This window comes from Hyperolius riggenbachi, chromosome 8 (assembly GCF_040937935.1).
Source record: "Hyperolius riggenbachi isolate aHypRig1 chromosome 8, aHypRig1.pri, whole genome shotgun sequence".
NCBI classification, from domain to species: Eukaryota; Metazoa; Chordata; class Amphibia; order Anura; family Hyperoliidae; genus Hyperolius; species Hyperolius riggenbachi.
In genome coordinates, this window is record NC_090653.1 from 157,338,234 (window position 1) to 157,482,412 (window position 144,179).

At 43.2% G+C, this 144,179-nt stretch overlaps 1 protein-coding gene across 1 annotated transcript; it reads left to right on the top strand.

The window, feature by feature from the left end:
- Positions 1-35,239: 35,239 nt before the first annotated feature.
- FGF16 (fibroblast growth factor 16) lies at positions 35,240-111,805 on the top strand. Its single transcript, XM_068249648.1, has 3 exons — positions 35,240-35,890; positions 87,183-87,286; positions 110,125-111,805. Exons 1-3 carry the CDS (start codon positions 35,617-35,619, stop codon positions 110,368-110,370), a joined length of 624 nt encoding a protein of 207 aa, XP_068105749.1. The 5' UTR covers positions 35,240-35,616; the 3' UTR covers positions 110,371-111,805.
- The last annotated feature ends 32,374 nt before the right edge of the window (positions 111,806-144,179 follow it).

A 144,179-nucleotide genomic window follows, 5' to 3' on the forward strand; every position in this document is an offset into this window, starting at 1 on the left:
AAACCTCCAAAGGCTGTTCTCCCTGTCTGTTTTTTTCCACGACTAGGCATACTGTAAATATGGGGTCTGGTGGCAGAGCGAGATCATCAGCAAAGCAGCCTTGGGGGGGAGCCTATGGCCTAGTGGGCTGGTGGGTGTCCAGGGGCTTAGCAGGCACATTCTTTGATTCCATCACCAACGTCATCTTACAAAAAAAAAAAAAACAAGGTGGAAAAGCCAAAGTTGTTTTCTTGCCTGTTAATCTTTGCCATCAACTAGTAGACTCCATTCGTTATGTGGAATAAGCATACAGCTACATCACCAGTGGCATTGTTCAGTCAAAAAGTTTGGGGCCCATGCCCTGAACCTCTGCCCCACTGAGCCCTGATTATCTTCATTCCTCCATAAGCACTCAGGCAGAACCCAGAGACAGACAGCAAAGTACAGTGCAGCTTGCCGGGAGGTGGACATACCTGATCCGCAGACCTGCACAGATTGGCTCTACTAGTACAGTACAATTTCTGAAATTTAATTTGTGACCTGGATACCTCAAAAAGTAGCCTAACCCTTATCTAATACTGTACACCCTAGTAACAGCAATTCCCATGATAGCATTAAACTTAACCCTGCTCTACTACATGATTGTTTCAAAAAGCCTAACACTCACTCTTTCCGTTCACCCAATACTAACTCCAGCCTAATCGATTGAACAACCCCTAGCACAAACTTATCTCCTAACTTTCATTATCCTTAATCCAGCTCAATACTAAAAACTAATGCTATCCAATAAACCCTAGCCTGGCCCTAACACTAACTTAGTGCCCAAAGCTAACTCCCTTTAAAGTGTACCCAAGGCAGAATGTCTGCAAGGATTTGGACACAGAGGCATGTTAGTGATATCATCACATGGCTCTGTGTCCTTTCCTTATTTTTGGTTGTTCCCCCTGGCTACTGCATCACCCTCCGAATTTGCTGACATGGAGATTGTCGGCATTTGAGTAGCAGAAGGGGTGTCCTTTTCCCAAGAGTGACTCCTGCAGAACGCCCTCTCAGGAGTCAGGTACACCCCTTCACCTCCTCTTCCCCCGCCCTCTATTCATGCATAGAAAAAAAAGTGCACGAGAGGAGCTACTGAGTATGCCCAAAGCTCAGGCCCACTCATGCACTGTATTTGGGAATGTGCCGTGACCCTACGGCGTTCTTGAAATGTTTTCTTCTTCTTCACCAGGCGGACAAACGGAGTGATGGGGAGCAGCGTGAAGAGGCACTTCAGGATCCGGAAGATGAGCTGCCTCAGGTAGTACTAGTATGTTTATTTTTCATTTTTTACACACTGCCTCGCATTCTCTTTAACCTTTTCAGTTACTAAAACTACCTATTAGGATGGACACTGCCTTTAACTACCTGTACTGATTCTTGCACCTAGATCACTATCCAGGATACCAAAAACTCTCTTCCGCCTATCCACAGCATGGTTAGCTATGCTGTCATACAGTTCTAATAATCTGAAGCAGTTCACCAGCTCTACCTATATGCAGTATGCTGAGTCTTGCAATTAATACATTAAATTCCAGCCCACTACCACTATTGTGCAGGGATGTAACAAAGAAGCACTTAGCTCAGCTCAAGCACTTAACAGCTCAGTATAACTTTAATACATCCGTAAAGGTAATGAGGAAAACATTCAAAAATCTTGTACCATTAACTAACATTGAGCTGCACTACACAACACAAAAAGGTGTCTGCGGGCCTCAGCTTTAGTCAATGTGTCACAGGGAGTCACAGATAAAGGTAGGAGGTTCATGAAGCCTTCCATCAAATACTGTCCATACACATGCAATCCACATCTGGACTCGACCCTTCTTGGTGAAGTTTTCAACACTTTTTATTTTTCATTTAGAAGCGGTGATACAGCAGCGCAAAAAGCACAACATTTCGGGCCAGTGCGCTTCAAGTGCTCAATCATCTGGACACATTGATACACTCATATAGAATAGACCATAAAATCTAAACACACCCACTCCATCAATTGGGGGTGGGCACAACCTTCTTACATATTACCGTAACCCTTTCTGCATAAAGGACATGCCAAAATCATAGGAAGCAGTTTAAACTGAAATCCACATTAAGGCCGTTGTGGGATTGCGTACCAAGCCTGTCCATCCACCAAGTCTCTCGTCTAAACAAGGCATTTCGAAAATCTCTACCTTCATGGTGTTGGACCACTTCCAGCACCTGCCAACGAAGCTGACTCACACTGTACTCATCAAAATGTCTTGCTAGAGGATATTCCCTCTTTTTCTCCTCCATCTCCCCTTTCTTTCTTAGGGACTTGAGATGGCGTATATTACCTTTATGTTCATTAAGCCTGGTTTTGGTGTCCCTTGAGGTCTGGCCCACATAAGACAAACCACAGGGGCATCTAATCAAGTAAACAACGCCCCTGGAGTCACAAGTCACAAAATGTCTGATCGGTATCGGTTTAACCGATCGAGAGCTTTGCGCATTAGACTCTTTAATAAACCCGTTGCAATGCTGGCAACTAAGGCAAGGGAAAGTCCCCTTCCTCGGAGTGCCTAAAAATGATTGGCAGGAGGGCTTAGATCTCCCAATGTCGGCTCTGACTAATTGGTCCTTAACCACTTGAGGACCCACCCTTTACCCCCCCTTAAGGACCAGCGCTGTTTGAAGGGATCTGTGCTGGGTGGGCTCTGCAGCCCCCAGCACAGATCAGAGGGCACGCAGAGCGATCAGATCGCCCCCCTTTTTTCCCCCCTATGGGGATGATGTGCAGGGGGGGTCTGATCGCTCCTGCGTGCAGGCTAGTTGCGGGGGGGGCACCTCAAAGCCCCCCTCCGCGGCGACATTCTCCCCCTCCCTCTCCTACCTCTCCCTCCCGGTGATCGGGGCTGCACAGGACGCTATCCGTCCTGTGCAGCCAGTGACAGGACGTCCCCTGTCACATGGAGGCGATCCCCGGCCGCTGATTGGCCGGGGATCGCCGATCTGCCTTACGGCGCTGCTGCGCAGCAGCGCCGTACAATGTAAACAAAGCGGATTATTTCCGCTTGTGTTTACATTTAGCCTGCGAGCCGCCATCGGCGGCCCGCAGGCTATTCACGGAGCCCCCCGCCGTGATTTGACAGGAAGCAGCCGCTCGCGCGAGCGGCTGCTTCCTAATTAATCAGCCTGCAGCTGGCGACGCAGTACTGCGTCGCTGGTCCTGCAGCTGCCACTTTGCCGACGCGCGGTATGAGTGCGCGGTCGGCAAGTGGTTAATTGACTTGCGATCAACAAATCTCAGGGGCGTGTGGCAGATCTGGGTAAGATCCAACTCCACCAACGGCTAAAACTGCAGGACAGTATCCCACAAAATTGTGGAATCCCTGCAAAATGTAGAGATTAAATTCACATTATTGTCACTATCATCATGTACACTATACGTTCTCAGTGCCTCTCTATCCATCTCACTCACCTACACTGCCAATTCCTCACATCTTTTCTGACTATACCGTTTTTTTTGATAAAATAGTGAGTGAGGCGTCTCGCCTGCTTCCAATAAAGCTCATTGTTAGATGTAATCCTTTTTATACGTACAGTATATACTGACTCTTAGGGAGCCCATTTATCAGCAGTTTTGGATGGCAACTGCTTGGCAATAAGAAACCATTCTTATCGGTATCTTTACAATACAGATCGGTTTCAAAACCGTTGTCCTTAATTTGAATCTCGAAGTCGAGAAAATGCAATGTTTCACCACTGTATTCCATCTTATATTTTAACGTGGGATGTTTCGCATTTAATTCATCAAAAAACAGGCGAAGCTCCTCCTCTGACCCTATCCAACCAAAGAACAGGTCATCGATAAATCTGCAGAACCCTCAGATACTCCCGGAGGCCTCGCTACCGAAAAAATGTAGTTCTTCAAATTCAGGCATGACAATATTAGCCACAGTGAGCGCATAAGGTGCCCCCATTGGTACTGCAAGGGTTTGCAGATAATGGTCATCCCCAAACCTAAAATAGGAATGGGAGAGGCTAAACTCAACAGCCTTAACGTAGATTTCAGTTTAAAGTGCTTACTATGATTTTGGCATGTCCTATATGCAGAAAGAGTTAATATGGTGTAAGAAGGTTGTGCCCGCCCCCCAATTGATTGAGTGGGTGTGTTTCGATTTTATGGTCTATATGAGTGTATCAATGTGTCCAGATGATTGAGCGCTTGACAAAGGGTATTGGCCCGAAACGTTAATAGCAGGTGTAGCGCCTCAGTCAACTGAGGCGCTACACCTGCTATTGACGAAATTCTGTTTTGTCCCCACTTTTATTGCCTAATGAAGCGGGCTGGGCCTGCGAAACGCGTTGCACTGTTTTTGGGGTACCGTATAATAAATGTATTGATTTATATGAAGACAGGATCTCATGTCTGCTTTTGGGAGGCAAGCCCACCACTTCCTCCAAGCAATTTTAAAAATGTTATTGACTTTTATCCTGCTGGCGTCTCTGTTCTACATATAAATACATTATTAATCTGTAACATTGAAAAACTTAAGAAAGGAATGCAGAAGAATCAAGACCTATCAACAACAAAATTAAGCACAAATATGCACAAATTATGCACAAATACTTCCTTACTACTTCCCTATTATGTGGGGTGTATGCAACTTTTAAATTACTGGATCTCAACTCTTCTCTCTCTTTTTATGCATCCACACTTCATGGATGCATTGCTCATTATCTACCAATTCTTGTACACACTCTTGATTATGAACGATTGCCAGCCAAAACGATTTGGCCAAAGTGAAAACCGTAGCTCACCTGTGAAGAATAGCGGAGCCACCGCCGCACAGTGCAGCATGGCGGCGGCCTCCGCTTCCCAGCCGGCGGTTTCCGAATCTCATACAGAGCCGCCGGCGCAGAGCAGGGCAGGCACCGCCGTGGCTGATAGTATGGCGGCGGGTCCCGCTACTCAGCCAGCGGACTTCGGTGTGCGGGCGTGCGCGAGGCGGCAGGATAGAGGGTCATGCGCACGCGCGCGAGGCGGCAGGATATTTATTCCTTGAGAAGACGGGTCAACTGAACTGGCGATCAGCTGACCTCAGCCAGCCAATCACATGCTGACTTCAGGTCCAGCCCCCTGGGCGGGCTGGTGGAACTAGGCTCGTGCATTTAAGCCCACATAATAATCATAATCAGATTCTCTCTTCTTACTGACACCGATCATTACATCACCATTGTTCTTTTCAATAGTTTTCAATAGTTCACTTCTATTTTTGATAATCGGTTGATCAGTAGTTCGTTGTTTGTTTTGAATGACTTAAAAACTGAACTGTGAACGGGACTAAAGCTACATAAACACGTGCCATAAATGTTGTCCGAAATGGCCAATAACGACCGTTTCAGCCGACAATCGTTATGTGTGTACAACGGCCGCAGATCAATGTAGCTCGGGCATTGTTGAGGATCCGTCTTGTCATATCACAATACTCTTTTCAACCCCTGCTGACCAATTGAAGTCGCTCCGTCGTCTGCTGAACGTCGTCCCTCCGCCACCCTCCATAGCAAGAGAACACATTGCTAGCCTCAAGGCTAAGGATGTGGCTGTACAGTATAGTTTCACAAACTGTCGCCCGAAGGATCGTTTTCGGGTCCCCAATGGGTGACAACTCTTGCATGTGTGTACTTGGCTTAAAGTGGACCCAAATTAAAAATACCAGATTTCAGAAATAAAATCTATTTTCTAAATTATAATAATAAATAGCAGCCTTTTTTCAGCTGCATGATGACAAATATAAAATATTTTACATTTATTGGAGGAACCCCTCCCTTCCTTTCAAATTGCCGGCCCAAAATCCGGCAAACTGGTGGAGTAGATGGTGTCCGGCAATGGAAGAATTGCTAATGGCTGCCCCCAGTATAACCCTAGTTATGAAAAGAGAAGGGTGAAAAGCATGCACTGAAATTATCATAGGTTTGAAGAAGTGTTTATCTGTGTATGTGTCAGAGTGGTGCAACTAAATCTTTTTTATGTAAAAAATGTTTGGTTTGGGTCCGCTTTAACGGAACTAAATCCCAACGTCATTATGAATTGTTTTTAGCCTTTTACAGATCATGAGAAGCGTTGTTCTTATGCGGCCACTATCACAAGAACAGGATATTATTTATTTGATAATTCGAAAGTCAAAAGTCAGAAATTCAGATTTCCATGGAATTCCACGGAAATCAGAAAGGCACTTATCGAAATATAGAATTCCTGCGGGATTGGAGAGTCCATAAGATAGTCTGTAACCACTGTTACAGTGGTCCTGTGTGGGAATCGTGTGGGTGGAGTCTCTGACAGCATTATACACAGCCAGAATACACATGGGAAGGAGGCATCTTGGATGGTCTGACCGGGGGGTCTGACTGTGCGGAGGAGAACCCGTGAGTTTTTATCGTGGAACCTTGTAAGTGCAATAACAGAATACATTTTTCGTTTGATCATACTTGTGCTACGGACTGTTTTATTACTTTTAAGAAAATGATTAATTCATGTTGCATGTGAAGAGATGTATCATCTGGAGAACTGTCTTTGGATTGGTTGTGTGGCGAGGGGAGCCTGTTTAATGCCCCATAAGCGCATAAGACCATTGTAGTAGTGGCCCAATGGACTCAGTGAGCGAATGACCACAGGGAGCGGGTGGTGGAATTGCTACTAACCAGGGAGCTTCGATCAAATGTTTTGGATTTCTTTATTGTGCTTACACTTATTATGGCCTTCCTGCTGGAAGTGCATCAGTATAAATCAGTGATTGTGAGTGTTCCATTTGGCATTGCTCATTTGTTTGTGTGACACTACAAGCTAAATCATTTATTAGCATAAAGAATTATATACATGCCATTTATCTTAGCACCACTCATCTCTCTGTCTAGCACCACATTTTTCTCTCTGAGGTTAACTGAATTATATGGAGCTTTCATTCTTGTTAGCTTGTTAGTCATTGTCAGTGGGAGGTCCTACACTCTTAACTGAGGCTTTAGATAGGGATTTGCTTTGGTGAGCCAAAGGAAATAAGATTTCGCTATCTTGAAGGTTCTGACTAGGATTTAACATAATTTGCCATAAGTAATTTGCACTGCAGTCAACTGGAAACCATGTTTCAGATCACTAGACTGACTTGTTGTAAGTAAACAGCTTAGCTCCCATCAGTTCTGACACCTTGGAGTAACTTTTGTGCTAGGTCTGTCACCTAATTTAATTGTTCTAGTCACACATCAATGAACAGCAATGAATTGTTTGATTTGTTTGTTTGTTAAGTATATCACATGTTTACAAGCTAGCAGTAGTTATTTTCAGGTTGTTTATTACGAAAAGACATTTAGCAGATAAAGCTGCCTCTAGGCTTTACAGCCTTCATGTACTAATATATACTTTGTCCCATGATTTAAGCACCCATGAGAAAAGTTTTGTGTTAATTTATCACCTATTCATGTGCATAAATGACCACATTTGCACAAAATAGCACATATATGATCTCATTTAGTATTACAGAATGATTCATGGCGGCACTTAGGTGTCTTTCACAGCTCACTTAAAGGAAATTTGTAGCAAAAAAATTAGTTTGATTCTTACCTAAGAAGAGGAAAGGCTTTGGATCCCATAGAGCTTTCCCATTGCTCTCTCCGCCTCTGGAGCCCCGGTGAAGTTCTCCAACCAGCTTGGTCAAATACATCACGGCCCTCCTTGGACAGTTTTTAGAAGTACTCCTGGCCCTGAGTATTTCCAAAGACAAGCCTATCCAGTCTGCACATGCGCGAGTCCAGGCTTGCACATTCACAGTACAGATACACCTGTACGTCAGAAGATTGCCGAGGAATCCCAATGATGTAACTTCACTGAAGGGACAGCTGTGGAATGAGGGGACTGAGTGAGGACTCTGGGATCTAGAGCCTTCCCTCTACATTGGTGTGTATCAAACTTTTTTTTTTTGCACTGCCTCATACACTTCCATAGCACTCATGTCCCTGAGTGCTTCAAAAGACAGGCACATCCATACCACTGGAATGGAACCCAGAGCCTCCCCTCTCCATAGGTGATTGTGTCTAACTTTTTTCAGGTACACTTTAGTATTACTTTAAAATGACTTTCTGGTAGGGCAATACTATTCCAGTAGTTAAGGGTGCCTTACAAGGGGGGAAGACAAGTCTTCCCAGGGCAGCTCCTAGGCTAAATTGCAACCAAGGCGAGGGTGTAAAAATTGCACCCCCTTTCCCCCCACCACCACGGACTCGCGAACCCTTACTCTTTAGGGACAGTCACACAGCCACAGGTCACAAGTAGATCTGCCTACTTACTAGTGTGACCAGCCGCTCATCCAGGAGGAAGCAGGGACCAGGAAAACACACAGGCGAAGAGAGCCGGAAAAGCTGACTCCTCCATAGGCGCTGCGCACTGACAGCCTGCAGTACCGCTACAGGCCATCAGTGGTCATCACGCGGTGGTGATGTGATGATAACTTCACGTCGGATGCAGGCAGTCCAGGAGGAGTCAAGGAAGGTGATTGCGCTTGTAATCTTCTTTCTTCCTCCATTTGGCTGCACCGCACGTCACCATCTCCCTAGCGGTTATGTCCTTCTGCTTGTGTCCCTCCTCTTCTACTGGCCATTCTGCACCCAGGGCGGCAGCCCTGCACACTCTGTGCAAGAAATGACCCTGAGGCTTCCCTCCCAGTCCCACCATCACTAAGCACTGTGTGTACTGCTGGTGGTTAGAAGAGCTTTTCAGACAACCCCTGGCTCAGTGTTCAGTAATTTATTACAGCCTGTCTGATGGTAGGTATAAGCCTGCGAGGATCACCAATGTCAAAACAGACCATACTAAGGATAGCTGATAGGTTAGTGAATACATGTTTGTGGTACTGAAGTACAAGCCTATGGTGAAATCAATAGAGTGTTGTACTGTGTTAGCCATCAGTAAATACAAGAAGTTTTGATTCAGGATGGTATCATCCTGATACAAAACTTCTTGCTTTTATGGTGAAATCAAGGACAATCTGGATTTATTGTAACAATATTGCACTACCAGTGCATCCAGAAGACTGATTTTTCATGACTATTACTAATCTTTTAGTGACACTTTCTATGGTTTTATACAACATGCAATGGATCATTTTTTGTCCTAGGATGGATGTGAAACAGTGGCAGAAGATCCTGGACATACAAATTTCAATGCATATCAAGGTGAGGGACATCCTACAAGCCAGTTCTTGAGTGGATAAGATATGGTAGCAGAAGGCACTGTAATTGTTCCTACTTACAACTGTGCACAAACTCTTATTCCACAGTTTGGGAAATAAGTAACAGGCCATAGTCATGGCATCATGGATACAGGATGGTGGCAGAAAGGCCTTGGATGAGTTGTTATCTTTGATGAATCTTTGAAGAGAATCGACGCCATGATATGGCCGCCCGATCCATTTTTAGATTGATTCCCAGGTGAAATGGGTTGAAACAATTGATCGGACACACGGAAAATCTCGGTCACAAGTGCTTGATCAGGTGCATAACAGTAACGGTGTTCGTTATCGCAACAACCAACGTACCCTAGGGACTCTTAGCGTATAAGTGTCCCCCCACTGCCCATGTACAATGTAAAGGTCTTGCCTCTCTGCCGGTGCAACTCCTGGTATCCTCCATTGTCTGACATCACCATGCGCGCCTGTACTACGTGGCACTGGTGCATGTATAATGTCCCTACACGTGCCTGATGGATGCCATGTGGTACAGGCACTCGTGGGTATGCAGAATACCAGAATAGGCCAAGGGTTATGCCGGCAGACAGGTGAGATTTTACCACAGGGGCACTTTTACACTGGGATGGGGGCAGGGAGGCAAGGGAGGCGGTGGGTGATGTTCTTTAAAATTTCTGATAGATTTCATGATAAAATCTATTGGAAATCAGTGTGCAGTGTATGGGCATGCAACAGATGCCTCTCAGATCAGATTTGATAAGAGAGGAATCCATCTCATGGTTGATCTGCCCATAAATCAACCAATGTATGGCTACCTTTACTGCTGTCTGTATCAATGTTTAGGTGATTTTCCTTTGTTCCCAGCTGTCCATGTGAGTGATTTACATCAACAAATGGGAATGAATGTCTTACCTCTGGAAATGCAGTTATTAAAAAAGTGAACTGTGAAAGGTTATAAACTTTTCCGACTTATCAACAACAACAAAAAGAAAGTTAAGAAAAAACTGCAACTGTTATAAACTGTTTAATGTTGCATGTCTGCAACATGAAAGAAGTAAAGAAGAAGTACGGGCAGCATGGTGGCGTAGCGGTCAGCACTCTTGCCTTGCAACACTGGGTCCCCAGTCCCAGCCAGGGCACTATCTGCACAGAGTTTGTAAGTTCTCCCCATGTCTGTGTGGGCTTCCTTCAAGCACTCAGGTTTCCTCGCACACCCCAAAAACATACAGTTAATTGGCTTAGTTACCTCTAAAATTGACTATGATATATACACTACACGATACATACATAGACATATGAGTAGGGTAGGGATTCGATTGTGAGCTCCTCTGAGGGACAGTTAAGTGACAAGACAATATAGTCTGTACAGCGCTGCGGAATATGTCGACGTTATATGAATACTAAATATTAGTCATATCTCACCTTGCTTACCAATTGAGGGAACACTCTTGTAGAGATGTGACAGCGCGCCTGCTAAGTGAATACTTTCTAATTAAGAAGGAAGTGGTCTTAATAATAAACAAATAATTAGTAAAGCAAACAAAAGCTGTTTCAGTCTATGGCATTTCCCCCTGCTCTCAGCTGATTTGCCCCTGCAAGACTGGAAGGTGCAGTAATAAGTTTTATATAATGACTCTCTCCCCTTTTGATAATCTAGTCTCACTGCTTTCATGGAATTTCCTCATCACAATGTGAAAAGCGACACATCAGCCAAGGCTATCATTTACTGCACACCTTCTGTAATTAGGTAACACCTCTCAGTCCTCCTGGGGTCATTTTCCCAGAGAAACAAACAAGACGCATTTACATGAATCCACACAAGAAATCCATGTCCAAGGCAGAGGAGATCCCCTATAGAGCAAAGGAAATCATCAGTGCACATTTCTAGACAGCCCAACACAACAGGCTTCCAACAGAAAAGAGAAAATCAGGACAAAGCTGTGCAGATGTGTATAGAAATGTACTATACATAACATAGAGTATATCATAAAGACTGAATTTTAGCTGTAGATTTTTTCACTGTCATGGTCCTGTCACACTAAGCTTATCTCACGAGTTAACGTAACCTATATCTCGGTGGGCAGCACGGTAGCGTAGAGATTAGTGCTCTCATCTTATAACACTGGGTTCCCGGCATGAATCCAAGCCAGGGCACTATCTGCATGGAGTTAGTATGTTCTCCCTGTGTCTGCGTGGGTTTCCTCCAGACACTCTGGTTTCCTCCCACATCCAGAAAACATACAGATAAGTTACTTGGCTTTCCCCTGAATTGGCCCTGGACTATGATAAAATACAATACACCATACTTACATAGACATATGACTATTGTAAAGTTAGATTATGAGCCCCTTTGAGGGACAATTAAGTGACTTGACAATATACTCTGTACAGCGCTAAGGAAGATGTTGGAGCTATATAAATACTAAATAATAATAATCTCTCTCATCTTATGTTTTAATCAGTACTTTTTATGCACAAGGCAAGCTGAAGGTCACTCAGAATAGGCTGTCCCAAATTAGCTAATGGTTTATATTATTTTTTCACTGTATTTTTCACTTGCTGGGTATTTGAAAAAATATTATGCAAATAAGGGTCCTACTGCGATTACTGGTGCTAAAAAACTCACTGCAAGCAAGTAAACTGTCACTCTGTATCACACAGACATTATAATGTCTGATTCAATGGCTGATTCAATTGTCAAATAACGAGGGGTAGACCATAAGCCCCCACATTATGATAGGAGATATTTTTGCTAATCACTGTGTAACATCGATATGTTATATCAGTACTGATATATGTTATATAATTTCAACAAAGCCCAGTTTCCTTAAAACCCTTCACTGACTGTTTATGTTGGCAGCCCTTGATTGGACAAATACGCATACATTTCACAGCAAACTTGTTGTCTAAACGTAAGGCTGCAATGACTGGCTAATTTGCTATAATAACTAAGCAACAACAATAACAAAGCAATAAATTCTATATCTGCGTTTAAAGGGTGCTTAGACGCTTTCCTTACATTGAAAGACATCCATGGTTATAATTACTATGTAATTCCCAGTGGTGTTGATCCACAGATTTTATTTGATTGGCATCTGAAGTCAGGAAGGATTTTTTTTTCCCTTTTAGAGCAAATTGGTTCAAGCTTGTAAGGGTTTTTTGCCTTCCTCTGGATCAACTGATATATATATATATATATATATATATAGTGCAGGCTAATGTGTTATACCCTATTTTCCGGTTTAACTCGATGGACGTATGCCTTTTTTCAACCCAATTAAGGGCTGGGGCACAAAGTAGAGCAATTTTGGGTGCGTTTTTGAAGCTCTGACAATCACCGGTGCTTTCAAAAATGCTCTGCTGGTGTAAGTCAATGGTGCTGAGCCCACTAGAGTGCTTGCAATTTTGGAAATCACAAAGCAGGACATGAAGCATTCTGTGAGCATTTGGGCTGCAAAACATAGTATATGACTTACTTTAATCACTGGAAATCCCCAACAAAATGCTAACACAAAGCGCTAGCGCTTGCGATCTGTGATTTCTAGTGTGTCCTTGGCCTAACTGTGTAACTGTGATTGTGAATGCTTTACTATAGGCTTCCATTAGTGCTATATTGTTTGGACATGTGCTGGTCTGCTGGATATAATGACTTGCAAACACCTTTTCTTTATAACAGTAGTACTCTAATTTGCAGTGCATTCAGTGGAGGGCTTTTAGGTTATTTTGGCCTACCATACAAGTCCAGATGTGATTCTCCATAACCTAACCATCTAGATTGCTTCTCCATGTAGATATCACATTTGTTACCTTTTTCAATCTAAAATTAACAAATCCTGTTTTATAAAATTGTCCTTTCCATACTTCAGAAAATGCACATACCCAACAAACCTAGCATACAAGGAGAACGTTAATCAGAGCCCAGAATGCCATAACAAGTATGGAATATAGGTAGATAGAAATGGCCCGAACTGTTCGCCTGGCGAATAGTTCACGCGAACAACACGTGTTCATGTCTATTCGCGAACATATGGCGTGTTTGATTTGCCCTCTATACATTATAATGGAGCCAAAAATTGACCCCTCACCCCAGAGTCAGCAGACACATGGCAGCCAATCAGCTATCCCTCCCACTTGGTCGCCCCCCCCCCCCCCCTTTTCCACTCTATTAGAAAGCCAGCACAGCATCCATTTTAGATACATCCATTTTGGGTTTCGATCGATACAACCGTAGATTTTGCATACTTAACATGCAAAATCGATGGCTGTATCGATCGAAACCCAATCGAGCATGTCCGAAATAATCAAATTGATCCGATCGATCCCGTGGATCGAGCGGGAAATCGCAATGTGTGTACCCAGCATTAGACCAGGGACCAGACACTTCAGGCAAGAGAGCTATCCACTATAGCACCATGCCAGGATCTGACACTCTGATAACACTGTTTCTAGTGCCAACACGAAGTTCAACAGAAAGAAAATTGCTCCAAACTGTAGTGCTATGTATCATTATAATAAATATAAATACAGTAGTAGAAAAAAAAATCTCTTTACATTACCATTTTTAATATCTGTATTTATAGATTGAAGTTGAATTCCTGCAGCCATAATGATGGCTTTGTAGATAAGCAAGTATAATATGTGTGTTTTTAAGTGGGGGAGGGGGCCTAGACAGTTGCTTTCCCAAAATGTGCTGCATTTACAGCTGTCATAGTGCTGCTGATGGATCCATGCTGAAGGCTTGTGCCTTCTATGTCTTCTCTCACTCTGGAAACATCTCCTCAGAATCACTGCACTAGCAAATGCCACACAAAAGTACATTTCAAATTGAAACTTGAAATTCATTGCAGATCCAATAATATTCTACCTCCATCTTGAACAGTGTTTCAAAACATTTTAATAATAATAATCCGAACATTTGTGTAGCGCTTTTCTCCTGTTGGACTCAAAGAGCTCAAGAGCTGAAGCCACTGGGACGCGCTCAAGAAGCCACCTGCAGTGTTAGGGAGTCTTGCCTTGAACTCCTTACTGAATAGGTACTGACCCTAGCCAGGATTCGAACCCTCGTCTCCCATGTCAAAGGCTGCGCCCTTACCAAGTACTGTACACTATCCAGCCACTTAATTATCATAATACAGTGGAGTCTCGGCAGGGATTCGCTAATGCCGGATAAATGTGCTTTCTGGTTGCCTGAGACTCAATGCTAAAAATAGGCCTATCTAATACAATACTATACTCCACTTTATATTCATACCATGAGCTCCATATTAAATGTTAAAATACAAAAATTTTGAATCAGGCTGATACCATTTATTGGCTAACTTACAAGAAAAGAAATAAGCTTTTGGCTATGGAGCCTTCCTCAGACTTGATTCCTGTATAATCAGTGGCGTTCCTACTGTAGTGCGCAGGGGGGCGTGGCGCACCGGGTGACAGACAGCCAGGGGGTGTCGCCACGACCCCCCACAGCAGCAGAGCAGGAGGGGAAGCAGCGCTAGAAGGAGGAGCAGTGGGGGCAGCGGTGGGGAGGGGGGAACGCGGAAGTGGTGAGTAATTCTGCGCATGTCTCCCCGCCGCCGAGCCCGCACTTGCCACCGCTGAATGGAGGGGGAGAGAGGCAGAAGGAGGGGTCCCAGGTGAGGGAGGGGGGGGATATTTCCCCCCTCCCCACCGCTGCCCCCATTGCCCCTCCTTCTAGCGCTGCTTCCCCCCTTCTGGGACATCTATACTGGGGGCAACTGTACTAGCTATACTGGGGGCAACTAAACTAGCTATACTGGGGCGACTATACTGGGGGCAACTATACTAGCTATACTGGGGGCAACTAAACTACCTACACTGGGGGCAACTAAACTACCTACGCTGGGAGCAACTAAACTACCTACACTGGGGGCAACTAAACTACCTACGCTGGGGGCAACTAAACTACCTACGCTGGGGGCAACTAAACTACCTATGCTGGGGCAGCTATACTAGGTATACTGGGGGCAATTAAACTAACTATACTGGGGCAACTAAACTAGCTATACTGGGGGGCAGCTATACTGGGGGCAACTATACCAGCTATACTGGGGGCAACTATACTAGCTATACTGGGGGCAACTATACTGGGGGCAACTATACTAACTTCATTGGGGCAACTAGCTTCACTGGGGGCAGCTATACTGGGGGAAACTACTAGCTATACTGGGGCGACTATACTAGCTAATACTTTAAATTACAGTTACCTCCGCCCTCATCCGGCCATGACCACGCCCATTTTTGCCACAAAGCATGCCGCAGGTTGTGGCCACGCCCATTTTTTTAGGGGGGTGTCTTTTAATATCCAGCACCGGGTGCCAAATGCCCTAGGTACGCCACTGTGTATAATGACATCTTTTAGAACTGTGTTTCTCAAATCTGTCCTCATGACTCCCCAATGGTGCATGTTGCAGACAACCTCACCCATGCACAGGTGGGTAATTAGTGTCTCAGCTTCATCAAATCCACCTAGCTGAGACACCAATTACCCACCTGTGCATGGGTGAGTCCCTATCTGTTGGGGAGTCACGAGGACAGGTTTGAGAAACCCTGATTTAGAACACACAGCTTATATACACTGGACATTAAATAATGTCAGTATACAGGAATCGAGCCTGAGGAATGCTTCATAACCAAAAGCTTACTCCTGTTCTTATAAGTTAGATAATAAATAGTATCATCCTGATTCAAAACTTCTTTCTTTTACTGAAGGCTCACATGGTACAATACTCCATTGCTCCTACTATGTTAAAACACAGTAATTGAAGGTATATTAGCCTTGGGGAAGTCGTGAAACTCAGTCACAGCAAAGCCCACATACAGCCTAATGGCCCATACCAGTGCAGTTTCTAGGCTAAAATGCACCCAGGGCGAGGGTGTAAAAATTGCGCCCCCCCCCCCCTAGGTTAGATAGGTAGGTGCCTCTCAGTATAGGTTAGATTAGGTAGGTGCCCCCTAGTATAGGCTAGATTAGACAGGTGCCCCCCAGAATAGGTTAGATTAGGTAGCTGCCCCCCCAGTATAGGTTAGGTAGGTGCCCCCCAGTATAGGTTAGGTAGGTGCCCCCCAGTATAGGTTAGATAGGTAGCTGCCCCCCAGTATAGGTTAGATTAGGTAGCTGCCCCCCAGTGTAGGTTAGATAGGTAGCTGCCCCCCCAGTGTTGGTTATATTAGGTAGCTGCCCCCCAGTGTAGGTTAGATAGGTAGCTGCCCCCCAGCGTAGGTTAGATTAGGTAGGTGCCCCCCAGTGTAGGTTAGATAGGTAGCTGCCCCCCAGCGTAGGTTAGATTAGGTAGCTACCCCCAGTATAGGTTAGATAGGTAGCTGCCCCCCAGCGTAGGTTAGATTAGGTAGCTGCCCCCAGTATAGGTTAGATAGGTAGCTGCCCCCCAGTGTAGGTTAGATTAGGTAGGTGCCCCCCAGTGTAGGTTAGATAGGTAGGTGCCCCCCAGCGTAGGTTAGATTAGCAGCTGCCCCCCAGCGTAGGTTAGATTAGGTAGATGCCCCCAGAATAGGTTAGATAGGTAGATGCCCCCAATAATGGAGGGGGGAGCCGCAGGGAGGGCAGCCCGACCTCTCCCTCCCTCTCCTCTCCCGGGCGCCCTCCGTGCCCCCCCCTTAGATGCAGAGTCCGTGAGCAGCAGGGAAGCGCTGTTTACAACTCACCGGCTGCCTGGCTCCAAGCGCTGCTCTCTCGCCGCTGGTCTCCTCTCTCTGTATACATACTGATACACGCTGCTTCCGGCTACAGGAAGCAGCGTGTATCAGTACGTATACAGAGAGAGAGAGGAGACCAGCGGCGAGAGAGCAGCGCTTGGAGCCAGGCAGCCGGTGAGTTGTAAACAGCGCTTCCCTGCTGCTCACGAACTCTGCATCTGAGGGGGGAGCACGGAGGGCGCCCGGGAGAGGAGAGGGAGGGAGAGGTCGGGCTGCCCTCCCCGCGGCTCCGGCTCCCCCCTCCATTATAGCGCCCCCCTCCCAACAGCGCCCCGGCGGCACGCTCCGCACGGGGCAAGAAACGGGGCTGGCCCATACTCACGGGCTACAATTGTGGCCGCAACACGCGGGGCGCACGTGTTGCGGCGACAGGTCGCCTGTGAGTATGAGGCGCAACACGGGCGCACACCCCGAACCATCGCTCGTCGCTGCTGTCGCCAGGCGATTGGCACGTTCAATTGCCCAGCGACAGTTGCCGCCGCAACTTCGCCACAACTGTCGCTAGTCCGCATGAGTATGCGGACTAGCGACAGCAACATAATAGAAAATGCACGGCGCTTCCGGTGAGGGGGAGGAACGTCGGCGACAGCTTCCGTCGCACAGCTGATCCCTCTTCCGCGTGTGTACACGGAGGGACCTGGCAACGGGCTGTCGCCGGCCTGTCACGCACACACTCACGTGTGCTGGCGACAGGCCACAAACGTTGCCCGTGAGTATGGGCCATTAGAAGTTGGCCTTCACCACTGTGAGTACTGCTGGTAACATGTGCTGGTTGGTTGTCGGCTGAGACTGCTGGTTAAAGGGGCACTATGACAACAAAATTTAAAATTTAAAATATGTGCAAACAGACACATAAGAAGTACATTTTGTCCAGAGTAAAATGAGCCATAAATTACTTTTCTCCTATGTTGCTATCACTTACAGTAGGTTATAGAGATCTGACAGAAGCGACAGGTTTTGGACTAGTCCATCTCTTCATAGGGGATTCTCAGCAAGGCTTTTATTCTTTATAAAGATATTCCCTAAAAAGTATTTAAACAATGATGCAGCTTCACTGCTCGCTACACAGTTTTTTGGCAGTTGGACAGAGCTGCTGCAATTTGAAAATAAATAAATCCCTGAGAATCCTATATGAAGACATGGACTAGTCCAAAACCTGTCGCTTCTGTCAGATTTCTACCACCTACTGTAAGTGACAGCAACATAGGAGAAAAGTAATTTATGGCTCATTTTACTCTGGAAAAAATGTACTTCTTAATTGTATATGTTTGCACATATTTTACATTTTACAATTTTTCGCCATAGTGCCCCTTTAATTAAGTTGCACGTTACTGGGGTAACACACTTGTTGCTAATAGCGTAATAGCTCTCCTGGCATTAGTACGGGTAAAAATGCTGCGCGTTACTTGCAATTTTACAGCTGCTTCATGCATCAAGCCCACTGTCTCACTGGCGCATATCTCTTTGTTAGGAGTACTCCATCATTTTGTATGAAAGCTTTTAAAGAAAATCCTTGATGCTTTTATTTAAAAATGCTTTTAATTAAAATGCTCATTAAGTTTGATTACTATATGATTTATCTGTTTTAATCAAATAAAATACTATGATGAGTATGACAGGTTTAAGCACTCCTTGGGCCTTACTAAAGTACTTATATCTGTATATAGGTACACATATCACATGTTAAGAACCTAAGATCTAAAATGTAAGCATATTAGATAACTACGACCATTGTATCCGATTACTTGCAATACTGTCACAGACCCAAAGGGGCTTATTAAACCCAGCAAAGAGCAATACACAGCAGCAATGATGACTGTTATCTCCTGAACTGTCATCCTTGCACTATGTCTATGGGATAGTTAGGAGATATGGCAGTGCAACAAGCCCATCCATCACTCCAGGGTGACCTGCACAGAAAGAACTACAAACACTGCCATGACAGTGACTCCTGTTGATCTCCCAATCAGATGAGGATGTAGTTATTTTACATAAGTAGTTATCTGTCTTGCCTGTAAGCACTACAGTCCCAGATTGATATGTCAGCCAGGGAACTTACCTGCATGGAGTTTGTATTATGTTCACCCTGCCTTTCCATGCATTTCTCTGGGCAATCTGCTTTCCTCCTACTACAATCCAAAAACATACAATTTAACCACTTCCCGACCACCCCCAGCCGATGGGCGGCGGCAAAGTCCGGGCCCAAACGACCGCAATACGCCCATCGGCGGGGGCGGCTGCGGGAGTGGCTATGCGGCGATCGCGTCATTCGTGACGCGATCAGCCGCCGGGGACTGGCTCCGCCCACCGTTCGCTGTAACCCACCGGACGTTCGGAAGCGCCGGCGGGTTACTAGCACCCGGATCGCCGCTGAAACATTGTATAATAGGCTTTGTAATGTATACAAAGCCTATTATACTGGCTGCCTCCTGCCCTGGTGGTCCCAGTGTCCAAAAGGCCCACCAGGGCAGGCTGCAGCCACCCTAGTCTGCACCCAAGCACACTGATTCCCCCCCCCCCTGCCCCCTGATCGCCCACAGCACCCCTCAGACCCCCCCCTGCCCACCCCCCAGACCACTGTTTGCACCCAGTCACCCCCCTAATCACCCATCAATCACTCCCTGTCACTATCTGTCAACGCTATTTTTTTTTTATCCCCCCCCTGCCCACTGCCCCCTCCTGATCACCCCCCCACCCCTCAGATTCTCCCCAGACCCCCCACCCCCACCCCCTGTGTACTGTATGCATCTATCCCTCCTGATCACCTGTCAATCACCTGTCAATCACCCGTCAATCACCCATCAATCACCCCCTGTCACTGCCACCTATCAATCAGCCCCTAACCTGCCCCTTGCGGGCAATCTGATCACCCACCCACACCAATAGATCGCCCGCAGGTCCGACATCAGATCACCTCCCAAGTGCAGTGTTTACATCTCTTTTCTCCTCTAAACACCCACTAATTACCCATCAATCACCCATCAATCACCCCCTATCACCACCTGTCACTGTTACCCATCAGATTAGACCCTAATCTGCCCCTTGCGGGCACCCAATCACCCGCCCACACGCTCAGATTGCCCTCAGACCCCCCCTTATCAATTCGCCAGTGCAATATTTACATCTGTTATTCCCTGTAATAACCCACTGATCACCTGTTAATCACCCATCAATCACCCCCTGTCACTGCCACCCATCAATCACCCCCTGTCACTGCCACCCATCAATCAGCCCCTAACCTGCCCCTTGCGGGCAATCTGATCACCCACCCACACCAATAGATCGCCCGCAGGTCCGACATCAGATCACCTCCCAAGTGCAGTGTTTACATCTCTTCTCTCCTCTAAACACCCACTAATTACCCATCAATCACCCATCAATCACCCCCTATCACCACCTGTCACTGTTACCCATCAGATTAGACCCTAATCTGCCCCTTGCGGGCACCCAATCACCCGCCCACACGCTCAGATTGCCCTCAGACCCCCCTTATCAATTCGCCAGTGCAATATTTAGATCTGTTATTCCCTGTAATAACCCACTGATCACCTGTCAATCACCCATCAATCAACCCCTGTCACTGCCACCCATCAATCACCCCCTGTCACTGCCACCCATCAATCAGCCCCTAAACTGCCCCTTGCGGGCAATCTAATCACCCACCCACACCAATAGATCGCCCGCAGGTCCGACATCAGATCACCTCCCAAGTGCAGTGTTTACATCTCTTCTCTCCTCTAAACACCTACTAATTACCCATCAATCACCCCCTATCACCACCTGTTACTGTTACCCATCAGATTAGACCCTAATCTGCCCCTAGGGCACCCAATCACCCGACCCCACACCTCAGAACGCCCTCAGAGCCCAGACCTGATCACCTCACCAGTGCATTGCTTACATCTATTCCCCCCCTCTAATCACACCTTGAGACACCCATCAATCACCTCCTGTCACCCCCTAGCACACCTACCCATCAGATCAGGCCCTAATTTGCCCCGTGTGGGCTCCTGATCACTCGGCCAAACCCTCAGATCCCCCTCAGACCCCCTTCCGATCACCTCCCCAGTGCATTGATTGCATCTATTTTCCCCTCTAACCACCCCCTGAGACACCCATCAATCACCTCCTGTCACCCCCCTAGCACTCATATCCATCAGATCAGGCCCAATACATCCTGTCATCTAAGAGGCCACCCTGCTTATGACCGGTTCCACAAAATTTGCCCCCTCATAGACCACCTGTCATCAAAATTTGCAGATGCTTATACCCCTGAACAATCATTTTGAGAAATTTGGTTTCCAGACTACTCACAGTTTTGGGCCCGTAAAATGCCAGGGCAGTATAGGAACCCCACAAGTGACCCCATTTTAGAAAGAAGACACCCCAAGGTATTCTGTTAGGTGTATGATGAGTTCATAAAAGATTTTATTTTTTGTCAAAAGTTAGCGGAAATTGGATTTTTATTGTTTTTTTCACAAAGTGTCATTTTTCAGTAACTTGTGACAAAAAATAAAATCTTCTATGAACTCACCATACCCCTAACGAAATACCTTGGGGTGTCTTCTTTCTAAAATGGGGTCACTTGTGGGGTTCCTATACTGCCCTGGCATTTTAGGGGCCCTAAACCGTGAGGAGTAGTCTAGAAAACAAATGCCTCAAAATGACCTGTGAATAGGACGTTGGGCCCCTTAGCGCACCTAGGCTGCAAAAAAGTGTCACACATGTGGTATCGCCATACTCAGGAGAAGTAGTATAATGTGTTTTGTGGTGTATTTTTACACATACCCATGCTGGGTGGAAGAAATCTCTCTGTAAATGGACAATTGTGTGTAAAAAAAATCAAAAATGTGTCATTTACAGAGATATTTCTCCCACCCAGCATGGTTATATGTAAAAATACACCACAAAACACATTATACTACTTCTTCTGAGTACGGCGATACCACATGTGTGACACTTTTTTGCAGCCTAACTGTGCTAAGGGGCCCAAAGTCCAATGAGTACCTTTAGGATTTCACAGGTCATTTTGAGACATTTGGATTCTAGACTACTCCTCACGGTTTAGGGCCCCTAAAATGCCAGGGCAGTATAGGAACCCCACAAGTGACCCCATTTTAGAAAGAAGACACCCCAAGGTATTCTGTTAGGTGTATGATGAGTTCATAGAAGATTTTATTTTTTGTCACAAGTTAGCGGAAATTGATATGTATTGTTTTTTTTTCACAAAGTGTCATTTTCCGCCAACTTGTGACAAAAAAAAAATCTTCTTCTAGGCTGCAAAAAAGTGTCACACATGTGGTATCGCCGTACTCAGAAGAAGTAGTATAATGTGTTTTGGGGTGTATTTTTATACATACCCATGCTGGGTGGGAGAAATCTCTCTGTAAATGGACAATTGTGTGTAAAAAAAATCAAATAATGGTCATTTACAGAGATATTTCTCCCACCCAGAATCTGTATGTGTAAAAATACACCCCAAAACACATTATACTACTTCTCCTGAGTACGGCGATACCACATGTGTGGCACTTTTTTGCACCCTAACTGCGCTAAGGGGCCCAAAGTCCAATGAGTACCTTTAGGATTTCACAGGTCATTTTGCGACATTTGGTTTCAAGACTACTCCTCACGGTTTTGGGCCCGTAAAATGCCAGGGCAGTATAGGAACCCCACAAATGATCCCATTTTAGAAAGAAGACACCCCAAGGTATTCGGTTAGTAGTACGGTGAGTTCATAGAAGATTTTATTTTTTGTCACAAGTTAGCGGAAAATTACACTTTGTGAAAAAAAAACAATTAAAATCAATTTCCGCTAACTTGTGACAAAAAAAAAAATCTTCTATGAACTCACCATACTCCTAACGGAATACCTTAGGGTGTTTTCTTTCTAAAATGGGGTAATTTGTGGGGTTCCTATACTGTCCTGGCATTTTAGGGGCCCTAAACCGTGAGGAGTAGTCTTGAAACCAAATTTCTCAAAATGACCTGTGAAATCCTAAAGGTACTCATTGGACTTTGGGCCCCTTAGCGCAGTTAGGGTGCAAAAAAGTGCCGCACATGTGGTATCGCCGTACTCAGGAGAAGTAGTATAATGTGTTTTGGGGTGTATTTTTACACATACCCATGCTGAGTGGGAGAAATATCTCTATAAATAGACAATTGTGTGTAAAAAAAATTAAAAAATTGTCATTTACGGAGATATTTCTCCCACCCAGCATGGGTATGTGTAAAAATACACCCCAAAACACATTATACTACTTCTCCTGAGTACGGCAATACCACATGTGTGGCACTTTTTTGCAGCCTAACTGCGCTAAGGGGCCCAAAGTCCAATGAGCATCTTTAGGCTTTACAGGGGTGCTTACAATTAGGCACCCCCCAAAATGCCAGGACAGTGAACACACCCCACCAATTACCCCATTTTGGAAAGTAGACACTTCAAGGTATTCAGAGAGGAGCATAGTGAGTCTGTGGCAGATTTCATTTTTTTTTGTCGCAAGTTAGAAGAAATGGAAACTTTTTTTTTTTTGTCACAAAGTGTCATTTTCCGCTAACTTGTGACAAAAAATAAAATCTTCTATGAACTCACCATGCCTCTCACTGAATACTTTGGGATGTCTTCTTTCCAAAATGGGGTCATTTGGGGGGTATTTGTACTATCCTGGAATTTTAGCCCCTCATGAAACCTGACAGGTGCGCAGAAAAGTCAGAGATGCTTGAAAATGGGAAAATTCACTTTTGGCACCATAGTTTGTAAACGCTATAACTTTTACCAAACCAATAAATATACACTGAATGGGTTTTTTTTTTTATCAAAGACATGTAGCAGAATAACTTTCGCGCTCAAATGTATAGGAAATTTTACTTTATTTGAAAAATGTCAGCACAGAAAGTTAAAAAAGTCATTTTTTTTGACAAAATTCATGTCTTTTTTGATGAATATAATAAAAAGTAAAACTCGCAGCGGCAATCAAATAGCACCGAAAGAAAGCTGTATTAGTGACAAGAAAAGGAGGTAAAATTCATTTAGGTGGTAGGTTGTATGAGCGAGCAATAAACCGTGAAAGCTGCAGTGGTCTGAATGGAGAAAAAGGCTCTGGTCCTCAAGGGGCGAAAAGACTGTGGTCCTCAAGTGGTTAACTAATATCCTCCCTAAATATGTCCCAAAACGTATGGGTGTATGTGGTGGATGGGGATTGCTGTCCTGGGGGTTGCATTTTAGGATTTTTATATTTTTTTGGGGGGGGGGGATGTTGAATGTAAGGGATTTATTTGTCCTTTTTAGCTGGGTTTATTTGTTTCCATTTGGGGGTCACAATAATAGCTTATCCTTCCTGCTGGATTATGTACACAGAAACCGACAACTATAAGGTAATTATCCATCAAAACTGATGCAGGAAACTATGCAAGAAAAAAAGAGATGTGCTTGTAGTGCAGGACTGTTTTCACAAGTACAGTCCTCTCTCCCACATAGGTGTTGTGTCACGTTCACCTTCCGGGTTACTGTTGGCATCTGGCTACGTGCTCGCGCGGGGACTCTCACCGTTTTATTGCGCTAGCCAGATGTGGTTAGGTATTGCATGTGCGAACGCATAATTCCATACGCGTGCGCACCTGGAAAACGGCCCATGCATGTGTAAACGGAAGCTTCCGCAATTGTGCATGTGCAACGTGGGTTTGGTGCCCATTTTTAAATAGTGGAGCTATTTAAGGCCACCTCGTCCCACTGGCTGTGCTGTTTGTTCTGACAGCTTGGGCTAAGCCAGTGAGGCCAATCCTGTACCTGTTGTTCCTGCTATTGTTGTTTCCGGTATCGATCCAGCTTGTGACCCCGACCTCTCTATTTGCCACCTGTCCTGACCTTCGGTTATTGTTTCTCAACTACTCTTGTTTGCTGCTCGACCTGACTCCTGGCTTGTGACTCTGACTACGCTGTTTTCCGCCTGCCCCGACCTCGGCTTTGCTCCTCAACTAGGACTAACTCTTCAGCTCCTGAACGACTCTACATCGTGGTGTCACCTGTTCTCCTGACCTTGGTCACAGCTGGGGCAATCCCAGGGGTCGTGACCTGGTGGCTACCAGGCAGCAAAGCAGTCCCCTGCCCACCAGGGGTAGGGGCCCATCATCCCTTGTGGGGTGCTCTGGTGAAGACCCGTGGCCACTTTGACTGCATGCCCTGGGAGAGCCCACGCCTACCGCCTGTGACTGGGTCAACAGGGTCTGTCCGCATTAACTCATAACAGATGTAATGCTACTGGCAAAAGATTTTATCCCTGTTCATGTCCATTGCTGTATGAGCCAGCTCCTCCCCGTCCCACCTTGCAGAGTAAAGCAAGGAGCAGTGTAGTATTAACCTCTCCAGCATTGCACTGAGTCTCCTTTTCCAGCTGCCATCCTCCAGCTCCCAGTGCAGATAGGTAGGTACATTTGTATTGCTGGATGTCCTGTTTGTACAGTGTTTTGAACGTCTCATTTATCTATGCTGGCCACTATTTGTTTAGTACTAAGTACAGCGCTACCGAATATGTTAGTGCTATGTAAATAAAAAATAATAATAATTATAACTGCTCCCTGTCATGAGATAATGTTTGCTTATTCTATTTTGCTGCAGAAAAAAACAGGTCCAACATGAATGCAATGTACACCCCACAGCAGATAGTTTTTGGTGTTATAATTGAATCAAATTACTGATCTCCTTTCCAGTAGGCAGTTCCAGTAGTGTCTGCAAATACAGCTCCTGAAATGCAGATGCCTACAATCACAGGTTTTTGGCCTCTAAACCTAGCAGTAGGAATGGAACGGAATAATAATAAGAAGAAAAACAATCACTCCTACACACAAATTCATGCCAGGAGGATATTGCAGTGCATTATATGGTCAGCTCTAGAACAAAGCAGGTATGTCTCTGGATAATTCAGCTTGTTAAAGTACTTGAAATCTACATAACTGATGTGGTAAGGGGTGTGGTTTTCTTGTTACAGGATGTGAAGTTATACATTAAAGTGTAACTTAAGTTCCCAAACATACTAGCCCTCTAAAAAGACATTCCTGTGTTTAGTGTGAATATACAAATAAAGGTACTATTACTATAAGCTACAGCTTAAGGTACATAAACACACTAGTCTAGACTCGGCAGATACATGACCGACTGCATCTGACAAGAATCTAGCAAGTGTACAGCTGCCCAAAGCGTCACCAACAGATCCAGGGTGTAAAAATACCCCCAAAGCAAAATTCACCACCTGCATGTAGTGGCCAGTCATTCTGAATCCATCTGTAATCACCCCCACCCCGGCATGTAATGGGCAGCATTTACACCCTCGTCTACCTTGCAGAGTAGCATGGGGAGCGCTGTAATATTTCCCTTTTCCACACTTCACAGATTTCTCCTGGCAGACACTCGCTCTGTGCTGCTATCCTCCAACTCCCAGTCACGTGGCATGCATCGGGAGCCGTGGGATGGCAGCCGGGAGGAAGAGAAGACTCAAGACAGCATGGACCAGGTAAGTATTACCACATATAAGCAGGGCTGCTCAAATCCAGAACCGGGAGACATCCGGATAGTTGCTATCTGGATATATCCCAGTAAACCTGTGCGGGGTTGCCTGGGGGGGTCAACCTTACCTGTCTGACGTTTTCCTCGTCCATCCTTCGGCGCCTCCCAAGATGCGCTCCACACGCGTCACGTGATTACAAACACTTCCTCCTTCAACCCGGAAGGAGGAAGTGTTTGTAATCACGTGACCGCCGCTTGGACCGCATCGTGGGAGGCGCCGAGGGACGGACGAAGAAGACATCAGACAGGTAAGATTGGGCCCCCCGCACAGGTTTACTGGGATATATCCAGATAGAACTATCCGGATGTCTCCCGGTTCTGGATTTGAGCAGCCCTGCATATAAGTATATCTAATATAAGTAAGTATACCACATATAGGATTCCACAGGACTATGCCTGGAGGTATGCCGGTGCCAGGCCTCGAGCGGATTGCTCACTTGGTCTCACGAACAACTCAAATGTAAAGAAGAGGTGGCACACCACTGGCTGCAAAACATGCTTGCAGTGCGGCACAGAAACACTACATGTTACGGACTCACAGGTCGTCCTTCATTAGGTGCATAAAAGCAGATAAACAAACACATTACAAATATAAACTCTGAGGAGGGCTGCGCCACCAGAGCTGAACAATTTTGATCCACCTATCACATCATTAACCATTTGTGAGACAAACTCATATATAATCGATATCCCTTATAGATAATATACAAAATGATCAAACTACTGTCCATGGCACTCCCTTGGGCTATCATATAACAACATCAAATGACTGACCGTGATTCTGGGCACTCTTAGTCAGTCTACCCACAAAACGACTTGTAAGGATAAAAATGAGGTTATGATGACATGCAGTAACCCTTAATAAAAAGCATACATGTTTACCTTCAGCATAAAATTCCCATGTCACTATAGCATATTAGAGAAAACATCTGAGATTGTAAATATTACAGTGCTCCCTGCAGTACTCTGCAAGTAAAAAAACTGTTTAAAATAAAAACTCTTTTGGATGGGGGTATACGAATAAGAAAATACTGGTTCGTGGCACTCAGCATGGTTTAGCACTCGCTGCAACTTGTGATTAACTGATTGATTGATTTATTGATTGTTTTAGTTATTTATGTTTTACTTAGTTGCCCGCACAGGTGGGAAATATGAGATTTTGGCAACTAAATGTATAAGAATCTTTTTCTGTTTGCATTTTTGAACACTGGACTGTGAGCGTTTTATACCATTTGTTTTTACATTTCAGTTATTGACCTGAAGAGTCGGAGAAGACCCACAAAATGTGTTGTCTTTTAGTGTCCAATAAATGTATATTTTCTTATTTCATTTCTCATGAGGTAAGATTGTTTATTTTAAACTGTTTTTAAACATTTTATATTATTGGGGCACCTCCTCCACCAATCCCAACCATTGTTTTGCCCTTTGATAATACATCCAGTGGTTTTTGTTTTTACCTGGAGTGCGATCGACAATATTATAAAGAAAACCTTGACCTACCCACGTGGAGATGGAATTCTTCACATGCTCGTTACTGTGGTTGCCTTTAAAGGAAAACCGAGGTGACATGTGACATGATGAGATACACATGTGCATGTAGAGTGCCAAGCACACAAATAACTAAACTGTATTCCTTTTTTTCTTTCTCCGCCTGGAAAAGATAAACATCAGGTATGCAAGTGACAGTTTCTGTCCGGGTCGGGATCGGGTCAGACTATAGCCTACCCCTCACTGATAAGTAATTACAGCCATAAAACACTTTCCTGTCATTAAATGGCTTCTGAGAGCAGGAAAGAGATAACAAGGGTCAATAATTCATAGTTTTGAGCTCTGGCATACTTCAATGAAGGTGTCATTGAGCAGAGACAATGAAATAGTAAAAACTTAAAAACTAGATTTAAATATAAAATAAAACTTTGGGATATCTAAAAAAGTTATTTTTAGGAAAAGGAGGATAGATACAATTGTTTTTCTCATCAGGTTATTTTCACCTTGGATGTCCTTTAAGCAACCCTGTTGTGTAAGTAGCATTTATCTTACCAGTTATCCCATTGATTGAAGTACTACACTATATCGGCGCTCCTGGCGTTCTCTGTCTGTTTTTCCATTTTTTTTGAGTATCTACATGTCATTTTTATTTTATTCTATTTTTTTTTGCAAAGAGAAAATTAGAAAGGCTGCGCTCTTTAATCAAGCTAGACTTTACTCATCCTGGCTACAAACAGCAGCTAAGCTTCTTAAAGGGACACACTGTGCCCACTACAGCTGCAGCGGGTGCTAAAACTAAAGAAGTTCACAATACTAGAATTTTAAAGGATACCTCACCTTTCACTGTTAAGGAGAGACATCAATTCCACATATTGCAATACATGTTAGAAGGGATGCTGCGTGTTGACTACTCTCAGGCATACCTATGAAATAGCCACCAGGAGATTTGGGCGCAGGATAAAGCCGATATAGATCCCGGAGGCGTTAATTACTTTTCCCCCTCCAGGTGGCCGTGGATGGTGGGGAATGATGTAATTCGGCTTCCAGCTATTGCTGGCGGCCTAATTACAGTGTTTTAAAAGTAATTTGAGCTCCATCTTTTGATGGAGCCCAAGTTACTCACTGAGTGCCGCTATAACCTTAATTCCTATGGCCTATGGTGGAGTTGGCTGCGCCCAAATATCCTGCGCTGTTTTAACAGCGCTCGTGTCTCAGGACTCCACCCTAATCTAAGTTCAAAGTGACCCAAGGATTTAGGAACATGCAAGCAAATCGTCTTCTGGGAGCAGGCTGACCATAAATAGGGAAGGGTAGCAGTGTGGGCAGTGCCCCAGGTCCTCTTACTACCCGGCGACACTGCCCACAACTATCCCCCGACCCCCAGAAGGAAGTAAGCTTTCAAGCAATTTTTTGCTTGATAGCTACATGTCATTATAACGATATCTGTCTATCACTGGTAATATCATGCTTGCTTGTGGCTTACTATCGTAATTGTGGCACATGAATATAGTGCCTGCAGTATGCAATTTAGGTTCATGTACTTTTATATTATGCCCAGTATTTTTCCCTGCCACAATCTGCTGTGGCCACACCCTCTCTTCACGCTGCACATCTATCCTTTTTTGCCCAGGTGCTCCAGATGTTTGTAAGATCCTAGCAACAATCCTGGGGAGGTGAGTTAGGTTGCTTAGCCAGGGACACCAAACAGGCCAGAAATGACCCATTCTTCGCATTAAGCAATATTAAAATGCATTACCACGTGTGATGTAGTGCCCATACAATTGTCTATTCACACCTGTGTGTAAAAATGGATCCAGTTACCAAACCTGTCTGTCTATAGAGCCTTTCTGGTTAACGCATGTGAAAATGTGGACTATGCTATGACGTGCTGGTTAAGCAACACTAAGGGCGGGTTCGTACGGATAGCCCCATCTTCTGTCCCCAACGTTTACTGCCGGGATCTACCGCGTTGTGTATTAGATGAATGGGAGCGTTCATCTCACATTGTTTACCAACAATCGTCATAATTAAGTCAAGCACCGTGGTCAATCAAGATTTCCGAAACGCTACACACAGCTTTTGTGGTTACAGTGTCCTCCTAAGCAATGCCAATGACTTGCAGTATAGATGACTGCAAATTCACAAAAATGGAAATCACATGCAAATGATGTATGTGTGAAAGAGGCCTCGTGGGAACATGCCAAAATGAAATTCTCCGTTTTCCCATTTGAGGAGTCCCAAAAATAAAGATACTTGATGTGTGGAACAAAATAATTGCAAATACTTATTGTTTTAAGAAGGCTAATTTCTGTTTTGCATAGCGTTTTTAGTAAACGGGCTTTTTGGTCCTTTTTATACCCCTACACACTCCTAGGAGTTCTGGTTCACCATGAGCTTGCTGGGCAGTCTGTTACTTTTGATGTGTGAAACAACCAACATAGCACCTTAGGCAGAGGACACACTTGACTGGTTTCGTGTGCATTTTCTGCACAGAAAAACTAAGAACTGGTGTTAATCAATGGGCTAGTTCACACTAAATGTGTTTTTCACACAAAGAAAAAAACTGACATCCTGCAGGATAATTTTGCACATTTTGTTTGTTTTCTCTATCATTACATTTACCTGCGGTGAAAAGTGTGGGTTTTTCTACATACAAACATGGTGTGCTGAAAAAATGAAAGGACTGGTTCCCTCTATACGCGCTGCCTTGCGCATTTCGGCAGCCCGTATAGTGTGCGAAACACAAGAACGGTAGAAGTGCATAGACAGCACTTCTACCGTTCCCGTCATATGTGCTATCGCACTGCTGCATGCATTTTTTGAGAATCGCAGCGCTTACCCATTCACTGTAAAGAATGGGTTCAGCAGTACAGTGTATAGCAGCACAGATGGTGTGCGATCGTACGCGTTGCGTTCTGAACGTACGTCCCTCTGCGCTAATTGATATGCAGGAAGCCAATGACAAGAGTGTCCCCTGCCTTACACAACTAGACAAGCATGCTTAGATACAAATACAGGCTATATTCTTTCCATATATATCTAGCTGTGAAAGAGCTGTGTACTTCTACAAGTCTGTAGAAATCCCTAAGCGTGTGAATGGGTTCTTCTGGCCTGCAGACTCCTCCCTAGAGAGTGCAGTGCCAGCCCTGTAGTGTCAGCTCTGCATATGGGCTGACACCTGACAGCAAAGAGACCCCATGGAAGGATCATGATGAGGACGGAGCTCCAGTCAAAGTACAGCACATCCTGCTCCACTCCTGCAGGTGAAAACTACCAGCCTCGCTATATTCAACCAGTGAGCAACAGCGCCAGCTAGTGGAAACACCTGTTCTTTGCAATCGCACACCAATACTAATCTTTTTCAATTGCATTACAAAACCCACGCCGAAATCTAGCTGAGCAATTACTAACTGATGATAGCAGTTAAGATTCTCTCTAGAGGGTCTTGAAAAATCGTGAGTAGAACTGAATGTATGCCTGAAGAGAAGCACGTAGACCTTGCTGAACTTTACACAAGTTTCCAGTAATCCCTGAGATGTGGGAGAAAAAGTACAACTACAAATAGCTCCTGAACATGTAGTGGCCTCTTTTGAATCTCCCATGTATTTATTTTTGGGTGCACTTCTCGATGTGGCCAAAAGATAGATCCTTCTCAGATCATAATCATAATGAGTCCTATGGGAGAATAGCGCTATAGAAATGTTATTGTATTGTATTGTATATTGTATAATCTGATCAGAGAGCGATCAATCTGATTGAATCTTTCCATACATTGCACATGGATATTCAATAATAGCTTTCAGTGTGCAATCTATCAAAAATCTAATTGAGCAGTGCAACGCTACAGGCCGTTTATCTCCTGCCACACCTGACCTATTGATTGATCGATATCTTCTGTCTGGTACAATCAACAAATTTGATTATTTTAATTAATCTAATCATCAATCGGGCTGTCATCTTGGAGGATTGATTTCTAGCGGATTTAATCGAATTGGATGAACATCAATGGTAAAAATCTGTAAATGTATGGCCAACTTTAGGCTTAACCATACATGTATACATTTTTGTAGTTGTTTCACTAAGTTTTTTCGATCTAATAGGGATCTGTTGCCCCCCTCCCCAACATGCCTGATCGCTCATCCTTTGATTGATTGGAGACAGTGACTTCTCAGAACTGGTGGAAAATCTCTGGATTCGCCCAGGGTAGTGTAGGATAGGGCTTTGGAAGCAGTAGATTTGGGCGCATGAGACAAGTGGACAAAAAGGGCGCCCCATTCACTTCCATTATAAATATCGTTTAATGGGCGCTGAACAGGGAAAAAAAGGCGCCGGAGATTTTTAAGGATTTATAACGGCGCCCGGAGATTTTTAAGGATTTATAACTATGTTTGTGATGATTTAAGTTTACAAAATGAGCCCGTGACGAATAACGTTTATGAAGATACTAAATCACTATTTCTAAAACATTTCTAAAACATTATTATCCACCCAAAAAAATAATTTACATTTTTTTCTTGACATTTTTTATTTATTAATGTCTGTAAAACATTATTATCCATAGGGGGTTTTAGGTTTAGGCACCAACAGGGGGGTCTTAGGTTTAGGCACCAACTGGGGGGTCTTAGGTTTAGGCACCAACAGGGGGGTCTTAGGTTTAGGCACCAACTGGGGGGTCTTAGGCCACATACAGACATCAGACCATAGTCTTTGGAAAATGAAAGATCACAGACCAATCTTACCACCCTTCCTGTAGTATAAGAGCCATACTCTACACAGTCTATTCTATGGAGCTGAACTCCACATCAGAAAAAAATCATTGCAAGATGCTGCACACACAGATGCTGTACAGACACAAAAGATCACTATCTGCAAAAGATCTGTTCCTGCCAAAAATCCATTCCTGCAAATTGCAATGATAGTCTATGAGATCTGCAGATCATCATACACACATGATTTAACTGACATTCATCTGCAGATCAGATCCACCAGGGTGGATTTTCAGATCTGCAGATATGCAGATGAATGTCAGTTAAATCATGTGTGTATGATGATCTGCAGATCTCATAGACTATCATTGCAATTTGCAGGAATGGATTTTTGGCAGGAACAGATCTTTTGCAGATACTGATCTTTTGTGTCTGTACAGCATCTGTGTGTGCAGCATCTTGCAATGATTTTTTTCTGATGTGGAGTTCAGCTCCATAGAAAAGACTGTGTAGAGTATGGCTCTTATACTACAGGAAGGGTGGTAAGATTGGTCTGTGATCTTTCATTTTCCAAAGACTATGGTCTGATGTCTGTATGTGGCCTTAGGTTTAGGCACCAACTGGGGGGTCTTAGGTTTAGGCACCAACAGGGGGGTCTTAGGTTTAGGCACCAACAGGGGGGTCTTAGGTTTAGGCACCAACTGGGGGGTCTTAGGTTTAGGCACCAACTGGGGGGTCTTAGGTTTAGGCACCAACTGGGGGGGTCTTAGGTTTAGGCACCAACAGGGGGGTCTTAGGTTTAGGCACCAACAGGGGGTCTAGGGGTTAGGGATAGGTACAGGGAGGGTTTTTAATAAACGTAAATATAAGTTTCACTTTACAAACAGGGAAGATTAACGTTTTAAGAATTGCCGATCTCATACACATTATTTAGTGATTTATAAATTCTTAAAACACTATTTATAAACGAAATTCTACACAATATTTCTATAAACGATATTTTCCATTTATCGTTTATACCACGCGCCCTTTTTTCCCAACGCCCTTTTCGTACGTACGCAGTGTAGGATAGGGCTTTATAATACAAGTGGTACAAGGCTAGCAATTCAAGCCATGCTCAGACTTTTGCTTATCTATGGAGAAGACAAGGCAGCAGAAACGATTGATTTTTGAGAAGGGCGTCATTGATTGCTTGCAACACCAACCCATGCAGTATTTATACTTATTTATATGTTATATGTACTGTATACACTACTTGATGCAGCCAAAAGATAGACACTTAAGGTGGCCACTATCGATACAATTCAGCGAAAAATTGTTTACTAACGATGATTCGTATGAACAATCGAAAATGATCATTTGGGACCACTAACGGATGAAAATTTTCGAACCAATCCGATCAAATCAATGAAATCGATCCAACTTTCAGATCGATCCCATCAATCTGATTGGATTGGTTAGGAGATTTTCATCCATTAGTCATTCCAAACATCCATTTTCATTGTTTCATACAAATAATTGTTTGTAATCGACCATTCTGCAAATTGTATCGTTAGTGGTCACCTTTAAGATCATAATCTGATCAGAGAGGGATCTATCTGATCAAATCCTTCCATACACTTAATAGATTTTCAACAGATTTCAACATGAAATCTATTAAAAATCTATCAAACTGCAACTTTTCACTGTCCAATGCCATGTAAAGCTATTGGCCATCGATCTTCCACTGCTCTCGACCTGCCACCTGCTATCTTTCGTCCAGTACGATCAATCAATTTTGGCTGAAAATCGATCTCAAGATCAATCAGGCTGGCATGTGGCAATATCGATTTCTAACAGCATCACCTGGAAATCAATGGAAAAAAAATTGAAAAGTGTGTGGCCACCTTAAGTGACATGGTAGGACGCCAGCTGAGATTGATCAGCGTTACTTGGGATCCGTCACCCCTATTATCTGTCTGTCCCCAAGATCAGACCGTGTCTCTTTCTTCAATTCCTGGAAACAGCTGCAGCCCCAGCCACAGTATTACAAATGATCTGGGGGGGAAACACCTGTTCTCAACATGAAAAAGGTGGACAGACTTCAAACTGTCTCACATATATCCCCCTCTCCAGTGGCTTGTAAAATCAAGTCATAAACGCTGCAGTATCATTTTTCAAAAGATCACTTTCCCTATTGGCATACTGTGAAGTCGTGTCCTGCTCATGCGAGTGGCTTTTTTTTCCTTCCCTGTGGCTGCGTGCAGCGGTGCTCAGAGCACATCCCAGCAGTCACTTGTGTTTAGTTTGTCTGGACTTGGCTGCACTTTATCTCCTGCCCAGCAGTGAGTGACTGACACCTAGAGATGTGCTGGGATCATCCAGCATGCCGCTCCTACACACAGGATTTCCAATGTGCTTTCTTATAAGCTCTTTGCCAAAAACTGTTCTGCCTCACTGCCATGTGCAGATTTTTCCCTTTTTACAATAAGAGGAGGCAGTGCAACATTTTTTCTCTCTCTCTCTCTCCAAAAGAACTAAATGGATCAGAGAGAGGAAAAAAGCTTTAGCCAGGGGGAATAATAATGAGGTGTGGCTTGTATTTAAATATCCAGTAAGTCAATGTTAAGGGGAGTGTGTTATGTATATAAAGTGGAGTTTTTCATCTCTTAGCTAGACAGACCCAGCTATGAAAAGCAAGTGGAGATTAATGAAGAGGCGCAAGTTTGCAATTCCCCATGAGAACCAGGTCACCCGTGGACAGGACGGACGGCACAGAGGGGCTGCTGCTGGAACAGACAGGCATTGACAAGTTGATGGACATCAACAGCAAACTGATTATCTAATTGCTTTACACAAGTGACAAACTGCAGATCATCGCTTCTCCCCGCAGATCTGAGGCTTCCTGACGCACTGCGCGCATCCCTGCCAGTCTCCGGCCATGGCTGAAGTTGGTGGTTACTTGGCATCCTTGGATATAGATTTGCATGGATTTTCTTCATCTCTTGGGAATGTCCCTTTAGCTGACTCTCCCGGCTTTCTGAATGAGAGACTGGGTCAGATAGAGGGGAGGCTGCAGCGGGGCTCTCCCACTGACTTCGCCCACCTGAAGGGCATACTGAGGAGGAGGCAACTCTACTGCAGGACTGGCTTTCACCTGGAAATCTTCCCTAACGGCACAGTGCATGGCACAAGGCAGGACCACAGCAGATTTGGTAAGGATTTTTCTACCTTTCTGACACCTGGGATGGGGCTCTGCAGATGAGACACTCCACTTGACTGGAAGTTCTCAGTGGCTGATATGTTTGTACATCTTATGGTAACTCCATGGTAATATGTATCCCTTTCCTGCTGTGTTTTGCATGCTCAGTGACAGATGTTTGTTCCTGGAATTAGTGACTGGTTTTAATTGTCTGACAGGGTAGCCTCATAGTTTTGGGGTTTTTTGGACTCCCCACTGTGCTGTGATTATGATCCTGCTCCAGTAATCAGGTGTCCACTAATTATACCATCTTGATTGTACAATCTTACCACTTCTATGTAATATGAGGAACTACCTCGTATCCATTCAAAGTATAATCTCTCAGTTTACTCTTCTCCTACATAGATTGTACAATCAAGATTCTATCATTGGTGGACACCTTTACACTAGTGGTGTCCACCAATGCTTGAAACAGCATTGTAAAGTTGTGAAATGCTGCCACAATGAACACATCTTCTCCTCTCTAAATCATATTTATCACTATTATTTATTTTAGTGTAATTTCTGTTACATAACACACTTGGGGCTCGATTTACAAAACGGTGCTAACTTTAGCACTGGCCCTTAGCACGTCTAAACTCGGTTTAAATGTGAGAAGTAGTGATCGTGCGCAAAGTACCGCGCACAAAGTTTTGCGCGCGCACTGCACAGAGTGTAGGGCGCTCCGCGCGAAGTGCCCACTAAAGCCTATGGGACTTAGCGCACGCATAGGACTTTGCGCGCGCAAAATTTTGCGCGTGGTACTTAGCGCGCGATCTGATTGAGAAAACCGGTGTTAACCTACTTAGCACCCTGGTTAGCATGCCTAAAGACTTTAGGCGTGCTAAGTAGGTTAGCACCGCATAGTAAATCAAGCCCTTGGAGGAATTGTAGTTATAAGGTTCTTTCTGATTGTTACCATTTTACACTTGCTATCATTTATCTGCACAGATAGTTGTGGCCAGCTGCCTGAGCTCTGGGTTGGTAACACACTGTCCAGGTCCATTCATTTGCTAGCATCTCTTTTTATTGCTATAGAGTAACTGAAGGCATGTGCAAATTCATTTTCCCTACAGCAAGTTTGTTTCCAAGTTTTGCTTGTGAAATACTCCAGATTTGTATAGTGGTGTTTGTGTACAGTGATTTCAAAGTTCAGTAGAGTAGCAGCCAATTAGCATTTATCAGTCAGTACGTTTAAAAAAATAAAAATAAACATTGATTGGCACTGCTTATTTTAAGTCAAGTCATTTTTCCTTCATTTTTAAATGCCAATAAGTAAGAGAGAACTTGTGTATAATGCTGTAGGTTCAAAGTGTCTGATTGTCTGTGCTTTCTATGAAAAATGACTGTAAGCACAAACATTAACTGTGAAAGTCGTTAAAAAGTACTCTCTTGTGATGCTTGGGCTGGGAGGAATGATTTGAGCTTGCACATATTTATAGTGAAATGGTTGGGAACTCCTGGCGTTTTCCAGGAAAATGTTGATTCATGCCTGTTTTTTTTTTTCTTTTTCTTTTGTTTGTAATAAGCTGACATCAAATTGTTAGGGCCAGCAAGTCTCCCATGTTTCAGAAGAAAATTACCATCGTTTCATTGTAGTGTTAGTGCAGGGTTCACGCTCAGACATGCACCTGTAACTTCAGCATGCTTTTATATCAGTAAATCAATACCCTTTTTCATTTATTTAATAGCTTTTATGCTTTTCTGTGAGGAATTAACCTCATCTGTGCCAGCGTTTAGACAAATAACATAATGCGGCTCGATCAGGTTACCTTTCAAGAAGAGGTGTAATCCTTTCATCATGACCCTGACTAACAAGTATAAAATGTCTCGCTGCTGTACTGCCTGGGCGCTTTTCCCTTCATGTTGCCTGAACTGAGTTATTGATGGCTTCATGGGCTATCTGTCAGTCTAGCAGACTTCAGTCTCTAGTATTACGCTTCTATTAGCACCACTCCATACACTGATCATATCACATGTGAACCTTAAGGAGGGAATCACTAAACATAGAGCTGCAGGTGCTTGGCTACATCTCTGGAAAGCACTGTCTTAGGCTGGCACACACTTTCAATTATGATTGGCCAATCACTGACCACTTTTACCACCTCCATGTAGCATGGTGGTTAACAGATATTGAATTCTATGAGCAGATGGTGTAGGTAAACCCTCATACTACTTGGAGGTGGTAAAATTGGTCAAGTGATTGGCTATTCCTAATTGAAAGTGTGTACCAGGCTTAAAGCTGGGTACACACGTCAGATAAAAATCTTTGCAAACTGTGGAATCAATCTGCCACATAGGTTCGTCAGGAAGGTGTGAATGACGGTGTACACATACAAATGATTATTGTTTTAAGCCAAAGACCACAGACATTATCTTTAAATGTGTGTGTGTGCAGCCAGTTGAGAAAGTTCAAATTCCTCCACGAGTGCGCCAGTTGCTGAGAAGATCTGCAAGATCTGGTACACACCTCCTGTAACGAACGATGATCGGCAGAAAATATCACCCAGGAGGGATTTGAAAGATTGAAAGTCAAATAACTTTTGTCGCTATCTTTGGATGTTTTTTTATAACAATTATCGGCAGCTTGATAGTTGATTGTTCAGTCTCACTCAGAATTAATCTGCTGCATATGATTGGCAGGAAGGTTTGAACAACAGATCGTTCTAACAATGTTGTACACATGCAAGCAATCAGTTCACGCAAAAGACCCAAGAAATGCTTTTGTAGTCCATTTACTTCTTCTTCACGCTGGCGCTGTTCTCACACAGGTGAAACATCTAACAATCTCATGCACACCTTGTAACAAGGAGTATTGTCAGCAGAACAAATCCATCTGGATGGATTTGAGGAATTGAGAGACAAATATCTTTCATCACTCTCTTTGGAGGTCTTTTATTAACTTTTGTACAATTATCTGCATTCGGTCGTTGATCGTTAATTTTCCAAAGACTTTTATCTCACGCATGTGCACGGTTTGTAGAGGGAGCACAGCTATAGTCATTTCAGAGAATACAAAGAAGGGGACACCGAGAGCCCACTATAATGTAGTAAGTACTGGTAAAAAAATGAATAGTGTAGAGTAAGTAATACTACTCACAAACCAGGGTTACCGATAGGCAACCACTGTGGATGCAGGTGGGGAGATTAGACCTGTCCCTACTCAGGATTAAGAAGTCGCTTTCCGTAGGTCAGAAGGAAAAAGGGAGGTAACACCCCTCCACCAAGGATGGACTCTGGTATCGTATGAAGTAAAGAGATGCGCCAAGTTAATAAAAATCGCTAAAATTGTTAAAAATTGCTGAGGAGGCAGTGGTGGACTTACCTCCTTAAAGTAGACACAAAAACTGTCCAATTCAAAATGATTGAAATGTATTGATCTACTCCAAAGACAGTGCAATAAATGTCTGTGATTTTGAATTGAACAGTTTTTGTGTCTACGTTAAGGAGCTGAGTCCACCACTGCCTCCTCAGCAATTTTTAACAATTTTAGCGATTTTTATTCTCTTGGCGCCTCTGTTTACATCATACGATAGTCATTTCAGAAGTGTGGATTGGAACACAGCATTGGTTTTACGAGAAAAATAGATAGCTGAAGTGATGATTTGTTGATAAATACAAAAATACTGCTGAAAAAAAGGTAAACCACATAATATATGAGACACTGAAGTAAACCTGTCTCTTGTGTACAGCCGCAGACTGCAGTTGCTCCTATTATGCTTTGTGATTTATGACCAATGTGCTGTTTTCCTGGCCATGAAGGAGTGAACATGAATGGAAGGTGTGCCCCCATTGCCTTGGATTTGCAGTGACCCTCTCCCATGCTCCATGGTCTGCGTCCCACCCAAGAGGAAACAGGTGTCCTTCCTCTAGATGTCTGCTCTCTCCTCCATGCCTTGCAAGCCTTGTCTGGGAGCCCAGGGGTTAACCCCTTCTCTGCCAACCTGCATACCAACCCACAAACACAGCTGCCAGTGCCACATACAAAACTAATTACACCATTAATATAAATCATCTCCTCTTTCCAGTTTCCGCTTGGGTAGAACTGAAATGTTAAACAAATGTGCTCATTTTCAAGAAATGTCAGCCTTTTTTTCCAACTTCCCTTTTTTTGTGCAGGTGCACTAAAAGAACGAAAAACATTTGGAAGAATGTCTGGCATCAATGCCCTGGACTCATCCCAGGATCTGCCCTCCCGGATTCCTTCCCCAGTTTGGGAACTAGTGTTATCTATGATATAGATAGATAGATAGATAGGTAGGTAGGTAGGTAGGTAGGTAGATAGATACTGTAGATAGATAGATACACTACTCGGAACTATTGAGGGCGTGACATGAGGTATCAATCATTCATTGATCAATACTAATCAACCGCGAAGGACTAGTTCAGACTGTAAAGCTGGCCATACACTGGCCCGATTTGCCGCCGTTTCGACAGCAGATTCGATCACTGGGATCGAATCTGCTGCCAATCGTTCGCGCTACACGCCGAATTTCGATCCATTTCATCCGATCCCGTCGATCGCTCCGTGCGGAAAATTACCGTCGATCGCCCGCGGGTAGGGAGCGCGCCGCTAGCGGCGTTCGAGTACCCGACGACCGACGCAATAGAGCCTCATACATTACCTGCTCCGCCGGCACGACTACCCCCCGTCACCGCTGCTCCGTTTCCGCGCTGGTCTCCGGCATGCTTCAGTTCCTCCTGCCCGGCAGGAAGTTTAAACAGTAGAGGGCGCTCTACTGTTTAAACTTCCTGCCGGGCAGGAAGAAGTAAAGCATGCTGGACCTGGAGACCAGAGCGGAGAAGACAGCGGAGACCTGGGGACTGGAGTCGCGCCGGCGGAGCAGGTAATGTATGCGGGCATGTGGGCTGGGGGAGCGGCGGCAGCACCACCACAACAGATTGTGAACGGTTTCAGGCTGAAATCAGTTCACAATCTGTTTGCAGTAAAGGTGGCCATACGATCCCTCTCTGATCAGATTCGATCAGAGAGGGATCTATCTGTTGGTCCAATCTGATAGCAAATCGACCAGTGTATGGCTACCTTAAGTGATTCCTGCCTGGTATTCCTGAATTGTATTTATTGCTAGGACAAAGTAATCAAACCAAATCAGAAATAGCTTTATTGACATGAACAAGATGAAGATGCATACAGACATTGCCAAAGCAGATCTCTACTGTTCTCATTCAGGCCTATGCACAATGCTAGCCTAGCGCTGGCTAGCTTTTTTTTTAAATTCTTGCTACAGATAGTTTTGGTAGCCCTCACTAGTGATTTTACTTCAATGGGAAATGTCTGCCAGCACCAGTGAAATCACTATCCAGTCCTAGTCAATGCTTCTTAGAACCAGCCAGCACACGATAAACTCACCAATGAGTGCCTGCCAAGAGCAGCAGTCAGCACTTAGTACATGCCAGCTAGCGCCAGCTTAATGCACCAGTCGTTACCAAGCAACGCCTGGAAAAGCACCAGTCACTGCTATCTTTTATCACTACTTCCAGTGTGAATGGGCCCTAAGGCTCCTTTGCCACTAGCTGCTGTGCCGTCCGTTCTGACAAGCAAAGCAACATGCAAGGTAACATGAAAGTATATTGACTTTCATGTTACCGTTCACATTAGTTAAAGCGTTCCAGAGCGATACGTTGTAACGCCTCCGGGAACATTTAGTCTGCTTTCACAGTAGGACTTTGTGTTTGATGCGACGTTAAGGTCGTACAACGCGGCCCTAACGCAACGCATATACACTTTCACAGTGCGATGTTAAAGTCGCACGTTAGAAAATGTACTGTATTTACTATTGAACGAAAACGGCGCATGCTGAACATTTTAAAAAAGAAAAAAAAATTACTGAGCATGTGCAACACAAGTAACGCAGCATATTCATTGCTAAACGCACAGCATGCAGCACTTTCTAATAGCGCTACACGTTACACATTAAAGTGAACCTCCGGACTAAAAATCTACTCAGCAGAACTGAAAAGGCTTGGTGTTTCTTTAACAGTTTAACAGCATCAGAACTTTGTTTTTATTTTATTTTTAGATGAATTTTTAACTAAGCTCCGCCCATCAAAGAAAACTGCCCGGGCTTTTTTTCCCTGATGCTGTGCAACGCATGATGGGATTTCCTATGTTGTTATTCATGTTGCTTAGCAACTGGGAGGGGTGATCAGCACTCAGGACAGTTGGAACTGTGTTTAATGCTCCCTGTCACCTCCTTTCAACCAAAAAGATGGCTGCCCTCATGAAATCAAACATTTGCCTGTTCTTTTAAAACAGGGTGGGTAAGATATTATATTACCTATCTATTTTAATTAACATAACTAATGTAACTAAGTGACAGTATGTTTGTTTAGGCTGAAGTTCCTCTTTAACGCAACGTGTGCACTGTGAATGTCGCACAGACTTAGTATTGCTGTGCGTTACTCTGCGTTATAATATTTTATAATGTGCGACTTTAACGTCGCACTGTGAAAGAGGCCTTAATTGCACGACGCAAGCGGTTTTCAGGGCAGGTGAATTAGAACTAGTGCCGCTGATACACATCGAAGAGCAACTTCCCATCGTCAATCGTCATGCCGTGTGTCGTAACGCGTGAACGAAATCAGGTTTGTGCACGCTTTAGCTAGTGGGAAAGGGCCCTAAGGAAGATTTTATCTCCTCTTGTATACTATGTTAATAGTGTGTAGTCAGAAATTCTTCCCTCCCCCACCACTGTGATCTCATAATCTGCAGTTTAACCTCTTATAAATTAACTGAAAAATGAGAAGGAAGTTGAATATAATAGTATATTATAGTGAAAGCTGAACTTGAATTCACAGCTTTACAAATTGGGCTACAAGTGAAGAACAGCCTTACAACCTGGTACAAACATCTGATTTTAATTGATCAATCACAGGCCAATTTTACCACCTCCATGTGTAATGTGGGAAAAAAATGTTTTAAGTACTATGAACAGATTGTGTAGATAAGCTCTCATACATGGAAGAGCCTGCTTTTTTTTAGTATCTACTACACCCTGTGGGGGGGAAAAAATCTCTATTTACTGCATCCCATTCCCAATAGTGTATCCAGAAAGGCATGTTTAAATTACCTCTCCCACCGCCACCAGCAATGTACAGTAAGTGGCCTAGCCCAGAGCCAGGCTCAGCTCTCCACACATGCCTTTTACTGGAGCTTGCTAGAGCTGCATTTCTGCATACAGCCATTTATTCATATTTCTGGCAACAGGAGGCGTGGCCTAATGACATCGTGGCCATACTTCCTGTACAGTCAGAGAACCCAGAAGAAGCATGCACAGAGAATGATGTCTGGTGATGTCTGGGAGGAGTAACCTACATCATTGGTGGGCTGTGGGAATCATAATGTATACTGTCTTTTATGGGTACGCTGTAGTGAGGCTGACATCTAGTGATTATTTACCTAAAGGGTAAAAATCATTGTTTTACAGGAGAAATTAGAAAACATAATGATCCAGCAGTCCTGGCCTGGATCTATTAAAATGTATCTCTTATTGGTTGGTACAACTATAGTCATAGCAGACCACAGAATGGATTGCTGAAAGGTTGGTAAAATAAGTCAAGGCTGGATTCCCAGTGTCAGTTGCATAACGCATGCATTATAATGAGCATGAACTGCAATGGAGGCTGGACATAGAAAACTGAAACTGATAGATCAATTTATAATTCATATTATGAAATGCTCTATTCATTCTGACTCAAAAAGGTTTCCAGAAGCCACTAGATGAGCTCTATTGAATCAGTTCATCATTTTCACTGCTATGCAACCATGAACCTCGTTCATACCATACATGTTGCTGTGCACATTTCACCATTGTGCATACTGTGCAATACACAAGGACTTCAGAAGTTCAAAGACTTCACAGTCTGACTTTTCCACTTATGTGCTGTCCCATTCAGTGTCAGCGAGTGGGATCAGCACAGCAACAGATGCAGCACAGGTGCTAGCCATGCATTACTAGATGACCTGAGACTGGGTTCACAGTGGTCAGTTGCATAACGCATGTTAGAATGCCCGTGAACTGCAAGGAGGCCTGGACATAGACTTCAATACAAAGCTTGCATGCAGTACGCTAGGATAATGCGATCCGGTACAACACAGTACTGTGAATAGGCCGATAGAATTGTATGGGCGGTGAGTTGACATGCAAAATTATTCTACTATGCAACTGAGCACTGTCAACTAGCCCTCAAGTATAGAAAGCTCAAAAATTGGTTGCAATCCCATAGATACAAAAAAACACCATGTGAGGGGAAGTCATTCTACCAACCATTTCACCAATCAGTGGTGGCATCTACATACAACATACAACAGGAAGTAGGAAATACCCTTTGGCTACAGTAAGTGAAATCGAGACACAAGCACGGGTATCATGCTTTAGACAAAATCAATTTAATTTGCAGGATTTACTGTATGTTTTCCACCCCCATAATGTCATCTAGACTGTATTTGTTAGGGTATGCTGTGGCAATTCTGGTTTATTTTACTCTGGTTTGAAGTTGTTATGGGCACAGAGCTCTATGTGGTTGAATTGCAAACATAGCATTGATGTCTGCCAAACGATACTTACTTCTATGTTAGATGTTAGTTCTGTTTGTGCTATACACAGGATACTTAACATGATGTTCTGCTTTACGAGTCAATAAACATTCACTGTTTTTTACTGCATTGTTTGCTAAATTACGTAGCAATTGTGCAATAATTGGTCTTTATTTTGAAAATATAGGAGGGCACCTTCTGTAGTTGCTCCACATTCAGTACGTGTGTGCTCCTTAGCACGTTACATTTTTACATTATGAAGTACCCAGAGACACAAGGCAGCACTCTACAGAACCATGCAGTTGGATTAAGCATTCATCTTGCATCTGTTCAACCTTGTGTGCTGTGTTAAGTCTAGCCCTCACCAGCTGGTGGACACCTAAAAGCGTTAGCATAATCGCAAACGCCCAGCGCTTTTATAAGTGATTTTTCTGTGTGATTCTAGCCATGTGCCTAGCACTTTTCTACTTATACCTAGCGATATTTGGAGCGTTTTGGTGTAGCAATTCTTGTTTTAGGTACAGTAAAGCTGCAAGTGTATAGGTTTTGTTAAAAAAAAAAAACGCTTGAAAAATTGCTCTGTTCTAGAGCCTTTCAGAGTGATTTTCCACTTTCTTATACTTAAAGGGAACCTTAACTGGCGGGGAAAAAAAATTCACTTACCTGGGGGCTTTCCCAAGCCTCCTGCAGCCGTCCTGTGCCCGCGCCGGTCCTTCGGTGCCCTCTGGTCTCCCTCCGCGGCTAAGTTTCGTTTTCGGACGACTGCCAGTCGTCCTCGGGCAAAGCGTCCTCTTCTTCCGCATTCCTCGTCGTAAAGAGCCGTAAAGCGCGTCCGCATGACGCCAAACGCAGTAGTAGTGCAAGGGCTGGTTCACATTAGACAAAAAAAGTCCAACTCAAAGAACAGACCACAGCGAATAGGTCACAGATCCTATTAAACATAGGAGTTGTTGCAGAGCCGGAACATAAACTTAGACATGTGCAACTTTTAGCAATGCCATTATTATATGCTCTGTGGGTCTCCTGTTCTGTGGAGAGTGACAGCTACCATGTCTGAACCTAGCCTAAAATGGTGAACTGGTGGGAAAAACATGTAAAACCACAGTGTTATAATACAGAAAAGTTTGAAAATAACCATGGAGAATGATTGTTTCTTTTCTATGTGTTAGTTTTAAGATGCACTAGAATTTGTGAAATTGGCAAGCTCATGTCTGGTGACCAAGGGCCTGATTCACATGCTCCGGCGGCAATATTGCAGTGCATAGGCAGTGCTTTGCTTTGAAAAGTAATTTTGTTGTGTTGCACAATGACAACAAAGTGCTGGAAATGAATTGAATTTGCTGGCGTTAGTGCCAGTAAAAATGTTGTGCACTGCCTGTACATGGCACTATTGCCAGATCTAGGTGAATCAGGCCCAACAGAGCCTGTTTTTTAATGTTGAAATATCACTGTCATTGAGATTTATTATAAACGTATGGTAAAGCAATCCATTGCAAAATTACTTATATATTAAAAATACTGATTGTGTTTTACCATAACTTACATTCATCTCCCTAAAAATAGAATATGGTCCAGCCTATGCATGCTTCCATGCATGTACATGCAAAGTGCAGTATACTGTCCAGCCTATGCATGCTTCTGTGCATGTACATGCACAGTGCAGTATATTGTTGAGCCTATGCATGCTTCCATGCATGTACATGCACAGTGCAGTATATTGTTGAGCCTATGCATGCTTCCATGCATGTACATGCACAGTGCAGTATACTGTCCAGGCTAAGCATGCTTCTGTGCATGTACATGCACAGTACAGTATACTGTCCAGCCTATATGCATACTTCCGTGCATGTACATGCACAGTGCAGTATATTGTCCAGCCTATGCATGCTTCCATGCATTTACATGCACAGTGCAGTATATTGTCCAGCCTATGCATGCTTCTGTGCATATACATGCACAGTGCAGTATATTGTCCAGCCTATGCATGCTTCCATGCGTGTATATGCACAGTGCGGTATACTGTCCAGCCTATGCATGCTTCTGTGCATGTACATGCACAGTGCAGTATATTGTCCAGCCTATGCATGCTTCCATGCGTGTATATGCACAGTGCGGTATACTGTCCAGCCTATGCATGCTTCTGTGCATGTACATGCACAGTGCAGTATATTGTCCAGCCTATGCATGCTTCCATGCGTGTATATGCACAGTGCAGTATACTGTCCATCCTATGCATGCTTCTGTGCATGTACATGCACAGTGCAGTATATTGTCCAGCCTGCGTATATCAAAAAAGGGCGCCTGAAAAAAAAAAGGGCGCGGGGTGTAGCCGAAATTATAAGTTTGAATGCAAAACCGTATTTTTCGTTTAAGAGGTTATAAACGATAATTTAGTGCTAAATACGTTAAATAAACGGAAATGAAATGGCAAAATACCGTCTATAACAGTAAACGAATTCTGAAATGAAACGTCAAATAGCGTCTATAGCAAAAACGATATTTACACTTGTATTAAGCATAGTACTAGAATAGTAGGTTTTACAGGTATTTTACTACAATTATACCTAACTTTAGGGTCACAGATATCTCTCCTTATCCCTATCCCTCACACCTAGACTCCCCTTTGTGTAAATACACATAATGTAATAAATTGTATATATTACATATATTGTACTATAACTATACCTAACCTTACTCTCATACAGAGCCCTCCCTGTACCTATCCCTAACCCCTAGACCCCCCTGGTGGTGCCTAAACCTATGACTCCCCTGGTGGTGCCTAAACCTAAGACCCCCCTGGTGGTGCCTAAACCTAAGACATCCCTGGTGGTGCCTAAACCTAAGACCCCCTGTTGGTGCCTCAACCTAAGACCCCCCCTGGTGGTGCCTAAACCTAAGACCCCCCTGTTGGTGCCTAAACCTAAGACTCCCCTGGTGGTGCCTAAACCTAAGACCCCCCTGTTGGTGCCTAAACCTAAGACTCCCCTTCTGGTGCCTAAACCTAAAAACCCCCTGGTGGTGCTTAAACCTAAGACCCCCTGGTGGTGCCTAAACCTAAGACTCCCCTGGTGGTGCCTAAAACTAACCACCCCCCTGGTGGTGTATATTGCACTGTATGTATACATAACCCTCCCTGTACCTATCCCTAACCCCTAGACCCCCCTGGTGGTGCCTAAACCTAAGACCCCCCTGGTGGTGCCTAAACCTAAGACTCCCCTGGTGGTGCCTAAACCTAAGACCCCCCTTCTGGTGCCTAAACCTAAGACCCCCCTGGTGGTACCTAAAACTAACCACCACCCTGGTCCTAACCCTCCCTGTACCTACCCCTAACCCCTAGACCCCCTAGTAATGCCTAAACCTAACCATCCCCACTGCACAAAACACGCTAAACACAATAATATATTTAATCCTTAAAATACTTCACTCCAAATAACATGAATAAAATAATTTATATATTTGTAATAGAATAACTAGCCTTAAAGGATACCCCAACTGAAATGTGACATAATGAGATAGACATGTGTATGTACAGTGGACAGCACATAGATAACTATGCTGTGTTCCTTTTTTTCTTTCTCTGCCTGAAAGAGTTAAATATCAGGTATGTAAGTGGCTGACTCAGTCCTGACTCAGACAGGAAGTGACTACAGTGTGACCCTCACTGATAAGAAATTCCCCTTTTTTACCTCTTACTTGCTCTCAGAAGCCATTTTCTGCTAGGAAAGTGTTTTATAGTTGGAATTTCTTATCAGTGAGGGTCACACTGTAGTCACTTCCTGTCTGAGTCAGGACTGAGTCAGCCACTTACATACCTGATATTTAACTCTTTCAGGCAGAGAAAGAAAAAAAGGAACACAGCATAGTTATCTATGTGCTGTCCATCTTTAAAATCACGTAGAAATCTTAAAATAACAGTAATTTGTAATAGAATAACTAGCCTTAAAATCACGTAGAAATCTTAAAATAACAGTAATATTTAAAGCGATATTTTAGTAACTATAATCAACGCATTAGAAGTGTAAAAACAAAGTTAATACCATAAGCGATGTATTTCTAATACAATCAGCTTTAGAAACGTTATTTAAGCATTATACATATGAAAACGAATTTTAAATGATAAAAGAAGTGTAAACGAAATTTTAGTTGTTATAGTTTTATAAGCGCATTTTTAAAACGAAAAAACTAGTTAAAACCCATATAAGCGAAATTTACAAACGAAAAAATAAGTATAATACAAAGTCTAAACGAACTTGTAAACGATATTTGTTATAAACTTTATCCTGTAAACGAAAACCTTTGTTAACACGATCCCTGTAACCGCTATTTCTCGTGCGCCCTTTTTTCCTGTCGGGCGCCGAATAGCCGATATTTTGCATTGCAGTCTATGGCGGCGCCCTTTTTGTCCACTATCCCTGTGCGCCCTTTTTTACTAGTTCCGTCCAGCCTATGCATGCTTCCCTGCATGTACATGCACAGTGCAGTATACTGTCCAGTCTATGCATGCTAATGTACACAACTTAAGCCTGGTACGCACTTTAAATCTTGTTTGACGAATCACTGACCAATTTTACCACCTCTATGTAGTATGAGAGCTTTCCTACACAATGGTCTTGATTCATAAAGCATTACCACATTCGGTAATGCAGAAAACAGCTGACTTTACCGTGCACTTAGGAAAATCTCAATTCATAAAAGCTGTTACTGCATGAAAAGCTGAAATTACCGAGCAGCAAGGTAAATTACCGACTTGTGCAGTAAATACCTGTACAGATGTCAGCAAATGTCAGTAAATGTCAATTCATAAAGACTACAACATGTGGTAAAACCCCAAAAAATTACCGGCACCACTGGTGTGGCAAAATCAGTGCAGAGACTGTGCGAGTGGGAAACTAGCCATGACTCACATAAGCAGAGAGGGATAAGCTATTACTGACAGGAGCAGAGCCAATAGAAACAGTCCCTGTCTCCCGCAAGTCCAGCTGACTGACAGGGGCTTTGATACGGGGGGCATGTTGCTATTTTAATTTTGTGGTGATTGTGTATTATTATAGCACTATGTAACATATGTATAGCACCTTCTGAAGAAGCGTTTTTGGTGAAATGTGATGTCATTAGGTTCTTTATGTACAGCACTATGCACAAATTCTAGCACCTTCTGTAAATAGCCTCCCCCAGTGGGGTGTGCATATAGGACCATTATCTGTGAGGGGCTTGCCAGGACGATTTATAACATCACATTAGGCAACCACGCTCAGGTTCATACCACCCCAAGCAGTGATTTTCGTAGTCTACCTGTGGGATAGCTACACCCCACTTATATACAATTTTAAGTGGAGGGGGATCAGCCAGGACCCCCATAGTGTATGACTAGCATACCTATTTAAGGAGATCACTGCACGAAAGCATCAAGATGACAGGGTGTTTTTAATTATTTAATAAAATGTGTTATAAACAGGTTTATAAGACCTGATACAGTACCTATAGGGCATGTCAGATTGACAATTGTGTTTGTAAGAAAGACTAATACAAAGAGCAGAGGCAGTATAACTAACATGTACATCGAAATGGATGTGGGGATGCCTCTTCCTATTGTAATGCTGTCTCTGCACAGAGAACAGCGTGTAACAACAGACAAATACACACTCTTCTGCTGTTACCGAACAGGTTTTTGTCAACAGGCTTCGTTAAGTTACTGAACTTCTACCGCACCTGTGAACATTTTTATGAATTAGCATACAAAAGTCTAAAATACCGAATGCGGTATTTTAACATCCAGATTTTTTTATCGCACAGCTTTTTTTCAACCGAGGCCAATCTGTTCATAGTATTCAAAATCTGTTAGCCCTCATACTACATGGTGGTGGTAAAATTGGCCATTGATTGGCAAATTAAAATTGAAAGTGTGTACCAGGCTTTCCGGTAAAACTAGTAGGGCATAGTGCGGTGAGCGCAGCGGCACAGCTCCCTCCTGAACTCTTTATGGCTGTTTTTCTCCATCAGACTTCATACTCCTTCAGCGGTCGTCCTCCTATGGAGATTTCCTCTTACTGGGCACTTATTTATTGTTGATTGTTGCACTCTGGGTGTTTATCTTGATGTTTACTGGTCACTACTTTGGTTTATATATTTTTGGTTTGTTGCACTTTCTATGCACTGGTAGGTAGATTAATCCCTGTTTATGGGTTCTGTATTGCACCTTATTGTAGGCTTCATTGCACACATTTTTTTTAACAATTACGCAAATGTATGCATTAGCACTGCTATTACGGATCTAGACACTAGAATTTTTTAGTTCACTTCTGCACTTTCATTAAAACTGCTTTCTTGATATACATGATCTGATCTGAATATCTGATCAATGCACCAACACTTTTTTTACTGCACCACTGCACTTTTCATGGTATGCTGCTTCACATCCAAAACCTTTGGTATCAAGTAAACATATTATTGCTTTTGCTTGTCTTATACTGAACATAATCTACACTGCTCAAAAAAGTAAAGGAACACAAAAATAAGCCATCCTAGAACTGAATGAATGAAATATTCTTATTAAATACTTCGTGCTCTGGCAGCGCTCCTCCTGTTCCTCTTTGCACAAATCAGATCAAAGAGTGAAGGGTTGCCGGCACTACAGAGTCTCTAGCCGTGTTACTGGGAAAGAGGATGGATGGATGTTCTAAATGCCACCTTGATATTATAACAGATACTGCGTGCTCATGACTAACAGCGAAACATACACATAGGATCAGCATAAAAAAAGAAAAACAGTTTAATCAGGCACTGCAGTAATAACTGTTTTAATGGTGTTTCTGATTGTGAATAAAATCACCATTGTTATATCAAAAAATTGTGACATTCAAAAAGGTAGGTACAAAACATCATCATCTGTAGAAAAATCGTCATGTGCAAACATCTTGTGTATTCACAATGGTGATTTTATTCACAATCAGAAACACCATTAAAACAGTTATTACTGCAGTGCCTGATTCAACTGTTTTTCTTTTTTGATGCTGATCCTCTTTGCACAAAGGAGGAGGTAGCGGTCCTGCTGCTGGGTTGTTTCCCTCCTACGGCCTCCTCCACCTCTGGACACTACGCTGACAGACACAGCAAACCTCCTTGCCACGGCTTGCATTGATGTGCCATCCTGGATGAACTGCACTACCTGGGCCACTTGTGTGGGTTGTAGACTCCATCTCATGCTACTACTAGAGTGAGAGCATTCAAAAGTGACCAAAACGTCAGCCAGAACCTCTCCTTTACTGAGGATGTCTTGCTAATTGCCTTTAATTTACACCTGTTGTCTATTCACCACAGATGTACGAGGCTCTGACCACTCAAGCACCCAACACACCTCTGCCCACACATGCACACACACCTCAGACTACTCAGGCATAGAGATGTCGCGAACATAGAATATTCTATTTGGGACCGAAAACTGTTCGCTAACAGGCGAATCTGGCGAACCGCCATAGACCTCAATGGGCAGGCAAATTTTCAAACCTACAAAAACTGTTTCTGGCCACAAAAGTGATGAAAAAGCTGTTTCAAGGGGTCTAACATCTGGACAGGGGCATGCCAGAGGGGGATCCATGCCAAAAGTTTCAGCAAAAATTACGGAGTTGACGCAAAGTCTGGTTTTAATCCCTAAAGGGCAGGAATCACATTGTGCACAGCTCTGGGTGTCAGTGGGCTGTGGAGTGTCACAAACAGAGAAATGCAATAGTACTATCAGAATACAGTGAAATAATAATGCACTGAAGTGGTTCTGTGACTGTAACTTAATCAGGCAACAGCAGTAGTGTGCACACAGCACTGAGTGTCAGTGGGCTGTGGAGTGTCACACAGGAGACCGATGTGCTAGCCCCCCAATAGGGCTGTTTGAAGTGCTTTCACAGCAAGTGAGGAACAAGAACACAGGCGAAGCTTATGCTTTTCCTACCCAAAATATTGGAAAGTTTGTGAAAAATGGGTGCTCGTGGTATCCAATAGATAGTACTCCTCAGACTACTCAGGCACCCAACACACCTCTCACCACACATGCACTCCTCAGACTACTCAGGCACCCAACACACCTCTAGCCACACATGTACACCTCAGACTACTCAGGCACCCAACACACCTCTGGCCACACATGTACACCTCAGACTACTCAGGCACCCAACACACCTATGACCACACATTTACACCTCAGACTACTCAGGCACCCAGCACAGCTCTGGCCACACATGTACACCTCAGACTACTCAGGCACCCAACACACCTCTAGCCACACACGTACACCTCAGACTACTCAGGCACCCAGCACACCTCTTGCCACACATTTACACCTCAGACTACTCAGGCACCCAACACACCTCTTGCCACACATTTACACCTCAGACTACTCAGACACCCAACACAGCTCTGGCCACACATGTACACCTCAGACTATTCAGGCACCCAAAACACCTCTGGCCACACATGAACACGCAGACTACTCAGGCACCCAACACACCTCTGGCCACACATGTACACCTCAGACTACCCAGGCACCCAACACACCTCTAGTCACACATGTACACCTCAGACTACTCAGGCACCCAACACACCTATGACCACACATTTACACCTCAGACTATTCAGGCACCCAGCACAGCTCTGGCCACACATGTACACCTCAGACTACTCAGGCACCCAACACACCTCTGTCCACACATGTACACCTCAGACTACTCAGGCACCCAACACACCTATGACCACACATTTACACCTCAGACTATTCAGGCACCCAGCACAGCTCTGGCCACACATGTACACCTCAGACTACTCAGGCACCCAGCACACCTCTTGCCACACATTTACACCTCAGACTACTCAGGCACCCAACACACCTCTTGCCACACATTTACACCTCAGACTACTCAGACACCCAACACAGCTCTGGCCACACATGTACACCTCAGACTATTCAGGCACCCAAAACACCTCTGGCCACACATGAACACGCAGACTACTCAGGCACCCAACACACCTCTGGCCACACATGTACACCTCAGACTACCCAGGCACCCAACACACCTCTAGCCACACATGTACACCTCAGACTACTCAGGCACCCAACACACCTATGACCACACATTTACACCTCAGACTATTCAGGCACCCAGCACAGCTCTGGCCACACATGTACACCTCAGACTACTCAGGCACCCAACACACCTCTGTCCACACATGTACACCTCAGACTACTCAGGCACCCAACACACCTATGACCACACATTTACACCTCAGACTATTCAGGCACCCAGCACAGCTCTGGCCACACATGTACACCTCAGACTACTCAGGCACCCAACACACCTCTGTCCACACATGTACACCTCAGACTACTCAGGCACCCAACACACCTATGACCACACATTTACACCTCAGACTATTCAGGCACCCAGCACAGCTCTGGCCACACATGTACACCTCAGACTACTCAGGCACCCAACACACCTCTTGCCACACATTTACACCTCAGACTACTCAGGCACCCAACACACCTCTTGCCACACATTTACACCTCAGACTACTCAGACACCCAACACACCTCTGGCCACACATGTACACCTCAGACTATTCAGGCACCCAACACACCTCTGTCCACACATTTACACCTCAGACTACTCAGGCACCCAACACACCTCTTGCCACACATTTACACCTCAGACTACTCAGGCACCCAACACACCTCTTGCCACACATTTACACCTCAGACTACTCAGACACCCAACACAGCTCTGGCCACACATGTACACCTCAGACTATTCAGGCACCCAACACACCTCTGGCCACACATGAACACGCAGACTACTCAGGCACCCAACACACCTCTGGCCACACATGTACACCTCAGACTTCTCAGGCACCCAACACACCTCTGGCCACACATGAACACGCAGACTACTCAGGCACCCAGCACACCTCTGGCCACATATTTACACGTCAGACAGAAGCTGGAACCGTGGATGCCCGTTAGCGTTAGAGATTTGGGTGCTCCTTCGGTGCCCTTTTAAAACATTGGGAATTGTGTGAAAAATGGGTGCCCGTGGCATCCAATAAATAGTACTCCTCAGACTAATCAGGCACCCAACACACCTCTGGCCACACATGCACACCTCAGACTACTCAGGCACCCAACACACCTCTAGCCACACATGCACACCTCAGACTACTCAGGCACCCAACACACCTTTAGCCACACATGCACACCTGAGACTATTCAGTCACCTAATAAATCTCTGGCCACCCATGCATGCCCCAGACTACTCAGGAACCTAACACATCTCTTGCCACACATGCACACCTCTGACCGCTCAGAAACCCAACACACCTCTAGCCACACATGCACACCTCAGACTACTCAGGCACCCAACACACCTTTAGCCACACATGCACACCTGAGACTATTCAGTCACCTAATAAATCTCTAGCCACCCATGCATGCCCCAGACTACTCAGGAACCTAACACACCTCTAGCCACACATGCACACCTGAGACTATTCAGGCACATAATGAATCTCTGGCCACCCATGCACACCTCAGATTACTCAGGAACCTAAAACATCTCTTGCCACACATGCACACCTCTGACCACTCAGGAACCCAACACACCTCTGGCCACTCATGCACTACTCAGACACATAACACACACCACTTGCCACAGATGTACAGCTCTGACCACTCAGGCACCCGAAGCACCTGTAGTCATGCACACACACAACACTTCATGCACCCAATTCATCTTTGTTTACGCATCCAAACAACTTATTCATGCACTCAACATACCCTTAGCTGTTTAATAAATAAATCATGAGAAAAGCACATATTTTAATTTTACAAACCACACTAGCCATTTTTACCACTCCCTTTCCTTCATATCACATTTCAAAATAAACAATACAAGTAACAAAATCATAAAGATTAATATAAACATTTATCTTTAATGAAGAAGTACATGTATTTATACAGATATGTACATCAGAAGTGAAAGAAGAAAATCTCTCTCCATTGCAGGCTTTATGGAAGGTAAAGGCCAACTCCACACAAAACTTTTATCATCGTTTTTGTGTTTTTACTGCAGTTCATGCCCCCAATTCAAAGAAATGTTATAACTTCTTTTCTAGACAGGAAGGGATACATTTCTTCAAAAGATGAAGAAATAGCATTGAAGATGAGAGTGTTTTCAGGGTATGGAAAATGTAGACCTCTGTGGCTCATTTCCTTCTTTTGTGACACCATGGGTTCAAATGTAAACGTTTGGTCTCACAGAGACAGGAAGTGATCAGATTTCACAGCGTTTGGAACACAGGTATCAGAAACAAACTTGAAAAGTATGGAGGCACCAAGCTCACAAACACCTTATCACAGATATTGTTTATTTTGCTTGCTGAAGCAGGTATATCCTGTGAAAGGTATTGCAGTTGGAATCTATGGCCCTTATTCAATGAACTTTTTCTCCTAGGTAATATTTTCATACCGTATCAATAAAATGCCTTTTAAGCAACCAGCAAGCAAAAAAAAATAAACAGAATCCTTTTGACAGTACTTTTCCTCCTGCTTTTTGGTACTTTTTCAATTGCAGAGTGCTGAAGTTATTTCAAACAGAAGATAAAAAAATTATCTCCTAGGAGAAATTGTAGGACAAAATGTGAATTGAATAACTCCCTGTAAATTTTTTATCAACCTCAATTTTGAAAAAACACATACATTTTCTTTAATCTGAAGATAAGCCTACCCTTGCCTCTTTTTATACTGTTTTAATGTAATAAATCCTTGTCGGCGCATCTGTTATCCTATTATTTTATTGAAAACTGAATAGTTTTGTCTGGAGTTGATCTGTAATGATTCACTATGTGCCTAGCAGATTTTGGAGCAGGAGGACAGGTTAGAGGGCCAAACAAATTATAAAATACATGTAAAAACATACAAGTAAGAAGTATGTTTCTTACAGAGTAAAATGGGCCATAAATTACTTTTCTCCTATATTGCTGTTGCTTACAGTAAGTAGTAGAAATCTGACAAGTTTTGGACTAATCCATCTTTTCATTGGGGATTCTCAGCATGGCCTTTATTGTTTATTAAGACACTCCCTGAAAACGATTTATACAAAGATGCTGTCCAGCCTCCCTACTCACTGCACATTTTTGTTGGCAGTTGGACAGAGAAACTGCCATTCACTAAGTGCTCTTGAAAATTAAGAATACCGTGAGAATCCCCCATGAGGACATGGGCTAGTCCAGTGATCTGCAAACTTGGCTCTTTAACTGTTAAGGAACTACAAGTCCCACAATGCATTTGCCTTTATGAATCATGACTGTGACTGTCAAACTCCTGCAATGCATTGTGGGACTTGTAGTTCCTTAACAGCTGGAGAGTCAAGTTTGCAGATCACTGGGCTACTCCAAAACCTGTCAGATTTCTACTACCTACTGTAAGTGACAGCAACATAGGAGAAAGGTAATTTACAGCTCATTTTACTCTGGAAGAAACACACTTCTTATATGTATGTGTTTGCAAGTATTTTACATTTTATGATTTTTGCAATAGTAGTCCTTTAACCTCCTGAGCGGTATGGACGAGCTCAGCTCGTCCATCACCGCCGGAGGCTGCCACTCAGGCCCTGCTGGGCCGATTTTCTTCAAATAAAAAGCAGCACACGCAGCCGGCACTTTGCCAGCCGCGAGTGCTGCCTGATCGCCGCCGCTCTGCGGCGATCCGCCGCGAGCAGCGGCGAAAGAGGGTCCCCCCAGCCGCCTGAGCCCAGCGTAGCCGGAACAAAAAGTTCCGGCCAGCGCTAAGGGCTGGATCGGAGGCGACTGACGTCAGGACGTCGGCTGACGTCCATGACGTCACTCCGCTCGTCGCTATGGCGACGATCTAAGCAAAACAAGGAAGGCCGCTCATTGCGGCCTTCCTTGTTTATTCTTGGCGCCGGAGGCGATCGGAAGAACGCCTCCGGAGCGCCCTCTAGTGGGCTTTCATGCAGCCAACTTTCAGTTGGCTGCATGAAATAGTTTTTTTTTAATTAAAAAAAACCCCTCCCGCAGCCTCCCTGGCGATCTCAATAGAACGCCGGGGAGGTTAATCACTTGCTTTCCAGTTCTGAACCTAGACTGAAGTAGCGAGAGAGACTTCTTGTTTTCCTTGTACCAATCAATATAACGTAGAGGAATGCTTTTTTCAAGAAAGGTTTAAAATAAACATGAAAGAAGAATTCTTGTACAATTGACATTCTCAAAATATTGTAATATTTAAACATATCAGTTTTAAAATAAATAAAATCATATATGGTTGTAGGAAAGCTCTATTATACAGTATATGGTTAAAGCACAATAAAAGCATAAGTATTTGCAGTAAGTGTGGTGGAATATAAAGAGCTCAATAACATCAAGAAAAAATACTTAATTATTTGTAAACAACTGCAGGAAAGAAAAAAACGGAAAGAACATTAGTTATGAATCCACTAGCACCAGTACAAGACAAGACACCTCCTCATCCAAGCACTGGCTGACTCTCTGTAATATCAGAGCTCCAGCTGGTCCTCCTCCCGTCCCTTCTGCTGGAAGCCATTCGTTCACCTTTATCCATGTGAGGGAACGTGTCTAGACATCCAATATAAGACCTTTTTTGGGACTGTACATTACAGAGCTCCCTAAGGCAGTGTTAAATGAACATTCGTGCGCTGGATTTGAAAGAGAAGTCCAATAGTATTTATTGGAAATCTGTGTCTGTACATAAAGCACAAGTGATTCATGCACCACAAGCCTGTAATATTTACATGCAAAACTCATTTACTGTTAACTCTTACTGTGACAAAACAATGTGCGCTCGCTTCTAAAGCTGGTTTTTATCAGTGTATTTCCTTGAAACCTTGTAGTGAGCTAGGCCAAGATGAAGACAGGTGTTTTTCCTGCATGTGAGAGCAAAAGAATGTTCTTTTCAATTATGAACCTGCACCATCTCTTGAAAAAAAAAATAATGCTAGTGCTAGTAATTAACATGCTTGACTATCGCTAACAGATTGCTAGGCTAAACAGAACAAACAGAATAGTCAGTTAAAGAGAAACCGTAACCAAGGATTGAACTTTATCCCAATCAGTAGCTGATACCCCCTTTGCCATGAGAAATCTTTTGCTTTTCTCAAACGGATCATCAGGAGGCTCTGTATGGCTGATATTGTGGTGAAATCCCTCCCACAGTGTGATGTCAGCACCAAATAACAACCTTTTCCAACTGACAAAAAATGCATAATCTTTTTCCCCAGACATCACCTGCCAGCAGTAAAATTGTCGCCATGTGATAAATGTCAGAATGTAAATCAGGGAGAGGAAAGATTTTACAATGGGCAAACATTGACCAAATCCTTTATAAATAATTATTGTAAAAATTAAGAACTTTTTTTCATTACTTTATTTTCACTGCAGTTCCTCTTTAAAGTTGACTATTAAAGTGGGTTTGTCATACCTTGAATCAAATTTGTGTGGACAGTTAGGGCCGGTTTCCACTAAGTACAAAATAGCAATGCGATTTTTCGCAGTAAAATTAAGTCAATGGAGTCAATTCCATTGAATGCTAATTTTTGCATGTGGTGCAATGCAGAAAAAAATATGGATTCCCATGTAATGATTGCTAGATGCATACGGAAATTTGCATTAAAATTTGCATACAGGGAAAACATGTGAAATGCAACAACCTAGTGGAAATAGACCCTGAGGCCAGTTTCACACTGCAAACTGGCGGCATCGGTGCGGCGCGATCATCACAACGCATTGCACCGCCAGAAACAGGCTTCACTGGTCACAGGTCACTGCCTGCTTCAGGGTATGTGGAATTGCGCGGATGCGTATTATATAAATACGCTACTGCACAAGCACAACACGATGTTGACTTTTTTAAAAAAGGGGCCCAACAGACTAACATGACTTCCAGGCAAATTTTGCACTAAACACTTTGCAATTTTGGACCTAGCATTCCCCAGGTATAATTGCCCCGAATGTGCTGCACCACGATTGCGGCATATGGCAAATGCTCCTTTGGAAACACTGAAATGGGCTTACATGTGTGTTTTAAGTCCTACCCCATAGAGCCACATTAATCCATGCCATGCACTGATGAAGACCGACCAGTCCGTATGCATGTTCGATTATTGTGGCTCTGTAATATTAACAAACTGACACATCGTTGCATTCCAGCGGATCTGGAGGTGTGGCTAGCTTACAGGGACAACAATGAATAATTTGCATACTTCAGCAGTGATGCACTCGGAGCTCACTCCAACCTGAATTAATGCAAATGCTTTCTTTTTTTTAAAAAGCTAACTTTTGTTTTCCCTAATACAAATTTACAAAGACAAAAGGTTTAAAAGCTAGAACTGTCCCTGGAAGTCAAGACTGTTGGTAAATATAAAATATTTTTGGTGTTTACCTGTTTGGAAGCTGGTTGTATTGCATGGTCAGCTTCTTGTGAGAAGGCCTCCTAGTCAGGCTGCCATCTATTCCATTATTTTATCAGGTTTAGTTTAAATAATCTTCCTATACTAATTAAAGGGGAAAGAGGAGGGGGACATCATCAAATAAACTGTGCTTCTTTAAATTTTATTCTGTAAAAGGGCCACAATGATGATGACCGAAATATGGCAGAAATAGGACCGCTATGGGACAGAAATAGGACAGCTTTTAAGGAAACCAGTAGTGAGAGAAGAATGCAGAATGAATATCACTTTTTATCCTGCCTTTTCACTGAGTTGATATTTTCACACATTGCGATAAAGTGCATTTTAAACCTCCAGCAAGCAAGAAAATACTCAGAATAATTTTGACAATACTTTTTAACAACTTTTGGTACTTTTTCAATTGTAAAATGTTGAAAAGTTATTTTAAAGAGAAGATGAAAATGATCTCCTAAGCTAAAAAGCAGGAAAAAACAAAACGTTAATTGCATATTGGCCCTTGTCTCTTATTATTAAAAGCTAACTGGCCCAGAAGTGCTATGTACTGTATTGTTTGGACTATAAGACTCACTTTTTCTCCCCCCAAAAAAGTAATTGCATCTTATAGTCCAAATGCAGGGAGTTCCTGGCTTGTGAACTCCTGCCAAATATGAACCTCCAACCCGCCGCAATGTCAGGGACTCACTTTACTGTGCCCATGCAGAGGAGGACACAGGAGGAAACAAAGGGGCAAAGAGGAGGACAAAAGGGGGACACAAAGAGGCATAGAGGACAGAGGCAGACACAGGAGGACAAAAGGGAGACACAAGGGGGACAGAGGAGGAAACAGGGAGACAGAAGAGGTACAAGGAGGCATGATGTACAGAGGGGGCATGATCCACAAGATGCCCCTTCACCATGGATGCACCAGGCTTAGCATTTATTTTTTCCCCCTGGTCTTTGCCCTCTAAACCTAGGTGCATCTTAGCATCTTATAGTCCGAAAATACGGTAATGTGATGCTTGTTGCATGTGTGACCCAGACACCTCTGAAGGGAAAGAATCAGCATCACCGCCAGACAAATGGTATGTTGTAAAATCAAACAAAGATGGCAGTTTTTTTATCCATCCAAAAGATATATTCGGTTTGTTTTCACCCTACGCTGCCTTTCACTTTCCTAAATGACTGAAACGCTGATTGATTTGGAGAATTTAGTATAAAGGACAATTCTGCATATATCCATAGCGAACACAAAAAATGGGGAAAGCTGGTATCTGGATATATCTAGCCAGATGTGATATATCAACAATATCTTCAGGCATCTCTGTAATTGCATAAATGACAAGGAAGTAATTTAGTGTCATCTTTGTGAGCCAGCAGAACACACCATTATGTAACAGAACACGCATGATACTGTTCAATGCTACAGGCCTATTACACGTAATATACTTATGCTTTGGCACTATTCTTGCTTTAACAGTTGTGCTGCTTAGCTGAATCCATAACTACAGTAAATAGGCCTATCTTTTACATCCATAAGAGAAACCTAAACAGAGTGGAATACAGAAGATCAATGCTGAATCTGTTTTAAAAAAAAATGTTTTTTGCCATAAATCCTGCTTAATATTACCCCCCAATCATTCTATTCACTGGCTGAAGGTAGACCGAGGTAGACCAAAACCATGGTAATTTAAAGAATTTATGTATAAGAATATACATATTTTGGACACTGTGGATAGAGTTCAAGAGATCCCAAGAGTACTTCAACTTCATTATAAGATAGGGACCTACCTTAGATGTTTGTAGGCAGTGAAGTAATCTTACACCAATCCAATTTTGATTGGCAATGATTGGCCAATGTTACTACTTTCCTGTAGTAGGAGGGCTACCAACGTCTGAATACTGTGAACAGAATGTGTAGGTAAGCTCTCATATTACATGGAGGTGGTACAATTAGCCAGTGATTGGCACTACAGTACAGTACAGTATCTCAACCTCCACCCCTCTGGTTTCATCTGCCTTCTGTTTTTTACTTGGTGTTATTTTCTGTTTCTTTAAACTCTCTCAAATCACACTCTTTTCTTTTCCTTACAAAAGTAATATTTTGAGATGTTACAGACAAGGTATCCACATTTTAAGTATTTTGATGATCTGAACTTGCACATGGATTGTTTTGGAAACTAAAATAATTATTGGCTCAGAATCTTTTTGATATTATTGGATGGACATATTGCCCATTCTTGTGGCTTTTGTGTTCTTTTGGTATTGCTTCTAATAAACATTTAACAACAAATCTGTTGAAACAAAAAATGCAATTGTCCTGGTTGGTTTGCAGATCCCTTGCTTTAATGCTGTATTAATTACTTACTCCTGACTCAGCTATATATGGTTTGTGATTCAGATATAATAGAAGATCAATGAGCAACATGACAGTCAGGCCACTTCAATGTTAGGAAGATAAAACAGAGAAACCGAGAGCCCAATATAGTGTAGTATGTATTGGATCAGGGAGAATTAGTGTGGAGTAAGTATTATACAGTGGTGTGAAAAACTATTTGCCCCCTTCCTGATTTCTTATTCTTTTGCATGTTTGTCACACTTAAATGTTTCTGCTCATCAAAAACCGTTAACTATGAGTCAAAGATAACCTAATTGAACACAAAATGCAGTTTTAAATGATGGTTTTTATTATTTAGTGAGAAAAAAACCCTCCAAATCTACATGGCCCTGTGTGAAAAAGTGATTGCCCCCCCTTGTTAAAAAATAACTTAAAGGTGGTTTATTACACCTGAGTTCAATTTCTGTAGTTACCCCCAGGCCTGATTACTGCCACACCTGTTTCAATCAAGAAATCACTTAAATAGGAGCTATCTGACACAGAGAAGTAGACCAAAAGCACCTCAAAAGCTAGACATCATGCCAAGATCCAAAGAAATTCAGGAACAAATGAGAACAAAAGTACTGTAATTGAAATCTATCAGTATGGTAAAGGTAATAAAGCCATTTCTAAAGCTTTGGGACTCCAGCGAACCACAGTGAGAGCCATTATCCACAAATGGCAAACACATGGAACAGTGATGAACCTTCCCAGGAGTGGCCGGCCGACCAAAATTTCCCCAAGAGCGCAGAGAAAACTCATCCGAGAGGCCACAAAAGACCCCAGGACAACATCTAAAGAACTGCAGGCCTCACTTGCCTCAATTAAGGTCAGTGTTCACGACTCCACCATAAGAAAGAGACTGGGCAAAAACGGCCTGCATGGAAGATATCCAAGGCGCAAACCACTTTTAAGCAAAAAGAACATTAAGGCTCGTCTCAATTTTGCGAAAAAAACATCTCAATGATTGCCAAGACTTTTGGGAAAATACCTTGTGGACCGACGAGACAAAAGTTGAACTTTTTGGAAGGTGCGTGTCCCGTTACATCTGGTGTAGAAGTAACACAGCATTTCAGCAGAAGAACATCATACCAACAGTAAAATATGGTGGTGGTAGTGTGATGGTCTGGGGTTGTTTTGCTGCTTCAGGACCTGGAAGGCATGCTGTGATAGATGGAACCATGAATTCTACTGTCTGCCAAAAAATCCTGAAAGAGAATGTCCGGCCATCTGTTTGTCAACTCAAGCTGAAGCGATCTTGGGTGCTGCAGCAGGACAATAACCCAAAACACACCAGCAAATTCACCTCTGAATGGCTGAAGAAAAACAAAATTAAGACTTTGGAGTGGCCTAGTCAAAGTCCTGACCTGAATCCTATTGAGATGTTGTGGCATGACCTTAAAAAGGCGGTTCATGCTAGAAAACCCTCAAATAAAGCTGAATTACAACAATTCTGCAAAGATGAGTGAGCCAAAATTCCTCCTGAGCGCTGTAAAAGACTTGTTGCAAGTTATCACAAATGCTTGATTGCAGTTATTGCTGCTAAGGGTGGCCCAACCAGTTATTAGGTTCAGGGGCAATTTCTTTTTCACACAGGGCCATGTAGGTTTGGAGTTTTTTTTCTCACTAAATAATAAAAACCATCATTTTATACTGCATTTTGTGTTCAATGATGTTATCTTTGACTAATAGTTAACGGTTTTTGATGAGAAGAAACATTTAAGTGTGACAAACATGCAAAAGAATAAGAAATCAGGAAGGGGGCAAATAGTTTTTCACATCACTGTAGTTATATATGAAAAATGCTTTTGGGTGTAGTTTTACTATTTGGCCACGAGATGGCCACAGTAATTTTTTGTGAATGGTCCTGTGAGCGTCCTGTGAGCGTCGGAAGGACGTCAATGAGGCTGGGAAACTTTTTTTTTTCTCACAATGATTGCGATGCTTCTCATAGAAGCAGCTGATCATTACGGGAGGATTAAGATCAACAAACGGGAATGTATTTTCCCGTTCGTTGATCTGCAGGTGTGCGGGCGGCGGTGTGCGGGAGTGTGTGCACGAGCGAGTGGGAGCGCGGACAGTGGCGGTAGCTGCGGGGGGAGGGGGGGCGGATATCTCCGTCCCTGGTTGTGAAAGGATGGAAAAAGGAGCAGAGATATATATATGTACTTACAAACATGGGTTACCGTTTAGGCAACCACTATATAGGCAGGTGGGGAGATTAGACCTGTCCCCACTCAGGATTAAGATGTCGTTCTCTGAAGAAGGAAAGGAGGGTTTGTCACCCTTCCAACCACCAAGGGTGGATATCTTGACAAGTAGATGTACAGAGGGGCCAAAAGGATAAAATATGCTAAAATGTTTAAAATATTCGGGTGGCGGCGGTGGACCGGCCACTCAGAAATAGACTCGATGCTGTCGCTTAAGATAAAGACAATTCACGGGTATATTCCCGCTTCCTCAGGCTTCCTCAGGCGCTATTCGTGACCTTGAGACTGTACTGTGTACTCCTATCTGTTTATTGCCTGAGGAAGCGGGAATATACCCGTGAAATGCGTTGCGGTTCTGTTAATGGAGTATGTGAATAAATTGTCTTTATCTTAAGCGACAGCATCGAGTCTATTTCTGAGTGGCCGGTCCACCGCCGCCACCCGAATATTTTAAACATTTTAGCATATTTTATCCTTTTGGCGCCTCTGTACATCTACTTGTCAATGTTAGGAAGTCTGAAAGACCTTCTTGGCGTTCAGGAGAGACCTGTAAATGATGACAGGTTGTACTGCTAATGCTATAAGGTTGCATATTATACAGCCTTACCACCTGTTTTGCATTGCAATTAGCCCCTAGAAGCCAATAAAGAGGCGCCCACACCTGCTGCAGACTTAGGCACTTGCTATTGACCTGAGGAAGCAGATCAGTACCTGTGAAACGCATTGTCTTTTGTGCATTATTAAAATGTATCTACCTAATTGGTTTGTTTTTTTATGGAGGTAAGAGAAGATCTACTCCAATATTTTATGACTTCGAGAACAGAATATCTTTGGGATTCTCCTACAGTTCCTTTTAGCAATAGTTCAACCCCTTGGGGTAAAGTATTGGACACCAACGGGCAACGGGCTACCAAACAGAAATGATTAATTTCTTGTAGGCTCTTTCGGTGGTTGCAGGAGTGCAACCTACCTTTGTGAGTATATTTTATTACTCTGTTCTTATCCATTTACCTAACGATACTGCACCATCGGTGCATCCCAAATCTAGACCCTAGAAGGTCACATTAAATAAGGGGTGTCTATAACAAACTTTAAATAAAGTCTCTTTACGTAAAGGCTTCTCCAGCTCTGCAATTTAAAAAAAAAAACCTTTCTATACACTTTCCAGTTGCTATGGCACTTTTCACCTAAGCTTTTTGCTAACCTACTTGGCACAGCTGTCCCAATTTTCATGCTGTTGCTGACTTTGTTCAGTGGTTAACAAGTGCTTATCTCCTTCAGCAGCTGGAAAACATGCACCTTCTCATCCTCTTGCTCTGGTATTGCCAAACCATGAATATGTCAGGTGCTGAGATACATTTTGTGCAGAGGCTCCGAAACCCTATGCAGCTTTTGATTGAAAAACAGTCAAAGACAAAGACCCATGTCATTGCACTCACTGTGTTGAGGGCAGAAAAAATCAAATGTACATTCCATATAGTATTAATTAAAAAAAATTATGATATGTTTATTAGTGTAGTCTGTGAGCATTATGTGCATATTCATACCAAAGTCAGTCATCTTCCTTATTGCTCTATGTATTGTTGTATCATCAAAGGAGTAAATGAGTTGTATCATCAAAGGAGTAACTACAAACAGTAATATGAGGTCCTATTAAAAAAAAAAAAAAAAAACCCTCCCAGCCTCTTGGTCCTTGGCATATTCAGAAATGATGTCCTGCCCCACCACCTTTCTCCTTGGTTATGAATAGGCATGGTGATGTCCCGGCATTCATATGTTGAAGCATAGCTAGAATTGGACGCGTCCTTGCATGCAATAGAAAGATTTCCTTTTATTTTTTTAAGTAACAAAGTAAGAATTACACATTTTTTTTAATGATTTTTTTTCCTCTAAAATGTCTATTGCTTGTAAATTGTAGTACAGACGATTATTATATGAACACCTCCGTTTCCTTCCAAATGAAGTGATTAAGGGGTATTTTTAAACAGTTAGTCAAAGCTTGTGTGACAAGAAAGGTGGGGTTAGTTTAATAAAACTCTAATTTAGAAAAGAACCTTAAAATTCAACAATTCAATTTGGATAGTGTGTGATAAAGTATTACAACTTCTGTGGATTTTTATTTCTGTACCTCGTTTCAGTATGTCCAAATTCCCCTCCTTTCTGTCCAGACACCAGCCAGGTAAAGAAAATTCTCCACGTGTAAGAAAGACAGCCAAAAGTAATCAAGACAGGAAGTGAAAAAACAAAAACACCAAAAAGCAGTCCATACAGGAAGTAGAAAAATCTCTTCAGGTGTAACAAAGACAGCAAACAGTAATGCAGACAGGAAGTAGAGATAACTAACCAAGTGTAACAAAGACAGTAATAAAAGTAATCCAGGCAGGAAAAACTTAAATCACTCCAACAGTAACTAAAAAAATAGAACACTATTTGTAGAGTGCAGAAATGTGTCTCTGACAAGTTTTTGTTGATGTTCCACATGTGATTGGACGAACGAGCTAACAAGTTTAAATTTTAAAAATCAAATGGTCACATACACTTGTAACTGATATGAAATCAATGGGTCACCAATAATGAACCCCACAAAGTTGCATATATCCATATGATCAAAAGCAAGAACCAATTCTGTTCAATTGAGGATAACCTGAACTATTGTCTCTAAACACCCACAGGGGCCTTAGTCCTAGCTCATGTAGACCATACCAGTTCCACACAGTTAGTGTCCATGCTGGGGACTGCATGTCCCCAGGCCCTGGAAACACTAGTTTGTGTCTTTTTTCCCCTGTATTACCCACAAAGCTCCTTGGTAGTCTCAGGTACAGAAACTGTAGGACAGCCTTTCTCAACCTTTTTACCCTGGAGGAACCCTGCAAATAAGTTTTGGATCTCAAGGAGCCCTACAAATAATTTTTGGATCTCTGGTAACGCCTGAATTCATTTTGCTGGAGGCGTGGTCTTTAAAAGTAGGTGTAGCTGTTTATTTCATTACACCCATTATACTGCCCCTTATACTGTCTCCTTATTATAGTGCTTTTTATTAATGTGCTCATTATTATTCTGATATTCCTATTATAATGTTCTCTATTATACTTCCCCCATGATGGGGTAAAATGCCAAGGAACACCTGCAGAGTACTCAAGGAACCCTGAGATTCCAGGGAACCCTGGTTGAGAAAGCTTGCTGTAGGAAAATATATCCAATGTGGAAACTGAAGGTAGAAAAACTCTCAAAGGTTTGTAACTCATTTTTACGCTGTCCAACAATAAACTACAAAAAGGCAATGGGCTTTAAACATTTGTCTGGCAGCAAGAGGGTGGGGGACACAGAAGAGAAGAAATGCTTTGAACTGGATAGGGACAAACGGGGACTCTTGCATTGGGCCCCCTGGCAAGAGCTATGCTATGGTTACATATGGTTACACCCCTGTTTGTTACATAAACCCACCTGTCTGGAATAAGACTAATGCATTCAACAGTCCACTACCTTTATTTTGGCTTTTTTTTCTATAGGATAATTATATAGTTATTTATTGAAGGTGTACAAGTTTCAGATATCAAATACAAGTATCGTCTTGATTGATCACCCTATTTCCTTTATATTTGGTTGGGCATGTTTTGTCCTGGAGGCATGTGATGTCATTGTACTTGGCTTGTAGATCTCCCTCTCCACCTGTCAGCAGCAAATAGAAGTCCCTTCTGTATGGTAAGTATCAGACAGCTGGGAATCGTCCCCAGCTACAGTACTTGTGTTTGAGTTAAAGGCAGGGGGTGCATTCGTATCCAAACCACTGCTTAATTGCTGCATCTGGTGAATACAAGTACAAAGGGGCAAGGCCAGGACTTCACGTACTGTGTTTTGACTGAAATTGCTACCAATAAACGTCTTCCATATGGAGCCGGTGACTGCATGTGCTTTCCTGTACAGCTAACTACAGGCTGCCCCTGTGATCCATGCCTTTATTATCAGCATGGCTGAAGCTTTCAAAATCTGTGCTGCCATTTGAAAACCTAGTCATTGCGATTAAACAGATTTGCATTGATCCATGCAGTTAAATGTAAGATGTGGTTAGATCATTTGAAAGGTTTTATTACACCAGGCTAAAGCTCCGATCTTGCCAAGTCTTTAAAGCAAGCCGTGTACAAGGTGTCACGGTACAGAAAAGGTCCAGCAAGTTTTGGTGGCTATCATGCTTTCTTGACCTGGAAGAAGAGATGATAGAAATAAAGAGCAGATGGGCCTCACACTTATGACTGTATTGCAGAGGGTGCATTTGGAAATCTAAAGCCGGGATCAAATCTAACTCCACCTCTGGCTGGCCCATATACAATAAGCTTTCTGCCAGAGTACAGAACAATCATTAAAAAGTCTTTGATATTTAAAGGTGAGCAGTTAAAGAATTCAGAAGGTCGTGATTCCAGCATCTATTTTAGTGTGAAACATCGTAAGAGCACAAATTGTTCTCCATGTGTTATAAGGAAGAATGTAAATCCCTGCTGCTCCTATAGCCATGCTCTTAAAATGATTACGCTGTACCTGCTCAGCATATGTATACACACGGTATTTAATAATTATGTTGCATCCACTCAGGAACATGTGTGCATACTAACCCTGGTTACCTACTGTGCTGCAGAGTCATCACTTCTTACAGCTGATCTCTACTTTGTTGTTCTTGCTGCTTGGATCTTTGTCCAGAATACTTAACGTTTGTTAACTTTGTTTCTAACAACAGGTATTCTAAAAACAAGAAAACGTGTACTGCAGCAGAGAATCTTTATCTTTTAGTAAGCCACAACATAACTACAGAAAGGTTTAGTAAGGAGTCTGAAACTTGAAATGGATTAACTTTTACCAGCTAAATGAAATAAGAAATAGTACTGATGTCCATACACACACTCATTTTTCTGACCGATCACTTTGATCAAATCCACCAGTAAGCTATCACTCCAACATATCTAATCGATTTTATTGATTGAAAGTCTGACTGGACATGTTGGGAAATTTCTGGGAGATGGGGCAGGGGTGGTGGGAGATCCATGTCTTATAGCGTGACACTGCATTGAGCTATCAATGCTCGATAGATTTCAACAGATAGGGATCGTGCAGCTTGGCATATTGGGCCTTTAATTGACCCGTGCAGCAAAACAGTAATTTGTATACTGTTACCTACTTTGTGGTACAGTGCAGGCTGTAGATGTATAAAGGGGTTCTTAGGGCATTGTCAGCTGTTTTAGTCTTGGGACAAACCCTTTGGCTCTTATTCAGTTCACTCTTTCTCCTAGGTAATATTTTCAAACCTTATCAATAAAATACTTTTTAGGCCATCAGCAAGCTAGAAAATACTCAGAATTACTTTGACAATACTTTTCACCTACTTGTTGGTACTTTTTCAATAACAGAGTGCTGATAAGTTATTTTAAACAAAATATGAAAATTATCTACTAGGAGGAAACGTAGGAGAAAAGTAATTTAAATAAGAGCATTTTTGTTCCTTTTATGTCCTTAGCATCAGTAAAAATAAGTCTTAAGCATGTAATGCGTTCCTGGATGTGCCTGGAATATTAAATAGCCATAGATATGCTGTTATTTAGATTAGATATTTTGTTATAAACAAAAAGGCCACCATTTCTGCTTATGCCAAAGGTAGGGGGGAGAAAAATATCAATACACATGAGATTGTCATGCAGCCTGGCAGCATAAGGCAGCCATCATCTCCTGTCTACAGATATTGTGACAGGTGTGGGAGGACTGACTGCAGATACCTTGAGGTGTATCATATCAAGTTCAGCTATGTTAGTGGTCTCATCAGCTTTATCAGCAAATTAGTCTTGGATACTAATATTATGCAATGTAGTTGTGCATGGATCTGTTATAATTGACAAATCGAGGTACTCTATAAAAGCAGTTAGAGGATTGCTGACTTGCAGCTGGCAGAAAGGATAATCACCTTGCCTATACAAACAATGTGTATGCAACAAAAACAAGATTTTTAAAAAAACTGAACTAATCCGAAACAATTTATAGTGTGTTTGCTTTCAAAGTAATGAGTCATTCAGATGCGGCCCATATTGGTGAGCGCTTGCTTTGTTTTCTGCTGTCTGTATTGAATGTAAGTTACACATTTTAGCGTAGCTGCTGCCAGGGCAAAGACATTTGCTTTTAACTTAGGTCAGTTTAGTGTTAGGACATCTGCCTTGGAGATTTACCTCAACGTTGGTGCAGATGTCCAGTATATCTATATTTTTGCATGCAAAACTATGATGGAAGCTAAAATTTCTCCATAGACCAGTATTGCATTGTTTGGATGCGGGCGTGCATTTTAGTCCGGGGGGGGGCGGTGTGCGCCACAGCGATTAACCATTCAATTGTACAGTATTGGGTCAGGGATGCGCAGCCTTTTACCTATATTTTGTTTCCACAGTCCTGTAACTACCAGGCTAGCAGCACCCATTGTGCTATCCTGTTTTGCATGGTAAGTATTTAGTTTGCATATGTTTTGCATCTGTCTGATTGCTGAGTGTGTATTTGAGCTATTTAAGCGGTGCATATGAGGTGATGAGTCATTCAGATGCGGCCCATATTGGTGAGCGCTTGCTTTGTTTTCTGCAGTTAGAGGATTGCTGACTTGCAGCTGGCAGAAAGGATAATCACCTTGCCTATGTGACGGAGTCTCCGCCAAGCCCGGTCTGCACTCCTCCATCCTGGGAGTCTCCACTCTGCCTGGCCTGTACTCCTCCATCCTGGCTGGTGAAGATGCCTCCACGCTGCAGTCCCTTCAAGCTCGGCCTTACCCAGTGTGCCCACTGCTGCTGATAAACCTGCAACCTCTTCCAGAGGCTGCATATCCTGCCCTGCGGCTGCTTACCCTGCCCTTGGTGAGTCCTGCTCTCCCTACTGTGATCCTCTGTCTGATTGAAATAGGCTGTGGTGTGCCTGCCCCATACCACCTGTGCCCGCTCCATACCTGCGTTGTGCCTGCTCTATACCATCTGTGCCTTGCTAAATACCACCTGTGCCTGCTCCACATCATCTGTGCCTGCTCCATACCATCTGTGCCTGCTTCATCTCTTGTGCTTAGCCTGTGCTGTGCTGCCCGCTCTTCCCCATCTATTTGTACCATAGACGGTGCTGTCTGTCTGTTCAATACCATCTAACTGTGCCATAGTCTGTGCCTCGGCCCCATATCATCTATCCGTGCCACAGTCTACGCTGTGCTGCCTGACTTCTCCACTCCATCTAAGTGGGCCCTGGACTGTGTTTTGCTCCCTGCCCCACACCATCGATACTGTGCCAGTGCCTGTGCTACGCTGCCTAAAACACGTACTGCCCACTCCACACCTTCTAGACATCTTGGGCTGCTTACTTACCGGGCTACGCGCACCAGACCATCTACCGTGCCACGCACCGGGCTGTGCCGTCTGCTCCAGTCCACCTATTTGTGCCCCACACCGGGACGTGCTGCCCGCCCCATACCATCCAACTGTTGTGCTGCCTGCTCCGTACCACAGACTGTTGTGCTGCCTGCTCCGTACCACAGACTGTTGTGCTGCCTGCTCCATACCACAGACTGTTGCGCTGCCTGCTCCATACCACTTGCACCATATCTGTGCCACAGTCTGCGCCGTGCGGCCCACCCCACGCCCTCTGACTCGTGCCACGCACTGTGCCAGGCCGCTGCCTCTTTCCTACCTCCATCTTCTGGTAGCCTCTTCACTGTGCTGCCCGCTTATCCCACCTACCGGGGCCACACACTGTGCCACCTACTGAGGAAATTGGACCATGAGCGCGAAACGGACCGCCACCCTCTCCAGAGAAGCCCTTCTTGAATGGGAACCCCCGGACAGCCCCAACCCAACACCGGGCTCTCCCCTGTGGGATGCTGTCACTGCACACATCGAATACCTCTCCACCAAGCGAGCACCAAACAAGCGCCGCCACAGAGGAAGGAGGGCGGGGGCCCAGGTCCGACTGAAAAGGAAAGGCCTACGCTCGCCTGTCCCTGCCATCCTACTAGCAAACGTCTGCTCGCTCCCCAACAAACTGGACGAGCTGCTTCTCCTTCTCGACAGCAAACCCCAGATCAGCAAGAACACCCCTGTTCTCTGTTTTACCGAGACCTGGCTGTGCGAAAGCATCCCCGACGACTCCCTACAGGTACCAGACTACAACCTCCTAAGAGCAGACCGTGATGCAGCCCTCTCTGGGAAAACGAGAGGCGGCGGAATCTGCTTTTACATAAACACCTCCTGGTGCTCCAACACCACCACTCTCCACAAGGCCTGCACCCCAGACGTTGAGCTCCTTGCCATAAACTGCAGGCCCCGGTACTCTCCGAGGGAATTCTCTTCCCTTGTCCTCGTTGGGGTCTATATATTCCACCCGATGCATGCTCCAAGTCCGCCCTGCATGTACTCAGTGACTGTATCTCGCGGTGGGAAACAGCCCTCCCAGAGGCCCTGTTCATCATCTTGGGCGACTTCAATAAGGCGAACCTTCGGCACGTGAGGCCCCTCTACAAGCAGCACATCACCTGCCCTACCAGGAGCGGTAACACCCTGGATCACTGCTACACGGTTCACAAGAACGCCTACAAAGCCACCCAAGGAGCCCCCCTGGGAAACTCTGACCACAACACAGTACACCTGATCCCCTCCTACAGGAGGCTCCTAGAGACTTCAAAGCCCATCACCAAAACCGTCAAAAAATGGACTGCAGACGCCAAACTGCAGCTCCAAGCTTGCTTTGAAACCACCGACTGGACGGCTCTGGAGGCACCTACCCTTGATGAATGGGCCGAGAACATCTCCTCCTACATCACCTTCTGCGAAGAAGCGTGTATCCCGTCCAAGTCCTTCAGGGTCTACCCCAACAACAAGCCCTGGTTCAACGACAGGCTTCGCCGACTTCGGAAACGCAAAGAGGAGGCGCACAGGTCTGGCTCCTTAGAGGAATTCAGAGAAGCTAGGCTCGCCCTGAAAAGAGAACTGCGATCGGCAAAGAGGGCCTACGCTGAGAAGCTGGGGCTCTGCCTCCAGTCCACCAACACACGGGAAGTATGGAAGGGCCTGAGAGCAGCCACAAACTTCAAACCAACATCCCAAACGGCGACCCCGAGCCCTCGACTGGCGGAGGAGCTCAATGAGTTCTACTGCAGGTTCGAGCAACATTCCAACCAGCCCGTAGGCAAATCCACATCGACCTCTGACGTACTCGGCGCCCTGGCTCCTAGCGCTGTTCGGGAATCCGAGGTACTCCGGCACCTCCGGAAGCTGAATCCCAGGAAATCTTCCGGCCCGGACGGAGTGTCGTCTGTCTGCCTGCGAACCTGCGCCGATCAGCTAGCCCCTGTGCTCACCTCCTTGTTTAAGCAGTCATTATCTGATGGTACAGTCCCCTCCTGTTTCAAGAGGTCCATAATTGTACCAGTCCCAAAAAAAACAGGCAGTTCCGAGCACAATAACTTCCGCCCAGTGGCCCTAACCTCTAACATCATGAAGCTCCTCGAGCGGCTGGTCCTTGCCCACCTGAAGAGGTCCACAGACGCCCTTTTAGACCCGCTCCAATTTGCATATAGGGCAAACAGATCCGTGGAGGATGCCATCAATGTCAGCGTGGCACACATCACTGAGCACTTAGACAGGCCGGCCTCCTATGCCAGGATCCTGTTCCTAGACTTTAGCTCAGCGTTCAACACGATCTGCCCTGACATCCTGATCACCAATCTGACACAGCTCGGAGTTGATCCCACTCTCCGAGCATGGATCAAGGACTTCCTGACAAATAGAACACAACAGGTGAAGCTTGGCAACTATTACTCCAGCATTCGAACCACCAATACTGGGGCTCCACAAGGCTGTGTTCTGTCACCTCTACTGTTCTCCCTTTATACCAACGACTGTATCTCATCCGCTGACTCTGTGAAGGTCATCAAATTTGCGGATGACACCACCATTATTGGCCTAATTGGAAGCAACGGAGAGCATGAATACCGGAGCGAGGTCGAGAGAATATGCAATTGGTGCAGGGAGAACAACCTAGTTCTCAACACAGCAAAGACTGTTGAACTAGTTGTAGACTTCAGGAGGAACCCTCCCCCCCCCTCGCCTGTCCTCATTGGAGGAACAGAAGTTTCTATAGTGTCATCGGTTCGGTTCCTTGGCACGACTCTCACCAATAATCTGAAATGGGGGCAGAACACCACTAAAATTCAAAAGAAATCCCAACAGAGGCTGTTCTTCCTGCGCCAACTGAAGAGATTTGGCATGCCACGGGAGCTGCTGGCCAGCTTCTATACCGCCACCATAGAATCCATCCTCTGCTCCTCAGTCATTGTTTGGTACGCGGGTGCATCGGCCAGTGATAAACATAAACTGCAGAGGGTCATAGCTGATGCAGAGAGAATCATCGGGTCTCCTCTTCCACCTCTTGATCTCCTCCACTCCGCTAGATTGAGTAAGAGGGCCACCATGATCTCCCGTGACCCCTCTCACCCTGGCAGCCACTACTTCAGGCTCCTCCCGTTGGGCCGCCGCTTCAGGACTATACCATCCAAAACCACCAGGCGGAAGAACACCTTCTTTCCCCAGGCCGTTCGGTCACTGAACTCTGACTTTCCCCAGTCCGGCCTGCACTCATAATTGCCGGGCCGACAGCTGGTCCCCGTCGCTGCCTCCTCTGTATATCTGATTACTGCATTTCAAATTGTATGTGCTGTTGTATCTGTCTATGCCATGTGTACCACAAATAATTCCGATTATGGCTCTTGCTGTACTTGGCGAAATAAAACTGATTCTGATTCTGATTCTATACAAACAATGTGTATGCAACAAAAACAAGATTTTTAAAAAAACTGAACTAATCCGAAACAATTTATAGTGTGTTTGCTTTCAAAGTGATGAAAAACTGTTCTACAAAAACATGAGGCACAATATGGTTGCGTTCACAGTGAGGCGTTATGGTGCGACTTAACGGAGGCAATTAAATGCGTGGTAACGCGCTGCAATTATAAGTCTATGCCATGTTCACAGTGCACTCCGTTCAATGTTATTCAATGGACTCTGGTATCCGAACGCAGTGCATGTAGTACAATACTGTATAACACACGCGTTACCAGTGGCAGTGAATCATACTTTTTATTGACTGTATGCTCCACTGTATGCACACAACGCGCACATCATGTAGGATGCGACTTACAGGGAAAGCAATGCAACTTCCCACTGTGAACTTCGCCTTACTCAGGAGGAAAAGTTTTTTTGCATCGGGGTCATTGTTTTTATGGTAGGACACAGAAGCATTTGAATAGCTGGTAGCAGCTTTCTGGCAGTTAGCAATTATTTGTCTGCACTCTATCACAAGTGATTCCACCCCTGAATGATGATTTGTTCATCACAGGAATCTGTCTAACGTGGGCATTTCTTAAAAGCTGAATCCCATCCCTTAAACTTCCATAAGTGAAGTTTTACCTCAGACAGAGATCTGTGTGCTCTTATTTTGCCTTAACCTTTATCAGTGTAGAGAATATTAGTATATAGGTCCAGTCACATGGATGGCAACCACACATTACTGCACAACTCAGATTAGCCATCGATTGACAGTCAGTTAACAGCTCAGCCAAGGACCGTTGCATGTATTGATGTCAGGTTGTTGCCACCACCCTTTGCTTAAAGCAAACCTTAGCTGAAAATAAAAATAAACATACATGCATCATACTTACCTCCCTCGTAATCTGGTGGTCAATCTCTTTCTCCTCTTTCATGCCCTGTTTGTCCCCTGTGAACAATGGAATTCTCCTTCCTCCATTTTCACTCTGTTAATCAGTAATATTGCTTGAGGCAAAGGGAAACATGGACATTACCTTGCACATTAGTTGTCCTTCCAGTTACAACTGACAGCAACTGATATAGTGTAAAAGGACACTAAGGCTTTTAGCTTCCAGGGAGACAAGTCTGACTAGATCTAGTCGGAACTGGAAGGGAATTGTTGTTAGGAAGAAATGGTAAGCTTCTGAGAGGAATCAACAGCAAGGAAAGTATGTAATATTAATTTGCAGGTACGTCGTGTGTTTATTTTAAATAATTTTATTTGGTTCAGGTTCACTTTAAATCCTTTGGTGGGTATGCAGCTTTACAAATTGATGAAGGAAAACTAAAGGTTAAGTTTAATTTCAGACTTAGCATTGGGGAGATCATCTGTTATTATAGTATGCCTGAGCTTAGGTGAGATACACAGACAGCCAGTTTGAGGTTCTTACAAACTGAAAGTGAGGACAAAACATTATGGTATAAAGAACAAGAATGAAGGCAGTTACAGGCAGGTAAGATTTCACTGAGAGAACACAATCAAAGTAGGGATTTAGTTTCATATCAACTGCCTTTTGAGACTGGTTTCCCTTTAGTCTGTGGCTGAAATTATGTAAAGCGTTTATATAATATGTGTAGTGTTTATGCATGTGTAGCAAGTACTTCTTTTACTATCATTTTCAGATCTTCACCACAGGCAGAGAAGATATACATCTTTACTTTACCAGCTACTACAAAACAGATGTGCTAGTACAGATTTCTTAGTAAAGGACATAATTTACCGCAGGCTTTTGTTCTCTTTAAGGTTTCATATTTTAAATTAGACTGTTCTGTTCATACATTGCATGTAGTATAAATCGGCAAGGTACAGATGCTGGGGAATTAGGAAAGGCTAAAAATTGTATGGCTGGGTTCTAAATCTAGTCTCAACTACACAAGGTAGATTGCACGTTTGCCAAAATTACAAAGCTCAAATACCTATTTTACTTTGACTCTTGGTTCACACGGGCGATTGCGGGTCATTTCCTCCCAGGTGTGGCAATCGTCGTGAAAGCACTGCCCATTCAAATGAATGGGCAGCGCCTGTACCGTAGTTAGGCACCGTTTAGCATAGTTTGCGCAAACGCTGCATTCCGATACATACCGATTTTTCTTGTCATTTCAGCCGACCTCCCAGGTTCACTTACCAACGTGTCTTTGTGTCCCTCTGTGGGGAGGTAAACCACCAGAAGCCGTTGAAAGCCACCAGAAGATGTCAGATATTTTTCTGCACGCTTGCAAAAAAGCATTTAGCGGGCACGCCGGCTGACATACGTGTGAACCAGACCTGAAACAGAGGTTATATGACCTGTGTCCAAAATAACCGTTACTGTTAGCTAGTTCTGTGTTGTATCCTCACTTCAGTCATACACAGGAAGGCACTGCAGGGTGCCTCTCCTCTCCTCCTCCATATCGCTATAAACATCCTGTGCAGCATGTAAATTCTGTCCCCCAGCTTTGAGGGCTGCTGTGTCAGCCCACCTATGTAGGCAAGTCACTGAGGTGAAAGCATTTTGTTCACATCTCAACAGTGGTGTAGCTAGATATCATGGGGCCCCATAGCAAAACTTTCATGGAGCCCTCAGATGTAGGCGCTCTTAAGCAATGCCGCCTGCCCCTACCCTACGGATATGCATTAATTGGGCAATTTACATTCTCATGCTATCTTCCATGCAGGGGTGAGCCTGGGGTGCCTGGCACCTGGGTGCAAGATTTTCTCTGGCGCCTATGGGAGTGGTTAAATTAACCGCGCCCAACCACATAACCACACCCATGTCCTGCCTAATCACACCCATGTCCCCCATTTAGGTAGTGAGTGACAGGGACCCCCGTTTAAGTAGTGAGTGACAGGGACCCCCGTTTAGGCAGTGAGAGACAGGGACCCCAGTTTATGTAGTGAGTGACAGGGACCCCCTTTAGGTAGTGAGTGACAGGGACCCTTTAGGTAGTGAGTGACAGGGAGCCCCTTTAGGTAGCGAGGACCGGCGGGAAGGGGGGGGGAGATATGGTAGGTAGGGTAAAAGTAGCCCCTGGGGAGGAAGGGTTGGTTACGGCAGCAAGGACAGTCAAGGTTTAGTTATGTGGGGTACACACCTCCCATCTTGCAGCACTCACACTGATGCACACACACACACACACACACACACACACACACACACACACACTTGTTTCTCCCATCTTGTAGCACTCACTAATACACACACTTCTGCATCTTGCAGCACTCACTGATACATACATACACACACACACACACACACACACACACACACACACACACACACACACTTGTTTCTCCCATCTTGTAGCACTCACTAATACACACACTTCTGCATCTTGCAGCACTCACTGATACACACACACACCTCCCATCTTGCAGCACTCACTGATACACACACACACACACTTCTTCCATCTTGCAGCACTCACACCACACACACTTCTGCATCTTGCAGCACTCACTGATATATACACACACACACACACACACACACACACACACACACTTATCCCATCTTGCAGCACTCACTGACACACACACTTCTCCCATCTTGCAGCACACACACACACACACACACACTTCTCCCATCTTGCAGCACTCACTGATACACACACACACACTTCTCCCATCTTGCAGCACTCACACACACACACTCACACACACACACACACACACACACACACACACCTCCCATCTTGCAGCACTCACTGATACACACACATACACACTTGTCCCATCTTGCAGCACTTACTGATACACACACACACACTTCTGCATCTTGCAGCACTCACTGATATACACACACACACACACACACTTCTCCCATCTTGCAGCACTCACTGACACACACACACACACACACACACACTTCTCCCATCTTGCAGCACACACACACACACACACACACACACACACACACACTTCTCCCATCTTGCAGCACTCACACACACACTTCTGCATCCTGCAGCACTCACTGATACACACACACTTCTCCCATCTTGCAGCACTCTCACACACACACATACACTTCTGCATCTTGCAGCACTCACTGATACACACACTTCTCCCATCTTGCAGCACTCACCGACACACACACACCTATATATGCAGCACTCACCGACACACACACACCTATATACACACACACACACACACACCTATACACACACACACACACACCTATACACACACACACACACACACACTTATATACACACACACACCTATACACACACCTATACACACACACACACACCTATACACACACACACACACCTATACACACACCACACACATAAACATACATACACACACACACACACACACACACTTCTTCCATCTTGCAGCACTCACACCACACACTTCATCTTACAGCACCTACACTGATAAGCAAACATTCTGCAGCACAAGCTTAGCTGATACACATGATACACCATCTCACTTTCGCTCCTGCTTACTGATTCTCCCCCATGCAGTGCAGATACACATCTGCTCTCTCCTCCTCAACTTCAGAAATGCCGATTTCTGGAAGGTGGGGGAAGGGAATTCCTTCTCTGCTCCCTGCTTGCTACGATAAACTCTGAGGAGGAAAGGTCAGACCAGACACTAGCATGGATTAAGTATAGAGATTAGAGACTTGTCTTGCCTAATTTCACGTGCTTCTGGGACTGTCTGCCATCACAGGTGCTACACACCACCCCTGGTCAGTGAACTGCCACACTCAGCGATCCCTTCCAAGAAGACGTCGGGGGCGGAACAAATGAGTGATAGAGCGTAACCACGCTCTATCACTCCGTACATAGGGCAGAACAACCAGGCTTAATAATAATCAACAGAGTGAAAGGCAAGTAGCAAGAGGACGGATGGGAGGGGGCGGAGCCGCGAGCAGGGTAGTTTACAATATACACCGGCGGGCCAGAGTTTGACACCTGTGTGGGAGAGGGGAGCGGCGGCCGGGCGGCGGCGCCTGGGTGCACTGCACCCGCAGCACCCGCCCAGGCGCGGCCCTGCTTCCATGCATAGAGTCCATGGGCACTGAGACAAAGTGAGAGGGCGGGGAAAGACAATTCAAAAGCTATGGTAGCAGTAGTTTAAATCATACAGGAATTTTCTCAGTTGTAGGATCTAATAAAGATTGCATCTTGTAATAGGCTGTTGGATTTCAGCGGATTGCGTTGAAAGTTATACTTACCAGTCACATCAAATATGTCATAGTTCTGAGAAGTAATATACAGATCTGCAGGTTTTATGCCGGCATTGGAGAATTTTCTCAGTAGTGTTCCATGCAAGTGAAAGTGATTTTATAGTGGTTTATAATGAAGGGTGCCTATTGTCTATACTTATAAATTAACAAGAAAAGATGCTCTGGTGGGGAGGAAGGAGATGAGATGCAGATCTCCCAGTAATCTTCTGGATAATGACTGGCATGTACCACCCACCCTGTGTCGTTAGGCATCCACATGTGCTCATGTGTTGCAGCATTGGGGATCCATCCCATTGTCAGTAGATCCAGAGACCGGTTTCTCGGAAGCAGGAAATTTGTGCACCTGTGGCTAATGGACGTTTTGGGCACCCCATATAGGCGCCAATGTAAATATTAGCTATTGGTCACCCAAAGCCAAAAAATGTGCGTACGATAAATAGCAGGTCCTGTCCTGTCTAACCAAAATGTTTTTGAAGTTTTTTTGCATTTTTGAAATTCATTGTTTTGAATTTCATTATTTTGGAAAATTATAAGGCTAGGAATGGTGATTTTAAGGTTAGGCGCCAGGAAGGGAAGTTTTAGGATTAGGCGTCAGGAAGGGGGGATTTAGGGTTAGGTGTCAGGAGGGGGGTTTTCAGGGTTAGGCATCAGGAAGGGAAGTTTTAGGGTTAGGCGTCAGTAAAGGGGGTTTCAGGCTTAGGTGTCAGGAAGGGGGGTTTTAAGGTTAGGTGTCAGGAAGGGAAGTTTTAGGGTTAGGCATCAGGAAGGGAGGTTTTAGGGTTAGGCATCAGGAAGGGGGTTTTAAGCTCAGGCATCAGGAAGGGGGGTTTCAGGGTTAGGCTTCAGGAAGGGGGGTTTTAGGGTTAGGTGTCAGGAGGAGGTTTTAGGGTTAGGTGTCAGGAGGGGGGTTTTAGGGTTAGGCATCAAGAAGGGGGGTTTTAGGGTTAGGCGTCCGGAAGGGGGGTTTTAGGGTTAGGTGTCCGGAAGGGGGGTTTTAGGGTTAGGCATGAGGAAGGGGGGATTTAGGGTTAGGTGTGAGGAGGGGGGGGTTAGGGTTAGGCATCAGGAAGGGAAGTTTTAGGGTTAGGCGTCAGTAAAGGGGGTTTCAGGCTTAGGTGTCAGGAAGGGGGGTTTTAAGGTTAGGTGTCAGGAAGGGAAATTTTAGGGTTAGGCATCAGGAAGGGGGGGTTTAGGGTTAGGTGTCAGGAGGGGGGTTTTAGGGTTAGGCATCAGGAAGGGGGGTTTTAGGGTTAGGTGTCAGGAAGGGGGTTTTAGGCTTAAGCATCAGGAAGGGGGGTTTTAGGCTCAGGCATCAGGAAGGGGGGTTTCAGGGTTAGGCTTCAGGAAGGGGGGGTTTAGGGTTAGGTGTCAGGAGGGGGGTTTTAGGGTTAGGCATCAGGAAGGGGGGTTTTAGGGTAAGGCGTCCGGAAGGGGGGTTTTAGGGTTAGGTGTCCGGAAGGGGGTTTTAGGGTTAGGCATCAGGAAGGGGGGTTTTAGGGTTAGGTGTCAGGAGGGGGGTTTTAGGGTTAGGCATCAGGAAGGGGGGTTTTAGGGTTAGGCGTCCGGAAGGGGGTTTTAGGGTTAGGTGACAGGAAGGGGGGTTTAGAGTTAGGTGTCAGGAAGGGGGGTTTTAGGGTTAGGCGTCCGGAAGGGGGTTTTAGGGTTAGGTGACAGGAAGGGGGGTTTAGAGTTAGGTGTCAGGAAGGGGGGTTTTAGAGTTAGGTGTCAGGAAGGGGGATTTTAAGGCTAGGTATCAGGGGAAACGGTTCAGGGTGAGACTGGTTAGGTTTAGTTGTTGTGATGATCCGCTCAGCTGGCTGCACAGGCACACAGCTGTTTGTCCATTCCTCTAGTCTGTGGGCTGCAGGTCTCTGGAACAGAGACCTGTCTTTCCATTGCAAGTTTCTAGTCTGTTCTCTTGCTGGCTAGGGTCTAATTCGGTGCACTCCCCCCTTCCCCTGTATGTTTGTCAGCATGCAGACAGCTTGCTGGTGTATGCGCATGGTGCACATGGACACATAACATTAGCTCCCTTGTGCGATTGGTAAGATGCACTGTCTTTCCCAGGAGAGGAAGTTAGGATGTGTGCTCCTAATCCATTGATAGGTTTGATGCAATGAATGTGGTTGCATGTCTGCACTATGCATGTTACAGGGCCAGAGTTAGGACACCTATGTTTACCTGGGTACTTCTGCGCAGTATAGGTGATTAAGCATAAGAATGCATTCTTCTGTGAACTAAAACCCTGGCTTTTAATTTAGCTGTAGGGATAACAGTTGTGGCCTGGATGAGTGAATCTGTGAATGCAATTGTTTGAACATTTGCATGTGAGTGTGCGAAGGGTTAATAGATTTTTGCTGTTCTCTTGCTGGGGAATTTGCATACATTCGTTATGCAAATCCCCTACCTGCCTTCTTTGATGACTGGCACTATAAGAGCTTTATGTTTCCCAGAAGGCTTTGCTGGTCATTTCCTTTCCATGGTCTGTTCCTGATGGACACTGCTGGAGTGTCAGCCATTGCTATCTAGTATAGTTAATTCCTGGGAGCTGCTTTAGGCTCCCCTTCTAGCCCAGTCAGGTTGTATTGCCTGTTCTGTCTTGTCTTGCCTGTTGCCATTGTCCTGTCCCAAAGGTGATCGACAGGAAATGGTTCTGATCTCTGTTCTTGGAGTATAGCTGGTGCAGCGGTTGCTACCAGCTATCTCTTCTGTTCTGTCTCCTGGGATTGCGCTAGCTACTTTTCGCTAGCGCTGGGGATCCTTCTGTTCTGTCTTCGGGGATCGCGCTAGCTACTTTTCGCTAGCGCTGGGGATCCTTCTGTTCTGCTACTCTGTACCTGGATCGCGCTAGCCACTTTTCGCTAGTGCTGTGGATCCTATCTCTCGCTTGTCCCTGTTTTCGTGTGTCTGTCTTGTCTGCTGCGCTTGCTGGAGGCTCGGTGAGGTAACCGTTAAGAAAGCACTCGCGAGACAGATCCATTTTTGGATGGAAAAGATCTCAGGAGATAAAATTGTCTTTGCGCCAGAGATCTTTCTTCTCCATGCCACTTTTGAATCTCTGAAAAGTTATAAAAAATCTCTTACAATACATATGATAAATGCAGCAAGAGCTTTGATTCCCCTGTGTTGGAAGTCCACCACACCTCCCTCAATCAAAACCTGGATCAAGCGCATGGATTCAGTGGAATCCCTTGAGAGATTAATTCTCCTATCCCAAGATAGGAATGATCAATATTTGATCACCTGGTCGGTATGGGTGGAATTCCAGTACTCACAGGACTGCAAGGCACTTCTGGAAACTTAGGTTTAAAGACAGATACCAATCTTTCTCTACCTCTTCTCTCCATTCTATCTCATCTCTGCTCCTTCTATCTATCTACTCTTGGCACGGAAGGGTATGCAAGCATCTAGGGTATGTAAGCATCTTGGAAGATATCACATGAGCAGGGTTAGAATTTATGATATAAATATGCAAATATAAGTCACTACTGAAATTCAGATGTTATATTGACTTATGCTTGACTTTGTCTAACTGATAACTGTATGTTTAATACTCTGTATAACTACTACTGCAGTGTTATGCTGTTTATACATTCGTTTAACATGTGCATTTCATACTTGTTCAATAAAAATCTTTTATTGTGAAAAAAAAAAAGAAAGCACTCGCGTCCTCTGTTTCATGTTTGTCTGTCGATGGTTAGTTAGGCGTGCTTGTCTCTATTGTGCTTATCACGTGGAGACCGCGCATAACCGCGTGCACTGTTGCGAATGAGTGCGGTGTTCGCGGTTAGCTAGCGTTTGTTATTTTCCGTATCTCCTTATTGTATTATTTGCTGTGCCTTTGCTACCCTCGTATTCTATTCTGATCTGCCTTGTGTCACGTCTGGCGATCGCACCTCTCGCGATCGCGTTCCTATTTCATATCTGCTGTTGTGTGTGCGCAGTCGCGGGGTGGCGACTGGATTGGCGCACACACATACAACCTGTCCCTTTGCTCAATCTCCTTCGCAATCGCCTCTCTTGCGATTGCGTTCTGCGCTTCGTACAATTCCTGTCTGGCACTTGTGGAGGTACAGAGGATTGGTTCCTCTGCACTCCCCAGCGCCATCTGCCGACAGAAATTTCCCTCTACAGGTGCGTAGCACCTTTTGCTGGGTGCCTGCAAATATACGCTTGTGGAGGATTTCCGCCGTGTCAGCGCACGCGTTGTGCGCTGATCACAGAGAAAGTTCCACAATCGTTACAGTTGTAGTAAAATATCGCAAACATATCCCCTCATTGAAGAGAGTGAGGGGGCGGGGGGAAGGGATATGGGTTTGCAAAAGCCAATCATAGACTCCAGTAATTGTGTAGTTTTGATATTACAAATTGACCATCTCTAGATCACACACCAGTAGCTTCTTCTATGCTCAATTGCTCATTAGCTGAGGATTCCCAGATTGCTGTGATAGGATTCTTCCTTTTCCTGTGGAGAAGAAGAAGCACCCTTTCAGAATTACATTTCACTGGTTATAACGTGTTGTCATTGGATTGATGTTTTAATATCACAACTTCTTTTCTAATTTTCCTTTTTCACTTACATACAAGTGAGCCCATGGAAACCTGGGAACACAGGATAGCTGTTGCGTATACAAATTTGTTCTATGTCACATAATTGTTGTTTTGTGTTAGCGGCATGTTATTCCAGTTGCCTGAAGCCCTTAACTTTTATCTTTACAAGCACAGTGCTACTGGGATAATTTTCTCAAATGTATTTGATAATGACCTACTTTGGTGCAAAAAAGTATCCCCTCCCTCCTCCCCATTTTTAACACATTGGCCCTTATTCAATTAACTTTTTCTCCTATGTTTTCTCTTAGGTGATATTTTAACATTATAAATAAAATGCCCTTTAAGTCACCAGCAAGAAAGAAAATACTAAGAATAATTTTGACAGTACTTTTTCACCTACTTTTTTGTACTTTTTCAATTGCAGAGTGCTGTTTAAAATAGACTTTTATAAAGCATCTGCCCAACATCCATTCATACATTGGCCTCAATTCACTAAGATCATGCTGGAGATAATAAGGCAAGAGAAAACTTACCTCCACACAGTGAGAGTTATCTTATCTCTTCATTTCTTACGTTACCTCCTCTGTAGTTAATTTACCTCCTCTGTAGTTAATTTACCTCCTCTGTAGTTATTTTCACACGCAGTTAATTAACAGCCTGTCTTTAACTGTGGAGTTATTTTAAGGATTGGGGAGTTAACTTAAAGACAGAAGAGTTAACTTTAGGTTTGCCTGAGGTAAAATGTTGCCTGAATACTACATGCCTTATCACCATGGTAACAACTCTAGAAACGTTATTAAAGACAGGAGATAAGCTTAGTGAATTGAGACCATTCTCTGTAGAAAACTGCCCGTAACTAATGAACATTTGTTATAATGGTTCTCTGACAGTTACCAAAATGTACAGATCAGCTTTCATGTCCATCCCCTATCCACTCTTAGGGCTCACCCCAAACTCAACTCCCATCAGTGTTAAAGAGGGATTGTCAGCCACAAAATCAAATTCCATTTACCCACTGCTCTGTGTTTAAAATGCAGTCTGCAACCTTACTCTGCATTGCAAGCGCTCCAATCTATTCAGTCAACCTGGCTCTATTTTTGCCATTACTAAGGAGAAAGAAGCTTGTCATCACCCCTCCCACATTCCTGCTTCTCACTGATTGGCTGAGGGCAGTTCATTGAGCTAGCTTACAAAGCAAGCTAACTATGACTGTGCAGTTTCTAGGAGAGAAAAAAAGTAAGGGAGGAAATGACATCAGGATTGGCTTCTGTCAGAGGGAATCAAGACGGCAAATGCCAGGAACAGAATACTCTTTATTTACTATATAAAATTCACTGAAATCAAAATGTGGACAGTACAATACATCTGTGATGTAAGTAGAACAAGAAGTTATCTACTTATATATGTGTTTTTTTTCCTGGGATAGTATGGCTGTATCTGCTGCTTTAAATGGTTCTTTGCTACTGAAACGGTTTTAGAACTGAATATAGTAGATGGAGTTGATGTGATACCTGTTAGCTTCACAACTACCTTAGCTAGCAGTTAGGGAGGTTTCTAGTGGAGTGTGTAGGCGATGCAGGTAATTTGGGTGCCGCATGGCACCAGCAATTTGGGCCGTGGCTATAATGTGAATTACGACTATGTCCGTGCTCACTGAGTAATTTGTCTCCTCTAACCAATCAGGTTATTACTGAAATAGTATTGACAATAACCGTCAAAACAGCAATTGGAAAGAGCAAGGTGAGCTGTCTTTCGCTTTCACCCTGTGCCCAAATTTCCCTGCGCCTTTTTTACGTACATGTGGTTTTAGGGTGGTGTTCTGCAGTTTGCTGCTGAATCCTGATTCTGAGAAATACTACCTCATACAATCCATTGATAAGAAAGACTAGCAAATTGTTTGCTGGCGATAGTACTGTACTGTATAAAAGCTGTGAAATTCAAATGTCATACTATAGTTATTGAAACAGACCATGAAGGTAAGATAAAGATATGTTGAAAATCTGTTTTGTCTTAATGTTGTTGGATGTAGATTTATTTAACATTTTGGATTAACTTATTGATTGACTTTGTCTTTTAGGAATTTTGGAATTTATTAGCTTGGCTGTCGGTCTTGTCAGTATCCGAGGTGTGGACTCTGGACTCTATCTGGGCATGAATGAGAGAGGCGAACTGTATGGGTCGGTAAGTTTGACTTTTTACATGGCATTTTCCATTGTAAAAGTGTTTTAGAGATAAAGGAATGCCAGACTCTGGCAGTGTAGAAAAAGCAATAGATTTTTGCAGTGTCTGTGATGGGAATATCTTTTTTTTCTCGCAACTAGGCTGCCTAGTTACTGCTGCCAAGTTACTGCTTATTAACCATAGTTTTGTACCTAAACCTGACTCTCATCACTGTAAAAAGTTCACCGATATTTTCAGAAAAAAGCAAAGCAGCACTTCTTTACTTATTATAAAACATACTGTATCCATAAAGCATGTTTATTTCATTCATTCATTCTGGGTGTCACCCTGGACGCCACACTCTCCTTCACTCCCGACATCCACAACCTTACAAAGTCCTGCAACTTCGACCTTCGTAACATCTGTAAGATTCGCCCTTTCCTGACCTCTGCCACCATCACTCCTCATCCATGCCCTCATAATTTCCCGCCTTGACTACTGCAATGCCCTGCTGTCTGGTCTCCCTATGACCCGAACAGCTCCACTGCAGTCCATCATGAATGCGGCAGCCAGAATTATCCACTGCTCCCATCGCGGATCCCCTCCTTGAATCCCTCCACTGGCTCCCTATCCAGCCCAGAATCAGATTCAAGATACTGTGTCTGACCTACAAATCTGTCCACAAATCCTGTCCAACCTACATTTCCGATCTTACTCAGACGTACACACCTAGCCGCTCACTCCGCTCTTCCAATGAACTTCGCCTAACCACCCCCCGCATCACCCAGTCCCATGCACGCCTCCAGGACTTCTCAAGAGCTGCTCCAACACTATGGAACTCCCTACCTCCACCCATTAACCCGTTAATTTTGGCACCAGTGCAGCTAGAATGCCATACTAGGGTATATCGGTGGCAAGGTGCTTCCTTTTGCTGATGATGTTTAGCTGATTGTATAGCTGAAATGATGGGCCATGAAGGTGATGAATTATAAATATTGTTTCAAGTTACAAGTTAGCAATAGGGATAGAATTTCAGGGTCGGTGATAGAGTTGGCGCGTGAGAACCGACATTGCTAGTTGTTTAGGTAAATCTTCAATGTGTTTCAAGCCTAGTTTTTGCCACTTTCATGAAAATGCCTTCATGGTGGAAGGAACACAGTGAAACTAGTGCTTCTTATGGAAAAGTACTTTTGCCACTTATCTACTGCTATTAACTAAAGATGAGGTAATGACAACTCATAATGTGCGCAGCTGATTCCATGAGCGATTGACCTGTAGAGATGAGTTTGCATTTTGTTTCCTACTAAAATACTATTTCAAGTTATTAAGTTATTTTGCCAACTCTACTTCCCAGTGCTACAAATCTACTGACATTATCAGAGGGCAATAGCATTTTTTAATTTTGTCTACTGCTTCCATATTGGAATCTATTCAACCCCAGATTTGATTAATTCTAGAGATTCCTAATAAAGAAAGCTGCACTGAACTGGATTTCAGCCTCCTCCCTTGTAACACCACCCTCCAGGAAAAAAAGGGGAACACCGAGAGCCCAATATAGTGTAGTATGTAAATGAATGGATAAGTAAGAAGTAAGTAAACAGAATACTCACAAACCAGGGTCACCGTATAGGCAACCACTGTGTAGGCAGGTGAGGAGATTAGACCTGTCCCCACTCAGGATTAAGATGTTGCTCTCTGTAGATCAGAAGAAAAAAAGGGGGGTACGACCCCTCCACCAGGGGCGGATACTAGTATTGTAAAAGTGAACAGAGGCGCCAAAAGAATAAAATGTATTTAAAACTTTAAAATTTCACGGAAGCAATGGTGGACTTACCTCCCCAAGGCAGATTGGACATGCTGGAAAATATCAGGCCGTCATGCTGGACTGGGTGCGCGGCAGAAATGGCGTGCGATAATCCCGAATGATGAAAGCAAGAGAAACCCCCGGCCGCACCCCCAAAACAATTGGCAATCAGCCTACAGTTTATGGCATCCAACAGATCTCTCTCCAGATTCGATCAGAGGGAGATCTGTCTCTTGGTCAATCAGCTGCCAAAATCACTTGATGTATGGCCACCTTTAGAACACCTTCAAACTGTTTACACACAAATGATGTTGTACCAACAGGTCCATAGTTTGCAGATTCTGATCTTTTTAACTTCTTTAATAAGGTAAAAACATCAGCTTTACACCAGTCATAGGGAATTGACTAGCTTGAAAGAGAATTGTAGAAAATAAGGAAAAGTGACCTATCGATAACTGAACTCAGCTCCCTTACTACTGGGGGTGGAAGCCATCTGACATATATTAATTTAAATGATGGGAATAAAGTTTAGAGTCAGTTAAACACATTTATCAGTAGAGAAATGCATATATTTACATAGATCGGTACATCAGTCCTGAAAGAGGGACACAAGAGGAAGAAAGAAGGACAAAGGGATTTGGTTCCTAAAGAGGGACTATGGGAGCTATGATAAAACATACAGTTCACACTGATACTTTTTTGCCATCTAATAGGATTGTAGACACCTGTCTATACACTGCATGTTGATAAGCCAGCATCACATGAAGTGGTTTTGCGTTGGCTAAGGTGCAGAGGGGGAATTCGGGGTTACTAGCAGCTGATACAGTAACTGTGAATAAACAGATGATGTTCATCATCATGGGAAACTCCAAAAACAAAAAAGATGGATAAATACCCAAACAGCTCAGAATAACATTGTGTCCCTCTGCTGGAATTCCGGCCACACCCAATTTCCATTTCATCAAGCTGTGTTGACTTGTGATAATCACATTCATTTGAGTAAATCTGGATCACTTGAGCTGATAAAGAACCAGTAATTAGGTTACACACTGACACTCCACCTCTTGTGTGCCCAAGGGCCTAAAAATGTGCAGCTGTTGGCGTTTGAAAATTGGATGAGAGGTGCTTTGCTCTGAAGTTGGTTAAATACATATCAGCGAATTTAACCCCTGCAGAGTAAATATACAGCTAAAAATACATCTATACAGTATGTCTCTCTCTGCCTGTCTGTCTCGGATAAATGTGTTATGACTATTTGATTCTCTGGAACTGGTGTGCAGCTATGAACATAATATTTTAAACTCATTGTTCCAGTGACATAGATTCTATAATGATGTAAACTGTTTTGGCATGCTTACTTTTTTTACCACTTCACCTCTTAACTAATTTTCCCCTTATGGACTAGAGCAGTTTTGACACCTTTTCTATGTCCCTGTTTAATCAGCAATAACTTTATCACTATTTATGACACCTAAGTGATAAATGGTTCATTTTTTTTTTCACTTTTAAGCTTTATTAAGCGAGAATAATCACATAACATGCAAAGATAACAAAGCATATATGTAGATGTACATTGAGATTTTCATGACAAACTAGATTTTCTTTGGGTGCTTCGCCCTCTAATAATAATTTTATTTTCTATGTATTTTTATAGGAAAAAGAGGATAAAATAAGAAAAATACATTATTTCTCAGTTTTTACCTATTAGGTTTTTTTCAAATTAACACTGCTACTGTTGATAAAAACCACACATTTTATTTGGCTATTTATCTCAAAACTTAAATCACATTTCTGATACAATGTGAAGTGACCAAATATGATTTTTAAATAAAGGTGTATTTTTGCTTCAGTACACAGTTTCTTTTATCTTAAATTTAAAAATAATACAAACATTTTTGGCTTCAATGTTTTTATTAGAAAGTTTAACAATAACAACGTTCAGCGTGAAGCAGTATATACATTTTAAGTAAGCAAAAGATTAACATGAAAACACATGTTTAAAGGATATCCGAATGGGAGGGGGGGTTAGATTTATTTACCTGGGGCTTCTTCTAACGCCTAGCAGTCTATCAGGTCTCTCGATGTAGTTCCGATGCTCTCCAGGGTGCTGCTGTCCCCTCTAAAAGATCCCAGACCACTGCTCTCTTGATCGCACTACCATGGCCAGCAGCGTTCTGTACTTGCGCAGTTCATAAGGAATTGAATCAACATACTGTGAAATTAGTGGTGATTTTCTAGCTTAAAGGGAAGGTTCAGGGATGCTGTGAAAAAAATAAAAATCCAAATCCACTTACCTGGGGCTTCCTCCAGCCCGTGGCAGGCAGGAGGTGCCCTCGTCGCGGCTCCACAGGCTCCCGGTCTCCTCCGGTGGCGCGCCCGACCTGGCCAGGCCGGCTGCCAGGTCGGGCTCTTCTGCGCTCCAATGTGCGGCTCACTGGTGCGCGCTGACGTCATCGGACGTCCTCCGGGCTGTACTGCGCAGGCTCAGAACTACTGAGCCTGCGCAGAACAGCCCGGAGGACGTCCGATGACGTCAGCGCGCACCAGTGAGCCGCACATTGGAGCGCAGAAGAGCCCGACCTGGCAGCCGGCCTGGCCAGGTCGGGCGCGCCACCGGAGGAGACCAGGAGCCTGCGGAGCCGCGACGAGGGCACCTCCTGCCTGCCACGGGCTGGAGGAAGCCCCAGGTAAGTGGATTTGGATTTTTGTTTTTTTCACAGCGTCCCTGAACCTTCCATATAAAGAGAAACTCGAACCTAGAATTGAACTTTATCCCAATCAGTAGCTGATACCCCCTTTTACATGAGAAATATAATGATTTTCACAAACAGACCATCAGGGGGCGCTGTATGACTGAGTTTGTGCTGAAACCCCTCCCACAAGAAGCTCTGAGTACCGCGGTACTCTGGGCAAACTGCCACAATGTAACAATGTTCACAGACAGGAATTAGCTGTTTACAGCTGTCTCTAACAGCCAAAACAGCTAGAAGCAGCTACATAACCTGCCCACAGTAAAAATGTCACCATGTAATAAATGTCAGAATGTAAATCGGGGAGAGAAAATATTTTACAATGAGCAAACACTGAATAAATCATTTATACATAATTATGGTAAAAAATGAAGCACTTTTTTTACTACATTATTTTCACTGGAGTTCCTCTTTAAGGTGGCCATGCCTCAGGCTATGTATGGGCAGATCGACCATGAGACAGATCTCTCTCCGATTGAATCTGATCAGAGAGAGATCAGTTGCCTTCCACACCACAAACCTATTTCTGATAGATTTCAGCATCAAATCTATCATAAATCATCCCAGCGCTGCTGCCGCCTGCCTACCCGCCCCCAAGTATAAAAATGCCCCTTGTGCCCATGCTATGTAAAATCTCACCTCTCTGCTGGCCAATTCCTGGCCCCTTCTTCTGTCACCACTGTGTCTGCCGTCACTGCAAGGCATGCATCAAATAAGGGCACCAGGAAAATAGGGTGACAGGTATAGCCAAAATTTTAAGATAATGTCTATAATAATATTTTTTATCTTTATCTGGCATAATAAATATGTTAAAATAACGGTAATAAAATCGCAAAATATCGTCTATAACAATGAAAACGAAAATATATTTACAGTCAAAATAAGCATAGTTAAACATTGGTAAATATTACTGATATTTTACTACAACTAAACCTAGCCCTACTCTCACACAGAACCCTTCCTCTACCGATGCCTAACCCTAAGACCCCCCTGGTGGTGCTTAACCCAAAGACCCCCCTGGTGGTGCATAACCCTAAGACCCCCCTGGTGGTGCTTAACCCTAAAACCCCACTTCCTGGTGCCTTACCCTAAAACCCCCTTCCTGACTCCTAACCCTAAAACCCCCCTTCCTGATTCCTATCCCTAAAACCCCCCTTCCCGATGATGCTTAACCCTAAAACCCCCTTCCTGACGCCTTACCCTAAAACTCCCTTTCTCCACTGCAAGTCATGTCAATATAAAAAGCGATACTTTTGAAAGATAATAAAGTTCAAAACAATAATTTACGATATTATAATTCTCAAAACAAATTTCAAAACGATATTTATCGATCCAATAATTCTCAAAGTGAAAACTTTCGGTTGGATGGGCCCAAATTTCTTCTTTGGCGCCCAATATTTTTCATTAGCATCTATGGGGCGCCCAAATAGTCCATTAGCCCCAGGCACCCAAATTTCCTCATTCTCACTACAAATGCCTGTACCACGTGGTACCAGGAATGTGTTATAATGGCACAGGTGCCTCATGCCATGTGGTCCTGCACTGCACACGGGCATGGGGGGACACTTTACACTTTGGGACACAAGTGTGTTGATGAACCATCAGGTATGTCAGTTGTGGTGATATTGAATGTCATTACCGCCCTTAGTAAAAGTAGGGAAGAAGAGGTAAAAGGGGAATAATTCATTTTTGTAGGATACGTGATCCAAAAAGTGGGAGTGGTTAAACATTTTTATGTAATTGCCACTGCTTGACCACAATATTGGTGCCCTTTTCATATTTCCCAATTGCACGTTTCCATTTTAGCTGCTCCCATTAAAGTGTTCACTGAATCAAAGACCCCAATAGTGTCGCCTTGAATTGCTTTTATGTATAATCCACCTTATAGTGGCCTCTGTACTGTGTGTCCCTTATAGTGGTCCCAATGCTGTGCTCCTCTTGTGATGGCGATTGTGCTATGCCCCCATTATCATTTCCCCTATGTGAACACTGCTACTCCAGCGCAGGAGATTTGGGCCCAGCCGGCGCCACCATAAGCCGTACTAGGGATTATGGCCATAGCTGCACAGTGAGTAACTTTAGTGCCGTCAGAAGACGGTGCTGAAGTTACTTTTTAAACACTGTAATTCAGCCTCCAGCAATTGCTGGAAGCTGAACTACATCATTCCCCCACTATCCACGTGGAGCTAGAGAGGGAATAGTAATTAACGTCACCGGGAACTTGTGCAGCAGCAGGATAAGCCATACCGGCTGTATCCTGCGCTCAAGTCTCCCGGCGGTGATTCCTCTCGTACACCCCCTGTGATGTGTCCCCACATAGTGGTCTCTTAAAAATGTGGTCCCTGTGCTCCCCAAAGTGGCTACTGTGTCCCCTTATAGTGCTATTTACTGTATTCTCTGGTAGCTTGGTGGTCAGTGGACCATTATAGATTGTCCTGTTGGTCCCCCCATCTTCCTTATAGACTTTCTTGGTGGTTTAGTTGTACCCCTTCCCTTTTTTGATTTCCATTGCAATCAAGTGGTCTCCTCTCCTCCTTACCTATGTTTCTCTGATAGTCTAGAAGTCCTCTCAGCGCCTTATATGGACTTCCTTGGTAGGGACTCCCCTGGTAGCCTAGTGGTCCTTTTTCCCACTTAACACCCCCCCCCCCCCCATGCAGAGATTAGCAGCAGGCAGCATGCTGGATAGGTATGGTGTCAACTTTCCCCATTCCAGCAACTAGTTGCTCTTCCCTGCCTGCTCTCCAGCAAACTAGCCTTGTATAGTCATGTCATCAGGTAGGGACCTTGTACTTGTAGCTCTATAAAGCTGGCTACAGCAATCGTTGCTGGAAAAGGGACAAAATCATACTTGCTTCATCACAGCTTCCACCTTGTGATCTCTGATGCAAGGGGGGGATTGGGCAGACTCCCAGTGGGTTTCCCGGGTTAGTACTGTTATGATCCTGGAGGGAAATGAGCACAGGCACAGTCTAGTACAAGCAACCTGCTCAGCAAGTATTGTATACGTATATCTATGTTCTTGCACAACAGCTGATGGCACCAAAGATGTAGATATACTGCAGTGAAGGCACAAGTGTAAAAAAGATTTATAGTCTAGGTCCTTTTGAGATATTGATACATCTGACACGCAAGTCTGGTTTCTGGCCAAAACTCAGCAAAGATTGCACTGATTTAATCTTCCAGGACATTTTGAATACATCAGTCCCTTAATTATAGTTCTTTGTATCTGCACAGCATTAACATTGTATAAATAAATACATAGTAAATAACTATTTTCTCTGTGCTAGCAAAGAATTAAACATTAAACTTTCTCCTTTTGGTTGTAAGAAATATGCTTAATCATGTAATAAGACAAAAGTGGACTAATCACCACCTATGTGTGCTGTCTACAGAATCAAAAATGAGGTACTTCCATGACTAATTATGGACAGAGATCCACTAGATCAGTGATCTGCAAACTTGGCTCTCCAGCTTTTAAGGAACTACAAGTCCCACAATGCATTGCAGGAGTCTGACAGCCACAGTCATGATTCATAAAGGCAAATGCATTGTGGGACTTAACAGTTCCTTAACAGCTAAAGAGCCAAGTTTGCAGATCACTGCACTAGATGAATGCTTCCATGAACCAAAGTTTAAGGACCACCTTTTGGCCAGACAAGGTCATGAGTGTGCTGCAAGTGGCCACACTTTAAATCTTGTTTGGTCAGTTAGGCTGAAATTACCTTTGTGAGTTCAGAAATGCAAAGTACAAATTAGACCTTTCCAGACATATTTTGGTTTGCATTCCTAGTTGCATGTACGTGAAACCTTGAAAAGCCACTTGATTCCAGTGAGGTTAAGTCCTGAATAAAGTAGCGGTAATAATCTGCTCATTGCATGGCACAATAAATGCAACATTTTATGTGCTGTTACTGAAGAATAGTTTATGCTTGTGCCCAAATATACCACAACTATAGCCACTCCTCTAAATTGCTACTTAGTAAATAAAGCTGATTTGTTTGACAACAGCTGCCCCCATTCATCCATCTTGGCTATCTCTTATGGTCTTGTTGTGTAGCACATTTTCCTTCATGTGGTTCATTAACAATCCCTGAGATATCTTTCCTTTAATAGAATGTAAACTTCTGGCATGATAATATGCCAGTTATGTAGACTTTTAACCCTTTAAAAAATAAATAACATTTGTGATTCTGTACCCTTGTGTTAGCATGGTCAGTATTCTACAAAGACATAAAGCGACGATTTCATAAGTTGGCCTTCATTTGTCTCCAATCACTAACAGTTTTAAACTTTTCAATGGACCCAGCATGCTGTGTTGTACAATTTATTTTTAACATATACACACATTTTTTATTAAGGCCTGTTAACTGTTATTAGTGTTCTCTAATTTTTATTTTTTAGTCAAACTTCATGTCCCTTTGAAAGCAGTTATGACATTCTTTGTAACTCTACAATAAATGTTCTTTCAGATTTGTATTATGAAATCACCTTTCCCATCATTTGTTGCTTTTTTAAAAAAAAATACAACAAGCAGCACAGAATGATCAGACAGCTGTGGTGTGTTTGTAATGTGGAAAAATAACAACAGCAAATGAAGAAAAACAAAAAGAACAGGTTCTAATTTTTATATACCATATTCTTTTCTAGTCCAAAACAACAAAAATATTTTTCCAAATGTTATTGTTTTTTCTTTCCTCTTATTTTTAAGCCGGTTATATCTGATATTTAACCAATGAAATGTTGCTGAGGTGGTATTTCATTGGTCCATTCTCAAGCTGCATACATTAAATTGAAGTAGTCCTGAGGTGATGTAAAAAGAAAAAGCTACCTGCCATTGTAGAAGAAAGCCTGTGGATAATCCGGAGGATTCCTGTAGCCTCATAGACTGTACCGTTCCAGTGCTGTGGGTGCTACAAAATATATTCCACTCGGCGGGGTTGAATATATTTCATCAGTGTGCAAGCACGGCTGTGGAGGAGCATGTCCATACTGCCCATGTATGACTACGGTTCCCACAGACCTAGTAGAACAAAACGCTTAGTCTAACTAGGCCTGTGTGAACTTTACCTGCGCATGTGCAGTATGGCCATGGTGGTGCACATGGAAGTAACCAGGGGACCCAGCAATGGAACGATAGGAGGTAAAAAGATCCAGAGGCTTCCCACAACACCTTGTTGACCATCCTTACTAAATAAGCAGGCCATAAATGGGTCATTGTCCAACAATCTGCCATATCTCCAGTAGAAAAATGGGACAGTATGGCAAAAAGTGTATCAATTAAAATACATATGTATGCATTACTACACTTGTCCTAGAGTAAATACATCATAATGTTTTTTACTGCCAGTATAGCGTATGAGGCATGCCATCCAGCAGGGATCGGTACTCGATCGCCCAGGCAACACCGCAGAGCTGACACTGTACAGACATGTCACTAGCCTGCAGGTTACCAACGTATTCTGTTGCTATGCGGGGTGGAGAAGGGCCACGTGGTGGGCGGGGTGAGTGCAGACAAAAATTCCCATGGCCATCACCAAATCCAACTACCAGACAGAGGGGCAGTGGCGTAGCTAAGAAGCTGTGGGCCCTGATGCAAGTTTTACAGTGGGGCCCTCCAAGCACTCTATACATAAGGATTGATACAGTGCACCAAAACCTGCCAATGGCAACTACCATGTCAGAGGTTCAAGAAGGGAATGGGGAGCACTTTGTTAATGATTACCACTATTCAAAGTATCTATAGAAGTGATTATTATTTGCACAGGACCAATAGAGAGCTAGTACTGAACTTGAGGGAGTGCCCCTCTGGGCCCTTCTGGCCCAAGGGCCCTGATGCGGTCGCAACCTCTGCACCCCCTATTGCTACGCCCCTGCAGAGGGGGTTGAGAGCTGCTGTATACACACTGGATTCTGGACAGAGGCTGTTGTTATCAGCCACCTTAACTGAATTGAATTCTGCGTGTGTACAGGCTTTACAGTAGGTATTATAATCTGATAGCTTTGAGCTGCTTGCCGACAGGCTTTGGATTAGTCTGTTTGTGTTAGTGTGAAAGTACTGTGAGGCTTGGTTCACACATATATCTGTACATTTCTGGTCCAATCCAGTCCTGCCCTGTCTTGTCAGTTATGCATCAGATTTGCATAAGTTTTCTATCAGTTTTACCTGACTGGATTGGAAATGCACACCTTCTATGTATGAACACACCCATAGAAAACTGATACAAAACTGACAAGAGTGGACTGGAATTGTACACCTTTTATGTGTGAACCAAGCCTTAGAGATTGTAAAGCTGCTCTTCCTTACATAGTTAAAAAAAATCTTTGTGACACTGGTATAGCAATCCTCTGCCATTAAAGCTTACTGTTCCTGATTTACTAAGTATGTGATAAGCAGTGATCATAGCCAATATTTAAGAAAATACATTTTCCAGCCACCGCTTTGTCCTGGTCTCATCCAAACGACTGCTGTAATGATTGCCAGCAAGCAGCAGGTGATGTTTCTTTGGAGTAGCATAACCATAAATCCCCATAGGAAGATTTTGATTTGGACCTTGGCATGCTAGAGCAATGAAAACGTTTCGATGTCTTAGCCCCTTATACTTTCCTAGTGGTTCTGGGTCACCCTGAGCTAACTAGATATTTCCTATAGATCCATATCAATCCATGCCATGCACTGATGAGGGCCAGAAAGTCTGAGACAGGCTGTATGCATGTTGGATTAGTGTGGCACGGTAAAATGTACAAGCTATAGGCTTACTATTCACTACACACCAGTGGTTCTGGATGTGTGCATGGCTTTCAGGGGCATAAAGAGATGATTTGTATATTCGGGAGTGATGCATCATGGATAATCACAGTTTCTCACTTTAAAGAGAACCCATGGCATAAATAACTACAAAAATCACATACCTAAAGAGAGGGAAATCTTTGGATCGTAATGAGGCTTCCCTTGCTGTCTTCTGGTCTGTTGCTGTTCGGAGACCCTCCAGCTAATTGTGGCCGCGCTCTGCTTCTGGCACGAATGCTGCCATCCACTGTATTCATAGAAAGGACCAGATATATAAAGTACGAAGTCTCTCAGTTCTTGTGGTACAAAAGTATCAAAACATCTTTATTGACATAAGAGCTTAAGGTATTCAACAATATATCAATTAACGGTATATAAATTTATATACCGTTAATTGATATATTGTTGAATACCTTAAGCTCTTGCTACTATTGAATATTCCTGTGACTATCCTATGAGGAGCACCTTACAGAGATTTCCTCCTTTTTTTAAACCAAGAATTTTTGTACTTATGTCAATAAAGATGTTTTGATACTTTTGTACCACAAGAACTGAGAGACTTCGTACTTTATATATCTGGTCCTTTCTATGAATACAGTGAATTGTCTGGGGTGAAGTGGATCACACCAAAAGGGACGCTATGGTTTTTTAGTCTTTCTTCCATTTGCCAAAAAGACACACTCCCAATTATAATATTATCAACGAATGCTGCCATCCTACAGGGGTGCGAGCACGGCCACGCCTGCGCAGAAGCACAGAGCCGCTCATGCATGATCGCAGTACAGCAGCGCTCGTGTCTGGAGTTATTTACACCTCAGGTAGACGTTAAAGGACAACTGTAGTGAGATGCATATGAAGGTTACCATATTTATTTCCTGTTAAGCAATACCAGTTGCCTGGCAGCTCTGCCGGTCTGTTTAGCTGCAGTAGTGTCTGAATAACACCAGAAACAAGTATGCAGCTAATCTTGTCAGATCTGACAATAATGCCAGAAATACCTGATTTGCTGCTTGTTCAGGGTCTGTGTCTAAAAGTATACGAGGCAGAGGATCAGCAGGATAGCCAGGCAACTGGCATTGCTTAAAAGTATATAAATATGGCAGCCTCCATATACCTCTCACTTGAGTTGTCCTTTAAGCTGAATTATCACAAAAAACAGGATATAAATCAGGCTGTCTGAGTCATTGACCCAGAACAAGTATACAGATCAGTTACATAGTTATTTGGGTTGAAAAAAGACATACGTCCATCAAGTTCAACCAGAGAACAAGTACAACTCCAGCCTGCTCCCTCGCATATCCCTGTTGATCCAGAGGAAGGCGAAAAACCCTTACAAGGCATGGTCCAATTAGCCCCAAAAGGGAAAAAATTCCTTCCTGACTGCAGATGGCAATCAGATAAGATCCATGGATCAACATCACTGGGCATTATCTAGTAATTGTAGCCATGGATGTCTTTCAACACACGGAAAGCATCTAAGCCCCCTTTAAATGCCGGAATAGAATTTGCCATAACGACTTCCTGTGGCAATGCATTCCACATCTTAATCACTCTTACTGTAAAGAACCCTTTCCTAAATAAATGGCTAAAGCGGTTTTCCCCCATGCACAGATCATGTCCTTTAGTCCTTTGAGAAGGCCTAGGGACAAAAAGCTCATCCGCCAAGCTATTATATTGCCCTCTGATGTATTTATACATGCTAATTAGATCCCCTCCAAGGCGTCTTTTCTCTAGACTAAATAAACCCAGTTTATCTAAGCTTTCTTGGTAAGTGAGACCTTCCATCCCACATATCAATTTTGTTGCTCGTCTCTGCACCTGCTCTAAAACTGCAATATCTTTCCTGTAATGTGGTGCCCAGAACTGCATTCCATATTCCAGATGTGGCCTCACTAGAGAGTTAAACAGGGGCAATATTATGCTAGCATCTCGATTTTTTATTTCCCTTTTAATACATCCCAAAATTGTATTAGCTTTAGCTGCAGCAGCTTGTCATTGAATAATATTATTTAACTTGTTATCAATGAGTACTCCTAAGTCCTTCTCCAAGTTTTTTGTCCCCAACTGTATCCCATTTATTTTGTATGGTGCTAGACCATTGGTATGACCAAAATGCATGACTTTACATTTTTCAACATTGAATTTCATCTGCCATTTATGTGCCCATATAGCCATCCTATCCAGATCCTGTTGCAATATGTCACTATCATCCTGAGAGTTGATGATTCTGGACAATGTTGTATCATCTGCAAAAATAGCAACATTGCTTTCTACTGCATCTTCTAGGTCAGTAATAAATAAATTGAAGAGCACTGGACCCAGTACAGACGCCTGTGGGACCCCACTGCTTTCAGTCACCCATTTTTAGTATGATCCATTGACCACAACTCTTTGTTTTCTGTCCATCAGCCAGTTCCCTATCCATACACACAGACTTTAGTCCTTGCATCCTCAACTTTTGCACCAGACTTTTGTGGGGAACAGTGTCAAAGGCCTTTGCAAAGTCCAAGTATATCACATCTACAGCATTCCCAATATCCACATTAGCGTTCACTACCTCATAAAAGCTGAGCATGTTAGTCAAACAAGACCTGTCTTTAGTAAACCCATGCTGATGCTGCGAAATAAGATTTTCTACTATCAAGTCATGTATAATATCTCTTAGTAACCCCTCAAATAGTTTGCATACAACTGATGTTAAGCTTACAGGTCTATAATTTCCTGGATCTGATTTTTTGTCCTTCTGAAATAATGGGAAAACGTGGGCTGTACGCCAATCCACTGGGACTCTGCCAGTTGAAAGAGAGTCACAAAAGATAAGATAAAGGGGTTTATCTATAACTGAACTTAATTCCCTTAGGACCCGAGGATGCATGCCATCCGGGCCAGGTGCCTTGTCTATTTTTAATTTATTTAGTCTTGCCTTCACTTCTTCCTGCGTTAAGTATTTAATATTACAGTTAGAAGATTGAGACTCTTCTGCATCGGTAATTTGCAACAGTGATGTTTCCCTTGTGAAGACAGAAGCAAAGAAAGTATTTAATAACTTACCTTGGTCATCCACCATTGAGTTCCCACCCTCATTCTTTAGGATGCAAAGTCCCAAAGAGAAGTCGGCACACCATCCATTACTTCATGGGTGCTTGACAAAGTGACATAGGCAATGTCACAAAGAAAATCTAAGTTGCAACTATCGTCAGCACACCAATATTCAAACGTACATGGTATTTATTGTGCCAGTTTCCACAAGATAGACCAACAATTGTTTTGGGGGCCACGCAGCGTCCCTCTTTATCAAGGCATGTTGGTAACCACATGCCTTGATAAAGGGGGACCCTGTGTGGCCCATGAAACTATTGTTGGTCTATCTTGTGGAAACTGGCACAATAAATACCATGTGCGTTTGAATGTTGGTGTGTTGACGATCCTTGCAACTTGGCTCATCCTTTAGGAGTCCAATACAGTCAACCTTTCTGTTTTAAGAGTTGATTTGATTTTCAGCTTCAATCTTTTCCAACCTAATTTCTGACTTTTGCCATAAAACTACTACTGAATCCAAAAGATCATCATGTTCAGGGAATTTGCACTTTTGGTGTGAGGTTAGCAGCCGTTTTCATAGACTCTCAGTATAAACTGATTTTAAAAAGTGATGCTGTGACTTGCAGGTGTTGCGGGCATTGGCATTCAGTAACAGAGTTAGCTTTTTTCTGCCCATAAGCTAGTTAAATAGCTGGTTCCCAATGCATCTTTTCCAAAGTACCTGGTCAAGTACCCCTTCACCAATCACTTCCTGCACCAGAGACTTGCACAGCTGTAGGCTGCAGTCTTCTCAGACTGTGCTCTGCCCCCTACAGTCTCAATGATCTGATGATATAGAGCCAAGTAGTTTTTAGAGACCCTGCTGTTAACTTACTGAGCTTTGATGCCTCAGTCCTAATGACTACATTATTAATACAAGAGTTTAGCCTTGTTTGACACCAAAGGTAACATTTGGATACTGTGCTTACCAAGCTCTCACATGGTATATTTACCTGTCACATGACTTGTGTTGTAAAGCTCACCTCCAGGTACATATCTCAAAGCACCAACAGCGTAGTAATCAAAAGGAATAAATGTTACCTATTGTGGAAAGTGAGCATCTGCAGCTATATATCCCATCTTGAAATTCTGGCCACATGACCATAAGAAGCTGAGAGGAGGAAGGTAGTTTCAGGCTCTCTGGGTGGGGCTGCTACTGCTTGGTTTGTGTTATCTTGTTGTCCAGACTGTAAGGAAGCAGGCATTGACTGAATCTGAGTGGGACAGCTGGTAGCAATGCTAGTCTGTGTGCAGTAAGTGGCCAGTGTCTGTGCTCCTGATCAGGTACTTTAAAATTGCCTACTCTAGATCAGGAATACCTTTCTGTCTGGAGTGGGACTTTAAAGAGTAACTGTCAGGCTGCAGAAGCTAATTTAAACCTCTATTCTCCTGTGTTAAACAGTTTAGAAGGAAGCCCAAAAGCCATTAGTGAAGATAAAATCTCAGTTACCTTTGATGTGTGCTTATCAGCAAGGCTGTTAAAACCCAAGAGGACGCAAGCCGCATACTATACTGCAAAGCATTCTGGGGCCCTCCCCTCGGCTGCTAATGAGACGTTACAGCAGCTTGTAATCAGTCCAGCGCGTAGCACTGATAAATCTCCGGGCAGAGTACACTGCAGGAGTCAGCTATTGTTCCTAGCCACATGGCTCATTAATATTCACTGCACACTGTGTTGTTCAAGTACGAGCTTATCTGTGATCAGGAAGCAGGCAGGACATGACAACACATTTGACAGAAAAACATGGAGCCTGCCATGAGCTGTCAGGAGCATCTATCTCTGCATATACTATATACAAATTCTGTGAAATCCAAACGTGGACAGTGAAATGCATATGTAATGTAAGTACAGCCAATATTTAGCTACTGATATATGTGTTTATTTTCTCTGAGACCTTATACCTAACAGCTCCTCTTTAAGAACACAAACATTTTACAATTTTGAGATGTTCGGGAAGAATTGCAGAGATTAAATTATTCACTTCCATCACCCAAAGCCTCTTAGCAATAATAACCAGAAAATAAACACATTGCTCACATTTCTATACTTTCAATCTTTGCCTGGTGGTCATGTGACAAGGACTTGGCTCTTCTTTCTCCATGACCTACCCGTTGGGCATGGCTACTGCATCTCAGACCAATGGTACAGCAATAAACTTTGAACCATAAAATGGGGTGTGTCCCAGACTGCCAGACTCCCCGGCAACCTGCTTTGAAGACAGCAGGCTGGCGGTTGTCACCTGACTTTGGGCAAGAGATTAGACACCTAATGGATACCATAGGGATTTTTCAGTTGTTTTTAGAATTCTTATTATTTCTCTTCAGTTTTATTAGTAAGAAATGTATTGGGAATGACGCCGGACAGTGAAAGGGTTAGTGCGTGGTATCCATACAAGTTCATAACCTGGAGCAGTTTGAGGTGCTAAAGGAAACCAGAATTCCTTCTACTAATTTGGTCTACCTTTGTCAACACCTCATGCCAAATAAGTCATTGTATTTCACCTTCCAGACTAAGCACCAGGGCCAGACTAATATAGAAAAGCAGAATGCAGAAAATATCCTATTTCAGCCTGTTTCTAGATGTTCCCATCTGCTTTCTACTTTGCAAAAGGAAAAAAAAACTGCTTTTTTTCTGCAGCGAAGTCTTGCTTTTCAGAAACATATATACATATGGTAGTCATTTCATGATTAAAATGTGTTTCTACAATAGCCTGCTCTCTTCCCTCTGCGGATTTGAGCTGGCCCTGCGATGTGTCACTTGCAAGCCAGCTTCTTTTATGTCAAAGCTGTAAAATTCATGTTGAAAACATATATTGTCTGTGCCAAGGCATAAGGGAACAATCTTCAAAAAATCTATGTACAGGTGGAGATTTTCCTATTAAAATGATCAAAGACACAATTAGCAACGCTAAAAGAAAAACATTCGCCATCCAAAGGAAAAAAGTCAAGGATTCTTTTTTTCTGAGCAGTGCTCCAACTGGGAGAATACAAGCAGGAATCATAGCTGATTAACCTCTCCTCTGTCAGGTATACATAGTGTGAGAGGTAGCAGCCCCGGCACAGCGGAGATGGAGGCAGAGACACACAGCATCCCCGCTACAGATTGGTTTTTGTAACTTTGGGGTTGTTTTCTGCAGTGTTTAATGTGACCTGTTTCTTTGTCTGCAGCTCAATCCTATAACAAAAGAAAAAGTCTGTCAAATTTGACTTGCTTGTTACTTGTTTCTGATTTAGGGCTCAATTTGATTTTAAAGTTTGGCAATGTTTCTTATTTTGTATGGGGCTTTAAACAATATATAGGGGTGCATTCACAATACAGCAGTCAATTAGCCATGCGCAGGAAGCATGGGATATATGTTGCCTAGGTAATGTGCATCACTTTAATTGCTCAACATATGCTGTGTTCCTGTTGGAAGTATGGGTAAAATTGCCATGCACTCCCAATTTTACTTCTTTATAGTAAATACACCCACAGCCCTGTCAGTAAATGTCCCTCAGAGCAGTTCTCAGTCTTATCCCTACCTCAGTTATAAGTCTTTATCAAAAGTTTGCTTTCTTAAAGCGGAACTGTAAAGTGTTTTTAAACACATTGTTTCACTTACCTGGGGCTTCCCAAAGCCCCCAGCAGCCGTCCTGTCCCGCGCCGGTCCTGCCCAAGCTACCGGTTTTCCGCCGCCAGCTACTTTCGGTTTCGCCACCGGGTCACTGTGCCTGCGTGTCTCTGGCCACGTGTATCCTTTCTTTGCGTCCCCTGCTATTGCAGAGAGGAACGCGATGAAAAGATATGCTTGGCAGGGCTGCGTTGGCGTCGACTCAGAAGTCAACGGCACGGCGGCGGGAAAATGGAGGCTAGGGCAGGAGCGGCGCGGGACAGGACGGCTGCTGGGGGCTTGGGTAGCCCCAGGTATGTGAAACAATGTGTTAAAAAACACTTTACAGTTCCGCTTTAAAACAGAAAGTATTTGCGATAATTCAGGTTGGAGTGAGCTTCGAGATGTCTCTGTAGCCCTTTACACACTCCAATGAGCTCTGGTTCACCATGAGCTTTCTGGTTAGTCATGTCCTTATCATAAACTAAATCCAATTTTTGTGAATTATCATACATATCTGTATGTTTTTAGAACAATGGAGGAAACCCATGTAAACAAAGGGAGAGCATACAAAGTCCATGCAGATCATATCCTGTTCCAGATTGAAACCAACAAGGCAACAGTGCTTTCCACTTTTTCACTATGCTGCCCCACGCTGCAATACTTAACCTATTGTTTACTTCAAGGCTCCTGTCATAAAAGAGTCAGTGATGGGATAAGAAGCCATTGCAAAGTTTCTGTGATTGCATTGTTACTGCAGTTAAACATATTCATACTTTTCCTCATTGATTGCTCTGTTGACTTGGTCAGCCAAAGTGCTGCTCCTAATTTATCCCTATGGATAAATTCACACTGCAGCATTTGCGATCAATCGGACCCGAGCTCGATCTTGGGCAAGCGCCAAATGTGAACCAGCCCTCACTGATTGCTTCATTCATTGGGCATGATCCAGTTCACTTTTTCACTTTAGTTTTCTCCTAGGAGATAATTTTTCATCTTCTGTTTAAAATAACTGTTGCACTCAGCAATTAAAAAAGTGACAAAAAGTAGATGAAAAAGTACTGTAAAAATTATTCTTGCTTGCTGGTAGCTTAAAAGGCATTTCATTTATAATGTGAAAATATCACCAAGAAAAAAACTTAGGAGAAAAAGTGAATTGGAACAAGCCCATTTACTTATTGGAGAACTCCTGACCTACCATTCAATAGGAATAATATTTGTAATTTATACCTCTTAAACATTTTTTTGTCCTCTAAGAGTCTACTCAGTTGGCCGACTCATCTGTTTGAATAAGCCAGATATAAGCAGAGGAACAGATTATTTTCATTTACATGTTGCACATGTTGGATTCATTGCCCTGGTCTCTGTTTGAGCCTTTCACCTGTGCCTACCAATAACATTATTGTCAGCATCTGTGGGTAATATTGTTATCAGAAGTCCAAACCATGTATGCTCGCGTCTATTCAAAAAGGACGCCTGGAAAAAAGGGCGCGGGGTATAGCCGAAATTTTAAGTTTTAATGCAAAACCATTTTTTTCGTTTAAGGGGTTGTAAACGAAAATTTAGTGATAAATAGGTTAAATAAACGGAAATGAAATGGCAAAATACCGTCTATAACAACAAACGAATTCTGAAAAGAAACGTGAAATATCGTCTATAAGAAAAACTATATTTACACTTGTATTAAGCATAGCAATGCAATGGTATGTTTTACAGATATTTTACTGTAATTATACCAAACGGTAGGCTCACACAGATCTCTCCCTATCCCTAACCCCTAGACCCCTCTTTGTTTAAATATATATAATTTAATAAATTGTATATATTACATATATTGTGCTGTAACTATACCTAACCTTACTCTGACACAGAGCCCTCCCTGTACCTATCCCTAACCCCTAGACCCACCCTGGAGGTGCCTAATCCTAAGACCCCCCTGGTGGTGCCTAACCCTAACACCCCCCTGGTTGGTGCCTAACCCTAAGACCCCCCTGGTGGTGCCCAACCCTAAGACCCCTCCGGTTGGTGCCTAACCCTAAGACCCCCCTGGTGGTGCCTAACCCTAAGACCCCCCTGGTGGTGCCTAACCCTAAGACCCCCCTGGTGGTGCCTAACCCTAAGACCCCCCTGGTGGTGCCTAACCCTAAGACAGGGGGTGGTGCCTAACCCTAAGACCCCCCCTGGTTGGTGCCTAACCCTAAGACCCCTATACCTAACCATGCCCACCGCACAAACACCCTAAACACATATAAACAATAATATATTTAATCCTTAAAATACTTCTCTACAAATAACATGAATAAAATAATTTATATATTTGTAATAGAATAAATAGCTTTAAAATAGCCTTAAAATCACGTATACATTAATATTATAAATAGAGAAAAGTATATATAAATATATACAATACAATAGCTAGCCTTACAAGCATTAGAAATCTTAAAATAACAGTAACATTAAAAGCGATATTTTAGTAACTATAATCAACGCATTATAAGTGTAAAAAAACAACCTTTAAATAACAGTAATATTAATAGCGATATTTTAGTAACTATAATCAACGCATTATAAGTGTAAAAACAAAGTTAATACCAAAAGCGATGTATTTCTAATACAATAAGGTTGAAAACGGTATTTACGCATTATACATATGAAAACAAATTTTTAAATGATCAAAGAAGTGTAAACGAAAAATTAGTTGTTATACTTTTGTATGCGAAATTTTTAAACGAAAAAATAAGTAAAAACTGATATAAGCTAAATTTAAAAATGAAAAAATAAGTATAACACAAACTCAAAACGAACTTGTAAACGATATTTGTTATAAACCTTATTCTGTAAACAAAAACTATTGTTAACACGATCCCTGTAACTGCTATTTCTCGGGCGCCCTTTTTTCCTGTCGGGCGCAGAATAGCCGATATTTTGCATTGCAGTCTATGGCGGCGCCCTTTATATCCACTATCCCTGTGCGCCCTTTTTTACTAGCTCCTGTATCCTCAGCCAATCATGTTGAATACAGAGCACCCAAACTTATTAGTAGGGTGCACTAAACCCACCTACACCCAAGAGTCTTATATTTAGCTAATTAATTGGCCACATACTAATTACCGGTATTTAAATGAAGAGATACCCTTTCATGATTGTATGAATCTATGAAAGGGTATCTGTTCATTTTCAATAATTTCACTTTTATGTTGCTATAAAATTAGCTAAACATAAGACTTTTGGGGGCAGGTGAATTCAGTGCACCCTACTGATAAGTTGCTCTTCAAGCTAGCCTAGGTTGAGAATCACAGGAAATGCTTTAGATCTCAAATTCTCCATTTTCATAAACCCATGTGACTAGGAGAAATAGCTCCTTACTTACTAAGTCATATATCTAAATGAGGGGTTATGAGTATATGTTTCTTGTTAGGGAAATGATTTCCCCTCACTTCCTGTTCTTGTTACTCTGAAGATTCATCTGTGACACCATCTTGAGCTCAAAATATCACCAGAAAGGGGCCAGCTGTAAAAATCTGGCAGGGTTTTTACCTTACCCCTCTACGCCCCTTATTCAATTCACTTTTTCTCCTAAATTCTATCCTAGTAAATTATTTTTCATCTTCAGTTTAAAATAACATTTCAGCACTCTGCAACAGATTTCAAATAGCTTTCAGAAGGAAATCTATTGGAAATCTATCTACATGCATTATTGGACCATTAGATTCAATGCAACTCTATGGGCCATTGATCTGCTGCCAGCAACAGACCGACCTAGATCTTCCATCCTGTCAGATAGATCAAATCCATTGAATTTGATTGAAATCGGCCACAAATCGTTCGATAGATTTGAAAGAATCGATTTCTGAGCCATCTATATATCAATTTGAAAGAATCGATTTCTGATCGATTCTTTAGAAACGATCGATCAATCGATGGCTGAAATTGACCAATGTATGGGCCCCTTAAAGGTTTCTCTGTTGCTCATGAATTAAGGCACTTTTCTTCCTCTCTGGAGTGGACAATCTCTGCAACAGGCTGACAGAAAGCAATAAAAAACGTTTCTTTCTCCATTTTCCATTCATTGGTTTCTTTTTCCAGCCAGAATTAAACTTTTTAGACTAAATATAGCCCTTTAACAGTAAAGCTAAATATAGCTTTGATAAAGTAATACAGTATCTGATCTCTATAAGACTTCTCTTCACACAGACATTAAAGAGGCACCGTAATGACATATAGTAGAATGTAATACATGCAGGATACTTAATTTTATGGTAATTCTCCTGGCTTTAGGATAAGAAACCCTTCCTATATCTCGATACAGTAATGCTGTATATTTTGTGTAAGAAGTTTTGAATCAGGATGATACCATTTATAGGCTAACTTAAAAAAAAAAGAGTAAGCTTTAGGCTATTTAGGCTTCATCACACTCGAAACCTGTATATTGGTATGTAACCTTGCCATCCCAGTGCTATCAAGCCTAGGCTAAGCGAAGCCTTCTCTTCCCAGTGTTCTCTGGGAGACCAGGTGTTGTTTCTGCTCACTCTAGAACACACAGCGAACAAACTTTTCACAGTGATGCACCTTGCAAGCAGTAAAGATGTCACCACCTGTGATAAATTTAAGAAAGGAAAGAGTTTACAATGAGCAAACACTGACTAAATGATGTTTAAATGAATATTATACACTACATACATTTTCCCTTTACTTCTGTGTAATAATTTCGAAGCTACAAATATTATACAAACTGGTGTAGTATTTTTAGGTTTGTACAGTCGCCCAGACATTAGCTAGTTGAAGGCCTTATAAAGCAATGGTATCTGTATTGGACCTTACCTTTCTTTCCTCTTTTTGTTTGACAGAAGAAGCTGAACAGAGAGTGTGTTTTCCGGGAACAGTTTGAAGAGAATTGGTACAACACTTACGCATCCACCTTGTATAAACACGTGGATTCAGAGAGACAGTTCTACGTGGCCTTAAATAAAGATGGATCACCTAGAGATGGATACAGGACTAAAAGACACCAGAAATTCACACACTTCCTTCCAAGGCCTGTGGACGCTTCCAAAATACCTGTCATGTACAGAGACCTTTTCCACTATAGGTGATGTTTATTTGCCTGGAGACTCTATTGTACATAACTAGGACTTGTACAATGACTGGAGAGCTTTTTAAAATACTACTTGCCCAAAAGCACAATCTTTAAAAACAAAAAATTTATGGGAGGACAATGGAAAGGATTTATGATGTAGATGAGTGGGAGAGGGCCTTTGGCGTATAAACCACTTTTTATATTAAGAAGATGCTTACTTTTGTAAATAATAATAAGACAATAGGTACTTTGTACCATTCTCTACCATCAAACCTATACCACTGGTTACCAGTCTCTGGAACCCAATATAACTAATCATTCCTGACATTGGATAAGGTAAAGCCTTCTGTACAGCATAAGTCTGTAGTTCCACAGTAACGGTTCTTCTGTTACTGAAGGCTTTACCCTGAGAGTAATGGTACTGTGCTTGAATGTAAGAGAGCATTATCAAAGGGGATTGCAAATTTTTGTTTCGTTACTTTATTGAAACCGCAATATTCAAAAAGAAAGATTATGTAGGTAGTCCCTGAATAAGTGACACAAGAGCTGTGTGTATGTATGTTTCTGTAAGATATACATGCACACACACAATGAAAGATTACTAGAAATGTGTATGTAAAATTTTCAACGAATGTGAGATATCACTGACTCTGTCCACTAACTGCACACTGACTAGAAGCTGAAGGGAGCAGTTCAACATTGGCAAATTCAGTCAACAAAGTAGCTGTGAGAAATTCAAGCATACGTTTCAAAACCACTTTTAATTTTAGCAACTGCTTTCCTCAGCTTTAAAAAAAGGAAACACTGAGCACACATTGACTTTATATATATATATATATATGTGAACTGAAGATAAATAGGGTAATGTAAATCAAGACCTGCTAAAGGGTTCACAGTCAAATTTTGTGGAAGGCTCTATGGTAGCATACAGAAAGGAAGGAAGTGATTCAGGCATGACACTGACAACAATATGTTACTTTTAGCTGTGTAGAAGTGGGTGTAAAGTTCTGTCCCAATGCATCGTCAGCACTGTCAACTGGCATTGCTGGTCACAACAGGCCTTCAGTTACTGCACGTTTTATCAGTAGCTTCTTTTGCTGAATAAAACTCTGCATGCTCCTGTTTGAGAAAAACATGTTACATTTTGGATGGAATAGGGAAAGGCTAGACCTTCTGTTGCATTTCTGGGGTCTTTAGCCTCCACCAGTGACGTAACTACAACCCCTGTGACCCCTTGCAACTGCGGGGAGGCCCGGGACTGAGGCGGGCCGGGTTTACCAAATATTTATGGGGGGGGGGGGATGGATGTGCGACCCTGCACACTAATGGCCCATACTCACGAGGGACTTTTGTCGCCTCAACACGCGGCGCGCGCGTGTTGCGGCGACAGGTCGCCCGTGAGTATGGGCCGTCACGCGCGCGCACACCCTGAACTGTCGCCCGTCGCTCATGTCGCCATGCGATTGAAAGTTTCAATCGCATGGCGACAGTCGCCGCCGCACCTCCCCCGCAACTGTCGCTAGTCCGCGTGAGTACGCGGACTAGCGACAGCAACCTCCATTGTGGTAAATGGAGCTTCCGGCGGGGGGAGGAGGAACGTCGGCGACAGCTTCCGTCTCGCCGCTGGTCCCTCTTCCGCGTGTGTACGCGGAGGGACCTGGCGAGGAGCTGTCGCTGGCCTGTCGCCCACACGCTCACGTGTGCTGGCGACAGGCCACTTCTGCAGCCCGTGAGTACGGGCCATAACTGTGGCATCCCTGTAGCTGCTGGATGGGGATTCTGCAGAGAGTAAGTTGATCGGAATGCCTTCTACTGTGCTGACTCTGTAAGTTAACCCTCTCCTCCACAGCAGCAGACTTTACATTCCTGGCTCTGTGGCGTACTCTCGCTCCTCCTCAGGTTTCTTCTCCCCCTGACTACCCCTCTATCCTGACTTCCCTCCCCTTTACCCTGGCTGACTCCCTCTTCTTTACCTAACCCCCATCAAATCTGACCGCCCTCTCCATCCTTCACTTCTCTTGCCACACCTTGATTACTTCCTCAGACCTGACTGCTCCCCCCATCCTGACTTGACTCCCCATACCCTGGCTGACCGTCTCCACTCTAACTACACCCCTCAGTTCTTCTCCACGCTGACTACCCCATAAATCCTGGCTGCCTTCCGCTATACTGACCTCCAACAAGCGCACACACACACACGTGACTAAGGAACCCATTATGTATTTTACTCAATCCATGGCATGGATTGATATGGCTTTATGGGATGGGGCTTGGAAAAGTTCTACACAGTACCTAGATAGCTCATGATGGCCCAGAACCACTAGGAGAGTGTAAGGCCTCACTCACACTTGGACCCTTTTTAGCCCGAGCTTTGCGCTTTGCTGATTGCCTATGAAATAACTCACACTGCAGCGATTGCATGGCGTTCGCAATTTCCGACTATCGCAAACATGCTACATGTAGCTTTTTCCCAGCTATTGTGTTCCGATTCTCATTAACTGGAACACAATCACTAAAAAATTGCGCAATACAAAATCGCAATGGCTGAGTGTGAACGGGCCTAGGGGGCTAAAAGAGACCAAAATGTGAGCAAAATTTTGACAATGGTTGCAACTCTTACCTGCCGTAACTAAGAAAAACTAGTTACAGCTGGATTTTCAGCTGGATAAGCTACAAATTAATTTCCACTGTGCTCTGTCTGTGGAATCTTGTTTACATTGCCCTAAATACCAACAGATCAAAAACGTATGTGTTTGTGTGCATCTCATATATAAACAAAACAAAATAAAGCACAGAGCCACTAACATTTACATATATATATGTATTAACACAGGAACTTAAGATAAGGCCAGTTATGAAGTGCCAGATATTTTGTTAATTGTTGTCTGGCAAACAGAAATGTAGGTATCTATCTCTACTATGTTACTGCCAGAGACAGGCAATTAAACATGACAATTGCTGACCTGTCACAAAGGATCTCCAAGGACAAGCCGGAGGAATTCACCTGCTTCCTGTGTCACTCAATGACCCATGAATCATTGTGGACAGCGCTCTTCTGGAGAGATCAGTCTGTGGAACTCAAGCCCCTGAACTCACAATGCTCCTGTTTTCAAGGAACGTTGTAAAGATGCAAGCATAGATACTGTGCATAAGGATGAAAACTATTTATGAAATGTATATGATATTTATTTTATATATTTATTTATTTCAAATAATTTTATTTTTAATGAGAGATGCCTATGACCAGATTTTTCATCAGGAGGAGAAAGGTCCTACTGACACATTAAAGAAATAAGAATAATTTTGAGACTTTAAGAGCTTATCGGCAATAAAATTGTCTTTATATTGTAATTTGATATGGCTTTATGGTCGTTTTGTTGGAAATGTGTAACTAATGGGACATCATTACAGGTGCCTTTACTGAAGTGTCTCTTTTGGCCATTCCTTTATTAGAGAATGGAGCTTTAACACAATTTAAGGTAGCCATTCATCTAGTGATTCGGATTCAATCAACAAAGCAATCAACTTTATTGGGGAATCAACTTCAGTATGGTTGATTGAAAGTGACCGATATGACCGATGTTGTGTCTCCATGCTCTGAATGCAAAAATTGATTCAGAGTTGATCGAATGATATGTTAACAGCAGCCAATTCCTGTCCAATCGACCGATATCTTGCATCCTGCTCGATCGACTAAGCTGGTCAATTCAACATGATATCAGCCCCTTTTTATCGATTGGGCGTACTGGAACACACTCCATTACTTCTCAATTCTCTCTCAATTCCATCAAATGATCGCATTGAATCATTAAAATTTTACAATACACCCTCGTAAGTCAAAACTGATCAAAAATGTAACTTTCAGATCAATTTTTCATTTCAATGAAATAATCAAGCTAATTAACAATACTGATCAAATACTTGCAGAAAACTAAATGTACAATGATTGAAAACATTCCTCATTATGTATTTCCATTCAATAATTTAATGGAGGAGTTGATTATTTCTCATTGATTTTTGGCAGAAAAACAAAACCAATCTGCACTATAAACTTAGACAGTGATACAAGTCCTTGGGCCTTATCCAATTCACTATGGCCTCAATTCACTAAGATCATGCTGGAGATAATAAGGCAAGAGATAACTTACCTCCACACAGTGAGAGAGTTATTTTATCTCTTCATTCCTTAAGTTACCTCTTCTGTAGTTAATTTACCTCCTCTGTAGTTAATTTACCTCCTCTGTAGTTATTTTCACATGCAGTTAATAAACAGCCTGTCTTTAACTCTGGAGTTATTTTAAGGATTGAAGAGTTAACTTAAAGACAGAAGAGTTAACTTTAGGTTTGCCTGAGGTAAAATGTTTCCAGAATACTACATGCCTTATCACCATGATGATAACTCTAGAAGAGTTATTAAAGACAGGAGATAAGCTTAGTGAATTGAGGCCTTTGTCTCTTAAGTTTTCTCCTAGGAGATCATTTTTCCATGTTTCTGTTCAAAATAACTATTGCACTCTGCAATTGAAAAAGTATCAAAATTACTGTCAAAAATTGTATATTCTTGCTTGCCTGTGGCTGAAAAGGCATTTTATTGATAAGATGTGAAAATATCACATAGCAGAAAACTTTGGAGAAAAGTGAATTTGTTCAGGCCGGCTATCTTTAGAAAACAACTTGAAATGTGCAAACAAAAGTTATGTGTACATTATTGTCTTTATGAGGGGAACTCAATCACAACATTTGTTCACAAAAGTGTTCCAAAGTTTTGCTACACTTTAAAGGTCTGTCAAAATTATTTCATGCAGCTATGGAGAGGTTCTCATTTCAGGTGTTTAAATGACACGACTCTGAAATAACATGATATACTAGACTGGCCATATTGGGCTTGATTCACAAAAGAGTGCTAACTGTTAGCACGGGCGTTTTCGCGCAAATTTTTGCATTGCGCGTGATCGCGAATTTTCGTGTGAAACGATAACGGTTTCGTGCACAAACGTGAATTTTCCCGCAAAATCGATATCGTTTCATGCGAAAATTCACGTTTGCGCGCGAAAACGATATCGTTTCACGCGAAAATTCACGATCGCACGCAATGCCAAAAATTTGCACGAAAACGCCCGTGCTAACAGTTACCACTCTTTTGTGAATCAAGCCCAATGACTGAAATTTACAAACTGCATACATAGTAACCTATGCCATGTAGGTATGTTGTTGGTTCTGGAATGGGAGAAGAGACAATAGAGAAATACTGAACTTGCAGATATGTCTCTGCTGGTGCACAATACAGGTTGGGGATGACCTGCTTAGTAGGATAAGAGGGGAAGAGTATGACACACTAAGTATACTGAAATATAATGAGGTTTGTTAAGCATTGTGGACTGAGGTTTGAGAAGAGGGAGAAAGCTGTAGGGGACTATGCAACACAAAGAAAACCCAGGTGTAATGGGGCATGAGGTAAAGAGAACCATCAAGCAAACCACAGTGCATATAGGAAAACACAAAACCAGATAAATACCAAGTGCTAAAAAAAGAGCATAGCCAAGTTTAACATAAAGTCCTAGTTCTCCCTCTCAGATTTTGTTTTGTTAGTAAAGAGGAAAATGGGACTATGTCGTTACTCACATAGTTACAAAAAGCAACAAATGAGCCAAATATCATACAAAAATGCCATGGATGTATAGTGTCAAACTAAATATAAAGAAAAAGTCATCCATATAGCGATAAGTAATATTGAATAAATCATACAAAGAGCTCCATAAAGTATAAGCAAATTTATTAGGGACTTGTCCCTTTAAAAACAAATAAAAACATATAGCTGGGGATACAGGTCAGGTGTCATGGTGGAATGACACATGAAATAACGGTCATCAGCCAGGTAAATACAAAATTCACTCAATGTAATACAATACAAACACAGGGACAAATGGTAGGATAAATACTAATGCACAATTCACAACAACAATCCTCATCTAGCAACTGCGAAGTCCTATAGAACACCAGCTATTAACAAGATATGTATGAACCACCCAAATGGGTGAGCAGTAAGGAGGAAGAGGAAGGAAAAGGCTTACCACCAGAACCCGTGATGACACCTCGCCCGTGCCCCCACTAGATCTCACATGTATCGCAGACCTCTCTTCCTCCTTACTGCTCACCCATTTGGGTGGTTCATACATATCTTGTTAATAGCTGGTGTTCTATAGGACTTCGCAGTTGCTAGATGAGGATTGTTGTTGTGAATTGTGCATTAGTATTTATCCTACCATTTGTCCCTGTGTTTGTATTGTATTACATTGAGTGAATTTTGTATTTACCTGGCTGATGACCGTTACTCACATAGTTTTCATATTTGATGTAGTAGTTCCGGATAAAATTCCATTGCAAAACACAGTCATGTGACCAAAGATCCATTTGCAAAACTGGCAGCTACCGGGAGAGTGAGCATTCTTCAGCTAGTGAACATCTTACATTATCCAGTACAGAGCCATTACCTGATCCCAGCCATTTCCTCCCGTATGATGCTTAAAAATCAATACTGCAGCTTAGCAGAGCTTCATCCATCTTCCTGGCCAGTTCCTTCCTACTCAGTATGCAAAAAGCATCTAAGCTTTGCCACATGCTACCCCTCTCATCACCCTGCCCTGTATGCAATAAGATGCCATTTCTCAATTTGTTTTAGCCTGTTTATAAAGACACTAGGGGGGTGTAAGAAGGGATACCTTTTTTTATGCATTGAGCATGGAAACGGAATTAAGACTCTGCTGAGCAGTAGCTGCAGTGCTGGCCACAAAGAGGTAATCTTCTAGCCAACAGTGACCAGTTGGTGCTGAATATAATACTTTTTTAAAAGATATACATACAAAAATTATAAAATAATACTATTATGAATAATAATATACAATACAATAATAATTAAATTATATTGGAAATACACTGCAAAGAAGAGCTAGGCAGTGGAATAGCATTTAATGGAATGAGACTTGCCAAATTTCATGGTCAAAGGCCACTTCCTCAGTGAGTGCCATGAACCCTTAAGAAATAAAGTTGATGACTGGAAGAATAATTGTGATAAAAAGATACAGTACATGATGTATATGAAACTTGCTATGTAGTCTGCAGCTATCACTACTATGGCTTTGGTCCTCACACACGGTAGTAAAAAAAAAAAAAGTACATAATGGTCTAGGTTGAGTAAAAACATGTCCATCAAGTACCAGCTCAAGCTTCTCTGGACCCAATCCAGAGGAAGAAAAAACACACAATAGTAAACATTTCTCCCTGACTGGGTGAAATTATCACTACCCTACACAAGTCATTATAGCTGGGGGATTCCCTTCACTGGAAGAAAAGCATCCACACATCTTTCAAATGTGGATAAAGAATTAGCTGTAACACCTTCCTGTGTAACGGTATTCCACATCTTAACCACACTTACTGTAAAGAACCAACATGTTTGGATCTAAGGAACAAAGGTATAAAGTGCAGGGAAGGCACTACATTATATAATGCAGACACCATGCTGGAGATAAAGGTCCCAATATCCTGTCCCCAACAATATTATTATTTTTTTAACTAATTACAGATATCAAACTTTCACATGGAAAACACACAGCATATCATCATCTTGTACTGTCCATAAACACGGTTCATTATAGATATAGACATATTCCTATAGATCATGCCGAAATGGCTGACCATTTAGCCACCAATTACAACCACATCCTAATATCTATGGCCAAATCAAGGAATGAAGCAATACAATCAAGAGGGAATCTGGTAAAAAAAATCAAGTCAATGGCACACCTATAGATAATTCTATTATGTATTTAGATATAATAGATAACCCATATTGGGAAGATAAACCATATAAGGAAGCATTATTTAATTTAGCTTATTCTTTTGACATACCATGGGCCCAATCCAATTCGCTTTTTATCCGACATTTTCTCCTACGGGATATTTCACGTCTTATCAATAAAATGCCTTTAATGTCACCAGCAAGCAAGAAAAAACTCTGAACATTTCTGACAGTACTTTTTCACCTACTTTTTGTTACTTTTTCAATTAAAAAGATTAAAATGATCTCCTAGAAAAAAACTTGGTAGAAAAAGTGAATTGGATCAGGCCCAATATCTCTTCTTGCGTGATGGCAAAGAAGAAAAAAGGATAAGAGCAGCATCATTATATATAATTAAGGACGATAATGTCTAAGGAAGAGATCTCACACTAACATCATTGGAATAAAGGTAATATATGAGGAAGTGAGCCGGTATGACTTTATGCCACACTGTATCACATAACTAAGCTCAGACATCAGTAAGTAAACCTGAAGAGAGTTTTTCTCTGATTGATCCCATCTCTGCCATGTTCTCCATATCCTAGTAGCATGATTTTACTTGTGCATAGAGCCATCTGTCCTTGGTGGCTACAGCTGCAGAATCTTCAGTTCCTGTTTCATGGAATTGGCATCTAGTTTTTCCCGTATACAAATGGATAAATGAGTGAGGTCTCGCAGCTTCTGCAGACATTAAAGGGTTATCAACAGAGGTTGATCCCCAGCTAGAAAATAGTTTACAGTGTATTGGCCAAAAATAAGTGAACAGATCCTTATAGATATAATATTGCCTGAACTTTAGGAAATCAACAGAATTGGGTAACAATTAGCGATGAGCAGAAATTACACCTATGTTTAATTACGCATTGTAATTCACAATTGCGCATCGTAATCGTAATGTGAAATTTAGGGGAGAAGCGTAATTAATTTTGTATGAAATTGTAAGCATTCGTAATTACGCATGGATTTCTGCGTACTTTACGTGTAATTTCGGGCTGATTTTGGCAGTGAATAGCAAAGCCCCTATACATGCTATTGCTACCAAAATTGCTACATATGTTCAGGAGAGTAGTGGGTACAAGTTAAAAAAATAAGAATTGTTCAAAAGACCTTGTAGTATCTGAGTAAATCGATTTTAAAAATACAAAGAAAAATTGTTTTTAAACTAATTTTTCTGAGTTTCAAAACCATTTTTGTTTGCATTTTTAAAATAGATTTTCTCAAAAACTAAAAGGTCTTTTTGAAAAATTGCAAATTACGTGGAAATTCATGCGTGATTACAAATCATTATACAAAATCAATTCAATGAACAATTTGTAATTACATATAGGCATAATTGTGGAAATGTACGTAACATTTCACGTAATCATTATTAGCTGATTATGATCCTCACAAACCAATAAGGTGCACCGCCTGGGCAATTTTAGGTGCTGTCTTAGACCACAATGAAAATTTGTGGCTATGGGGCACTTGGTGCCTATTTTGGGCACTGGCTATTCAATACCAGGTGCTCTGCTACAGTGTAGCCAAGTGACGGCGGTCAGTATTTCGGTGCGGGGGGTCTATTATATAGCCAAGCTCTGGTTATGGGTATGCGGCACCAGGGCTCAGCTACAATATAGCTGAACTCTGTGGGTTACTATTAGTTTATAGGTCTGGGTCTCGGCTATGATACAGCTGAGCTCCGTGGGTTGGTGTTAGAGGATAGTGTAGGGGGAGACGTATAGATAGAGATATGCTAAGAGAAGGGGTTAGTGTTAAGCATATAGATAGGGGAAAGCTGGGGGGGGGGGGTTATTGTTAGGCATATAGATAAGGCTATACTGGAGGGTTAGTGTTAGTGTTAGGCATATGTATAGAGGAAAGCTAGGGTGGGGGAGGGGGGTTAGGCATATAAGAGGTTAAAAGCTAGGCATATAGATATCAGAACAGAAGGGGGGTTGGTGATAGGCATATGTATAGGGATATGCTAAGGGTAGGGGGGGTAGTGTTAGGCATATAAGATGGATGAAAGCTAGGGGAGGTGGGTTTATGTTAGGCATATAGATATCAGAACACTAGGGGGGTTGGTGCTAGGCATATGTATAGGGATATGCTAGGGGAAGGGGGAGGGGTAGTGTTAGGCATATAAGATAGGTGATAGCTAGGGGAGGGGGGGTTAGTGTTAGGCACATAGGTATCAGAACACTAGGAGGGTTCGTGATAGGCATATAGATCGGGATATGCTAAGGGTAGGGGGGGTAGTGTTAGGCATATAAGATGGATGAAAGCTAGGGGAGGTGGGTTTATGTTAGGCATATAGATATCAGAACACTAGGGGGGTTGGTGCTAGGCATATGTATAGGGATATGCTAGGGGAAGGGGGAGGGGTAGTGTTAGGCATATAAGATAGGTGAAAGCTAGGGGAGGGGAGGTTAGTGTTAGGCACATAGGTATCAGAACACTAGGAGGGTTAGTGATAGGCATATAGATCGGAATATGCTAAGGGTAGGGGGGTAGGCATATAAGATGGATGAAGGCTAGGGGAGGTGGGTTTATGTTAGGCATATAGATATCAGAACACTAGGGAGGTAGTGCTAGGCATATATATAGGGATATGCTGGCGGGGTTACAGTTAGACATTTAGATAAGAGAACACGGGGGGGGGGGGGAATTAGTGCTAAGCATTAGATATGGATATGCTGTGTGTGTGTTAAATGTTAGACATTAGACATATAGATAGGAAAACACTAGGGGGATTAGTGCTAGCCATATACTGTAGATAGCATTATGCTAGAGGAGGGCGGTTAGTGTTCACTGGCACAGCAAAGCAGTTATTTTATATTGTATGATATGAAAGATTCATTGTTTTACGTTACAAAATTAATAGATGATGGATGATGACAATCTCAGCATAAAACATTGCGCTGTGGCGCCATCAGACAGTAGTGTGCTCCTAGTTATCTACAACATTAAAATGTAACTTTGTACATAAAGCTTCAGCAAATTGACAGGAAATATTCAGCAATTTCGATGAAGACAGGTTTATAAAATCAGGTTCTGCCAGGAATTCCTGGAGGTTTTACCATTCTGACCTAATTTTGAAGCTCATAAAATGTATAAAAGCATTTATACTTTTTATGAAAGAGTTTTGTATGGTAAACTCCAAATGGTAAAGTGCGTGGTGAGTTTTCTGGGAATTCCCTGTGAATTCCTGGAGGAGCCTCCTGTAACTCTTAGCCACGTGTGTAATGTTTGCGTCTAGCTGCTTCTTAAAATGATATCTTTAGTCCTGATAACTTCTCCACCCCGAAGGGTATCACAAGGGTTAACATCTCCCTCTCGTGACCCTCTTCTGACTTCTACATTGGTGCTTAGGCAATACTGTGGTGTCAGTAGGAGCTGTGCCAGTACCTTCAGTGCAAGGAAGGGCAGGTAGTGTAGCGCAGTGTCTCTCCGGGGCTCCGGAAAAGATCACATTTAACAAAAAGGCCAGGCAGCTGTGTGAGCTTCCTAGAACATCAAGTCCACATTAAACTATTGAATCTTTACTCCACAACTTAACACCTGGGCCGCATGTCACTCTTACCTCTGGCTCTGTAAAAGTTAAAGCTATAGGTTTGCTATACACCAGTGGTTCTGGGTGTACTGTAAGCCTGGCTTCAGGGGCAAGTGGCTCTGAAAAAGTTAAAGCTATAGGCTTGCTATACACTAGTGGTTCTGGATGTAAGTTTGGCTTCAGGGACTAAGAGGTTTTGGGTCACCCCGAGCTGCTTGGTTACTCTGTGGTCCAAACCCTATGCCATAGAGCAACATCAATCCCTGCCATGCACTAAAGAGGACCGGAAGTGTGAAACAGGCTGTCTGCATGTGAGGTTGGTGTGGCTCTGTAAAATTTACAGCTACAGGTTTGCTATACACCAGCGGTTCTGGATGTAAGCATGGATTCAGGGGCATAAAGAGATAATTTGCATATTCAGTTGTGTTGCATTGTAGATAACCACAGAAGTTCACTTAAAGAGACTCCGTAACAAAAATTACATCCTGTTTTTTATCATCCTACAAGTTCCAAAAGCTATTCTAATGTGTTCTGGCTTACTGCAGCACTTTCCACTATCACAGTCTCTGTAATAAATCAACTTATCTCTCTCTTGTCAGACTTGTCAGCCTGTGTCTGGAAGGCTGCCAAGTTCTTCAGTGTTGTGGTTCTGTGATGCATCTCCCCTTTCCTGGCCCCTCTATGCACACTGCCTGTGTATAATGATCTCTTGAGATACAAAAGGAAGGCTGTATACAGCCTGCTTGTGTATGGATGTATTTTCTATGTGTGGACATACTGTACATCAACCTACTTCCTGTTTTAGTGGCCATTTTGTTTGTTTATAAACAAACTTTTTAAAACTGTTTTTAACCACTTTTAATGCGGCGAGGAGCGGCGAAATTGTGACAGAGGGTAATAGGAGATGTCCCCTAACGCACTGGTATGTTTACTTTTGTGCGATTTTAACAATACAGATTCTCTTTAAGGCTGAATTATAGCAAATAACTTCTGTTTTAAGAAGGCAACACACTTTAAGCTTTAACTCTCATTCTTCTAAAGGTGCTCATTAATGGTACAATCTCCCTAATGAATGACTGTACAATGCATCAGGTGCCACTAATGGTGCAGATCGACAAAGAACTATTGTTCTATCAGTCGTTACTTTGATCCAAAATTTGGAACAATTATTTTAGTCTTATCACATTACTTATCATTTTCCCTTCCGTGAGCCCCATCGATCGCAACGATCGGGAAATTGGATTGTTAATAGACACCTTAAAGATCTTCTGAGGTGAAACATGTAATCTATTTTTTACTTACCCGGGGCTTCTTCCAGCCCCTTGCAGCCGTCTCAGCCCCTCACCGCAGCACCGGTCCTCCTCGGTGTCCCCCCTGGCCGGCCGTAATGATCATGACCCGCCAGTGGGGTTGGTTCTTCTGCGCCTGCGTGTCCATATCATCTAGCAGCTATTTCACCTGCACACAATTACCGTGCAGGCACAGTACTCGCCAGACTTCATGGACACTCAGGCATCAGTACCCGCGCAGGCGCAGAATAACCGACCCGGCCGACAGGTCGCGATCATTACGACCGGCCAGCAGGGACACCGAGTAGAACCAGAGTTGTGGCGAGGGACTGAGACAGCTGCGAAGGGCTGGAAGTAGCCCCAGGTGAGTAAAAAATAGATTACATCTTTCACTTCAGAAGTCCTTTAAGGATAATGGACACCTTAGGATAGAAGCAATCTATTCTTATAGCAACCCTGAATTAAAACAGCTATTGTTGTCACTTACCACCTGGCCAAATTTGTCCCTAGCAACTGGTCATGATGCTGGGAAGGTAGTGGAGGAGCTGGTGGGCTAGGTGGCCACGTCATGGAATGTCACTTTTGATAAATGGTAGTAGCAGATAGAGCCATTGTCAGTTGCTTTACCCAGTGGATACTTTGTATTTGTGATTTTTTTTGTTTTGTTTTGATTCTTCTTTCCGATCAATTCAAGTTTGATTTAAATGCATCTTAGAAATATAAAGACTACTATTGCTGGTGCCTTTAAGAAGTACTAGAATGTTTTGGCAGTGGCAGCCTCTGTATTTGTCTCATGCCAGGTGTCTATTCATCTGTAAAAGACATGTAGAAATGCAGGTGGTACAGCTGTGTGCCCTAAGTTAGTGCTACAATCCAGACCTTTCTCTGTGGGCTGTAAATCGCCCCCTTTTGGATTTCTTTTTTAAATACTATCTTCCTATTGGAGGCTGCTCAGTATTCTAGCAGGAGCGCACACACTGTTGATTATATTAACTCTGCTTTGTTCAGGATGGATCAGCCTGGGGGACACCAGTGTCAGTATTTATGACTGCATCTGAAAATTTGAAAAGAATTCCTAATTTAGATTACTATGGGTTTTATACAAGCTCCCAAGTCTGCCACTCAAAGAGGTAAACTCTACACACATCTACAGTACATTAACAGAACGGCAAGGAATTTCTGTATTGAGGGCAGTGGTGTAGTCATATCACCTCATCCAATTTTCAGTTGTCTAAAGGCACCAAACAATGTCAATGGATATCAGGATGGCACACTAAACTTTCTGTGTTTGCTGACTTCAATTTATCCCATGATTCAATAATATTAAGCAACCACTGGAAAAGTTGTGTGTTAGTTTGTGCCTAATTATTTTTTAAAACTGATCTAATTTACTATTAGAGAATAATTTATGACAGCTTTCCAGCTGCCTTTCATGCAGTAGTTAACCACTTAATGACTGACTTAAAAACGTCCTGCTAGAGCCTCTTAACAACTCCAGGACGTTTTTATAAGTCACATAGTACTGCTGCCGCTGTGTGCATGCAAGTGCAGTATGCACGTGCGCTCTTCCGCAGGTGCATTCCCGCAGGTGTGCACGTGAAAATAGGGTAAAAAAAAAACACCATAGAAAAAATACACCTTTATTTCCAAATAATATATTACCACCATACTTTGTACTAGGGACATAATTAAAATCTTGTGATAACCAGGACAAATAGGCAGATGAAATGTGTGGGATTTATGCACAGTAGCAGTTTTTATATGAAAACTATAGGAGATGACATTTGAGAAATAGTGTATTTTTTTTTTTCATTTTTTCCTTGTTTTCCCCTTTAAAATGCATAGAAAATAAAGTAATTACTGAAAACAAATATCACCCCAAGAAGCCCAATTGTTGGTGAAAAAACACAAGATAGAGATCATTTCATTGTGATTAGTAGTGATTAAGCTATTAGCAAATGAAAGGGATGAGCACTGAAAGGTGAAAACCGCTCTTGTTCATTAGGGTAAAACCCCCTTTGGGGTGAAGTGGTTAAGGACTAACTTAAGACCTCCGTGAAGCAGGTGTAAACTGACAATGTTTGGCCAAGCCGTGCATTTCCTAGGCAATGATGATTACTTGCAAGAAATCATGATACTATATGGCTGGTACTGGAGAGATTAGATAAGAAAAGACACACACCCCCAGCTTATCCTAGAGCCTCTTAGGGCTAGGACCCACTAGGAGTGCTTTAGTTGCACTTGCCAATCGCCAGCGTTCGGCAAAGCGCTACTCCAGTGGATCCCTATGGGGGTGGTCTCACTAGTAGTGCTGCGATAGCAGAGTGATCGCAAAATGCTGCTTGCAGCATTTTTGGAGCGATTCCGCAGCAATAGCATCAGTGGAAACAATAGCCAAATTGTGATCACTTCGGGAATTGTCCCAAAGAGCCCATAGTGGGTCCAAGCCCTTACACTTGTAAGAGGAATGTCGCCAGACAGGAATTGGGATTCAATCCCTCAGGCAACAGTTTGGCGCTGAGGCTGTACAAAGGCATTGCTAGCCTGTTGCTAAGAAGGGGTGAGGGGAACATGGGATGACACAGGATGGAGCGGTGTAAGCAGGAGAGCAATACTCTCAGCCTGCGCTTGGCTGAGTCAATCTGTCAGGTGTATTGACCATCGCAGAGCAGAAGGTTGTGGGCTGCTGTACACATGCAAGATTCGCAGCAAAGGCAGCCCTGACTGGCCTGATCTACATGTGTGTAAGGATTAATACCCTTATTCATTTGACATAACTGTACAAAGTGAATAAATACACAGTAGGCTGTAACCTTTTGTTTATTTCTAATGTTGTTAGAAATCTTTGGGGTTCTTTGGACCCATATCTTGGTCTAGCCTACTGCGATGATGCAGGTAGCACCAAAAGCACCTTAAACAGACACCCTTCATTACAAGGAACCTCACTGGGATTTGGGGTCTACCAAGAGATGTATGCCCAGCACAATGGTGTACTATGAGGGAACGGCAGCTTTGTTCACTTTCTCTCACCCCCTTCTTGCAAGATATTTTCAAACAGTTGACAGGCATAGAGGGCTGGTAACTAGAGCTAAAGGGAACCTGCATGCCTGCTTCATCTCTCTTTGCACATTAAAGAGAAACTCCGACCAAAAATCGACATTATCCCAATCAGTAGCTGATACACCTTTTACGTGAGAAAGACCATCAGGGGGCGCTGTATGAATGATATTGTGGTGAAACCCCTCCCACAAGAAACCCCTCCCACAAGAAAAGTTCGTACTTTTTTGGCAGTTTCCTGTCTGTGAACCTTGTTGCATTGTGGAAAATAGCTGTTACAGCTGTTTCCAACTGCCAAAAACCATGCAGCAGCTACATCACCTGCCAACACTAAAATGTTCACTGGAGTTCCTCTTTAAGGGCACTAAAGGCCAGTATTATACAGGTATAATTGCCATGTGCTGCCTGCTGGAAGACTCTGTAGCAAAATCAGATAATGGACAGTGCTGACTGTTTTTCCATCAGCTGGAATTAGTCATGCAGTAAGGTGCCATAGTTTGTGTGTAGGCTACTGAAGCCTTACTGGACATCTAGTCAACACTTAAATAAATTTAAAAAACAGTATATCATTGAAAACCTTGAAAAAGAAGCACAGAGAGAATAAGAGTGCAAATAGCACAATATGTCACCAAATGAAGCAACGTGTGGAAAAAGGAAAATGGTACTCACAAAGGTAGGTTGCAAAATGGGCAACCAACCCCTTGAGGAGATTAATAAACCTGACTCCACTTGGGTGTCCAGAAACTACTGGACGTGGTCGCTCTCTCCAAAGGAGGGTGATAAGCACAATGGGAAGTCAGAGACATTTAGAAATGTATATCAGTTTTATACATTTCTGGGCACCTCTTACTTCCTGTTGTGTAACATCTAGGAGATTGCTCTCCAGCCTAGTTAAAGGGAAAGAGGTGCTCTGGTATGTATAAAATGGATTAAAATCAGTTTAAAATCGAAAAAGGGTAAGGTGGCTTACCCAATAATGAAATTCTTGTATGAACATAGAATTTTATTTAGCACAGGCAACGCGTTTCGCGGGTCTCAGCCCGCTTCCTCAAGCTAATCACAGAGCCAATTAGAAGAAAAAACAATAGCAAAGGGAGAGTGGTTCCCTTTGCTATTGGTTTTTCTTCTAATTGGCACCTTTCGATTTTAAACTGGTTTTAATCCATTTTATACATATTAGGCTCTTTCCCTTTAACTGTGCTTAACTTACCCCCAACGTCCCCTGTTGTAGGGGTTGAGACAAAACACCTGTGGTCCTTACCACAGAGGTTCACTGTCACTTTTCATAAGGAGAGCGACCACATCCAGGTCCGCCTGGACCACCTCGAGTGGAGTCGAAATAATTGGCCTCAATTCATTAAGCTTATCTCCTGTCTTTAATAACTCTTCTAGAGTTGTTACCATGGTGATAAGGCATGTAGGCCTCAATTCACTAAGCTTATCTCCTGTCTTTAATAACTCTTCTAGAGTTGTTACCATGGTGATAAGGCATGTAGTATTCAGGTAACATTTTACCTCAGGCAAACCTAAAGTTAACTCTTCTGTCTTTAAGTTAACTCTGCAATCCTTAAAATAACTCCAGAGTTAAAGACAGGCTGTTCATTAACTGCGTGTGAAAATAACTACAGAGGAGGTAAATTAACTATAGAAGAGGTAAATTAACTACAGAGGAGGTAACGTAAGGAATGAAGAGATAAGATAACTCTCACTGTGTGGAGGTAAGTTTTCTCTTGCCTTATTATCTCCAGCATGATCTTAGTGAATTGAGGCCAATGTATGAATGGATGTTGGGCAGAAGCTTTATAAAAGTCTATTTTAAACAGCAATCTGCAATTGAAAAAGTACAAAAAAGTAGGTGAAAAAGTACTGTCAAAATTATTCTAAAGGTCCGTACACACGCCGGACTTTAGGCAACGACGGGTCCGTCGTTGCCTCCCGCTGGGTGGGCGTGCCAGCGACAGTCCGGCGTGTGTACGCTCTGTCGTCCGGCGGATCGCTCAGAAACAGCCGTATCAGTCTGACGACAGAGCGTACACACGCCGGACTGTCGCTGGCACGCCCACCCAGCGGGAGGCAACGACGGACCCGTCGTTGCCTAAAGTCCGGCGTGTGTACGGACCTTTAGTATTTTCTTTCTTGCTGGTGACTTAAAGAGAGTCTGACTTAACTTAACTACAGAGGAGGTAAATTAACCACAGAGGAGGTAAATTAACTACAGAAGAGGTAACGTAAGGAATGAAGAGATAAGATAACTCTCTTACTGTGTGGAGGTAAGTTTTCTCTTGCCTTATTATCTCCAGCATGATCTTAGTGAATTGAGGCCGTAGTATTCAGGAAACATTTTACCTCAGGCAAACCTAAAGTTAACTCTTCTGTCTTTAAGTTAACTCTTTAATCCTTAAAATAACTCCAGAGTTAAAGACAGGCTGCTAATTAACTGCGTGTGAAAATAACTACAGAGGAGATAAATTAACTACAGAGGAGGTAAATTAACTACAGAAGAGGTAAATTAACTACAGAAGAGGTAACCTAAGGAATGAAGAGATAAGATAACTCTCTCACTATGTGGAGGTAAGTTTTCTCTTGCCTTATTATCTCCAGCATTATCTTAGTGAATTGAGGCCTTTGTCTCCACCTGCTTCCTGCGGTTGGTTGCCCCCTTGCAACCCGCCTTTGTGAGTAGTATTTCAAATTTATTTTCTTCACGCTTTACCTATCTAACACACTACACTATTTGGGCTCCCGCTTTTGTCTTCTATACCATTTTGCCTAGGGTGCTGCGTCACCCCTCCAACTTTGTGCTCTCCAGTCTAGATTTTCAGGTCCTTCTGCACAGACCAATAGACCCATATACTCCAGTAGACTTCTATTACATATTGTTTCTACAGAATTCTATGCTGTACTGCATACCAAATTTACAGCAAAGACTTGAAAGACAATAGCATAAATCTCATTCAGGAGAGTATAAATCTCTACTTGCTCACCACTTCAAGCAATACCAGACTGCAATACCAATTAAATAAAATCTTACATTAGAAGAAATATCATCCACTAAAAACATACCAAATCAACTATTCTGTGCAGCTGAATTCCTCTGCAAAACAGTCAGCCTAAAACAATAACTGTTCCTAGACAAAGACATAAAGAATTGCCGGCAAAGTCTCTGCCATTTGGGCCACCTTTACAACATTTACATCCAGAAACCAATTCCGCGGTACTTGACCGAACTTTTCTTTCCATGGAAAGATTTGACCGGTGTGAGCGAAAAGAAAACATTTGAAAAAATATCAAAAGATCTTTATCCAAATAAAAACAAGATTGTTTCAATCAGACACCTTTTCTGTATTGTATTTGTATATTGTGGTCACGGTGCACTACTGCTGCAGGCCCTGACAGCGATTTCTTAGCTTTACTGAATATAACTTACTGAATATAATTGCTTATTTTTTACAATACTCATTTATAAATCATTTAAGTCAATGTTTGCCCATCGTAAAATCTTTTTTCACCCTGATTTACATTCTTATATTTATCAGTGCTCCCCCTGCGTAGTGAACGGTAAAGGTGCCCATACATCAGGCGACCGATCGACTATCCAATTTGATTATTATAATCGCATTGGAGTGCCAAGCGCCTCTGTAGTACAGAGGCCCTACAGAGGCGCTTGGCCCAGATATTGACCTACCATTGTGTTCTCCAAAATTGATTGTCTGATGAAGCGGGACAGTGACCCGTGAAACACGTTGCACACTTGGAGATGTTCTATTAAACATTACTGTTATTATAATAATGGCTTATTGTTTGGTCATTGTTTACCTGAGGGAGGTGAGTTCACCTACTTCCCTGCTTTTAAGCGCATTTTAATTATTTTATCCTTGTTGGCGCCTCTGTTATACCTGTTTTATTGTTGATCTAGTCCACCCTTGGTGGAGGGGTGTATCCCCATTTTCTTCTATCTACAGAGAGCGACTTTTTATTACCTGAGTGGGGTCAGGTTAAAATTCTCCCCACCTGCCTGATCAGTGGTTGCCTGTGCAGTGACCCATACTTGTGAATATAATACCGTTCTTTCACACTATATTACTCTACTCATCTGACGTACTACACCATATTGGGCTCATAGATTCTTCTGTTCTTTTAAAGCCAATGCACACAGGGGTCTGGGAATTCGCACTCTGGAGAGGCAGGCCCGGCAAACAAAAAATGTATACATTTATGGAGAAACCTGTATGGGCGAGCAGGCATGCATAGGCAGAACACTGCAGTTTTTAAGTGCTGCAGCTCTGTCCTAAGATGTCACCACGCTAAGCCGCATGTAGGAGTGTGGAGTACGGCTGAGGTCGTTGGAGAGGCAAAGTTGCGTGGGACACAGCCACAGACAGTTTTGCATCTTTCCTTAGGTAAGTATATACATTTTTTGCAGGTTGTTTAGAAGAAGCTAACAATGAGGCAGTGTGATTTATATTGCCAATAATTAGCTGCTGACTGTGGATAACACATGTTTAAACGACAAAACAATTGTAATTTTTTTGTGGATAGAAGTGTAAACCCTACCGTAGTCTTTTGGCACCAGTTTCAACATGACTAGGTCCTGGCGGGTGGTATTAACCAGAAAGGGCTTGGCTTAGCATGATATAGCATGATATAAGCTAAGCCCCTATGATAACCTTTTTGTATAGGCTTATGATAAAAGAGAAAAAAAGAATGGCAGGGCATCTTGGACTAAGCAGCACCTGACTGACACTGGCTGCATAGGGCTGCAGAGGCTCTTAAAGGCACAATTATGCTCATTACAACTGAAACAGGTGCTAAAAATACTGTAAATGCAACTCACACTACTGCAACTTAGGCCTCTTTTCCACGGACTGTTGAACTGTGTGTTCAGCAAGCAGATACCAGGCAGTAGTGAGCATACTACTACCAGGCAGCAGCAAGCAGTTGTGAGAGTTTGAAAGGCATTTCAGTGCCTATTAACTGTCCGTGGAAAAGAGGCCTAAAGGGGACCTCGCCTTTTACTTTTTAGGAGAGACATCAGTTCCACACGTTGCAAAGCAATGTTAACAGAGACGCCTCATGCAGGCTTCTCTCAGGTCCCGCCCTACTCCTACTCTAAGGCCTCTTTTCCACGGACTGTTGAGCTGTGTGCTCAGCAAGCAGTTACCAGGCAGCAGTGAGCAGTTACAACAGTCTGTGGAAAGGAGGCCTAAGGCCTCTTTTCCACAGAGTGTTGATAGGCAGTGAAATGCCTCTCAAACTCTCACAACTGCTCACTGCTGCCTAGTAACTGCTTGTTGCTGCCTGGTAACTGATTGCCGAACACACTGCTCAAAAGTCCCTGGAAAAGAGGCCTACGTTAAAAATGTAAAGATTTGGGAACATGGATGCAGCTGACCTGGGAGTAGCTAAACAATAAAAAAGGGACGGGGTACAACATTAGCTGTGCCCCAGGACCTCTCACCACCCGGGAGCAACGCCCACAACCACCCCCCAACCCAGAAGAAAGAAACATACAAAATTATGCACAGGGGTAAAAAAAAAAAAAAAGGTAAAAAAAGAATGGCAGCACATCTTAGAATGCAATGGAATGTAAAAGTCATTCCACGTTATCCGATCATGGCATTGCAAACAGTGAAACATACAGTCAATAAAAAGTATGCTTCACTGTGACTGTTAATGTGTGCATTTTGCATGCAGTGCGTTGGGGTTTAGCTCACCGATACACCACATCCGCAACACTGTGAATATTGCCGTGCACGTTACAAAGCACTCATTAGGGCTGGGACCCACTGGAGCGGTTTTTGGAAGCATTTTGGGATTGATTTTAATACTGAGCGATTTCCCAAAACGCTTTGCAAATGTAAGTGGATGAAGCAGACCCCCTGGAGCAATTGTGATTAGGGAAATCGCAGGACATGCATGTGTCTGCGGCAGCCTGCTAAGGTAAAAGTTCAGTAGGAAGACACAGGACCTCTGTGCATGAGGTGAAATATGACATTTGGTGGATTGCATGCTATGTGGCTGACCAGCAGAGTGAATTTCACATTCTTTTCTGAAAACCCCTCATTGCTTTCTTTATTGTTGTTCTTACATCTATTGTAAGCTTATTACAGTGTTCCAGCACGGCCTGCAAAACCTACCACCCAGACACGTCCCCTCAGCCCACACCTGATAAGGCATTCACAGTTTAGGTAGCGCTAATTCACCAAAGCAAGTGCCGTCTAGACAGCTTTGTGTAAGGTCATTTCTGATCACTAAAAATGTGTGAGGTACGGAAAGGGTAAATGATGAGAGGCATCTGAAAGGGGATCCCCTGAAAGGTTCTGCATGGAGGCAGCTGCATTTAATCACCCTTCACAGCTATTAGCAGGGGTTAGCCCTGTCTTCAGAGAGCTGTGCCTGGCACGCTGCCAGAACCTGTGTCTACCACCAGCTGTGCCACCCTTAACCCCTGGGCTGCCAGCTCAGACTCATTTTACACCACGGTGGCCTGAGGCACAACTCCAAACATGAAATCCTGCTTTAAAATATGACTCAGTAGCAATGTGTGATGTCTGTAATAATATGGGTCTGCTCCATAGTTGTGAAAGATAATGACATGTTTATGTTTGCCATCTCTGTAAAAATCAGACTGCTTGTAGAGTTAGAACATATCTAATATATTTATTTTTACAGTGTTTTTACCGTGTTTCAAGGTCCCCATGGTAACAAAATACTAAGGAGTACTTTGAGAACCTGACTAAATTTTTGTTTTTGCGTCTGCTTAGCAGGGATAGCAAACTAAAACAACCCCCCCCTAGTAGTGTTGGCATACCAAGACCTGTCACACACATACTACATACTAGAATCTTTTTCTAACCAGTATGACTTATTAGTTTCACAACTTCTATACATACTTATTTCTGAAATTCTGTACACCCTTACGCAGAAAAGGACTAAGATGAAATGGGGCTGTAGGCAAGATAGCAGTTTTGTCCCACCGCCAGTGATTAACTACCTTTTTTTTAGTGTGGAAGGGGCTGGCGTCCACCGGGCCCCTACACTCTCTCCAGGCCCTAGGCAACTGCCTAGGTTTGCCTTGTGGACAATCCGGGTCTGCCCTTACTGGGGCTTTGTGGTGCATTGCGTTGGACAAAATGATTGCATTGCAAATGCACAATTATATTGTAATGGTAGGTTCACTTAGTGCTTTAGTAGTACAGTGCAATGGAATCCAGAGGCTTGCTGTGCCATACCGAAGAGTGTGCGCGTGTACAGTTGCTAAGAAGCATTCCTTTCATTACCTGTATGCTTCACTGTATGCATTGCATCGCACATGTATCCCACAATGCAACGTTCCTCTTTGTTGCGTTGTGATGCTTTTTAACAGGGCAGGCAACGCAATGCAATGCCCCAGTTGAGCATGACTAAGGGGGTTGTTCTTGGCAGTTAGAAGTAACCTCAGAGAATATGGAAAATGAGAAACCAGGAGCACAGTGGTGCAGTATTGTGGGTTGTTGGCAGGGCCGGCCCGTCACTTTTTGCCGCCTGAGGCAAATTTAGCAGAACTGCTGCCGTCACCCCCACCCCACCCCCCCGCCCGTCCGTAGCTGGCAGGTCGGGGGTATTGGGCCTAGCGGTGGGGAGGGGGGTCCGACCCCCCCCCTCCCTCGCCTGGGTCCCCCGATCTGCGCTCCCCTCCAGCCTGTAATTAGGAAGCTGCTGCCAGATCGTAAGAGGCACGGGCGGGTAGGACTCACCTTTTCCGCGTTCCATCGTGCGCTCCATTGACGTCACTTCCTGCATCGCCGTCCACTTACAATACAGTGGGCGGCGATGCAGGAAGTGACGTCAGTGGAGCGCTCGCTGGAACGCGGAAAAGGTGAGTCCTCCCCGCCCGTGCCTCTTACGATCTGGCAGCAGCTTCCTAATTACAGGCTGGAGGGGAGCGCAGATCGGGGGACCCAGGCGAGGGAGGGGGGGTCCAACCCCCCTCCCCACCGCTAGGCCCAATACCCCCAACCTGCCCGCTACCCCTCCGGCTCGGCGGCCGGCCCCCCCGGGCGGTTGCCGCCCTTTGAAGTTTGCCACCTGAGGCAAATGTTTCACCCCGCCTCATGAGCGGGCCGGCCCTGGTTGTTGGATGGCGTAATGTAAGATAGTGTATACAATAACTTGCAGCCACAGTCAGAGCCTGTGGGAGATAACTGTCCATGCTCGGTTTTTCAAGTCTGCGGTGCAGGTGCTGGTTGATGGCTTCTCCGCTGAGTCTCCTAGGGGAATAAATAACTATCAACCCCTTTCAGTGGTATGGGACCGGACAATAACACTGGTGGAGGTGCCCGGTTTATATGTTTCTGAGGAACAGCTGTGCATATGAGAGGCAGTATAAATCTTACCTCTCTTGAAGGAAGAACCAATATTATTGGTACAAGCAGAGCTCAAGAGAGGCACTCAGGCTGACATAGTTCCTGATACAGGCACCTGAAGAAGGAGGCCAGCAGCACCTGTTAAATGCATTGTTCCTTTTAGTGCTTAAAGTGAACCCGAGGTAAGAGTTATATGGAGGCTGCCATATTTATTTCCTTTTAAGCAATACAAGTTGCCTGGCTGTCCTGTTGATCCTCTGCCTCTAATTTTTCAGCCATAGACCCTGAACAAGCATATGCAGATGAGGGTTTTCTGACAATATTGTCAGAACTGACAAGATTAGCTGCATGCTTGTTCCTGGTGTACGTCAGACACTACTGTAGCCAAATAGATCAGCAGGGCTGCCAGGCAACTGGTATTGTTTAAAAGGAAATACATATAGCAGCTTAAATATTACTCTCACCTCGGCTTCCCTTTAAAGAGTTTTGGCAAGGGTTGCTAGAAAATTGACACACTTAGGAATGCTGGGATACATACACTGCATTCCAAATTATTATGTCAATTGTATTGAAGTGTCATAAAGATTAAATATTTTGTTTTTCATTTAAACTCATGGATGGTATTGTGTCTCAGAGCTCTTTTGATTACTGAAATCAATCTCTGACACCTCTGATAGCTAGTTTGCCAGGTGAGGCCGATTAAAGGAAAAACTACATTAATGTTACAAACCTGTCCGACGCTGCTGCCGGTGGCTCCTCTAGCGGTTCCGGGCAGTGGCGGAAGCCGCTTACTGCATTCTCCTCTGGTGACATCCCCGGCTCCTCTGCGGGTGTGAGTCGGCGCGGCGGTTCCGGCCGTGTCCCCAGGCGCGCACGATTCATAACAGCCTTTACAGGCTGAGGAGGCGGGTGTGAGGTGTGTCAGCTGACGTAGAGTCAGCTGACACTGGCTCATGCAGGAGTGTTGCTGAATGGCTGGAAGTTCCAGGAGGCATGGTTTGCTACTTCACCTCAGTACTTAAAGAGGAACTCCAGTGAAAATAATGTAATAAAAAAGTGCTTCATTTTTACAATAATTATGTATAAATGATTTAGTCAGTGTTTGCCCATTGTAAAATCTTTTAAATCCCTGATTTACATTGTGACATTTATTACATGGTGACATTTTTACTGTTGGCAGGTGATGTAGCTGCTGCATGCTTTTTTGGCAGTTGGAAACAGCTGTAAACAGCTATTTCCTACAATGCAACAAGGTTCACAGACAGGAAACTGGCAGGAGTACCACGGCCCTCAGAGTTTCTTATGGGAGGGGTTTCACCACAATATCAGTCATACAGCGTTGATGGTCTGTTTGTGAAAAAGAATACATTTCTCATGTAAAAGGGGGCATCAGCTACTGATTGGGATAAAGTTCAATTCTTGGTCGGAGCTTCTCTTTAAGTCCTGACTTGTCAGTTGTCCAGTGTCCATTATAGCTATCAGTATGCTGAGCGCTGGACCTTGCCTTGCTATTGTGCCTAATTCAGCTAGTTTTCAGAGCTATATATATATGCAGACACTGCCGATACGTATGTACTCTAGTTAGATCAGTCTGGTATATAGTATATTGTATATTCTCCTGATTGTTATCCTGTGTATGACCCGGCGTGCCCCTCACTTTGATTAGTCTCGTCCTTCCTGTACTACAGACATCTGATACTCGGTTTTAACCTCGGCCTGTTTACGACTCTGTCTCTGGCTTATCCTTCCTGTACTACAGTCATCTGATACTCGGTTTAGACCTCGGCCTGTTAATGACTCTGATTTTGTCTGACTCCTGGTACTGCTGTTTCTGATATGTGTATGACCTTTGGCTAGCCTCGACTACTCGATTTCTGTATATCTGCTAAGTACCTAGTGCCCAAGCATTACAATTATTAAGCAGACCACTATTTTCAAGCAATATGAGAAAGAAAAATCTCTCTGCTTCTGTAAAGTGTGAACTAGTTGAATGCCTTGGAGAAGGTATGAAAACCTTTATATTGCACGAAAACTTAAGCATCATCATCGTACTGTTAAAAGATTTGTGGCTGACTCATAGCACACATGGGTTTGTGCAGATAAAGGCAAAATTAGGAAGGGTTCTGTCAAACTACATCAAATTAAGAGAACAGCTGATAAAATGCCATTCCAAAGCAGTAAACACATATTTGAAGTTGATGGTGCCTCCGGAGTCCTGCAAACATCCAAAGTGGAGGAATCTCCACAGGATTTCAGTGCATACACCTTCTATTCAACCACCCCTAACCTAAGTTCACACAAGCAGAGGGCCCAGAACTGCAAGAAGACTAATTTTCAAACAGTCTTTTTTACTGATAAGTGTCATGCAACTCTTCATGGTACAGATGGATGGAGTGGTGGATAGATGGTTAACAGCGACCACATCTCAACAAGGCTACAATGTCAGCAAGGAGGTGGTCGGAATCATGGGAAGAGAGCTGTTCGGCCCTTTTAGGATCCTTGAAGGTATGAAAATGACCGCTGAAATGTATAAGGAGTTTCTGACTGACCACTTTTCCATGGTACAAAAATCAATCTGAAAGGTGCTTGCACCAGAGCGGCCAATCACAGATGAAATCATCTTCATGCATGACAATGTAAAATTTCATGTTGCAAGGATTACCTTTGTGTCATTGGCTGCTATTGCCCCATCCTCCCCTGACCTCAATCCTATTGAGAACCTTTGGAGCAACCTCAAGCAAAAGATCTATGAGAGTGGGAGGCAGTTTACATCCAAAATTTTGGGAGGCTATTCCCAAATTTAAGCAGAAACTCTCAAAAATCTCAAAAACTCTCAAAAAAAAATTGGCGTGAAGTCCTGGGGGCGGATATTGCAGGGGATCGCGTGCACATCCCTGCTTGAAGCAGTGATCGCCGCTAGGAGACTGTTAGGTGGCGAAAACCGTCGTCTATTTACATGGTACAGCGTTGCGATCTACGGCAGCGCTGTACTGGGGACAGTTGTGTGACACGGCTGTCCCTTTATGAGGCTCAGGAGCGATCGGCTGTCATAGGCCGAAGCCTATTACAGCTGATCGCTGTCATTGGCTAGCGGGAGGGGGGTGGGGATTAGGAACATTTATTTAAAAAATACATATAAATAAATAAAACAAACAAACACTGCACCAGCGATCACAGCCCACCAACAGAAAGCTTCTGTTGGTCGACAGAAAAGGAGGGGGGAATCACTTGTGTGCTGAGTTGTGCGGCCCTGCAGAGAGCCCTTAAAGCTGCAGTGGCCTAATTAGTAAAAAAAAATGGCCTGGTCACTAGGGGGTGCAAGCCTACGGTCCTTAAATGGTTAAAGAGTATCCTTAAAAAAGAAAAAAAAAAGAGAAGCCTTTAAAAAAAGCCTTAAAAAAACAAAAACTGATACGTACCTAAGGAGAGGGAAGGCTCCGGGTCTCTGGGTACAGAGCCTTCCCGTTCCACTCCTCATACCCTTGTTCCCCTGTAGGCTTCTCTGTTTAAAACTCCTGCCAGAGGAGGCTCCGGAAGTCTTCGGGATGCCCGAGTGCTCTGTACTGCGCACGCACGAGTGCGAGAGAGAGGGCGCTTGCGCATGTGCAGTATAGAGTGGCTTGTCTTCGAGAGTGCTCTTGAAGACTTACGAAACCCACCCTCAGCGGAAGAGAGCAGTGTCCAACCGATTGGTCGGAGACTGCTAACAGGGGAGCCAGTGCAAGAATGATGGGACAAGAAGAGGACCAGGAAGGCTCTATAGGACCCAGAGCCTTGCCTCTCCTTAGGTAAATACATGTTCTTGTCTTGTTTTTTTCATTTTCACTTAAGATTTCTTTTAAGTTTTTTTGATGTTTGAAAAACATATTGTTGTTATTATTATTAGGAGGTTTGTTCATTAACATTCAAATAATACTCTGATGGTTGATTATTCAAAAATTATGCCGACTGCCACTTGCATCAACTACTTAGGGAAATCAGAGAAAAATATGATTTGCATAATAATTTGGAACATGTTGTACTAGAGCACAGGTGTCGAACTCCAGGCCTGGAGGGCCAGATCCATGCCAGTGTTTAGAATGGACTGAGAAAGAGAGGAATGTGTTCTATCTGATGGACCACACCTTTCCTGATTCAGACCCATCAATTCATTTGAGCTGTGTCAAAAATGTGTGAGGACCCCGGCCCTTGAAGGACCGGTTTGACATCCCTGTACTAGAGGGAAGTTAGTGTAAAGGAGACTGTGGGTGGAAAGGTCTAGTATGCAGTACTGGAATTGAAGAGAGCTGCCCATGTTGCTGTAAATGAAGACCTGTGATGTTCTCGTGATTAAAGGTGCATACACACCGCTGACTGCAGTCTCCCATCAAGGATCAGGATCCAATTCCATTGTAGCTGACAACATGTTCTGGGGCTATGCGGTGGGGGGGGGAGGGAGAGGGATAATGGAGCGGTGCGTACATGACATCACAGTGGGTGGGGTTGTGGCATGCACAAAGGAGGTGGCCAAGCTGATTTGCTGGGCAGATCACTTGCGGAGCCGCAGTTGGGGGCTAGTGTACACACGCCTGACTATCGGCTGTCGTTATCAGTTGCCTCGGCTGACTTTAGTCATCTACGTGTATGAGGTTTTAGAGATACACACAGACTGGTAGTCGGAAATCAGCAGTTACACAATGAAGTGCTGCAGGGTTGTGTAACACAATAGCACTAACCCCCCAGAACATGCAGACGGGAAGGGAGTCTTCAGATGGACACAAGCAGCTGTCAGCCAAGAAGCTTTTAGTTTTCTACATCCAGCAAAAAAATAATACTGATTCAAACAGCACAGAATAAACAATTCAGAGAGGAATAAACTAATTCTTTACAAATAAAAGTGTGTTGATAAGCCTGCCTCTATATTCAAATAGAGTATGATACGCTTTCATTTATTTCATAGTTTAGATTAGAATGCAGCCTTCCTCCATTGCTTAAGAGTTAAATGTTTGATACAACTCTGTAACAGGATTCTTCTTCTCCCAATGAGAAGCCTCCATTCTGCAATATAACCCGAGGGGTAATGAGAACAGACATTATCCTGGTCCTATGATCTTTGAAATTAGAGGATTTGTCAACGCTAAAGCAAGATAAGCTGAACTGTTATTAGATGCCCTGTTATTTCCACAAGGGGAACAAACCCTTTATTATCTGGTCCGGAGGATGTTGAGAGGATGAGATTACACATGCTTGGTTGCTAAATGAGTTTGACATTTTCCCAAGGGTCCCCCTCCAATTAACCACCTAAGTACCGAGGAAGCTTTACAACAGGGTGCCCTGTCCCTCTTTTTCTCCTACAGATATATGCATTATCTGCAATTCTGCTACATGCCACTTTGAACACTTTACAGTATGCAATATTCTGCCATCAAGTCAAGCATTGCCTTTACCTGCAACCCCACTTTCTTGAAAATGTAATACATCATTGCTGCTTAGACCACATTTTTACTTAAAGAGACTCCGTAACAAAAATTGCATCCTGTTTTTTATCATCCTACAAGTTCCAAAAGCTATTCTAATGTGTTCTGGCTTACTGCAGCACGTTCTACTATCACCATCTCTGTAATAAATCAACTTTTCTCTCTCTTGTCAGACTTGTCAGCCTCTGTCTGGAAGGCTGCCAAGTTCTTCAGTGTTGTGGTTCTGTGATGCATCTCCCCCCTCCAGGCCCCTCTCTGCACACTGCCTGTGTATTATTTAGATTAGGGCAGCTTCTCTCTTCTCTCTTATCTTTTACAAGCTGGATAAATCCTCCTCTGAGCTGGCTGGGCTTTCACATACTGAGGAATTACATACAGGCAGAGCTGTCTGCATTCTGCAGGAAGAAACAGCCTGACACTTCAGTGGAAGATAGCTGCAGGGGGAAAGAAACACACAAATGATCTCTTGAGATTCAAAAGTAAGGGTGTATACAGCCTTCTTGTGTATGGATGTATTTTCTATGTGTGGACATACTGTACATCAACCTACTTCCTGTTTTGGTGGCCATTTTGTTTGTTTATAAACAAACTTTTTAAAACTGTTTTTAACCACTTTTAATGCGGCGAGGAGCAGCGAAATTGTGACCGAGGGTAATAGGAGATGTCCCCTAACGCACTGGTATGTTTACTTTTGTGCGATTTTAACAGATTCTCTTTAATGTTATTGAAATAGCATTTACATATTTACATTTCTGTCTGTAACCAGTCCGGATTAGGGATGTCCAAACATCCTGATCGTTTCGCGGCGAGCCTAAGGCCCTATCGTTCGGGTGATAAGACTGGTTACCAGCGATCCGCCCGGCGGATCGTTGGTAACCAGTTTTATCACCCGAACGATAGTCTGTACACACGTCGGATTTGACACGAAAACGTCCGAACGACGGAACGTTCAAACGACGGGTCGTTCGCTAAAATCCGACGTGTGTATGGGCCTTTATTGACTTTAATTGTTGCAAACTTCAGAAACCTTCTTGGCATCTCTGCTGCCACAATTTCTTAAATAGGTGTACAAATAGGTGTACATTTTACGCAGATGGGAGGGGAGCATGGGGTTTATGCATAAATGCCAGAAATCACATATGGTTTCTAGATTTTCAAATAAAGGTCTTTAGAATGGCCACCGTGGTTATCTACCTAAAAAATGTTATGTTAAGCCACTTTAGCAGAGACCAGAAATGCGTGCCATTGTAAATGTATCTAATACATTTTGATACTTTTTGTGACCTAAAATTTAAACATTTCAACTTACTGCCGCCGTGACATTCCCATCCTCATCCCCCATCCTCATCTGACCAGTGGTACCTACCCCCCTTCTCTGTGACTTCATAAGCAGGTGAGGTGTACATAAAGTCCTCTTATTGTGGCAAGCTGTGGTAAAACCCCATCACCGGCGAGAAATCACTAGCTACCTATACTGGAGGCAACTATACTAACTATCTATACTGGGGGCAAATATACTAGCTTCCTATACTGGAGCAACTATACTACCTATACTGGGACCTGGTGAGCCTATCCCACTGCAAGTTTTTAAGAAGGTAAGCGGCGGCCAGGGAGGGAGGGGACCTGGGGAACCTACCTTGCTACCTATACTGGGGCAACTATACTACCTTTACTAGGGGCAACAATACTAACTACCTATACTGGGGCAACTATACTACCTATACTGGGGGACCTATACTACCTATACTAGGGGCAACTATACTACCTACAGTGGTGTGAAAAACTATTTGCCCCCTTCCTGATTTCTTATTCTTTTGCATGTTTGTCACACTTAAATGTTTCTGCTCATCAAAGACCGTTAACCATTAGTTAAAGATAACATAATTGAACACAAAATGCAGTTTTAAATGATGGTTTTTATTATTTAGTGAGAAAAAAAACTCAAAACCTACATGGCCCTGTGTGAAAAAGAAATTGCCCCCTGAACCTAATAACTGGTTGGGCCACCCTTAGCAGCAATAACTGCAATCAAGCGTTTGCGATAACTTGCAACAAGTCTTTTACAGCGCTCTGGAGGAATTTTGGCCCACTCATCTTTGCAGAATTGTTTTAATGCAGCTTTATTTGAGGGTTTTCTAGCATGAACTGCCTTTTTAAGGTCATGCCACAACATCTCAATAGGATTCAGGTCAGGGCTTTGACTAGGCCACTCTAAAGTCTTCATTTTGTTTTTCTTCAGCCATTCAGAGGTGGATTTGCTGGTGTCTTTTGGGTCATTGTCCTGCTGCAGCACCCAAGATCGCTTCAGCTTGAGTTGATGAACAGATGGCCGGACATTCTCCTTCAGGATTTTTTGGTAGACAGTAGAATTCATGGTTCCATCTATCACAGCAAGCCTTCCAGGTCCTGAAGCAGCAAAACAACCCCACACCATCACACTACCACCACCATATTTTACTGTTGGTATGATGTTCTTTTGCTGAAATGCTGTGTTACTTCTACGACAGATTTAACAGGACACGCACCTTCCAAAAAGTTCAACTTTTGTCTCGGTGGTCCACAAGGTATTTTCCCACAAGTCTTGGCAATCATTGAGATGTTTTTTTAGCAAAATTGAGACGAGCCTTAATGTTCTTTTTGCTTAAAAGTAGTTTGCGCATTGGATATCTGCCATGCAGGCCGTTTTCGCCCAGTCTCTTTCTTATGGTGGAGTTGTGAACACTGACCTTAATTGAGGCAAGTGAGGCCTGCAGTTCTTTAGATGTTGTCCTGGGGCCTTTTGTGGCCTCTCGGATGAGTTTTCTCTGCGCTCTTGGGGTAATTTTGGTCGGCCAGCCACTCCTGGGAAGGTTCATCACTGTTCCATGTTTTTGCCATTTGTGGATAATGACTCTCACTGTGGTTCGCTGGAGTCCCAAAGCTTTAGAAATGGCTTTATAACCTTTACCAGACTGATAGATCTCAATTACAGTAATTTTGTCCTCATTTGTTCCTGAATTTCTTTGGATCTTGGCATGATGTCTAGCTTTTGAGGTGCTTTTGGTCTACTTCTCTGTGTCAGATAGCTCCTATTTAAGTGATTTCTTGATTGAAACAGGTGTGGCAGTAATCAGGCCTGGGGGTGACTACAGAAATTGAACTCAGGTGTGATAAACCACATTTAAGTTATTTTTTAACAATGGGGGCAATCACTTTTTCACACAGGGCCATGTAGGTTTTGAGGTTTTTTTCCTCACTAAATAATACAAATCATCATTTAAAACTGCATTTTGTGTTCAATTATGTTATCTTTGACTAATAGTTAACGGTTTTTGATGAGCAGAAACATTTAAGTGTGACAAACATGCAAAAGAATAAGAAATCAGGAAGGGGGCAAATAGTTTTTCACACCACTGTATACTGGGGGCAACTATACTAGCTACCTCTACTGGGGCAACTATACTACCTATACTGGGGCAACTATATTACCTATAATGGGGGCAACTATACTAGCTATCTATACTGGGGCAACTATACTACCTATACTGGGGGCAACAATACTAGCTACCCATACTGGGGGCAACTATACTAACTACTAATACTGGGAGCAACTATACTAACTACCTATACTGGGGCAACTATACTAGCTACCTATACTGGGGCAACTATACTAGCTACCTATACTGGAGCAACTATACTGGCTACCTATACAGGAGAAAACAATATTGGCTACCTATACTGGGGCAACTATACTAGCTACCTATACTGGGGCAACTATATTGGCTACCTATACTGAGGGCAACTATGCGTGGCTACCCTATAAAGGGGGCACCTATACCTGGCTACCTACCTACCTATACTGAGGGTGAAAATTTCCAGGTGATGTGCAATCATTCCAAATCAGGGGGGCATATCCTCAAAAGTTTGCCTCAGGTAGCAAAAAGTCTAGAACCGGCCCTGCCACTAGGTCATTAATAAATACATTGAAGAGCACTGGACCCAGTACTGACCCCTGTGGGTCCCCATGATCCATTGACCACAACTCTTTGCTTTCTGTCCATTTGGCACATCATGAAACAAGGGGAAACACAGAAGCTCTGAAATCCTATATTAGGGAGGAATGGGAAACTTGTGAGCCTATCCCACTGCAAGAGGTGGCCGCCGCTTTTTAAGAAGGTAAGCGGTGGCCAGGGGAACCTACCTTGCTAACCTATACTGGGGCAACTATACTACCTATACTGGGGCAACAATACTAACTACCTATACTGGGGCAACTATACTACCTATACTGGGGTAACTATACTAGCTACCTCTACTGGGGCAACTA

Excerpts from the sequence above, each read along its gene's own strand:
- FGF16 (XM_068249648.1), top strand. The coding sequence starts at position 35,617 with ATGGCTGAAGTTGGTGGTTACTTGGCATCCTTGGATATAGATTTGCAT. Across the intron at positions 35,891-87,182 it reads GCAGGACCACAGCAGATTTG|GAATTTTGGAATTTATTAGC; the intron begins GTAAGGATTTTT and ends TTTGTCTTTTAG. Across the intron at positions 87,287-110,124 it reads GAGGCGAACTGTATGGGTCG|AAGAAGCTGAACAGAGAGTG; the intron begins GTAAGTTTGACT and ends TTTGTTTGACAG.